The sequence below is a fragment of the Cydia strobilella genome, chromosome 22, assembly GCF_947568885.1.
Source record: "Cydia strobilella chromosome 22, ilCydStro3.1, whole genome shotgun sequence".
Classification (NCBI taxonomy): Eukaryota; Metazoa; Arthropoda; class Insecta; order Lepidoptera; family Tortricidae; genus Cydia; species Cydia strobilella.
This window is the reverse complement of record NC_086062.1, coordinates 10692575-10817863: the sequence shown is the minus strand read 5'-3', so window position 1 is coordinate 10817863 and position 125289 is coordinate 10692575. Positions and strand designations below refer to the sequence as shown.

Genomic DNA, 125289 nt, shown 5'->3' with positions numbered 1-125289 from the left:
CTATCACTACATAGTATAAAACAGTCGCTTTCCGCTGTCTGTATGTCTGTCCCTATGTATGCTTAGATCTTTAAAACTACGGAACGGATGTTGATGCGGTTTTTTTAATAGATAAAGTGATTCAAGGGGATGGTTTATTTGTATAATTTGTAAAGGTTTTGTGCAAATTTGTTGAACTACCCGTGCGAAGCCGGGGCGGGTCGCTAGTATGAAATAAGAAACAAATATAACGATGGGCTTTCTTTAGTGCAGGTACTTATGACCTACGCTGCTTTAATCTGTGCATTTTCGTAATTTTGCAGAGGCCACAAGTCACTGTGCCACAAAAGTTTGGTCAAAAAATTAGTAGCTTTCGGACCTTTTAGCACATCTGCTCCGACCCTGTGATTCCTATAGCTCACCAACAACTTGCCTCATTATAATAAATACTTACAGAATGCTCGAGAACCGCAAAGTATTTCAAAAGCTTTCATTACGGATTACCGCGCATTGACGAGGCAAAAAATAATTAAGTATGACTTTAAGCCGATTTGGCTAAATATTTATTAACCGACTTCAAGATTTCAAATAGGATCAATTTCAAAAATGGGATCCATGAGGGATATAGTAATTTTTGCATTTATTCAACAAATTAAGTTAAAAAAAGTGACATTTGATGAAGTGGAACTGCTGATGATGATCAAAACGGAACTCTTCAACGACGCAGTTCACGTTTGGCGATTTTTTATCTTGGTTATGTTTTTTAAGCAAACTTGCTTTAAAAACATAACATAACCAATATGCTGTGGTTTACAAGCCACATGTTTGTCAAGCTCGAATTCTGATGATGTATTCTGTTCGGGGTCCCTTTGTTTGGCATAATTTTTGAAAGTCATAATGTAATGATTGTCATATTATCATTAGTCATAATTCTGAAACCGTTAACTTTTCAGGATTTTCCTCAGGTTATCTTATACATAGGTTAGGTTTGTTTTATGGCAATCCTGAAAAGTTACGCGTTTCTAAGAAAAACCAAATTATGACACGAAAATGTGGACAAACAATACATTATGACTTAAAACTATATGCGAAACAATAGAGACCCATTATGTTCACCGTTGCGTCAAAACACCCACCTAGGGGATCCTATAATACTGGTCCTCCTAAAGTTTGGAAGGCATTGTAAATAATAACCAGACACTCCTTATAAGGGGGGTGATGTAACATCGCCTTGAAGATGTCCATTAATTTGTATACATATGGAAGTCGTAAAATTAATACTATTGTATTTAATTCATTCACGGAGACCTTGGGTGTTTAAAATTTATGCAAATTCAGGTTTCATTTAAGGCGAGACACGCTCATCGCTCAGTCTGATTTGCGGTATTTTTAGGGTTCAGTACCCAAAGGGTAAAAACGGGACCCTATTACTAAGACTACACTGTCCGTCTGTCCATCAATCCGTCAGTACGTCTGTCTGTCACCACCGTGTGCCTGGTGGCTGTATCTCATGAACCGTGGTACCTAGACAGTTGACATTTTCACAGATTATGTATTTCTGTTGCCGCTATAACAACAAATACTAAAAAGTACAGAACCCTAGGTGGACGAGTCCGACTCGCACTTGTCCGGTTTTATATAATTTTTATATAAGTATGTAGAGCGAACTCTTACGTAATCTAGAAGCTTATTTGGAACTTCAACTGTTTACATTACTATAATATGATTTACATGGTGACAGCTGTCATCTGTCATCTCCATACAATTTATAGAGATGACACTGTATCCATGTGAAAAATATTATAAATAGACCCATTGGATAACAAATTCATACGAGTAATCTTAGGACAAAAGTCATTAGGACAATAAACATTACACATACCTAGCAAAACAAATTAGGGTTATTGATTATTACTTATGTCAAAAATGCTTAGTTATAGTTTGTCAAAGGACTGTCTTATTTCAAACATAGACAGAGAGAATCATACTATCTTTATCTTACACTAGTGCTAGCACCCGAAAGAAAAGGATGAGTATAGCTTTTCTTGTTCTTATTTACTGCCAATTTGGTTTGACAGGGTTTGACCAACTATATATAAATGTTTAGTATGTGCTAAGTTGTGAATCTGTTACTTCTGCTAAACATATGTTATAGAAATATAGAACATTAGGAAAATCAAAGGATTTTATAGGAAGTGATTCTATAATAATCTATTAGGTATTACGGATTGCGAGCGACGCCCTTTTTGACAAATTATTTTATTTTATTTTATTTATTTAAGGTTTACCCACAATTGTTGACATCGATACATTAATAATGTACTAAGCTAAAACATGTAAGGAGTGGTGTCACAATTACTTACAGGTAAACACCGCATGCATAACAAATATAAGTAAACAACTATAGAAATACCTAAATTTAAACTTATTTTCTAATTATTTATGTTTCTAATTATTTGTGTTTTAAGAAATATTTTCGGACAGATATTATAAATTTATTTAGTGAGTCACAGTGCATATCCACCTTGTCACAGCAACCATTAGCAATTTTACATAACCAGCATATTGGAGAGTTAGTGCCTGAAACTGTTCTTCTAAGCGGGGCGTAAAGAGGGGTGATAGCGTTGCGGGGGAAACGAGATGGAGCACGAAAGTTCAACGTCAGCAGTTGCGGACAATCTATTTTGTGGTTCACTAAATTATAGCTCAGAAATTAGAAAAGTTAACTCAATGAACATCACACTACTCAATGATACGAGATATATTTACTCAAGTTTTAAACCCGATATACTAATTGTTAAAAAAAGCTTGTAATAAATATATTGTTTTGGGATACTGCTTTTGCAATTTTTAGGATTCCGTACCCAAAGGGTAAAAACGGGACCCTATATAACTCCACTGTACGTCTGTCTGTCCGTCTGTCTGTCACCAGGCTGTATCTCATGAACCGTGATAGCTAGACAGTTGAAATTTTCACAGATAATGTATTTCTGTTGCCGCTATAACAACAAATACTAAAAAGTACGGAAGCCTCGGTGGGCGAGTCCGACTCGCACTTGTCCGGTTTTTTTTAAACAAATAATAATATGCATTATCTCCTGCTGTTTTGAGTAAACATGCTGTTTTCCTTCACTGAAAAACGACTTGTAAGTATCAGATGATAATGTCTCCCGAAAATTCCAAGAAACTCATCAAACATTATGCAAAATATGAACAGAAATAAATCAGACAAGTCAGACATAAACACAATCCAACTGGAAGCAATTAAACGTTGTTTAGATACCATCGGCCATTGTTCACTGATATATCGCAGACTTTATTGCGACGGCATAAGGTACAACAATGGTCAGTTAAGAGTGTTGATGTTAGTACGGCTCAACTGTTCCAAGAATCACTTTGCGGTTAGGTATAGTCGCCATCAGATATATCGGAGCGGCCAAGGTGCTCATAAATATCTGAACACGCCTCTATTGTCAAGGCGTTAGAGTGCGTGTTCAGATTTTTGAACACCTCGGCCGCTCCGGCGGGATGAATGAATGAAGGAATTAATGAAATTCTTTATTTTCAGACAATTGTTGACCCATAGATAAATACCTTAAGTAGCATTATAATTATAAAATAAGTATATCTTAAAACTAGAAAACAATAATCAAAATAGCAATCGCGCTAAATTCGCCCAAATTGCACGTGTCCACTCCCAGACGCACCTGCTGGGCTACTAAGGAGAATCCCATACAAAGGCGAATGCTATGGCATGCTATGCGAATGCTATAGCATGCGCGTCACGAAAAGGGGGGCACAATTGGAGACGGCACAGCATAATTTTTAACTGCGATAAAACTATGTAATATGACAGTATGCCTTCTGTGACTCTGGTGACTGGTAGAGGAAATGTTGGTGAATAATATTATACTGTGACAAAACGGATTGGTAAGCATATCAGCGCAGAAATTTAAACCGAAAAACGGATTCAATAGCATCCGCATCACCAGGAGTACTATAAAACGGATGCTATGCGATCCGCGTCCGCGAATGTAATGATAAAAACTATCCTATGTCCTTCCCCGGGCCTCAAATTACCTCCTTATGTATCAAAATTCATGAAAATCGGTTCAGTGGTTTAAGTGTGAAGAGGTAACAGACAGACCGACACACAGACAGAGTTACTTTCGCATTTGTAATATTAATACGGATTAGGAATCATTTGGTTGGTTAATACTTATGCTATGAAATATCTTACATAAAATAAACCCTAAGATATGGATCATCAATCAAAGTCCTTGCTACTTTGACATTTCTAATCTCAAACCTGTCAAAAGTTCACCGTTAACCATGTTTTTGTTTGTTTGTATCTTTAAGATAAACAAGATACAAAATACAAAACTATAAACCCTGAGATAATTAAATCAAAAAGAACTAACAACGTAAGGATATTATAGACTGTTACTACTCTCTTCTCCTGCGCAGAAAAATGCAACTAGACAAATAGAAAAGGCCTAAGAATGTATGGAGGCTGTAGAGAGTTAGGACCTTGTCGTTCTGAAGATGTGGAGCGTCCTGAGCGTCCCATAACTCAGCCAGGCTGCAACTGAGTGGGAGGTGCAAAGAGTAACATATTGATCAGACGTGGCACATGTATGATATTTAGCACTGCGTTATCAGTCCGTGTCTGGTATTAGGTACTACAAATAAAATGTTCACAACTTCGCACCAAAAGATTGAGAGGTAGAATTTAATAAAGCGAAGGCGCTAAGCCAAATGATGTAGATAATTATCAGAACTATAATTCAGATTTAATAATTTGTTATGCTTTTGAACTGGTTTTGACACGACCTCGACGGTCGCACACGCTAATTGGTGCATGCCGTGCATGCGAATTGAAGTCAAAGTCGTGCGTGAGATGCGAGGCACTAAGGCGAGCGTTGGGGTCGTATCAAAACCAGTTGAAACCATAAAAATTGTTAAATTTGAATCGACGTTCAGGTAAATGTTAACGTGCCTGCGGACATAAGTACATAATAATATACTTATAAGATCAACTTTTGTCTCAATACAGAAAATTATTATTAGTTAATTAATACCTAAGTATTAGGTAATAAACATACAAGTATGTTATCTTTTCTCACCTGTTTTAAGATGCAATGGAGGTTAACAGATTATCTTAAATGTACTTATTTTCCTAACCGCGTAACTAAATCGAAAATTAACTACTTTGCATATGAAATGAATCAATAATTTTTGTATTTTAATTACTATAATCCAAAAGAAAACATCCCACAAAAGCCCAATTAATGTCATGGGGCATTCTCTACCAAACAACCATAAGGCTGATCAAAAAGATACCGCCGATGGCGCCGATGACAATCCGTTGTCTCAGTAGGCTTTCTGTATTTTCCCACTCTTTGCCAAGACAGAGAGGTGCATGCGCGACCGAAATAGATCGACTCAGGCGCACGCCGTTCGCGCAAGGATCCATGGAGCGTTCCTAATTTAAAAATCGAACTTTCAAACTGAAATGGAACTTTTTATAGAATTCTCTCGATCAAAATAACTGTTAAGTGAACAAAATGGAATTCAATATGAAGTTTAGTGTTGTGTGTGTGTTAGTGTTATGTAGTTTTACTTACGGTATGTATTGTTTACTTTATGATAGTGCTGATAATTCTTGCGTAAATAGTGCATTGGGTTACATTGCACTGATTAAGTTGGAATTATTGTTAATGCAATTATTTTGCTTGTTTCATTCAAAAAATACATGCGGTTTATCATTAATGAATTAAATGTTAAATTCAATGGTTGGGTAGCAAAGTTATATTAATTAATTAATTATATTAAGGCCTAACACCAACTTAAAAAAAAAAAACTTTATTGCCACTTACTCATTCCTTTAAAGTTAATAACAAAATGAAGTACTTAATAAATAATTATTTTAAAGATGCGATGATCTATTTATGACAACAATTATAAAGAAAGACCAATAAAGGAAAAAAATATTGTTTCGATGAGTATTAGTTGCCTGTGGAAAGAAAAGTACAGTCAGCGAGAAAAACTTGTACCAAAAATGAATTTTTTGCCAAAAACTTATTTACAATGTATTTACAAACTTATTTAAAAGTACAGTCGACGATAAAAAAATACATTTCTATTGGGGTTGGAAGGGGCCGATTTTTATTAGAATTAATTTCGTAAAATTTTGATAACATTTGGTGGACAGATCTGATAGAGACTATTCTGTACAATATATACGCGCAATTTCAACGTGTCGTTTTTAAATCCTCCACCGCTAGTTACAAAAAGTATGGTATTTTCGTAATGTTTCGTAAAAAGTATGGTTTAGGGTCGGCAACGCGCATGTAATATCTCTGGTGTTGCAGGCGTCCATAGGCTACGGTGACTGCTTACCATCAGGCGGGCCGTATGCTTGTTTGCCACGTTGAAAAAAAAAATATTTTCATATTTATCCCGCCCGGAATATCCTCATTTCAGTGAAATTCTATCGCAATCTAAGTAACAAAAAATAAAGTTAATTGGTATTTAACAAAATCACCCGTTTCACGCATGAGGTAATTTTAAGTATATTTCGATATATATTTCTCATGATGTCAAATATAACCAAAACAAGAAAAAATACCACCAACATCAGTCATATACAATTATGTCATAACTCAAACTTAAACCATGACATTGAAACTCCGACCTACTTAACTACCTTTCAATAGTAATAAATTAATAGGAAACAAAGTTCAAATGTCCATCACTAAAAACTCAACCGTTTGTTAAAGCAGGAAGGTTTTAATTCCAATATCAACAGTGATTAAGAGGGGGTGTAGAGTCGGGAGATTTGAAAGAAACAAAAATATACTTGTGATTGAAATTTTGCTTGTCAGATCCATAGGTCATATACTAAAGAGTAAGTCTCTTGTCGGTGGAGCAATTTCCATGTTTCGCGGTAATCTTCCTTCTCTTTGACAGCCTGATACGACACGACGTTGAGTTTTTCCTTTATTTGATGCATGTCCGCTCTCCTTGGTCTTCCCTCCTTCCTCTATGCTTCAACTTTCCCTTCTATGATGTTTTTGATAAATTCGTCGTGTCGTATCAGTTTTTATTGGTAGTTTTACGTGTCGTAGCTATTTTATAATAATACTAAAATTTACTATAATTATACTGTTATGATACCATAACGATATCAAGGTAACGATATACAATCGAAAACAAATCATGGTAGACATGTTTTCGTGATTGTTAGGGTTCCGTACCCAAAGGGTAAAAACGGGACACTATTACTAAGATTCCACTGTCTTCTGTGTGTCTGTCACTAGGCTGTATCTCACGAACCGTGATAGTTAGACAGTTGAAATTTTCACAAATGATGTATTTCTGTTTCCGCTATAACAACAAGTCTGGCTTTATTGCAAATGGCCTGCTTACCATCAGACGGGCCGTATGCTTGTTTGCCACCGTCGTGGTGGTATAAACAAAAAAAAATAGTATACAGTCTTTGCCCTGGCGCTCCGAGTCCCTTCATCAAAAACCTGTCGAATAGATAGACGCCACAGGAGACCGAAGAGCTGGCAGCTTCCTCGTTCAACGTATTAGCCTAACAATGCAGCGAGGAAATGCTGTCAGCGTTTTCTGTACCATGCTGCAGGGGCCGTTTTTAGAAGTATTATAGTGTTATTTTAGATTGATTTATTTGTTTGTTTAGATTGATTTGTTTTTGATTGATTTAGTCTTAGATTGGTTTATAATTATAGTTTTAATCGTTATTGTTATTTGATATTCTTGTTTAATTAGTTAAAATAGTTATAATTCATATTTTCGATAGAATTTATTCATGGAATTTGCGCTTGTTTAAAACGTTTAAAAATTCAATACATATAAAAACTAAATTTTGCGTTAGTCTGCCCTTAACAGTGAGGACGGCGGTATACAATTATTTAGGAGAATCTGTTAGCAATTCGCAATGTTTTTATAAGAACATGTGATGAAACCCATCCAGATGTCAGTCCATCTGGCGACTATAAAAAATGGCTTATTCAGGGCAGTGAGACGATTAAATGCACATTATTACGATTAATGATTTTTTTAAAAATAGCCAAGTATTGAAGACTGTGGCTTTCATAAATAAATGTCGTATGTTTTGGTAATTTCCAAATAAATAAAACAGTAAATAGAAAGTCCATGCATAGATCGTGATCGGCAACGTCAAGATCTGGCTTCGTCAAGTGGACACAAAAGCAAAAAGCTTCGTCATCGACTTACAAATGATGTAATCCGCAACAGGCTTTGTCAATCTTAACCACTAAATTTAGGCTATGGTGCCACCCCGGACCGTTTCCAAACATTTTTTTTTTAATTCTTAATTGACTCTAGTGGCTCTATGATAAGAACTGTAGCCTTCGCTAGGAAAGCTTTAAACTGAATAAATGTATGGCTCCGCCATTTAAAAAAAAAAACAAAAAGTGTATTGACCAAAAAAATTATTTTTTCATTTCTCATGCTCTCAAAGAGGTTCATTGTTGTTCTAAAAAGTGTACAGAAAATGATACGTTTCTGCACTAAAGCATTTTCCTGTCCAAGTACGATTTTGTTAATTTTGTTACGATAAGCAATTGATATTTGGTTTTAAATGGATTTGTTATACAATTTCCATTCTGATGTTTAATTCCACATTCCAATAACGATACTTGTACCTAAATTGCTAATTGAAACTACCCTCAAGAAATACTATAAAAATGTATAACAGTCATGTTTTTGAAGATGCAGATATTACTTTCCTCGTATTCGAAATGAAAAGTACTGTTTAACTCGGGTGAAAGGTATCATTTCAGCCCCGGACAATTGGCGATTTGGCGCTCTCACTGCGTTCGAGCGCCAAACTACCTTAGCAGTGATCAGTGCCTTTCATTCCTTGGTTAACAATCTACTATAACACTTTTACTGTCCGTGCATTACATGACAATGACATGCACCGTCAAACTACTCTGTCACGTCTACGTGACGTCAGAAATGGATGGCTCTATACATCTGTGCATTACCTGTGACGTATCGATCCATGTCAATCAGTGAAAGCGAGGGGCAGTTAAAGTGTTAATATTCGAATCTGCTCACAAAAGGATATAATTAGGTATAATTCAAGCCCATTTAAACTGCAATTGCCTATTATTTGCAATTTTATGAGTAGGTACTTGAAAACTATAGGCATAAATTTTTTATTGTTCAGTTTACGATGAAAACAGTTACGTAATTAAAACAATTAGGTCACTCGGCGGTAAGTCATTAAAAATAGGTACGTATAATTAAATTAATAAACACTACATAGGTAGGTATACACTAACCGCAACATATATACAGTGTGGAAACAATAAAAAAAATAAAAAAACACTGGCTATTTTATTCCACCAATCGATACAGTTAATGTTAAAATTTCACCAAGAAACATATTATTAGGTCATATATTTGTTTATAGTACAAAATATCCATAAAATCGAATATTTCATTTTTTGTCAGTTCGATTCCCGCGCGAGAAGAGTGAATTAAGAATGCAGTTTTGTAAAAATAAAAGAATGTTTCCTTTAAGTAACATGAGCTACTCGTAACTTAAGGTTAGGCACTTTCACTTCAGGGCCCATATTTTTTTTCCACTCTGTATAGACGAAGCTACATTTTACATTTCAGGAAACGGTCCATATGACTGACACATATTACTCACTGACAGTTATCCCTTCTTCATAAATATACCCAGATATACCCCGCCCGCAGGTAGTATATTACCCAATATAGAATAAATAATAGTACTCGGTAAAGAAGGTTCACTCTAACAAAACGCGTCTATTACGACAGATATGACCGCTAGGTGGCGCAAGCGCGAGCAGGCGTCCGTTCCGTAGCGGTGCGCGGCAACTACTATGGCTAGACACCAAAATTGGTGTGGGCCGCATGTACTTTTAGCGACGCGACGAAATCGCGGAGTGAGCCACGCCTGCCAATACACAATTTCCCGCTATTAATTTTTTTTAATATTAGGTAGGTTTTTAATATTATATGTTAAACATCTTGTCAAACATTTTGCATGTTTTTGTAAGTATTTTTTGATAATGCGAATCTGAAGATAATACGAATGGGCCCGATCATTCTAGCGAACAAGGATAATTTCCCCATAAACATGCTGCAACATCGCGTGGGCACAAGTTTCCTCCCAAGAATCTGCTCCCATTCCACTGACCCAGAAATGCGACATTGATGCATGTTTGTTTATTCAATATACTCGTCTTGTGGTTTGCGGTAAACTTGACTGCTTTGGAAGAGTGCAGGCATATTCAAGATGACAAGCGTTTTCGAAACAACTCATACTCGAACTAAGAGATTCCTTGAGTTTTTGCTGTTTTTTTTAATACTACATCGGCAAACAAGCATACGGCCCGCCTGATAATATGTTAAGCAGTCTCCATAACCTATGTACGCCTGCAACTCCAGAGGAGTTACATGCACGTTGTCGACCCTAACACTCCACACCCTCGTTGAGCTCTGGCAACCTTACTCACCGGCAGGAACATAACACTATGAGTAGGGTCTAGTGTTATTTGGCTGCGGTTTTCTGTAAGGTGGAGGTACTTCCCCAGTTGGGCTCTGCTCTAGATCTGGAATGACATCCGCTGTGCTGTGCCCTACCACACAAAACGAGATGACATTCATAGTGCCCGTACCTCTACAAATTATACACCTAAACCTTTCTCGAAAATCACTCTATTTATATGTGAAAACCGCATGAAAATCCGTTTAGTAGTTTTTGAGTTTATCGCGAACATACAGACAGACAGACGCGGCAGGCAGGGAACTTTGTTTTATTAAATGTATTGATTAAGTAAAGCGATTTTATAGTATACTAGAATTAGTACGAGAAATGATACTAGTGATGTCACGTCAAAATAAATCCATCTCAATCAATGTTCTTTTCATCACATCACCTATTCGAAAAAGGGCTTCTTCTTCCCCGCTAGGAGGAATCAAAGTGACACTTTTCTTCCCTGCTAGGAGGGATAAAATAAAAGTGGCACTTTTCTGTTCTAGGACACGATTTTTTTCTTTTTTTCCATACTATTTTTTAGGTAATTAATATGGAACATAATAATTTCCTCATAGGTGATGTGAAAAACAGTATGTGTCACATGGTAGCAAAATTATTTCCATCTTGGGCGTTGTCACTTGAATCCCTCACTACGCTCAAGATTCTATTTTAGAATCCCTCGCTACGCTCAGGATTCAATTATAGAATCTTTCGCTTCGTTCAGGATTCAATGTACGCCCTCGCCGTAAATATGTCATTTTACTCCCTTGTGAAACAATCTACTATTTTCATATGATGACTGATGTGAGTGATGTGAAAGATTGTAGTTTTCCAAAGGAAAACTATCCATATAAAATATTAATACAAGGCGACCAGATATTCGCTTAGGTACTAACCAATTTTCATCTTTACATCGGCATCTTTATTTCCCAGGTTTCGTGGACGATATCCCTAAAATATCGAAGCTATGCTGCGACCAGGGCACGTCGTACGCCAGGCTGCATACGTCAGAGGACTGCAAATCATCAGCTCCGCCGGCTGTGGCACGGGATTTGGGCCCACTGTGCTTGTATGCCATGGATGCTTGCTGTAAACAGTATTTCCAGTAAGTGATTATGTTTACCTATTTCCCTTCATCCTGGAGAGAGTTATTATGACTGGTAAAGTTGAAGACACCAGACTTCAGGGCCCTCCTCCTACTAGATGGTGTGCTAAAATCACTGCACCTATGCAATTAAAACTGCACGAGGCCATGCGCTTGGCGAAGAATAGAAGCATATGGAGGAAACTGGTCTTCGACAGAAGAACATGATGTCACGATCCTCAGCAATGAGGGACCGACTGAAGAAGATGATTTCCATTCCCGTTCATTTATTCATTACCCGTTTTTTAGAGAGGGGAATAAAAGCATTGTTTTTGGATGGTAAACGCCGGACGGATTTGATTCTTAACTATAATTTTGCTACTTTCAGGAAGAAGAAAGAGTGCGACACAGGTGTCGACATTGCAACGAGCACACAAAATTGTGACGGGACCATTGATACCGTACAAGTAAGGCGATTCACACACGAAATCTTGCGCGATGAGCGAAGGAACGGATTCAATACTATATACAGTCGCCATCAGATATATCGGAGCGGCCAAGGTGCTCACAAATATCTGAGCACGCCTCTATGTGTGTTCAGACATGAGCATCTCGGTCGCTCCGATATATCTATCTGATAGCGACTTTTTTGATAAAAACTAAGGATGCGTATTTTAATATGAGCTCTATGATTAGACCTTGCAAACCACCAGAACCATATATGTAGGCTTGTAAAACCATCATATCCATCAATCGTGCCTGATTACAAATTATCCCGAGAATCGATTGAGAATTACGACCTTACACACAACAGTCGGATTGCCTGACATACGAAAGTATTTTTGCCCAAAATGAAACAGAGAGGCTTCGCGTTTGCTGGGTCAATACACAACTCCCATGCAAGCTCGTCATATTAGCACGCAGATATTAATATCAAATTGAAATTAGAGTTACCTAATTAAATTAACCCAATTATCTAACATTCTCGCATTCCAGTATCGGTTAACTAAACACGAAACTAGGTAATTATAGGAATGCTTATCACTAGATAACGTTCTAATATGAGAAAGGGCTTATGAAACAAATTGTTTTGTTAATATAGGACATTTTGTAATGAGCAGTTTTATATCTGATATAAGAAAGGGCTTAATAAGCACATTGTTTTATAAAGATAAGACATTTTGCGATGAGCAGTTTGTGTTGACAATATTATGAGATTGTTGAGATTAGTGTTGTGGTAATTACTAATTATGTCAGTGTCAACATCCTTATTCTATAATATAGTAACGTAAATGTTTTATTATCTCGGAATAAACAAGTATTAATAGAACAACTTAAATCCGTTGAAGGATTTTTAATACGTATAATCTCTTTTAATGGCTGATATAATTGTGTCCCGCCAAGTTTCTTGCCGGTCCCATATTGGGATACCCTCCTCCAATTGAGGAGGGATTTAAAATTTAAATCTTCTCGAGCAGTGGTGGCGGGTTAGAGCCAGCCAGCCGGCGTAGCTTTTTCTGACGTTCATAAGCGCATTGTAATGTAGGTACTTGGAAAATAAACTATCTTTATATTTATCTTATCTTTATCTTGTAGCGCGTGTCACCGACAAATAGATTGACAATTCATTTAACAAAATCGGCTCAATAACGTTACTGTAATACCACAAAGTTCCCATAAACTTCGGTGTCCATTTATCAGATCATCTAAATAGTATTCTACCTCTTTCCTAGTCATGCTGCAACGAGTGCAAGAGAGGGGTAGAAGCTGCCGGCAGTGGCAACTCCTGCAGTGCCCCAGAAGGAGAAAGCCAAGACCAATTGCTTTCTGGAGACGCGTTTAAGCAGTGTTGTGTGGTAATATATGTTCAACAATAAGCCTATATATTTGTGGATGCCGCGAAAGAAGCGCGGACGTGGCAGGCCCAGACGGAAATGGCGAGACGACTTAGACACCTTCATCAGTAACAGGTCGGAAAAAGCACAACAACGGGAGTTGTGGAGATCAAGGGGAGAGGCCTTTGCCCAGCAGTGCGACGCTATAACGGGCTAAGAAAAGAAAAAAAATCCCATGTGGAGTTGGATGTATGCCAACCCTTATCGAAGGTACTTACGAAAGTTGTTGGTAGCCATAAGCAATCGATCACCAACGGATGTTGTAATTTTGCGACAAACATTTAAAGAGGGTAAAAATATCATCCAACACTACATTCGGACGACCGGTCTGGCCTAGTGGGTAGTGGCTAGTGACCCTGCCTGTGAAGCCGATGGTCCTGGGTTCGAATCCCGGTAAGGGCATTTATTTGTGTGATGAACACAGATATTTGTTCCTGAGTCATGGATGTTTTCTATGTATTTAAGTTTTTGTATAAGTATTATATTTATATATATCGTTGTCTGAATACCCACAACACAAGCCTTCTTGCTTGAGCTTACCGTGGGACTTAGTCAATTTGTGTAAGAATGTCCCTATAATATTTATATTTATTTATTATATATTAATATGATAAAAATAAGATAACATAAAAATGGAGGCATCAAGTGGATGCCGCAAAGAATCGCGGACGTGGCAGGTCCAGACGGAGATGCCGAGACGACTTAGACACCTTCACCACTTTCACCAGCAACTGGCCGGAAAAATCACAACAACGGGAGCTGTGGAGATCAATAAAAAATAAATTCAAAAATGTAAAAACCTTTTGTATACTTTCAGAAAACCGTCGACCATAATAAGAAGTTGCATATAGAGCCTTTGAACCACACGACCGCGGGGAAGCCTGCGCATCATGTGTACCCTGCTATACCTTCATCAAAAGGTAAATCTAAAAATTTCCACAATCACTTAGTAAATTATAAATTACCCACTATAACATTTGAAACTTTCGCGTTTTGAACACATACTAAATCACATTTACAATCGGGTCTATCGCGAATTTATTAACCGACTTCAATTTCATAGAAGGAGGAGGTTCTGTATTCGGTTGTGGCTGTTTTTTTTTTTTTTTTTTTTATGTATGTTCACCGATTATTCCGAGACCCGTGGTCCGATTTGAGTAATTCTTTTTTTGTTCGAAAGGAGCTACTTCCAAGTTGGTCCCATATTAATCTGGTTCTGATCTGATGATGGGATCCCTGAGGAATTGAGGGAATTCCTCAATTTTTAAAGGCACATGTATGGTGATTTGGTCGTTTTCTTAAGCAAATTGAGCATTTTTTCTCGAAAACCACCAATTTGATGAAGTGGAGCGGATGATGATGATTGTTTTGATGATAATGATTTCAGCGATTACTCCGGCACCCATGATCCGATTTGAGTTATTCTTTTTCTGTTTGAAAGAAGTTACCTCTCCAAGGTGTTTTCGTAATATTTTTGGTTTTGATTTGATGATGGAATCCGTGAGGAATTGAGGGAACTCCTCAATTTTTAAAGGCACGTGTGTGGTAATTTCGGTGTTTTCTAAAGTAACTCAAGCATTTCCTCCCCAAAACCACCAATTTGATGTAGTGCAACTGTAGCCTAACCACGAGTTTGACACTAAATAGTCTTCGTAACTTACTTTGTACACTAATATGCTAGTACGAGCGAGATGCATAAACAGTAAGTTACGCACACGATAGCGAATATATCAATGTCAAACTCGTGGTAAGGCTACTGATAACTTCCCTCGTATGTGTATTCTGATTTTTGATGTAGGTAGTGTTGGAAACAACCAAAGAGACTGAGAGGTGAAGGTAGAGGGTATTAGTGTTTGGGGGGTTTGAGGTTGGGGGTTGAGGGGAGGTGAGTTGATGGGTTGGGGACTGTGGGGTTGGGAGTTAAGGGATCGGGGGTTAGGGTTAGAAGTTAAGGGGTCTGGGGTTAGGGGTCGGGGAATGGCGGTTGAAGGGTTGGTGGTTTAGGGTCGAGGGGTTCAGTGATCAGGGGTTGATGTGCTGTGAGGTTGAGTGATCACCGGGTTTGAGGGATTGGGTCAGTGGCGGGGCGGAGAATGGATTTAGTGACAGGAATGATTTCCCAGACGGACTCGAGGAAAATTCTGATTATTTAATAAAGTTTACGAATTTACAGTTAAACATCATTATGTTTTTCATTCATGCGTCACGCTCTTAACAATGTTTTAAAACTAAAAATGGAAAAATAAAAACTTTTATAAAAAAAAAGATAAACCGACTTCAAAAAGGATGAAATAAAATATTATCCTTTTTAGGGTTCCGTGTTTAAGTATATGCGTTACCAACGGATATTTTTGAAGTCGGTGCCAAGCCAAGTACTCCAAGTAGTAACAATACCAGTCAAAAATAATCAGCTTTATGTCTATAAATCCCATTACAACTGTACAAATATTATAAACGTGAAAGCAATTATGTCTGCCTCTTTGTTACCTCTTCATGGCTAAACAACTGAACCGCTTTAGCTGAAATTTTGCATGAAGGTTCCTTGAATTGTTTTATATTTTGAAATGTAGTCCTCTGGATAAGCGACAGTCCCAATCCCACACTTGCGTGCTATGACTGTTCAAGAATTAGTAAGAAATGCTCTTTAAAAAAATACGACGACAAAACGTATTAGATTTACACTAACGTGCCGACAAGCATGGTACGAACTGCGCCAAGAAGGTTCAACCGTGTGTTCTGTTCTGAGGTGTACAGAAAGTTCGTTTATTGTCGTCGTGTACGCTGCGTCTTACATAGGCGAACACTCGCGAACGCGAAGCGAAGCGACGCGGTACGGCGCGGCCGGCCCAAGGCGTTCGCGTTCGCAACGAGATCGCCCTCGTAGGACACTTCTATATCTATGTATCTTTATCGAATTGCACCAAAATCATTATAAATATATGGTTTAAAATTTGGCTTGGCACCGACTTCAAAAATATCAGTTGGTAACGCATATACTTAAACACGGAACCCTAAAAAGGATAATATTTTATTTCATCCTTTTTGAAGTCGGTTTATCTTTTTTTTTATAAAAGTTTTTATTTTGTTACCTTTATTTACCGACGTTTCGACACAGGTTTCTCTGGTCGTGGTCGCGGCTAACTGACGTCCCAGCAAAATGTCAAAATAGAGATTTGTGTGACTGCCCGACGAAAAGTGTATTTAAAGTTTGGGGTAGGCATCACATTTTCGAACCACCCACTACACATAAATGTTAATTATTGTCAATAGTCCGACACGCAACACTCACAACATCCGAGCACACATCCGAAGATAGATCCCTTGGCTTTAACTTCTGGATCACTGGTCCCCAAGTTGCCGATAAGTTAAAACCATCTTCCCTATTAAAATTTCTGGGGTGCTTCTTGATTTCAATCGTTTCTCGCACAACTCCAGGATAATAATGGCGTTCAGTGGAGACAACTTTTGGTTTATGAAGCTCAATCCAGTGATTTGCGCCGCATGTAAGTAGATGTTCGGCGATCGCGGACTTGTGTACTTGGCGATATAAAATAAATTCGCGATAGACCCGATTGTAAATGTGATTTAATAAATTACACACTGTAACCTAACCACTGTGTGAAGGTTTCAGATATTTTTGAAGTTTTGTGTCATTACATGTCATTTTCATTCTATTTATGTCACTTGTATTTGCAATAAAGGATTGCTTTTGAAAAATATTAAGGATTTTTTGAATAATGATGATGTGCCAATTGTGTAATGGCGTCAATTGTATTGTCCAGAGGTATCCTCGCTGTGTGAAGAGTATGCTCCGAACGAGCTCTGCGCGCACCACTGTATCCCAGTACCGGGCTCGTATAAATGCGAGTGTAACCCAGGATACAAGCTCATGCCTGATGGGAAGAACTGCAAGGAGGTATGTTATCTCTATCTATTATCTCTAGAGTATTCGGCCAGATAATTACCAATTAACGAAATGTATCTTTGACCCTTTCGCAAAACGCCCCGTCTGCAAGTTGCCCAATTAATAAAAGGTTTCTTCTTGAAATTATACCTGAGTTACATAAGTCTTTTTTTTTCTCAAAATTAGCTTATCGCAGTCACTTTATACCTAAGTGTTAAGGGCACGCAACGCAAGCAGTGTGTCGTCTCACATGGAATACCAAACATTACAACCGGATGTATGTACGCAAGGTGCAGAAGACGCATCTAGTGTGGATCGGCTTTCAGATTGACTAATCATAATCACCTTCCTAGCTTTTTCCGACTTTTTGCCTTGGCTCATTGAGACAGCCTGGGTTCCGCTCTATTAAATATTTGACTATAATTTCAGGTGACGAAAAACCGCTGCAAACCCCGTAACCCCTGCCAGCATAAATGCTACGATAACGGCGGAACCGATGTCCAGTGCTCGTGTAAACGGGGGTACGAGCTGATGGCTGACGGAAAAAGTTGTCAAGGTCTGTTGTTATTTTTTTCTTTTGTTTTTTCTCTGCTATATCCTAGGAGGCGTGTCTCAAAAGCTAGGTTATTGCCAAACTGGGTTGGGTTGAGTGTGTTATTTCGCTTCTATTATAGGTTCTGCTCAGAAGTCTTGTTTGATAATAATTATATCAATCAATCGTGGGCTGATGCCACCGCACCGCCGTCGGCAAGGCCCTCGTCATCGTACCCTGAAACCTAAGTGGTCACGCACAGTGCGGTTTCAGAGGAATTTCCTTCAGCGAGCGCTCCGGTTGTGGAGTGCACTCCCTGTCGAGACTTTTAGTATTAATGGAGTTCTTCAAAGTGAATTCAATGAGTCTACATGTTTCTAAAGGATCGGCAATACGCCTTTGACATCTCTGGGACGCCTACAAAGTCCAAAGGCTGACAGCTTTTCATTTGACATGCGGCCCACCAGCTTGTTTGCTGCCAACGTGGTATTAAAAAAAACCTGAAAGCTTTTACGAACTATGCCATTACATCCACTTTGAGTTCATGACTTATCAACCTTTATTCCAGATATAGATGAGTGCACGCACGCCCCGCCGGTGTGCCTGCCCGGTACGAAGTGCTACAATGTCCACGGCTCCTACAAGTGTATTCCAGTGAAGAGCCATGCTGCTGAGAAGGGACAGTGCCCTCCAGGGTTCACCAGGAATCTAGTTAACTTTGCTTGTGATGGTGAGTGACCGGTGGTGATTTTTACCCGCTCATCATCAGCTTTTTATAATATAATCTAAGTCAGTCTAAGTATTGCTAGTCCTCCTCTCATTTTACAAAGAGAGTTCGGTTCGGTATCCTGCTAATCCAATTTCTTTTCCAATTTCTTCACTATGACTTGTAAGTCATAATGAAGAAGTGTTGATGTACATCAACACTGTTAATTGACTACATTACGGTACGTTAACTTTATTGCAACGACTTTGTTGTTGTTTAGTTCCTTAAGAAACAATACATTTGTATATAGTAAAACATGACTAAATAATCATACTTAGTCCTGATGACAATGATACTTTGTACACAAGTTCTAAGAAGCTTGTACCCGTAAGTCCCGTAAACTCCAGTCGCCGTACAACAAGACTTAAATGTAAGGGTGTCCCAAAGCCGCAAGATCGAATGCCGAAATGAATCGCATTATTTTGTGAAAGATATATATTTACCTATCAAATTTTAATTCCAGACGTCAACGAATGCCTCCTTTCGAGTCCCCCCTGCCCGTCGTACCTCTGCGAGAACACTATAGGGGGGTACAAGTGCGACGGCGTGTCGGGAGACCCGGCGAACTTGGCCAACAGACCCAGGGTTGTTGAAGAGAGGTGCCCCACTGGGTTCAAGACTGGCATGAATGAGGAATGTGATGGTAAGGCTCAGGATTATCACTTCATATCAAGAGACCTTAGTAGACTGACCAAGGATAAATGAGGAAAGGTGTCCTTACCTTACGTATGCGGAGACCCCGAATTTTATTTGCAGTTTTTATTTTACTAATTTGTCGGCGTAATTGATAGAAATACCCATTCCAATTTCAGCGATCTAGTACTAATGATTACGGAGCTAAGCCGCAGACGGATAGGATGACAGACGGACCTGGCAAAGCTTAAAAGCTTAAGTAGACTGAAAACATTTATAGGTGTGTTTGAAGTCACCAAACCACATACTTTAAACTAGTGTGGGAACTATAACCCAAATCCTCTTGGACAATGAGAACATGCCTGTTTCCTGTGATGCGTGAATAATAACGGGGGTGTTTACTGGCAATTACGGGAACCTGGCCGCGATGGGACACGCTGACAACACCGATTGTCGTATGTGTGGCGAAGAGGAAGAGACAGTAGCACACATAATGAGTGAATGTCATGCCCTCGCCAGACAAAGAATGAAGGACTTTGGAACAGGCTATCTGGCACCAAAGGAATTCAAAACACTACCCATGAGCTCCATCATCCAGCACATGGAGATGGTGGAAAAGCTCTTGAGTAGCTGACGGAGCTTTCCTAGGGGGTAACCGCACAAAAGATCCCCATGGGTCGAAATGTATCCGCACGGGCCCCCGAAACCATAAGATAAGATAAGATAAGACCTGTGATGCGTGGAAATACATTGTAACAGTTTGTCTTTTTCAGACGTGGACGAGTGTGCAGAACACAAGGATGATTGCAACCATCTCTCTCAGTTTTGCATCAACACCCACGGCTCCTTCTATTGCCAAGATCAGGCCTCCAAATACTGCCCGCCAGGATTCAAGATTAACCCTAGAACGAACATGTGTGAAGGTAATCTTCAAAATTCTTCTTTATCAATCTGTTTCTTCACATCCTTTTCAGGACTTACCTACGCTTCCTTTTATCCATGCCAATTTGTAAGGAGATAGTGTATAAGTAAGTAATAATGCAACCTTGCTGTTTGTGTAGCTTTAAATTACGTGTTTATTGAATAAAACTTAAGTCTTTAATCAGCACTAACTTATTTAATTGCGCCTCCAACTTTCCGCACCACATGGCGATCCTGCCTGCCTGGGTTCGCACGCCGCCGCGGTTGCGAAATTGCATTATTACTTACTTATGATTATTACAAATTATTGCGGTGTCTCGCGATCAGTTTCCAGCCGTCTTCACTATATTTAGACTAAGGTTTTTCCTCCTGCATCTTCTTGCGTTTATTTAAAAGCCTGTCAATCTTTGCTATGAAAGATCTAACGATCCTCCTTGACATTTGTATATATTACTATATTTTTATTTTTTAATGTGTGTTTTTGTTATTTAATTTAGGGTAAGTTGTGTATTTTTAATTTTATTTGTAATGTAATTTTTGACATGTGTTTTTGGTATTAAAGATTGATTGATTGAACCTCGATCTTGAATCGAAAGCGATAGATTTTTTGACCTTAACCAGCTTAAAATATAATTCGACTTAAACGAATTTACCTGTTCTGTTGCAGATATTAATGAATGCGAAGACGAGGAGCTGTGTGGAGATTTAACGTGCACTAATCTATTAGGACAGTACACGTGTCAACAGAAACGGGACAGGAAAAAGTGAGTAGTTAAAATGTTGAATATATATCTGTGTATTTGGGCTCCATGTAAAAATGGTGCTCTTGGAGTTGTTAGGTATTTTAATTTTAATTTTATCCTTCAGAAATCAATGTCCCGATGGTATGCGACTAAGAAGAGGAACTAGTATTTGCGAAGGTAATTTTTAAATATTAGTTAATATTTACATGGCCGGTTTAACATCATGAGAAACTAAAAAAAAAATGTTTTTACTACAATAGCAGGGATTGGGAGACATTGATTCCTTTTTGAGAGAGATTTTGCTTTTCCTCTGATGTGTAGATGAATTTAGCGAAGATGAAATAATGCGATTGTCTTAAAGGTTCGTACAGCAGGAGTCGTAGCACGGTACGCTTATCACCATGCCTGTCACGTTCTAACAAGTATGCGAGTGCGAAAGTGACGGACTTAGTGATAGGGGAAACCATGCTGCGCGGGCAGTACGCGAGCGGGTCACGAACGTCACTCTAGCGACCCATTCACCAGATCTGGACTAATCCATGTCCATGTGCCTCTCTATGGCCTTTGCACATTTGACCGATAAAAGAAAATAAATAAAACTTTGCGATAGTCACCGTGGCACCGAGAACTTAGCAGGATATCTTTCTTTCCCAGATATTGACGAATGTTTGGAAGGCACCCATCTCTGCGACCAGTACCAGACCTGTCACAACACCAACGGGAGTCACGAATGTCGATGCAAGCAGGGCTTCGAAGCTGATTTGCTGACTGGAGCATGCGTTGGTAAAAACAATATAAACCTTATGTCAGTGAGATAAGGTTTAGGTTCCTGAGCCTGTGTTGCAGCTGGACTAGGTACAGGGAGCAAAGCTATTAGCTTAGCACCCCTGCATACATATTTGTAGCAATAGCTTTACTGAAAATATACATCAGATCTACCTACATCATCAGATCACTCCTTATAATAGTATTTTTTACCGACTTCTAGATTTCGAAGAAGGTTTTCAATTCATCTGAATGTGGGTCTACGTTTTCTCGAAGATGGCGGGGCAGATATGAGAAATTATTGATTTTTCTGAATGTTTCTACAGTTGGTCCTGATTAAACGTTATTTCTGTTTCAGATGTTAACGAATGTGCGAGTGAAAGTCATGACTGCGTCCCTCAGTCGCAGCGCTGCGACAACACTGTGGGATCTTATCTATGCATCCGTATCACATCCTGTGGTACAGGCTACATTCTTCAACATTCAACGGGACAATGTGAAGGTACACATCTTAAACTAAATGTTTAGCAACATTACTTGCCTATGTTGCACCACAAGTGCATACCTCAGTTGCAACCTTTCGACGACATTATGGTTTATGGTTTAAGAACTTTATTCTCAAAAAGAATTTACAAAATTCGCTTACTTGAGAATACAATTTTTTTTATAATAATATATCTTAGGAATATTGTCTTCGGTTACCGCGATAGTTACTCATGAAATAAAACTATGAAAACGGATTATATCGCGTATATTGAATTTATAATACATCCCGACGTTTCGAACTCTTTACAGCGTTCGTGGTCAACGGGTGACTGAGGAAAAATTACAAAGTGCAAAAATACCCACATACTAAAATCCGTTCCGTTCCGTCCGTTTCATATATCCGTTTTCATAGTTTTATTTCATGAATATATCTTAGGACTAACGTGCAGACAATGTAAAATCAATAATCATAGAATCATTACAACTATGACAATCTGTTTTCTTTTTTTTCTTCCAGATATAAACGAGTGCGCGCTTGGCCAGGACGACTGCAAGCGGCTCGGGCCTAACTTCAAGTGTATGAACATCCCTGGGTCCTTCCGGTGCTCCCGGGTCCTACCCAGCACCACCACCACTACGCTTAACCCGGATTATGAATATTATTACGATTCGTGAGTACCAAATAGTTTTTTATTTAATCCAATAAATATTTGACGTCAACACTACACAAATAATTCCACAAGTAATTAGTAACTGAGGTCAATGTGGGAAAGACATACAATTTTTGGTTGGCAGCACCGTCGTAGGGTATTTGTATACGTAGGTACTTCGCTATAAGTACTTACGTAGCTACAGTCAAAAAGGAGAACTTCGCTCCTTCTACTCTACCGTCCTTCTCTGTAAGTGGAGTATGTGTACAAACGCAAGACTTAGAAGCAACGGAAGAGCTTATAGACGGTCTTTAACCACATTGATCTTAGTCTCAACCTCTCCATACCGTTTGCGGTGGAATGTACCCACAACGGTCGCCAGCCATACGACCTAGATATAACCTAATCCATAAGTACTTATTTAAACTATTTTTCGACGACAATACGCCAAATCTTCCTTTATTTTATATTTGTCTAAATGCGTAGCGTAATCTTTAATAAGTTTTTTTAAGGTTTTCTATCAAAAAAAAATCCTGTATGATATGTCTATTTCGTTGTAAATAATAAAAAACTTGTTTACAGCGACGAAGAAGAAATTAACGGAACTCTACCAGAAACGACCAGTGCAAAACCAGAACCATCCACACCTAAACCAGAACCATCCACACCTAAACCAGAACCCATACCAACCAGTCCTTCTCCACCTACAACCTCATCAACAACCCCAGAAACGAGATCAGAGCGCCCTGAAGACAACTTCGTCTTCACAGACAAGGACCCAGACACCAGAGACTTCAACTTCGGACCGATACCCACACCATCTACTTATTACGAAACCAGCCAAGAACCAGAGAAGCCACAGCCTAAAGAAGAACAACCACAAGAATCAGAGAAGCCACAGCCTAAAGAAGAGGAACCACAAGAACCAGAACCACCTAAACCTGAAGAAAGACCAATTGAACCACGACAACCTGATCTAGTTGAACCACCAGTTCCTTTACCACCAGAAGTAAGGATACCACCAACTAGTCCTAAAATAGTATTTGTTAATAAGAAAGATGAGGATACGGCGACAGTAGAGGCTGAGAGGAGACAGGATGGTTCAGTGTTCGTCGATACACAGGACTTGCCTGAAGGGGAGTGGACGAAGATTAATGCGAAGCCTATTCAGTGCCAGATTGGGTTTGAGCTGGATTCATTTGGAGCTTGTTTTGGTAAGTTTTAACTCTGACATCTTCAAAATACCACTGATTTTCATTGTAGAAGTGAATCGCGAGTTAGTATCAGTATGGTGGTTTCTGGCAAAGTAAAATTATATTTTTTACAAGCTTTGTCAGTACAGTCAGCGATAAAAGCTTGTACCAAAAATGAAATTTTTGCCACAAACTTATTTCGGTAGCCTTTTGACTGTTACTTACAGTAAATGAAAGTGTCAATGTCTATCGGACAATATGACTCAAAATATATTTATGCAACTGAACCCGAACGGTTTATAAGTACGTAAAAGATAAATGTTTTTATTCAGCTAAAACGTTTGTTCTAAAAAATATATAATAATAAAAAAATACATATACAACACGCCACTCAGCGTATATGCTGACATTTGTCAAGGCATTGACGTTCTAGAAAATACACAGAAAAACCTAATAAAAACAATACTGGAACTAGCTTTTTTAAGTTAAAGGATTTCAACATCCTCCGTTGATATTGATAAGTTGAGAATGTTGAGATTGTATTCGGGTAATTTCGGAAATTGGGTATAAACGAAAATCATTTTATTCTTTTTTCCTTTCGAAATTACACAAATACACGTTACACTATTATGCTTGATTTTTATTTACCTATCTTCCAGACATCGACGAATGCGCCACCAACCGCCATATCTGCACCAGCTTCGAGACCTGCCGTAACACCATGGGGGCCTACGTGTGCGATTGCAACGAGGGTTACAGAAGAGACCTGTTCACCGGCATGTGTGGGCCCATACCTACCACGACACCAGTCACTACTCCACCAACGCCAGCTACTACTCAGAGTACAACTGTGGCTCCAACTAAAGCTACTACACCAAAGTGTGAGAACAGTCTTCTTTCTTCGTCTTTGGAATTATCAGGCTAAGCTGAATGAGGTTCATGGTCTCAAGTCTTATTCACGAAGCAGAACTGCGGCTCATAAGCCGCAGCCTTTAGGATGACTGACATATATTTGATACTTATCACAAACCTCTTCTTATTATTTATTAGATGTTCAGAAGCGACACATGGTAAGAGGGTCATCATCACTTATCACATTGATTGACATTTAGACAGATTTTAACATAAACCTACAGAAAATTTATTATGTAGTAGGTACCTGTTCAATATAAGTCGGGGTGACCCGAGACGCAGGTCCTTATTTAAAGATTTTTGTGTTTTTGTGTTTGTGTACGTCTTAATTTAATTTATTTTATCATATATTATTATGTAATTCGTTTTATTTAAATGTCTAACCTCATATGGAAATATTTTCTGGATTAAATAATTTTATTCATTCATTCAATATTCATCCTCTCTGGTAATAAGCTGAGCTTACAAAAGGCAAATTTAAAATGTTATTTCTATTAATATATTGAACTTATTTCGCAGATGATTATTGGGGTTCCCATCGTAAATTGCCACGGCCATTCCGACCCCGGATTCGTTGTGACGTGGGCTACCATCTTAATCCTACCACGGACCAGTGCGAAGGTAACTTTTTTAGCTAACAACAAAATTTTGGAGCTTATCATCATCATCATCTTCCTAGCGTTACCTTAGCTCTCTAACGGTTTAGTACTTGGTCACTACATGTACAAAATGAGTGTCATCAGAGGTCCCAAGCTAGAGACAAACCTAGGCCTTGTTGTAATTAGCTAGTGTTTCTCCCGATGTTTTCCTTCACCTTACGCAACTGATACATGACATTTCGTAGGTATAAAAGTTCAAAGAACTCCACTGATACTACCCTGAGTTTTAAGATCTGGAAACTCGGGACAAGGCCACCCGTATTCGCTGCGGGGACCTGCTCCAACAAATCCAAGCCCCAATAAATACAAGAGTAAGACACATATAGCTTCTGCCCGACAACGAGCAACCGGCCGCTCGTATTTCCATTGAGGACCGATTGACTCACACAAATGGTACAAATGAAAAAAAAACCTGAGTTTGAACTTACTTCCAATACTCATGAATTTGAGTTGTCAATGCGTGTGTGTCGTCCGTAAACACGAATATGAGTAAATCGGCTTGTTGTAAAATCACAGTTTTGTCTTAATGACCCTACCTATTCTCTTCCGTCGCTATCTTTCAACTCTATAATCCTATAATATTCACTACTAGCTTTTGCCCGCGACTTCGTCTGCGTGGATTTAGTAACAGCAGCTAAAGTAAGTATAGCGCCTGGAAAAATCCTCATAGCAATCATTCAATTTGACCATATTATGCACACAAATTAGCAGGTACTTCATTAGTTATCTCAATTCCACCCCGCTTTTTACTTTCTTAAGGGATGTTTTTAGGGATGAAAACTATCCTATGTCCTTCTCAGGGACTCAACCTATCTCTATGCCAAATTTCATCTAAATCGATTCAGCGGTTTAAGCGTAACTACTATATGTATATAACAATGATATATTGCGTATATAATAAGGGCGTTCGTTAGCGTAAGACAGACAGACAGAAAGACTTTCGCATTTATAATATTAGTATGAATGTGTTCAAGATGTGAACGAGTGCGTGAACGGCCAGGCCAACTGCGCCGCCGTGGAGATCTGCGTGAACACGGAGGGCGGGTACCGGTGCGACTGTCCTCCGAACTGGGTGCTGGATGCGACGCGCCACAGATGCGTACCTGCCAGGAATGTTCATGGATTCCCGCATGGGTACGGGAATGAGCCAGGTGAATTTGCTAAGAAAATACAAACACTTAGTTTCTTGGGTTGCGAGACTTGAAATCAGTCCGAGATTCTTAGTCAGTCAATCTTGAGATTAGTCCGGTTTCCTCACGGTGTTTTCCTTCACCGAAAAGCGACTGTTAGATAAATATCAAATGATATTTCATAAATAAGTTCCGAAAAACTCATTGGTACGAGCCAAGGTTTGAACTCGCGACCTCCGGATTGAAAGTCGCATGCTCTTACCGCTAGGCCACCAGCGCTTAGTTAGCCTATTTCAATGTTTTCAGAATATCAACCTCCAATCGAGCTGGATCCTCCGGCGAATAAGGGCACGAAGTACGTGAAGCCCATAGTGACTGACCTGGGTAACCGACGGAAGGTTGAGTGCCAATGGGGCTACAGGCTGGGAATGGACAATATTTGCGAAGGTGAGTTTTAGATTCAATCATCATCATCATATAGAAAGAAAGAAAGAAGAAAGAAAAGACATTTATTGTAAAGACCTTCTACAAACAGCGCCACCTCAGTTACAAAAAAGAACTTACTCACTAAACACTTAAAGCTAGGTACAATGGTAGTTATAGAAAAAGGAGTAAGGTAAGGGTTAATGAATAAACACAAATTTTGGCGCCGCTATAGTGGCTACAAAAGGTCGCCACTCAGCATATGCATATCAGCCTTTTATCGCCCACTGAGCATAAGCCTCTCTTCGAGTACGCCACTTATCCCGGTCTTGAGCCAATCTCATCCAGAAGTGACCCGCAGTCTTCCGAATGTCGTCCACCCAACGAGCTAACGGACGCCAGGCACTCCTTTCGTCTGAAAGCGGCCACCATTCCGTTAACATTCCGGCCCACTTGCCATCACTCTGCCTGGCAACATGTTCCACCCAGCTCCAATGGTAAGTTTAATAATAACCGTAAGCATTAAAGAGATAACATGTGACCTAGAACATAATTAATAAATGAGACATTGATACTTCACGCGAATGAGGAAGGGTTTCCTGTGCTGCCATCTAAGGTTCACATTCACCATCTATGTGCAGCAACTGCAAGTTGCACACCTTGTTTTTTCTATTCTCGACCATGGCCGAAGAATACATAGACCCCACACCACTGCTGAGACGTCGATTTCCTCTAATTTCAGGTCACAACTCTGTTTCAGCAAGCGGGGTCCATGCATGCTTAAGTCCATGCTCTGGGCAATTAAAAACGTCGTAATCAGGATGTTTTTACACCAATCGATCAATAGGGAATATTACGAGTAACTGCGTAGGGGGCGCCACTACCACAATCTGAGGGTCTATCGCGAAACAAGAAAATCGAAATTTCGTTATCTCTCTGTCACTCTTGCATATTCGAGTAATAAAGAGGCAGATAGCGAAATTTCGGATTCGCGTTTCCCGGTAGGTCCTCTGTAAACAAACCGCCTTGATGCATAATGTCATATTTTCTTATCTCTGAAAACTTGTCAAAAAACTGTTACTAAACGGGTTAGTGCTGCACTCTGGTGGCAGAACATTGCAGTAATACCCCGTATTAATGTGAATGGCCGGTGATCGTATAATAATTTTAATAAATATTTGATTATTTCCAGATGTCAACGAATGCGCCACTGGAGAAGCGAAGTGCGGACCAGAGCAGTACTGCACCAATCTGCCAGGCGGATACCAGTGCAGTTGTCCTAAAGGACACAGACTTGCTGGTGACCATGAGTGTGCTGATGTAGACGAGTGTGCTTTAGCTGGTAACCAGGTAGGTAATCTATCTGGTGGTCTACCTTCTTCTTCTTTTTACAAGCTTTTATTTAACTTGTCCTGTTAGTATGTATGTTAGTGTGGGTCAAATCTTGGAAGCTAAATTTGACCCACTTCCCGATTTCCGCAAGTTTTGCATACATGTAAATCGGATGACAATCCAATATTATGATGATATCGAGCTGATCTGATGATGGAGACTGGAGGTGGCTATGGAAACTGAGATATAACAACGCAAATTAATTGTTTTTGTGGTTGTTAGAATTGTCCCGATAAGCATTATATGCCTGTGGAAAGAAAAGTACAGTCAGCAATAAAAGCTTGTACCAGAAATAAAAAATTTGCCGAAAACTTTTTTAATTCCTTTTCTATCGAAGCAGTTTGTATAATGACAAGTGCTAGAAATGAACTAGTCGCAAAGGTTTTTCATCCACGAGTGTTTCCTTGGACCAGAACTCCTGGCATTTAAATTCTCCCTTAAATCATCCGTAGGACCTACTATTTACTGATAGGTGATGTACTCATCGTCATGTGGTACTTAATCTTATCTTTGTTTTTGTTTCAGTCGATATGCTCCCAAAATGCTAACTGTGTGAATACAATTGGCTCCTACCAGTGTCATTGCCACACAGGGTTCAGATCGGCACCCGCCAACGACAAGGCAAGCTTATTCAATACGTTACCTACTTGAGTATACTTTATAAGAGTAAAGTAAATGGACAATTTCCCCATTTAAACTGAAGCAAGAATAGCAGCAGCAGTCAACCTTTCTTATAAAGTCTATTGTTTCTCAGGTGTGTGTCGACGTAGACGAGTGTTCAGAGTCTCCAGTAGGCTCTCTGTGTGAACAGCGCTGCAACAATGTCTGGGGCGACTATAAATGCTCCTGCCATCGCGGGTACAGATTGAATAAAGACAACAGGTTGGTGTACTATACTATATACTTAGTCTCTTTCTGTCTTTGTCTTTCCTCAGTGGATTGTGACATCATGTTCTTCCGTAGACCAGGTTTTTCCACAGTCATATAGCACTTTTAAAGAAGCACAAGATAAATAAAAGAAAAATACCTCTGTTTGGCTTGAAGGTTAACTGGTAGAGAATGCCTTCTTGCATTATATTCGCCTTTTGCTGTGCAATAAAATTTAAATAAATGAAATTATGACAAGTAAATAGTAAGTACCCACTATCAATCGTACAATCGGGCTATGTTTAAACACATTTTCATAGAAGGTGTTTGCATTTTCGTAAAACCAATAAATCTAACTTTTTCACAGAACGTGTTCCGACGTAGACGAATGCACAGAATATAAGTCCAAGATCCTCTGCATCGGACGCTGTGTGAACGAGCCTGGTAGCTATAGGTGTACGTGCCCGGCGGGCTACAGACTCTCTGAAGACAAGAGGAGCTGTGTTGGTTAGTCCGTTATTGTCATCCGCCATCTATCCGTCAAAACCACCACACTGCCAGCAGTCTGGTTGTCCAAACAACCATTACACGCGACATCTATTAGCCATCATCCGGAGTCCTGAATGAGTAATTTTTCATCCAAAATTCTGAGTTGAGGATACATTACACTAAGACAAAGCCAGAAGCATAAATCCAGGATCTTTCGTATCGTATATTGCGTGAACGAACCTAGGTTCCTACTGCCAGCAGTTACCCGTTGGTGTTCCCGATGGACAGGCAAAACAGGCTCTTTCAAGACACAAGGAGGTATACTGGTACCAGGGCTCGGAACTGGTATTGAAATACCTGTTAATATCGTTCCAAAACCGTTATATTATTTCGTTCATTAAAAAGCCGGTAAATTGATGGAACGCGAACTAAAAAAATACCCTCACCCTTACCCTTACCCTACCCTTACCCTTGGCTTTCGGGGACTCGATTAAACTCGTTCTTTTTCGCTTCGATATTTTCAATTTAACCGGTTAATTTCGTTCCACAAAAACGGAAGGCGAAAATTCAGTATCTCAAACAGTTATTTAACTGGTAACCGCCAACGAAAAAGAAATACTTTTCGTTTCCGGGTGAACGAACGAAACCGATTTGAAAAATAAAATGGTTTCCGAGCCCTGACTGGTACAGCTTTTAACAAGCTAGATCCTTTTCCCCCTTGTCTGTTTATGCTCTTAACACCGAATCGTGACGTTTATTTATTTAATCGAATGGCATAAAAAGTCACAAAAAGTCCGGTAAAATTATAAGTAAGTATAATGGTACACATTGAAGTTATGTAGTTTTCTTTGGATTAAAAATATTACCATTCCTTTTTCAGATATCGACGAGTGCGAAACAGGCGAAGCCCCTTGCGCTAGTACCGCGGGGACAGTCTACGGCGGCGTCAGTGACGTCTGTCTCAACACTCGCGGCGGATACCGTTGCGAGAGAATCACGTGTCCGAGAGGGTACCAGCTCGAAAGTAAACAGTAAGACCCAAAGCATTAACCTAGCATAAAAATTAAATAGCCCGACGCTAGACTTCTTCAAGCAACACCGGGAAGGCAGTCGGCATTCGCACTATTTGCCCTCTGCCGAAGCGCATGCCCAACTGTTCATAGCGCGGTGTGTGTTGTGACTCGTCCGTACACAAAAAGAGATCGAGGTGTGCAAGATTTGCCTTTGACGTGTGTCATTTTCTGTGTATTTGTGTCGTCATTACAGATTGAAATTTGTATATAGTGAGTCAGAAGTGCGACTGTGTGCACGTTTCACCCCGCAAAAAATGGCAGAGCGATTTGTACGGTAAGCACTTAGCCTCCTCCCTTCCGACGTGACGGAAGTCGGTGTTGCTCGAAGCTAGACGCATTCAAAATATGTTGTGCAGATATTTTACTAGAGATATGCTATTATGGTATACCCACTTCCAAATTCCAAAATCCAGTCGAGACAAGCAAGCGAGAGGTGTGTACGTTTTGTCAAGTTCTCGCAAACGATATGAGTTATGCACTAAAATACCATCCTAATAAAACCTGGTGAATTACAGCTCTGAGTGTTATAATTTTAAGACGGCAATAATTAATACGTTGCTATCTCTAAGGAACTTGAGGAGTGCCTCAAATAATCAGAAAGACAAGGGGTTTTGGACCACGCTAATAGTCGAATCTACTGTTATTGTTTTCAGTCGCTGCACAAAGATTGAAAAGGTCTGTGCGCCCACAGACTGGGAGTGCGCGCATCAGCCTACCACCTACTCCTTCAACTTCATCACCTTCGTGTCCAAGTTGTACATTCCTGATAACAAGGCAAGTTACAAAATTTAATGGTTCTGAATTTATGATTTGAGCTCTTTCATTTGATATCAACAAACATTTTGAGATATTCTTTTGTAACCAAGCTACATTGTGATATTAGTCGTACGGTCAAGGAATTTATTCACTTTTGCTTGTCAAAGTCATTCTTGTCAGTCACAGCTTGTCATGGAATTCCTAGCGGCTAAATATTGATTCTCACTATGATAAGACAGGAAATGGGATAAATATCAAATCCCGTGACTGTTAATAAACCTTTCAACTGCAATCAATCCCATCTCAAGAGCTTAAATTTTCGTGATATATACAGATCTAATATGTACGCCATAATATTCCAAATACGTTGTAATTAATGTTTGATTAAAATCAGGTTTCGTGTAGAAGCGGAGGCACATTATGATATCATTAATCTTGTGCTTTTATTTACTGACCTTAAAAGTATCAGCTTCTAATCCATATTTTAATTATTATTTGGAAACAGGTGGATCTATTCACAATGAAAGGTCCAGCGTGGAAAGACGTGAGGGAAAACTTCGAGCTTCGACTAAAGGACGTGAACGCGCCGCCTACCGTCAAAGACAAAGCCGACATCAACGCATTTCTGTGAGCATTTTTTTAACGAGCCTATTAAGTGTTCCACTACTGGGCAAAGGCCTCCCCCTAGACTTCCAGTCTTTCCGATTAACTGCAGCATCCGTCCACTTGCTGAGAAATGCGTCCAGGTACTCCCTCCATCTCTTAGGCCGACCATGTCAGCGTGTACATTGTGGCACCCACTCCGTGGCTAGTTTACACCTCTTGGTGCCTACGTCGTAAGCATTATCGAGAAATAATGTAAACGCTTGTGGGCTCCGTCTTCTTTTAATGGACAACTTTTACTGCATCTTATTCTTAGCACAACAGGGCACCAAGCACAAATTATACACAAGATGGCAGATTCTTTAACACACAAGATTGCGTGTGTTAATTTTAAGCGTGCGTGAATCTGCTTATTGGCGTGAAGTGTCAAGTTTAAGTTTTGCTCGCATACTACGATGTAGAACAAAATGTTGAAGCATGGCTTGTCTTTTTGCATTGACTAGGGAATGCAAACAAGTTTTTAATTGTAAAATAACCGGTTATTAATAAATTTCATACAAATAATAACCGGTTTGCATTCCTTAGCATTGACATTATTGGTGGGAATACAAAAAAAACTATTTTTTTTCCTTGTTTGATTACAGTTTGACGAAAACCGGGCACCAGGGTATGGTGTCGCTGGTCCGGCCGCTGCAAGGCCCGCAGAGCATCGAACTCGAACTGTCCATGGAACTGTACAGTGGCGACATCTTTGGAGGAATCGCTGTCGCCAAACTGTTCATCTTCGTATCCGAACACGAATTCTAGTCCTGGATTTCACTTTAATTTAACCCCTTTAGAAATTTTGACCAATAACTTTTTTAGAATGAGTTAAAGTCACTTACGCGTTATTGCTGTGGACATCATAAAATAATGAGATGGTCTTTTAATTGGCAATTTAAATTGAATTAATTAACAAACTTTTTGATCATCTTTTTGCGGTTTTCCAGAATTATTAAGACAATCGAGCGTTATTGTGAGGGCTCGAATTCACTTTCTCGGAAATGTATTGTGCTAAGAGTTAATTGGCTGTTATATAAAATCGTATGACAGCGACAACATAATAAATCACCATCAATACTATCATGCTGTCCCTGTTACACGATGTTATATAACATTTAACAACAATTTTCTCATAAATAGGCCTTATATTTTCAAACATTTTGGGTACTTCTTAATTATTTGTGTAATAAAAGCATTAAAAATGGTGCCCAAATCGTTACTTTTCATAATGTCGACAGGAACGTTTATTCCGAACGTTTATGATCTATTTGCCAGCCAAAAACCGAACATAAAGTTATACGTGGGACACAAGGAGTTACAAGTTTGTCAAAAATGAAATTTTTGATACATTAATTACACGGTTTGATTGCGAAAGTGCGGTTTCGCACTACGTCCGATCCGAACCCGTGAAAATATGTTTCAATAAAGAAATCGGATGACGGAGATCGGATCTAGTGCTTAAATTACCATATAAATAGTTCTACGGTTATTACGGACCATATTCGGATCGGATTCGGATCGGACGTAGTGCGAAACCGCTCTAAGACTACGCCCGAAATCTACCTGGGAATTCAAATCATTTCCCATTGATCACCTGGGTGATCTAATGAGATTCTCTTGGTGATCGTAATTTGAATCAACATCTTAATATTAAATATCGTAAGATGTTAATTCCGATTTTGTTTGTGAGAAAAAAAATCTGAAAGTTATCTAGACTCGTAAAAAATTAAATTCGTTATATAGTTGGTCAAGCAAATCTTATCAGTAGAAAAAGGCGCCAAATACAATTTTTCTATGGGACGATAACTCTGCGCCTACATTTTTAAAATTTTCCGCCTTTTTCTAGTGACAAGATTTGCTTGACCAGCTATATTTATGTACGTATTTTTTATGTACGTAAAATACATTTTTGTTTTGTCTCCGTGAGAATGAATATTTTTTGCTAGTTTATGAAAAATCAGTTTCACTTAGTTTTAAGCAATGTGTTTTTTAAGTGAAAGTATACGAATACTTTATTATATTTAGTAGAGAGGACAATAAATATTTTTCCATTAGACATTTGTTTTAGTTTCTAACGAGTTAGTCTAAGGTCTAAAGAGACTAGAGTTAGACCAAGAAAAGTCTGCGACGATTTTGATAGCACACGCAATGCCCGTGTTATGAACTTATGACGTATAAATAACACTTGCACTACGTGTGCTATCAAAATCCTTGCAAACTTATCTTGGTCTTACTCTAGCGTCTTTTGCGTCTGCGCAGCGACGCCATTTTCCATGCGCTGACTAGACGCAGACGCTCAAAAGACGTTAGTGTGGGGTGGTTTTTTAAGGGTTCCGTACCCAAAGGGTAAAAAACGGGACCCTATTACTAAGACTCCGCTGTCTGTCTGTCTGTCACAGGTCCCATTTGCACGAGAGCTAAAAACGTTTCGTGTGTGACGCACCCATAAGTAAGAGCAAGAAAGCGATATCTCTTCCTCGCTCTTACTTATGGGTGCGTTACACACGCAACGCTTTTTAAGCTCTCGTGCTTATGGGGCCTAAGTCCCATTCTGAAAACGTCCTGTTTTCAAAAAGTACCGCCGTCCATATTCTACCTTTTTAAAATAAGGTCAACATCAAGAAGAATAAGTCGTTCTGACAGACTTTTACTTTGAAAAACGAATATCACTACAAAATTTGTCATCTTGAATTATATTTTGATAACGATTTTGACCATTTTACAAGGTTTATTGACTGTTTATGAATAAAATATGGTAAGTGTCGGTATTTTTTGTGAATGTTAGAAAATGGTAATGTTTAAATTGTTTAATGTAAACAGAATGGTTGAAAGAATACTAACTAGAATAGGTGTGTTGATACTATCAGGTGAGTAGCACCCAACTGGTGAAGTGAAAGTTTTTAAATTAATTTTTAACAAGCAGAAACGTCTGCGATCGATGTTATTAAGCTTAGAATAAATTTGAAAGTGGAATAATTACTGCCTTGGGTGGGTTGAAAGTTTTTATTCTTCAATTTAGCCATATTACACTTATGAATGTCAGAAACTACCAGGTCACTGGTTCTAACCCTATATCAAAGCCCCGATAAGTTGTCGACACAAGAAACTTATACATAAAATCTTAATAATACGTAACGCGTTCATAAGAAGCACTTTCTTGACATGGCTGCTAAGAATGCCTTAAATCGTCGAGAGTAGTCGTGACATTGTGACCGCAGGTGCAAGAATCATATTAAAAAGCTTTTATTTCGGATTAATTACATCCATAGAATTACATATTATTTGAATTAAAATTAAAACAATTAAATTAAATTAACTTAAACTAAACATTTAAAAAAAAAAATACTTTTTAAAATCTGCACGTGGCGCGTGCGATTTCGCCCAGTGGCCATATATCGGGCTGTCATATGCCCCTGCGACCGCACTCAGGAGCCCGTTGGTGCTGCCGCGCGCACGGCGCATCAGGGACGCGACGCGTTTGCGCATAATGGCATGGAAATCATCCGTGTGTGCCTCCGCGATCATCCCAGAAGCACTGCAGTACCGCGGCAGCCCCATCAGCATCCTGAACGCGTTATTGTAGAGGACGCGCAGCGCACTATAAGCTTTCTTCGTGCAGTTGATCCACAGGCTGCAAGTGTAAAAATTTTGGCAATATGATCTGAACAAGATTAACTTAACACTTGTTGTGCATTTTGCAAACCTGCGGATCAACATGTTGCTTCTCACTGATAGTGCCCTGCGCTCCCTCTCCACGTCCACGTCATCATTTTGAGACGCAGTGACACAATGCCCCAGGTACTTAAACTGTCATTATATATCTTCTAATGAATGAATTAACCAACTTTAGTCCACTACTGCCATTTTTCCCGGTAAGGGCATTGATTTGGGTGAGAGCACAGATGTTCCTGAGTCATGGGTGTTTTCTATAATGTATTTATATATATGCTTCCTGTGCATGAGGAACCTTTGGATCAGAGAAGAATGCTATATGTGTAAAAGGGACAGTTACATGACCCTTCTCTGATGGAAAGCCACATATGTCTGCTAATTTTTCTCGTATTGTTCTTCAGGTAGGACAAGGCGGTGGAGGATGGATATTTCGTAAGTATTTAAGTATATTTTATGCTCTTAACGATTTAACTACACTGACTAACTACATTGACTAACTACACTGACTAACTAAACTGACTAACTAACTACATTGATCTAACTACATTGACTTTTTATTTTTTCAAGCTTTCATTTAACTTGTAATGATTATAATATGATTGTTCGGATCAAATCTAAGCTAAATTAGACCCATTTGTCATTATTCTGCTTTAAACTTCACATACTTGTGTAAGATAGGTGACAATCCAATACCTTCAAGCTGATCTGATGGACACAGGAGGTTACCATGGGAACTCTATGATAAAACAACGCAAACTAATTGTGTTTGGGTTTGTTAGTATTGTCTCGACGAGTATTAGTTGCATGTTGAAAGAAAAGTACAGTCAGCGATTAAAGCTTGTATCAAAAATGAAATTTTTGTCAAAAACCTAAAAAAAAATGGTTTATTTGCCAAAAAGTGTACAAGTTTCTCTTTCACTGCCACACTAGGCTATGCCTGTCTCGTGGAGTCAGATTGAAAACATTACTAATTTGAGTTTCATCCTGCGTTGAAGTTTTGGTTTTCTAATATGTATTTACTACTAAAAATATTTTTAATATTAATAACAGTCTTTTAACAAGAACAATCACAATTTAGGAAGAAAAAAAGTTTACATCAATTTATATTTTTACCTATTGTAGACAGCAATTAATAATGTAATTATTATTTATTGTTTTATTTATTTATTATTATTTTATTATTTCAGGGAACGATGAACGGTACTCGGGGAATAAGAGTCGTTTCAAAATCATGGCACGGTCTTTAGCCGACGAGGACTCGTACGATGTGAGACCGTTGAGGAAAGGAGTACGGAGCGGGTATGTATCATCTTAAGAGGGTAAACAAAGTGGTAAAATGTGCCCCCCCCCTGTAACTTCTAAAATAAGAGAATGATAAAACTAAAAAAAAATATAATGTATATATATTTTTATCCATTTTTGTTTTATTTTTCCATTCTTGTTTTATTTTTGTTAAAATGAAAGAGTATTGTTGTAACATTGTTTTGACAACTTGGAATTTATATTTCTAGTTTAATTTAGTATTTATATAAGTCACATGGTTTTCATACTATTTTTTAGGAAACTGTAGGTCTATAGGTCTATTACCCTATATTGTTACAACTTATTAATATAAGAGACTGTTTGTTTCTAAATAAATTAAATTAAATTAAATTAAATTAAATTAAATTAAATATATGATATACACCATGCAAACTTTCACCGAAAATTGGTTTGAACGAGATCTAGTAAGTAGTTTTTTTTTAATACGTCATAAATCGTAAACCGCAATTTACCTTTCATTCAATCAACTGGAACATAAAAATAAAAAGTACGGAACCCTCGAAACTTTGTTTTGACAAACTGAACACTTATGGGATCACTTCGGTCTTGCAAATCAGTTAAATGCGTTTTTTTTTACAGGTTGTTGTTTTCTATAATGAACCTGGCCAAAGGGGCGCTTGGTGGAGGCGTGCTGGCCGGCCACGTGGCGTACATGACGGCCGGCTACTTCCCCGCACTCATCCTCAACATGGTCTATGGCGTCTACATGTGTTTCAACTTTTACGTGAGTTCAACATTTTTTGTAGAAATCGGCCACACTGTTGACTGCCCATCGTTGGACCTTATCACATATATGCGATAGACTGTTATGCATGTTATGAATGGCGTAAGCGCCATAGACAATACCCTTTCGGTCCCTTTTTATAGAAAATACCACATTTATCAATTTATTTCAGATTTTAGTGATGTCCGCACAAAGACTGTGTCGCCGATGTCACGTGGCTTCCATGACGTATCCCGACGTTGGGGAGGCTGCGTTCGCTCTGTTCCCCAATCCCAAGGTTGCAAGATGGTCAACTTGCTACAGGTTAGTGTGAAATAATTTTCGTTATCTGCCTCTCTACCACTCTTGCTATTCGACACTACGCTGCCCCAATATTACGTTCTATGTTTAAATTTTATCGAACTGAAATTTGAACTTTGTCATAGTGACATTAAGTCGAATTTCAACTATCTTGAAAATGTAATATAGAACCTTGTAATATTGGGGCAGCGACTAGCATACATGCTAATTCGAACGTGCACTGACATACAACCGATTTTTTTTTATTATGAAGGAGGCAACCGAGCAGACAAATCGCCTCTTGTCTCTGTCATCCCTATGACAGTTCAAAAGTGCCAAATGTTCAAAATGAGTTCTCATTTATCGACTTCAGATACACATAATTATATCGATACAACATGTAGTATTTTCTATAAAAAGGTACCTTATTGTCGATGGCGCTTACGCCATTATTAACGATGCTCCAATATAAATACAATGCCGCGCGACGCTGTGCGGCGTAAGCGCCATCGACTATAAGATCTAGACTATAACATCATACAGAACACAAAATATTAAAAAGTTATAATATTTAATGGATATTTGATTGTATTTAAAAGAAGTTATTTAAGCAGAATAGATAATATGGAAAAAAGGTGACTAATTATTTCTTTTATAAAGAAACTAATTTGGGAAACGCACAGTTGAGGACTTTTTTGGAGTGGGAAATGCATTTAGGCACCGTCCCCCCGGCCGCGGGAAGGCCATTGATGGGGGGGTGTGTGGGACTCGCCGCTCCTGTCCCCTCTCGGCGAGAGGGGAGGGAGAACCTGGCCCTACCCACTAATCCCACTCCGGCGTTTCACCCTCTTTGCCGTTTGCGAGAGCGCCATGGGATCGAGTACACTTCACTCCACCATACAGTTGAGGACTGTCAACCATCTAAGTGGTGAAGTTGGAAATGTTGTCGCGTTGAACGATGGCGGGAAGAGGCGACAGGGATCAATCCGAAAAGCCGGCCTAGCCAAGGTGACAATCGCTATCGCTTCGACAACGAAACGCTTTGTGTCTCTCTATCACTCTTCCATAATTAGTGCGACAGTGACAGTTGCGTTTCGATCGCTATGGAGCGTTAGCGATTGGTGTGTTCGCTACGCGGCCAGTTCCTCGGAGCACTCCCCGTAATACATACAATAGAAAATGCAGGAGGCTACGTCTCTACGCAGCGACAAGGAGTCAAACCAATTTGAATTACGCTGGCGTGTAATGCAATCATAATTAATGGTATATAAGATATACTGGAATATAATGCAATTTATATTATAATGATATTGGAAAGAGCTTGTTGCTAGGCCTACTTGATGAAAGCATAATTTCAAGTGTGAAATTTGGATTTTTGGAATTATAATTCAGTTTAAAAATTGCAGTCATTCGCGCGGCCGTCGTGCTCGCACCAATACTTGTGCGGACAAGTCTAAGCGAAATGAATGTGTTAATGACTACGAGTACCTATCTGGCCTCGTAGACAACATGCCAATCGCTAACGCTCCGTAGCGATCGAAACGCAACTGTTACTGTCGCACTAATATGGAAGAGTGATAGAGAGACACAAAGCGATTCGATGGCGAAGCGTAAGCGATCGTCACCTTGGCTAGGCCGCCTGATATGATTCCAACATCATTCTAAAATCGGTTTCATGTCAGTGCACGTTCGAATTGGCCTGATAGTTTTAACCAATATAATTTTAAATTATACTGTACTAAGCTAGGATATCCAATACAGAAGAGTCCTTGAAGTGCGATCAGGCCGCGTAGCCAACACGACAATCGCTAACGCTCCGTAGCGATCGAAACGCAACTGTTACTGTCACACTAATATGGAAGAGTGATAGAGAGACACAAAGCGATTCGATGGCGAAGCGTAAGCGATCGTCACCTTGGCTAGGCCGGCAGGCCGCGTAGCCAACACACCAATCGCTAACACTCCGTAGCGATCGAAACGCAACTGTCACTGTCGCACCAATATGGAAGAGTGATAGAGAGACACAAAGCGTTTCGTTGTCGAAGCGAAAGCGATTGTCACCTTGGCTAGGCCGGCAGGCCGCGTAGCCAACACACCAATCGCGAACACTCCGTAGCGATCGAAACGCAACTGTCACTGTCGCACCAATATGGAAGAGTGATAGAGAGACACAAAGCGTTTCGTTGTCGTAGCGATAGCGATTGTCACCTCGGCTAGGCCGGCAGGTCCTTTTTATCTGAAACTCCAACAGAAATTCTGATAGAAAGGTCCATAATGCACATGAAGCAAAAGGACCCTTCTCTGATGGAAAGCCACATATGGAGTCAGGTGCTTATGCTTAACCTTTTCGCCGCCACGTTAATTAAGTAAATGGTACGTAAACAACCCGTACCTATATCATATCAAGTCGTGCGTGTGGCGAACGAAATGTAGGTAGGTACTGACTTTATATCAAGTCAATGGCGGCGAAAGTTAAAAAAAAACTTATTGTTGTAGAAAATGGATCGACGTCATAACATGTTTGAACCTGTTCGGCTCTTGTGCGGCGTATCAGCTGATGGTGGCCAAAACTATTAAACAATTGGCAGAAAACACTCAGGAGAGCATTATAGAGGGTCGACATGGTTCGTATTTTGGGCGATTCTCTGTAAGCCCGTAAACGGCTGTCCTAGACATTTTTTCAGAAAAAAAATATTATTTTCGAAATTAAAAAAGTACAGAACATTTTCTACTTTATATTTTAATTCAAAGAAAATAAGTTTAATAGTAGTTTATGTGACTGGTACATAATGAAAGGCATTAAAATACGAGTGTGGGTTTATGAAACGAATGAAATGAGTTTCATAATAGGATCACTCAAGTATTTTAATGTCAATTATGTACAGTTACATACACTGCTTTATCTACATCAATATCATACGCTTCAACAAAACAAAGTAATTAAATTTTATACTTACAAACTAATTAAACGTCAAATGGCGGTAATGCAAACTTTTTCACGCATGCCACGCATCCGTTGTCTTTTTTTTTAAATTCAGAGACAAAATAAATTACCTATGTTCAGCATAGTTCGATTAAATCGAATTAACATACATACCGGTCAATTCGAACAACGTGATAATTACTAGATACGAGAACAATACGAGATCTAATAGATACGTTATAGTTTAGTTCTCAACTAGTTATCTTTTGCAGTTCGATTCGAGAAACCAATTGTCATTTCACGATACAATTAATTCGACGTTTTGGGATATCCATTAGATATCCATTGGATGTCTAAGTAATATCTTAAGCAAATCTTAAAGATATCGTTCAACAGGACCAAATGTCATCTAAATCGGTTCAGCGGTTTAAGCGTGAAGAGGGAACACACAGACAGACAGACAGACGGACTTTCGCATTTATAATATTAGTATGGATTAGGTATATAATTGAATATGTGTTAAACTTGTATGGTTTTAATATTTATAATTATTCTTATTGTTGTTTTCAGGGTTACCGAATTTGCGACTTTATATTGCTTTTATGATCGTCCCATTCATCATCATCTGTTTAATTACTGAAATTAAATACTTGGCGCCATTTTCGATTGGTGCAAACTTTGTTATAGGTTAGTAAAAAATATTTTTTACTCTTGTATTTATTACTTGTGTCGCTTAACTTCAAACTCGGGGAAATCCATTCGACCCGCTCAGCAAATATCTACCCTATTACCTTTTCTTAAGCTGGCCATACACACTAGGGTATGCCTGCGCAGTTTTGCCAACTGCACAGGTAAATCTTAGCGTATGTGGCATTCTACTGCGCAGTTTTCTAGCCAGTGTCTGTGCAGTTGAACTGCGCAGGCGTACGCTAGTGTGTATGGCCAGCTTAAATACCAAAGCGCATAATTTGACAGATGGATTTACACGTGAAGTGAGAACTTCGAAAGCGGGGTATTAAGTAAACCAGATGCCTTGGTAAGCGTTGCAATATCCCTAAAGTGCTGCTAAAGTATGAAACAGTGCTTCTAGTTTTATAGATATTTGCCAATTTTCAAAATTATCCCGCTTTCGAAGGTATATTGGTGCCAAACATGGCAGAAGTTAGACGTCGAGGTTGTTTGGGCACTTGCGTCTGGTTTGACATAAGTACAGCGACACTAAATACGCGCCAAAAAGTATAAATAGGTACGTCGCAAGCGCTTGCCGCAAGCGGCTCTCTATGATCTCTGTTCACACTGGTCCGGCTCTTCAGCGTCTTGCTTTAGACTAGCAAGAACTTGCATGCAATTTACGTTACAATGCCGACTATCTATAGCAGAAACTGTCCCCCTTGGTATCAAGACTTGAAATCAAAATTGAAATTTTCAGCGATAGCGATAATCATGACCATCTCCTACGCACTACAATACAACCCGAAATTCGAGAATATGGTGGTGGCGAATAGTTTTCTGGACGTGATCAAATACACCGGCATGGCCGTGTTCAGTATGTCGTGCGCGGGAGTCGTCATACCCGTGGAAAACAACATGAAAGATCCTAAGAAGTTTCCTATTGTGTTAGGGTGCGGTAAGTTTTACCACTCACGATGGATGGATGTATACGCAGAGCCGATGCTGATGCCCTTGTCCGTGTCATGGGACGCACGCAGAGGCATCACTTGAGTGAAAGCTATGGACTATACACACACACACACACACACACACACACGAACGTTTGCGAGAAAATACGATGGAACACAATTATGCACTGCATGTGTACTGCCGGTAGGCCTCCAATGAGATGGAGCGACGACCTGGTGAAGGTCGTGGGAATTTGGTGGATGCGAGCGGCACAGGATAGGTCTATATCCAGCAGTGGACGTCTATCGGCTGACATGATGATGATGATTATGTGTACTGAGCTATGAGATATACTTAGAACCGGACGTCTGCCTAATAAAATTATATGCAATGTTATTTCCGGCAGACGGCGGCTTGTCCCGGTGTGGAGGCGGAGAGTAGAATATGTGTCGCTAGACTTTAAACATGTAGCCAACTCGCCACTTATGTTTCCACACTTACCCTCGAGACTGCAGCTCTCGCGTATTCACTGTGGCAAGCCAGAAAGACCTCTCGGGCGACAGAACTCCCCAGGAGCACTTGGGTACACGTCGGTACCAACCCCCCCCCCCCCCCCCATGACCCCACGAGGTCACTAAGTCACTAAGTACTCCCCAGCAACTCGTTACAAAGCTACCCTGCGTATTATTAAATGAATAAATCTCGACCGACGACGGACGATGGACGACCGGTCTAGAGTAGTGATTAGTGACTATGAAGCCGATGGTCCCGGGTTCGAATCCTGGTAAGGGCATTTATTTGTGTAATGAGTTGATGACACATGTTTAAATTGTTCCTGTCATGGTTGTTTTCTATGTATTTTATGTATTATACATATTGACGACCGGTCTGGCCTAGTGGGTAGAGTGGCCCTGCCTGTGAAGCCGATGGTCCCGTGTTCGAATCCTGGTAAGGGCATGTGTGATGAGCACAAATATTTGTTCCTGAGTCATGGGTATTTTCTATGTATTTATGTGTTTGTATATTATATATATCGTTGTCTGAGTACCCATAACACAAGCCTTCTTGAGCTTACTGTGGGACTTAGTCAATCTGTGTAAGAATGTCTTATAATATTTAATTCTTTTATATTTATCGTTGTCTGAGTACCCACAACACAAGCTTTCTTGAGCTTACCTTGGCGCTTAGTAAATTTGTGTAAAAATAAAAATGTCCTATAATATTTATTTATTTATAATTAAAACAAAATTAACCTATGTTTACAAATAAATAAATTTTGATTTTGATTTTGATTTTGATCATTTTGCAGGCTACATTTTCATCATAGGCTGTGTGTTCTTCTGTTCATTTTTCGGATATGTCGCGTTTTTGGACAAGTGTGAGTCGCCGATAACAATGAATTTTCCTTTGACAACGTAAGTATTTCACATTTATCTAAATAAGAAAGTTAAAAGGCATACTTTGTACAGTCGTCTTATATCATTTCTTAAATGTACTTAATCACAAACTATTAACTTTAAATGTGGTATTTTCTATAAAAAGGGACCTTATTGTCGATGGCGCTTACGCCATTATTAACGATGCTCCGATATAAATACAATGCCGCGTGGCGCTCCGCGGCGTAAGCGCCATTGACAGTAAGGTCCCTTTTCATAGAAAATGCCCCAAATAGAAATTAAGAATTTTTTTACAGAAAAAAAAATATATATATTTAATCCTGTTTCAAAATAATCATCATGTGCAAGTGATGTGCATTAAACAGACAAGAAGTTGTGTTGTAATACATTTCATTTCATTTATTTCACATTAAGTCATGTTCATTACAGAAGATGTTAGTATGTAGAATGTAGTCAGTACATGACACCCGGGTAGGGCGCATAATGTTAGTACTTATGAGGTATCTAATTACCTACTTATACGTATATTATACCTATTCTAGTATTTCTAGTGCTCATACCAATTATAATGCTTTCTTTCATGTCAACAATTGTTTTTCTAAATGTCGCTATCAACGTGTCATTTGATTTATCAACGTGAAGCGGCCAGTTAAGTGTTAGGTAAAAGAGGTTCTAGAATCTGTTTAATGAGGTCTCGTTTAATTATCTCATTAACAGGTTGTTTTTACGTACCTGGTGGTTTTCAGAAAATATGGTACCGTTTACTTTTTTTCGAAAAACCATCAACTTTTGGGTATTTAGATTCAGAATCACGAGTACTATTGAATGAGACAAAGAAACAAAGTTTCCCCAGTTTTTCATACAAATTTTGGGTGTCAGTTTTGTCACCCAAAATTGTCCATACAAAATGTATGTGAAAATACGTTACAAAACTGAAAATTTTTTGGGGACATTTTTTTCTTTTCAAATCGATAGTCCTCGTGATTTTGAGTAGAAATAAGCTAAAAGTTGATGGATTTTCGAAAAAAAGTAAATGCTACACTTTTAAGTAAAAATGCCCACACAAATTTATTTTCAATTTTCTTAAACAAAAAAAAAACATTAAACTTATAAATCTTATATCTGGTTCATACTCCAGGAGCCGAGTACAGTACTAACAGCTGTAAAAATATTGGTGACTTTTTTATTAGCACTTTAAAGTTCTCGTATCGTAGGGTATCGTTGTTTGAGTACCCAAGCCTTTTTGAGCTTACTGTGGGGCTTAATCTGTGTATCTCTGTGTGTGTGTGTGTCCAGCATTTATTTATTTCCCCGTCACGGCCGTCGTGAAAGCTGCTCGCACTGTTAGTGCTTAAGAAAGGAGACCTTGGCTCTCCGAAACATGTCGCGCCTCAAAATCACGTGAGTCTAAACCGTAATAATTATTTTAATTTATTAATTTGTTCATTTCAGGGGACCAAAAGTTCTTAAAGGTCTCATCGCAGTCATGATCTACGTGACGCACGCGGTGAACTTTTTTATGCCGTTCAACTGCGTTTACTTCTATCTGAAACCTAAGTTTAAGCCTGAGAATCAATACAAGATGGAGCTAGTGTTCAGGGCGCTCATAGTGATTATTATCTCCTTGGTCGCTATTGCGTTCCCCAGTGTTGATGCCTTGATGGGATTTGTAAGTAATACGGAGTGTAATAATCGAATTTAAACTTTCGCAGAGGGGTTCACTCACGGTACGATTAATCGCTTCGATCTAACGTGACTATCGTGACGATCGGTCGTTTCGAAAATGCCAGTCAACACACGGACGAATTGGTCGTTACTATCGATAGTAGGGATGCATCGCTCATACACGGAGCAATCGGTCGTTACGATCGATGCACGATCGAGGAATGCAATGCGTGCGGCGCCTGCGACAAAAATCAAATCGTTGATTGCAAATAGCCATATAATGTCGATTCATCGTTACCATAATTATTTATGATTGCACTAGTTTTTGTTGAGATCTCCGATATCGTCTTCGATTAAGTAAATCGTTAACGTTATTAACATATACAATAAATCCGTCGTTTTGATCGGTCTCGTACCATGAGTGAACCCCTACTAACTTAAGCAACTAATACCCATAAAGACAACCTCCCATTATCTCATCACGCGCCAAGTGCGCGGCAGTACGCGGCGCGCGGCCATCGTGAACGCTACTCACGCACTATGTGTGCTTAAAAATGGAGACCAAGGCTCTCCGGAACATGTCGCGTGAGTGACTAAAATTACGAGAGCTAAACCGTATTATTGGCTTGACGGAGTGTAATGTTTAGGTGATACGCGGATGTACTCGATTATGTACTGTGAGCAACCCGTATATCGCAAAAAAAGATCATGTGATCCATACTAAACTTAAATACGAATTGTATGGACAAGGATTTTTTTTGTGATTTCAGTTTAAAAAAAGTTGATAATTTCAATGAAAACGATCGCCAAGGAAATCTACCGAATGACGGTTCCATCTTAACGGCACCTTAATCGTTTTTAGGGTTCCGTACCTAAATGGTAAAAAGTAAAATCGGGACCCTATTATTACTAAGACTCCACTGTTCGTCTGTCTCTCACCAGGCTGTATCTCATGAACCGTGATAGCTAGACGGTTGAAATTTTCACAGATGATGTATTTCTGTTGCCGCTATAACAACAAATACTAAAAACAGAATGAAATCAATATTTAAGTGGGACTCCCATAACAAACGTGATTTTTTTGCCGTTTTTTTGCGCAATGGTACGGAACCCTTCGTGCGCGAGCCCGACTCGCACTTGGCCGGTTTTTTTATTTATTTTTTGAGTAAATGTGTTATTTTCTATAAAAAGGGACCTCATTGTCGATGTCGCTTACGCCATTATAAACGATGCTCCGATATAAATACCAGTCCGCGCGACGCTGTGCGGCGTAAGCGCCATCGACAATAAAGTCCTTTTTCTAAGAACAAATTAAACTATTTTCTATGAAAATATTTCATAGAAATAGGTCATTAGGTTAGGTTGGTCATTTTTTCCTTCGTATATGACATTTATTTCAGTTTAAAGTCCTTTTTCATAGAAAATGCTCCAAATAAAATCTTTTTGCAGCTGGGCTGTTTCTGCCTCTCCAACATGGCTTTCATCTGTCCGAACACAATTTACGTATTGGTGCACTACGAGCGACCAGGTAATAATACAATGCAGTCCCCATAACCCATCAGATCGTCTTGTCTTACACTACAAATACAGGGAAAATCGGCTCTAAAAAAAAATTGTAAGGAACCCTTGATGGGCGAGTCCGACTCGCACTTGTCCGGTTTTTAACCGACTTCAAGATTTCAAAGGAGGAGGTTCTCAATTCGGTTGTATGTTTTTTTTTTTTTTTTTTTTTTTTTTTTTTTTTTTTTTTTTTTTTTTTTTTTTTTTTTTTTTTAATGTTACTCCATCATTTCTGGACCGATTTTGAAAATTCTTTTTTTGATTGTAAGTATATACATACAGATTGGTCCCGTTTTTGTCAAAAAGCAGTTCTGATGATGGGATCCATGAGGAATCGAGGGAACTCCTCAAATGTTAAAGGCATACATATAGTGATTTTAGTATTTTCATCAACAAATCAAGCACTTACATTTAAAAAGTGACATTTGATGAAGTGGAACTGCTGATGATGATCAGAACGGAACTCTTCAATGACGCATAGTTCACGTTTGGCGATTTGTCCTCTTCGTTATGCTTGTTAAGCAAGTTAGGTTTTCAAGAAACATTTTTGTCAAGCTCGAGTTCTGATGATGGGATCCATGAGGAATCGAGGGAACTCCTCAAATATGAAAGGCATACATATAGTGATTTTTGTATTTTTATAAACAAATCCAGCACTTCCATTTTAAAAAGTGACATTTGATGAAGTGGAACTGCTGATGATGATCAGAACGGAACTCTTCAATGACGCATAGTTCACGTTTGGCGATTTGTCCTCTTCGTTATGTTTGTAAAGCAAGTTAGGTTTTCAAGAAACATTTTTGTCAAGCTCGAGTTCTGATGATGGGATCCATGAGGAATCGAGGGAACTCCTCAAATGTGAAAGGCATACATATAGCGATTTTTGTATTTTTATCAACAAATCCAGCATTTCCATTTTAAAAAGTGACATTTGATGAAGTGGAACTGCTGATGATGATCAGAATGGAACTCTTTAATGACGCATAGTTTACGTTTGGCGATTTGTCCAATTCTTTATGTTTGTTAAGCAACTTAAGTTTTTAAGACATATTTTTGTCAAGCTCGAGTTCTGATGAGGAGACCCACGAGGAACCGAGGGAACTCCTCAAATGTGAAAGGCATACATATAGTGATTTTTGTATTTTCATCAACAAATCCAGCATTTACATTTAAAAAAGTGACATTTGATGAAGTGGAACTGCTGATGATGATCAGAATGGAACTATTCAATGACACATAGTTCACGTTTGGCGATTTGTTCTCTTCCTTATGGACCCAAACCCAAACTTGGACCCGGACTCGGACCCGGACCCGGGTCTGAACATGGACCCCAACTCGGACCCGGACCCGGACCGAACTCTGACCCAAACCTGGACCCGGACAGCCGGACACGGACCCGGACTCGGATCCGGACCCAGACCCGGACCCGGAAATGCTACTAGAAAAGTGGGTTAGGTGGGTGGTTGGGGTATTTTTGAACTGCGATTCTCACAGAACAGAACTGCTATCAGAAAAGTAGGTTAGGTTAGGTTAGGTTAGAGATGTGACCCTTACAGAAACGAAATGCTACCAGAAAAGTAGGTTAGGTTAGGTTAGAACTGCGACCCTTACAAAAACGAAATGCTACTAGAAAAGTGGGTCGGTTTACCTCCTTTTCTACATAATTAGGCAAAAGATGCTGTCTTTTTCATTTCATTGTCCGGAATCTAAGAATGCTTTCAGCGGCATCCCGCATTGAAGTCGGTTTTTTTTCTTAAAAATTATTTATTGTTTATTCGCTTCTCCAGGTAAGAACAGGAAGTTCATGATCTGGCGCGCCGTTCTCCTATCGCTGTTCGGAGTGTTCATCCTCTTCTGCGGCTCGTTCGTCAGCGGCAAGGATCTCATATTCACGCTGTTCAAGAAGAAACAAGAAGACGCGACAACACCAGCTCCTGATGGCCGTTAAGCCGCCGCCGTCGGACTGGATCCCATTTTATAAAGCTGTGCCATTTGGTTTAGAATTGTATACTTAACCGAATTTAAACTATTGTGAGACATATCAACTTAGCTAACTTAGCGGTTTCACTCACGTATTTTTAGTCACTCGCGCGACATGTTTCGGAGAGCCTAGGTCTCCATTTTCAAGCACTAACAGCTACAGGATTATATGTATATTATACATTATATGTACACACACTTGTAATATTGTAACTTGTGTTTTATAAAATGTGGATCAGTCTTGGATAATATCGGTAAATTTTTTCGTAAGTCATATTTGACGTAAAACCTTTTAAAAAGATGACTGTATTAGTGGAATGTAGTGCTTTGATCGAATTTGATAACTGTCAAGTATATTAGAGTGCAATCTAATTTGCCGTCGGACTTGACATCTCTTCTCCAAATGAATCCGTCTTTAACCGGCTAATTAGTTTAACCGGTTAATTTTATGTTCTTAAATACGTGAAATCGAAATAAACCGGTACCTACTCAACGGGCAACGAATATTGTTACTAATTGTCAACTAAGCTTGATAAATTTTACTCGTAGGTACGATTTATTTTTTATTGAAATTTTATTTTGTATTATTTGCAAAACTGACGTACACAGTTACATATACGTCAGTTTTGTAACTGTTTGGTTCTGTTACATTTTTATTTATTTTGTCTTTACCAATAGTAGGTTTTTATGATTATTTTTATGAATAAAATACTAAAAAAGATTTACTTGCGTTTAAATGTCATTCCCTCCGTGTTTCCAACAATGATCAGCTTGATGCACACGGAGGGCAAACGAGGCCGGGGACGGTCTCCAACTAGAATAGATGGAGCGATCAAGTAAAAGGGGCCCCATCCTCAACCAGCTTTTGCTCGGTCGTCAGAGACGCGATGGACAGGCACCGATGGAGGCAGATTACAAGAACCAGGTGTGGAGCATCCACATCCACTGATGACCACGATCCTCAGTCATGAGGGAGCGACCACAGAGAGAGAGAGAGAAATTTCATTCAACTATTAAAAAAACTTGTACAAGGTTTCTAAACGGTCTTCATAGATTTATAATGCTGGCACCACACTTCGCCTTATTTGGCAAATATTCGTGTTGCATATCTTTCCTTTGACATACAAAATAAAAGGGATGCAACACGAATATTTGCCAAATACAGCGAAGTGTGGTGCTGGCATAAGACGTTATGGCGTCAATATAAATTCAAAGTGGCGGCCATTTTTTACAATCTTTGACTACGAATTCATAAAGCTTTTGAACGCCAAGAATACCTAGTGTCCGTTACTAGTCGTGCCCACAGCGCCAAGGACAACTATAGGTGTTATGGCGGACGCTGTCAAAGTAACCTTCACACTTTCGAAAGTTTATATTCGCTCGCTTGCGCCCGTTACCTTGGCGTGACAGATTTTTAGTTATACCGCTAACGGTCCCTGCCTATAAGCGTAAATAAAATATGTTTTTGACGATTTATTTCTTTATTAGTACAATTTAATGAAATGACTTTTAGATATTACATTGATATATGGGTCATACCACATAAATTAGGTTGACGTCTCTTTTGTGAAGATACCTTAGGTCTGGAATGTGTACACGAACATTTGAATCATGGAGACTATTTGAATGATGTCAAGTGTCACAGTATTGAATTCAAAATAAGTTTTGGTACATTCAAGCGGCCGTTAGGGGCCACTAAGAAGCTAAAAGATACGTTTTGTCATTTGTACTCCTTGCTTATCCTTCTTGAACCCTTATCCTTATGAAGGGGGAATCCTTCTATTATTTACTAATCTGTCATTATCATTTTCTAGATTATCCAGTAATTCTTCTACATACAATTATTATAATATTTCTACATTTAACACTCTACTAACTCCTAAGTAAGTAAACAATTAAATATGATTTAATCCACACAATTCCCTTATCACAGTCATTTTCTCAATAATAAAATAACATTCCCGACATATCTACTCAGGGAAAAGGGTTTATTCACCTAGTTACCTATACCTATACTATAACTAAATGGATCCATTTGTAAACTAAAATTAACATGTGAAAATCGAAGTCAGATTTTCTTGCCTATAAACTGAAATAGATAACTTACACTAAAGAAAAATTAATCAAGTCCACCGGTGAACGAGGCGGGAATCGAACCCGTGTCTTCAGCTTACGCGGCTAACGTCCTGACCACTAGACCACCCGGCCACGGCGGTACCCGTCCTAAATTCTCTGGTGTATGCTATCTTTGAAAGGCTAAGCGCCTTTGTCCAACTCTAAGGGCGAGCAGTACGTGCTTAAAAAACAATACAAAATATTTCATAGAATAATTTGATTTGTTCCCTAATTGGATCCATTTAGTTATACCTACTGCTCATTATAACTAAATATTTTAATTTTTTTTGACTATTTTGTTTTATCGTTTATAAATTTTATAATAGCATAACTAGGTGGATAAACCCAGGGAAAATACTACACGGATTCTTATTATTATTACATTAAGGCCAGGGATGCATTAAGCGATAAATGTCCCGCGACCGCGAGTTAACACGGTGGCTGCCATCAACGATCACGTAAACTTCTCTGTGTGCCCATGAGCATCACCGGTGGGATCACGTAAACTTCTCTGTGGGGTCACGTAAACTTCTCTGTGTGGCCATGAGCATCACCGGTGGGATCATGTAAACTTCTCTATGTGGCCATGAGCATCACCGGTGGGATTACGTAAACTTCTCTGTGTGGCCATGAGCATCACCGGTGGGATCACGTAAACTTCTCTATGTGGCCATGAGCATCACCGGTGGGATCACGTAAATTTCTCTGTGTGGGCATGAGCATCACCGGTGGGATCACGTAACCTCTGTGTGGCCATTAGCATCACCGGTGGGATCAAAAGCTCATTTAAATTACTATTGGGCGTGGGAGCAATACTGTTGTCAGATATTACGGTCGAGTGTTCGGCAAGTTCGGCAGCGTCGCGTGTCGCGGTACCTAACGTTTTGTGCATAAGGATATTCGATGTTATGTATGGTAAGGCATCCATTTTGAGAAGCTATGGCAACGGCTTTGCCTCCATGGACCCTAGCCTCGGCCGTCACTTCGACTGGGGCCCGTATTTACCGCTTTGTATATGGATGATCTATGCATGAGGGTCCTCGATGTTAAGTATGGTTAGGCAGCCATCTTGAGAAGCTATGGTGACAGCTTTACCCCCATGGGCGCTGGCTACCCCCGTAACTTCGGCTGGGGCTCTGTATTCGGCCACTGCTTTTCCGTCTATTGTTCTGAAATATAATGAACAAAGAAATAAACGGTAAGTTAAATACGATTACCGAATAATATATACAGTCTGGCAAAAAAGAGTAGAAATTAAAAAGTGGCAACACTGTAGTGTCGTCCTGTTTTTCTTAGATTGATTTGAAAGGGACGACACTACAGTGCTGCCACTTAATTTCAATTTTTTTTGCCAGACTGTAACCTATTTGAAAGCAGTAGCCTGTGTCACTCGGAAAACAAAAACGAGGCGAGAACAGTCTTACCTGAACACCCTAAGCGTCTTCCTCCCGCTGTGGTAGTAAAACACGTACTGGTCGTCGGAGCTGAACATGGTGATGATGGAGAACACCCCCTCAGCGGCCCTGGAGATCAGCTGCTGCACGGAGTTGCCTCTCTTCAGTTCGATGAGGTCGAGGCCGCCGCGGGAGGGCGCGCAGAGGCCGAACTTGCCGTCGCGGGTGCAGGCCCCGTTCCAGCGAGGGACAAATCTGCATTTAAAAATACACGCTTAGCTGTTAACTTTTTGGTAAGCACTTGACGAAGCCTGCTAATTACGAACTATGAAATTGTATGAATGGACTTTCCCGTTGTCTTGTATGCTTATTACCATCATTACACTTTTAACCACACTGTAGAAATGATAACTGATCCGGTGGGCCAGAAATTATCCTTGAGTGGCAATCGCTTTCCTCGATTTCATGAGAAAACCTTAAATGACATAAATTTTCAAAACGATCGGACCCGGGAAAAAAATCAAAAAGGAGTGTGGGTTTTAAACACGAATTCTTTAGTATTTGTTGTTGTAGCGGCAACAGAAATACATCATCTGTGAAAATTTCAACTGTCTAGCTATCACGGTTCATGAGATACAGCCTGGTGACAGACAGACAGACAGATGGGCAGACGGACAGCGGAGCCTTAGTAATCGGGTCCCGTTTTTACCCGTTGGGTACAGAACCCTAAAAATGAAAAAACAAAAAAAAAAAAACAACTGCAACCGGATTTAAGAATCAATGGAATGTTTAGATATACATTTTAAACACAAACGGACCTAAAGTAACGGAAATCAACATGGCGACCCTTTGTTCCGGTTCTAATCGGAAACAATTATATTATATTATTAATGATTTGAAATAAATAATTGAATTGAATTACCTGACAAGTCTCTTGGTCTTTATATCGAGTATGGCGGCTTTGTCGTTGCCGACGACGGCTACCCAGTTTGGCTTGTGTGGAAGTGCCACTATCGACTGCATGTCCTTTATGCCGCTGTTCTTTATCGGGATTCTGAAAGACAAAGGTAAAATTCTTAGATTGGAAAGATGACTTTGGACAGACAGCAGCAGAAGTGAAGCCCTGAGTGAAGTGGTGAAATAGGTACACACGCTTTTACTTCCTTAGGAAAAAAGATGTTGTCAGGTAATTTTAAACATTTAGGACCTTTAGCTACTTCTGCTACTGACTCAACTCAAGGAATTTCATATATATACATGTTAAGATTGTTAACTATGTCGCTCACTGCTAAAGTCAATGTTAAGAGGTCAGAGGTGTAGGGGTTCGAGTCGGCGTAGCTTTATCGCGTATATCTTTACTTGAAAATAGTTGTATTTTGCATGTACAATTAACCAGCCTTAAAGTTTATAGTTTATTATGGTTCATTATTTTTGTATGTGGGTATTTTTGCACATTGTAGCTTTTCCTCAGTCACTCGTTGACGACGAACGCTGTAAAGGGTTCGAAACGTCGGTATGTATTATAAATTCAAGATACGCGATATAATCAATTTTTATAGTCAATTTCGTCAATGTTAAGACTACAATTTTTTTGTCAATAATTTACTTTCTGGCACGGGATGTGTATTATAAAAATAGATTGTTATCTGTACCTCTAGCCTCGTCCTGTTCAATGTGATTTTTAAAGGACATATTCCATTTTTATTTTTAGCAAGTTATGAAAAGAAATCCTGGATAGGTTGTTACATTGAATTCTTTTTTATTTTATTTAAAACGTGAATCTAAGGATAATCAACTTTATTTTCCAAATAATTTGGTTTAAATTTCAATGGCTTAAACTGAGTTTGGTGGACAGGACGAGCTATCGCAGGAAAGTTTTGTTTTGAAAGTCCGTCAGAAGAAGCTGCCTTAGCAGCAGACTAAGAGGAAACAATTAGCTGAAAAGGAAACAGTCAAAGTCACCTGTGCAATCTAGCACCAGTCCTTGAATGCAGCACGTGAAGACAGTCTCTTGACGACTTGTCAACGCCGGGAGCAACGATGTGGTGCTCGTCGGCGGATACCACTGCTGAACGGTACCCTATGCCTCGCACTTCGTAGTCTACTGCGTAGATTTTCTCTCCATCTGGCAAAAAGAAGTACTATTTAATGATAAGCGTTGTTAAACTTCTAAAATCCAAACGAAGGAGGTTCCAAAATTTATCTTATCTTAATGATGGGTAAGGTGACTGATAGGAGATCGTGGCGGTGTAACATTTGACAATGGATTTAAAAGTGTAACTCTTTTATCTAGTCCAAGACAAACAGAAATATGCAGAGCTGACTGCCAACCTTCAGAAATTGAAAAGGAATCTAAAGAAGAACAAGAAATGCAAGTTTAGCATGTGTTTTTGTTGTATTACCAGGTATTGTCCTTGTTATAATGTTGGCAACGGCAACATTGTCTATATTGTCGGTGGCCAGTTCAACGGAGATTGTAACAAACTTAGCACCATCCTCTAGGAACAATACTTGCTTCACTCCTTTCTGCTCCTCTTTGAAGACCACCTGAAAACGCAAAGAAATAGAAAATAAACATCTTACCGCAACAGGACTGCTGCCCAAGGAATGGGCTTCAGGAAATATAAGCTTGAATGTCTTTATGCTGGGAATTTGACATTACTTGTGAACAAGGAATCCAGTTGGACACATAAACGCAGATGAGTAGTTGGACACATACTTAAACTCAGATGACTCAGCTGCTTGGTGATTTTCTAGTAAGTAGAAGGTAGCTGAGTTTTGAGACTAAGTTGTTAATGTAGTTCATCTTTATACTAACTTAATTTAATAAAAATCTGTTTCATGCAGCCAAGATACTTTGGACCAAAATATCTTTTAACAAAACACCTCAGTAAAATAGTGAATCTATAAAAGTAAGTCTACAATACCTGTTTTTCTTGCGTATCCCAGATAATAACATTGCCGGACTCTGCAGTGATGACGTTCTCTCCGCTCGGCGTTATCACCGCGTGGGTGACGATGGCACCTAGAGGAGCATCAGCTAGCTGTGCCAGAAGATGGCCTGTGCTGGTGTCCCAGAGACCCCAGCAGCTGCGGGTCACTGTAGCTGCTAGACGCTGGTCTCGGGCCAAACTGTAGAAAATTATAGTTTCTATTAATTATCACTAGCAGTCTTTAGGAATATATAACCATATCTTACAGCAAGGATCTTCCAAATTGGACTATCAATATAGGTCTAGAGGCCATTCCGTTAGGCGCGGAATATGACCTTGAGTAATATCTCCTTGGAATTACATCTCTTTTTGTAAGATGATTCTCTTCAATATCATTGGGAGCCATTATTGAGAGTGCTGATATGATGCCATCAGGGACTTTACAAACTGTACGTTCCCTGCAGGCTATTCCAGCCGTGAAATTGACATGAGATGGCGTTAAGGATTGCCATCTCTTTAGCATCTCCATCTCCACGTCATTCTCTTTAGCAATTTTTAAAAGAATCATCTCATGGGAAGAGAATAAAAAATGAGTGTGACGTCATTCAAGGTCGTATTTCGCAGCGGATATTATGAGGGAATGGAAAACCGAATTAAAATAAAAGATTCTTGCTGCCTCAAGCATGAGGCGAGTCATAAGCTCATAGCAACGAATCTACGAAGGCGACAAGCAGTTAGACAAGACAAGACAAGGAGAAATATAATGACATTCACTTGCTCAACAAAACCAGTCTGTTGGATCACAGGTCCCTTTGTGAGAAAAGGTAAAAAGCTGGGACAGTTTCCGTAGTTTGTGGACACCTGCAACTCTTGCCTGATGAGTCTGACCTTTGTGCATCAATGGGTAACTCCTGGCGATCGATCTTGTGGACCTGTTCGAAGATGTTGTCAATGTTCCAGATCTTGACAGTCCTGTCGATGGAGGAGGTGATGACGTTGTTCCAGCTGCCGACAGCCAGGGGCTCCAACTGGACAATTCGGCCGAAGTGCGCGTCCAGGACTTTGATTAGTTGCGTGGTTTCTAAGCTCCAGACGTAGAGGCTTTTTCTGTGAATGTGAATTCGAGATTAGTAAAACCCGCTTAAGAAGATTCTGAAGAGATCATAAACGAATCTCAAGTGGGAAACCGTGGAAAGTGGCAGGAATTAGTGTAAAATTACGTTAAGCGAGAAAACAGTGATCAAGTTCTTTTAGTATATTTGTTCTGTAAGTAGACTTAAAGTTTAATTAGTATCTGACATGAAAAATGGAATGGAAGGAAAGAAAGGAAGAGAAAGGGCCACAATGAATCCATCTAGCACACTAAGATGAGACAGAGAGTTTTTTTTTACTTCAAGTTACCTGACGCCAGCGACGGCATAAGTGTTGTTATTGCTGATCATAAAGGAGTTGGAGAGCGTCATTTTGGTCGAAATATTACGGATGGTGCGAGGAAGTTTGAGCACGATGCCTTCCAGAGACATATCCTTTTCCGGTTTATCATCTATTTTCTCTTCCTGTTGGTAAAATATGAAATTAATTGAATTAATCTTAACCAAAAAAGAACCGGCTGCTCAAAATAAGTTTTTCACTAATATTTTATAGTCTTTATCAGCAGGTCCACTTTAACCAATCTCAATTTACAATGGAAGATACACGTGTTATTTCAAAAATACCTATCAATTAATATTTGGAGAGTTTTCGTAATTCTTCTTTCGTCAGATCCAGATAGACATGATTACAAATAACGAATTTCAACGAATCAAAACAATTATTAAAAAACTCATTTACTTCTTCTTCTTCTTCTTTCTTGTCGTCATCATCTTTCTTCTTTTTTTTGCTTTCGTCGACGTGTTTGGATCTATCGATCCTGCTATCGAAATCCCACACCACGAAGCTGTATGTGGTTGTAGCTGAAAGGCATGATAAAATTAATATCTCCTTAGATTTCACGGGCCTATAAATCCCGGTCTTTTGATAGGCTTGCGTGCGGATATAGATCCAACACGTAGAGGCCCCTTCGAGAGCTTTAATGTCATGTAGAACGCCTGCTGGAACCTTCACAGGCGCAACAATAGACACCCATGAACCGGTCGCAGCAGGCATTGGGATTATTGTAGAAAAAGTGAACAGTATAGTGTCTAAGGATTGATGTTTGGGTGGAGAATGAGACTGGGCTATTGTAAAGAAGTCCGGACAGAAATTAATAAAATAAAATATCGTCATTTATTTAACCTTATTGAGCTTACTGTGGAACTACGTTGATTCCCAAAAGAAGTTTGTATATGTATCGTCTAATAAATCCAACAGCTCACCTAGAAGCATCCTGTCCTTCTTCCCTCGTTTCAGCTGAAGCATCGCTTCAGCAGTATCAGTCTCTTTATGATACAGCTCTTGGATCTTCTCCCAGCAAAGCTGTTCTTCATTTAGCTCAAAGATAGAAATCTGTCAATAAATTGCTAAATATTAATTAACAAAAATATAATACTAAACAGTATTTAAAATGATTTTGATATGATGTATTGAGAGCATACTTGGGACAACCAAATGGGAGACGCCCGATTGGACAGGTACCGCTAGAACGACGTAGTTACTCAAGACCTGTCCGCGCAGCATGGTTTCCCCTATCACTAAGTCCGTCACTTTCGCACTCACATACTTGTTAGAACGTGACAGGCATAGTGATAAGCGTACCGTGCTACGACTCCTGCTCAACCTCAGCCATGGCGACTGGCGAGAGCTATCACAAGACACATGAGAGGCATGGCGTGATCTGGTGTCGGAGGCCAGGACTCACTTTGTCTCGTTGCCTCACCGTACTAATAAGTACGAGTAAGTGTATTAAGTTAATAATAACTGTCTACATCCCTACAAACGTTTTACTACTCGGAATCGGTAAGCACAAACACAAAATAGAAAACATAAAAAGGAGAAAGTGCCACGAAATGTTCCCGTTGTGTTCCTGCCGGTGAGTAAGGTTGCCAGACCTCAACGAGGGTGCTGGGTGTTAGGGTCGTCAACGTGCATGTAACACCTCTGGAGTTGCAGTCGTCCATAGGCTACGGATATTGCTTACCACCAGGCGGACCGTATGCTTGCTTGCCACCGACGTAGAATTAAAAAAAGCTAGACCATACCTGATACCCCCTCTTTGGATCACTAGTATAAATTCTATTCCATCCCTTGTTAAAGGCAAGAGCACCCCTACACCTTAGGGGCGTCACCCACTCTCCCCCTTTTTTGTAGTGCACCAGCAGTCGATCCTCGTCCAGGTCTCCGCTCCACATGATCAGCTGGAAGTTTTCCAGGTCACGGAACTCCATGGCTTTGGACAATGAAATAAAACAAGTTTAAAGAAATTTTTATGTTTAAAAGAGGCATACACGAGCTTCAGTAGGTACAAGGTACAAAGATTGTTTTCATTTCTCATGCTCTGAAAGTGGGTCATTTTTGTTCTATGAAGTGTGTAGAAAGTGATACGTTTCTGCTCTAGAGCATTTTACTTTCCAAGTACGTTTTTGTAACTTTTATTACGATAAACAATTAAAACTTGTTTTAACCTCTAACAAAACAAAATAAATGCAACTGTTCCATTTAATAATGATTCTCATTGGAGGTCATTTGCACTAGTATTAGGATTTTGAGCTCCGGAAGGATATGGTTTACAAATGGTAGGTACTTACAAAGTATCTCCCAGGTGACTTCATCATACGGTGCCGGATCCGGTGCCGGTACGGTTTCCTGGTGCTCGCCTCTCATCGAAAACCGAACCCAGGAGTTTGGCCCGTAGATAAACATGTGATGGTTCAGTACTGATACACCGCGGACTGTCTCTCCTACACAGAAGAATTAAAATAGTCGCAGATGACGAGGTAAAATAAAACAGTATACGTCTAAGCTAACACTGCAAAGTTGCAAACTTCCACAATCTTGGCTTAGTTTGGTTCCATTCTAGATCTTTTTTCTACACAGGACAACACACACACCACAGGAGGAACAGGAAACGTTCAATGACATGGTTTTATCTCAGCATCATGCTCGAGTTAGCCTGAGCTGATTTCCCAGTGAGCCCATCAGGTGGTGGAAAAATGGAATGTTTTTCGGATATATTTGAATTTTTACCTTCGTCTAGTGGATTTTCGATCGTCACGTATTCACTGGTCAGCATATTCAGCAGCATAGACTAAAATAAATATATTACATTTTATTAATCCCAATTACAATATTGGTACCTATATCATTCGTGCAGATTTAGACAAAATACTAGTTGTCAGTTGTAAAATAATGACAATAAAATTTCATCTGTTTGAGATTTACTTATAATTGTAGAAGAAAAATTACGGCCTTTTAAGTTACAAAAAAAATGTAAGCTAAGATGGATCGTAATTTCCCAGTCAAACAGATTTTGACTACAGTGGTATGTACAGTGGTGTCCTAGCTGTACTTTTCTTGTTCGATCTTAAAGAACCGTCCATACAAATAAAATTACATATACCACAGAGTTATTAGTAGATGCCGCAGCCCACTTATTATCCGGCGACAGCTCCAAGTTCTGCATGATGCCCTCCAGCTGCGGGCACAGGTCCCTGGCCAGGTCCGAGGTCGACAGGTCCCAGGAGATCACTCGGCTGGAGATGGAGACGACGTAGCGCTTGTCCGAGGAGAGGCGGAACGCGAAGACGGCGAACTGGTGGCCTTCTAAGGAATACTGGGAAGCAGACAGTGATATGGGTGATCATCGTAACATAAAGAATACTTAAGGACACTCTATGGTTCCCAAAATAGAGGGCCTAGTTTGGGGAGCACTGTAAATTTTTTAGATGTAATGTGTTTTTTTTTTGCCGAAATAAACCTTCATTTTCATTTCATGTATTGACCTAGTATCGTTCCGGCTCTTCCCCAGTCTGGGCCTCATCAATCCCAGGATTTGTCACAGGTACGAAAATGACTGCTTAGAGGGAAAACTAGTCAGGTTTCCTCAAGATGTGATGTGAGGAAGTGAAATGAGAAATCATATTTTTAGCTTATAACAACCTGTTCGGATATAGGTAGGTGACCAAGGCCAATATCATAGACAGCTGAATACCGCAATAAATAAAGACATTGGTAACTGAGACAATGTCATCAGCTGCAATGTTAGCAGCAGTAAGGAACCGAGGAAGTTAGAATTAATTATTATTCTTTTTTTTAGGTTAAATCAAATTAATACAGAATTTGCAGAAGATAGTTAATACTTCTCAGTACTTGTACAGTCTGGTGCCACATAGAGTTCTGGAATGAAAATCCTCACCTTCAAAGGCCCCCCAGGAGTGTGCAGACAATGATGCGAAGGCAGCAACGCGCAGTGGTTCTTTCCTTTATCATGGCACTGTTTCAACAGTGATGCGACGGCCGGGTTGTGGGGGGCTTCGGGGAGGAGTCTGCCGACTAGTTGGGGGGCTAACATGTCGGGGTAGGTGCCCAGGATGGCCCCGCCGAGGCGGAGGGCGTCGGCTACTAGCATCAGTTCTCTGGAAGATAAGATAAGTGTGCAGATGATAACGGTAACCATCCAAGTGCCCATCATATTGTTGAGCATTCAACATCCGTATCTTCGAAGCTCTATTATTAACTAAAAAAACCTTTTTTAATAACTACTGCTGCAGCTTTGAAAATACCTATAACCAACCGTTCGAATAAGTAAGATACAATTTAGATGTCCACGTCAAAAGGCATATCTAAAGATATATCTTTCGACGTTGATGGAATGTAACTTGTAGCTTTATACATTCGGCTCAGAACTTTCTGAGTAACCCAAGATCTGCTAACCTGACAGCATCTTTGTTTACATGCAGCTTGGCGTCTTCGAAATCAGCTAAAACAGCTTGCAGCGGGCAGCAGTTGAGCTTCGCGTGGAGCCACTCGTAATTGAAAAGTACTTCGGCGTAGAGGTCAGTGAAGCGTTTGGAGCGGACCAGGTGGAAGGGCAGCTCGCCAAACTGCGGACAGTTGAAAAATAAGAAGTTAATACCAAATATCAAGATATGTACCACCGATGTGACATCGAGTCAGCAAAGAGAATCAAAATCCAATTCCAAGACAAAAAAACCCTGTACGTAAAACTTCCACCGATACAACTTTTTTTTTTTTTTTTTTTATTGAAAATTTAACAAAAATTATAACATTATAAGTACCTTAATCTAATGTTCGCCAAACTGTGAAACAGTTTGTTGGCGGTGCGCTCTAAAATAATCTTAAACTAAATAGGTACACTAAAATTAAGTAAGCAGTTAAGTAGTTAGGTATAGCATTAGGAACATACTTATACGTAGGTATCTTAAATCTATCATGCGAGACGGTATCAACTGTCCATGCGTAGATCCTATCTCGTTGAGATAAGGTCCACGTTTAGTAACTATTATATAAAACTTTATTTACTTATTTAGCAACCGAAAATAGGCAAGAAAGTAAGTAACTAGGTTATGTTTTCATATTTGTGTAGTAAAATCTGTTTAAATTTTGATTTCAAACTACCTATGTTTAATGTAGGTGTTTCGAGTAGGAGAGGGTAATCATTATATATTTTAGGGATCAAGTATTCTTTTGTTCTTCGTCCATAATAGTTTTTTGCTGACTACCTACACAATTTCAGTAGTGAGGTACTGACTTGATTAGATAATCTAAAGCCAATGGGTTTAAAATCTAATTCTTTGTGTTCTTAGTGCCAACCGAAATAAGCAATGTCCGTCCGTCTAAACTAAATTATGATTTATTCTGCTCGAGATTCGCAAGGTACAAGTAGTATGTAATCGGGCTCTTTATTAGATCTTTAGCAGATAGTACCTTTCTCAGATTGTATCTCTTGGTAGACCCATCAACTGAAGTGAAGACCAGAGGCTGTAGAGGCACCTTCCTGTCAGCTACGCCCTCGCGGTCAGCTAGGTTGAAACGGTGACGTTGGATCTCCGTGTATTTAAAAGGTTTGGGGTTGCCTCCGCCCCATATACCTGAGAAAGGAAAATCGATTATGGATATTCCTATCGAAAGAACAGCCTAAGGAATTAGTTCTTAGTAATTGTGTCATATTGCCAAGTCAGGAAATCCTTTCTGATTTGGTCTTATCAGCTATACTCGTGGTGCTTTTTTAAGTACCTATGGGCGATGGCGTCTTTTGAATCATAAGGATTATACTAAGGTTACTAAGGTAGGTGAAGTTGGTGAGGTGGAAATGTATTTTAATCCATACTAATATTATAAATGCGAAAGTGTGTCTGTCTGTCTGTCTGTTACCTCTTCACGTTTAAACCGCTGAACCAATTTAGTTGAAATTTGGTATAGAGATAGTTTGAGTCCTGGGGAAGGACATAGGGTAGTTTTTATCCCAGAAATCATCCTTAATGGGGGTGAAAAGGGGGGTGGAAGTTTGTATGGGGACCCGATAAAAAGCTTTAAGCAAACTACTAACTCCACGACTCTACTCAGAAGAAGTCGCGGGCAAAAGCTTGTATGACATAATTCCCTGATAAATGACGGTCTTCTATGGTAATTTTCAAGATAAATAAGACGCAAAATCAAATGGAAATATCTTAAACCTCCCAAAACTTATATGGATCTCGAGTTTTTCGACAATAAGAGACAAAGGGCTAAGATGGCCGGCTCCTTATCATTTGTCACCATGCCTGTCACGTTCTAACAAGTATGTAAGTGCGAAAGTGACGCATGACATGACAGGTGATAAAAAAGCGACCATGATACCGCTGCAGAAGACATATCTAATACATACCGAGGTAATAATCAGCAATCATAGAGTGGAAGTACATGGCCATGTTCATATTCTTGAAGTAACGCTCGCGAGCGGTGTCTCGGAACTGCCTGTGGTACCTAGCAAATAAAAATAAGTTACAATTTGAATAATCATATTGAGCCCGAATCCCCATATCCTATATCAGGGCATTTTTTATGTAGCGATGCACTGGACTTTTTTTCCAAAATAGATAAATTTATTGTTGTGTGTGTAAGGTACAGCTGATGCTATTCAGACAGTTCGAATAATGTTAGAGAAGACAAAAGCGAACCACAAAAATCTCCACATGATCTTCATAGACATGATCCCCATATCCTATATCAGGGCATTTTTTATGTAGCGATGCACTGGACTTTTTTTCCAAAATAGATAAATTTATTGTTGTGTGTGTAAGGTACAGCTGATGCTATTCAGACAGTTCGAATAATGTTAGAGAAGACAAAAGCGAACCACAAAAATCTCCACATGATCTTCATAGACCTGGAGAAAGCGTTTGACCACATACCACGGGACCTGATCTGGGAAGCACTGAGACAACAACTAGTGCCCGAGTGCTATGTGAATCTAATCCAGGATATGTACACAGCGGTCACCACACAGGTGCTAAGTCCAGCTGGTATCAGTGAAAGGTTCGAACTGGAGGTCGGAGTGCATCAAGGCTCTACTCTCAGCCCTCTGCTTTTTAATACAACATTGGACTATCTTGGCCGACCCCAAGTAGATGGGAAAAGGTCGCGACAAAAGAAGAAGATAAATTTATTGTTTTTCCTACTCAACTCAGAATCACGAGCTCCTTCGTTCCTACTAGGAGGAAAAAAGCGTCCCAAGTTTTATTTTTCCATTCCGTTCCCATTTTTCAAACGCTTTGCACGGCCGAGTACGGCGGTAATGAAATGGAAAGTACGTAATATCAAAGATAGATATAACTCCGTAATAGATGGATACAGTCTAAGGAAAAAACGTGCCTCTAAAATCAAGTAAATTTGATTCTTGATCAGAGGGTGCTACTAGCTTTGGCCTACTGTCCTATAGTTGGCGTTGACGGTTTTGTTTGTTATTTAACAATTTAAACGCATATCAGTGAAAGAACATGGGTCAAAATCATAAAAATAATTAATGCAAATAAAAAAAAACATTTATCCATATTTAAATACATTTTATCGTATTTTTATAAATCTTCATTTTTAGTTTTAAGGTGTGTCGATAGATGGCAGTGAATTTACTGTGGTTACAAAATCTACTATGACAGTACCGCTCTATCTTATTATACCCTCTTTGGTAATATATATGAAAATTTTGGGACATTGTTTCTTTCCTAGGAGCATGGAATCAGTTCATGATTCTGGGCACAAATAACATAAAATTTACATATCCTAATATCAGAAAAAATGCCCATCCATGGATGGATGACCATCCATGCCATTTTTAATATAAACAAAAAAAAATGTTTCTTTTACTTCTCTTCTCTCAATGAGGTTGAGCTGTTTTCTCACCTAGTTACTATTTGCCACTTTCGATTTCCATATCAGATCAGCTGATCAGATGTCATCATAACATTGCCTTGTCACAGGATTAATTTGAGCCCAATCGAAAGTTAGGAAGTGTTTCCAAGCCAAGCCAAGATTTCAGTCACAAATACGAACATGATTAGTAATGAAATGAATGAATGTTTTCTTTTCAGGCAAAAGACCCATTACATAGTTTTGATGACATAAAATGTAAAATGTTTAAATGACACACAGTAACGATAAATACCAATGAAGCCTTTGTTTAGACAAAACTAACATACTTAGTATTTTTATTTTATTTATTTATTTAATCTTTATTGCACAAAAGAAAATACAATCGTACAAAAGGCGGACTTAATGCTATGAGGCATTCTCTACCAGTCAACCTTCGGGCAAAGCAGAGAATTTGTAGGCGGTGCAACATAGTGATTACATATATACAAGTATAGTTAAATAAGGCATAGGCATAGACATACATACATATATCTGTATATATCATATTCATATAAATACATACAATATACATACATACAAATACATAAGATATCAGATGAAACTTTCAAAACAGAAACACTAAGAATTCATCGTTCTGCCAGCAAAGTACTCACGTAAGGATTTTTTAAATGCAAATCTATTCGGACACTGTCTAATTTTAACAGGGAGACTTTTCCAAACGCGAGCTGCCTGAATAGAGAAAGAATAGGACATGAAACCTGTTCGGTGAGATGGTATGGACAAAGAAAGGTTGCCAGTAGAGCGAAGTTGACGGACACGAGAAACACCATAGTAGTTGAAGAAAGATTTGAGATATTCGGGAGATTGGGGATCATTAATAACAGAAAAGAGGGTGCAAAGCATGCGAATATTTCGACGAACACGTATAGGAAACCAGCCGAGTTTAGAGCGGAAAGAGGAGACATGGTCGTATTTACGAAGACAGAAAATGAAACGAATGCAGTTATTTAGTTAGTTATATTATCAAAGGGTAGGTACCAGTTCATTACAGAGACGCCGTCGGCCTCTCGCTCGGACAAGTAGTTTGGGAGATCATTGCGAATCCTGAGAACAAAAAAAGTTATTTGGATAATAAGCTTTTGGCAAATTTTAATTTTTGGTACAAGCTTTTATCGCTGACTGTACTTTTCTTTTCACGGGCAACTAATACTTATCGAGACAATTATAAAAACCTCAAAAACAATGAGGTTTACTTGTTTTATCACAGAGTTCCTATGGCCTCCTCCTGTCTCCATCATCATCATTGTACCATAATGTCACCCGACTTACATATGTATGCAAATTTTCAGCTTCATCGGAAACCGCAACGTGGGTCAAATTCAACTTGCAAGATTTGATTACAGACAGACACACAGACAACGGGACAGGTGAAACTAAATAAAAGCTTGTAAAAAGAAAAAGAAAAAACAATTCTTCAAGAACAATTCCTCAGGTCTCCAAACTCAGTCTCAGATAGGCCACTGCGAGCTAGCTACCTTCTCCTGAATGAATTCATTCCTAGTGTGTCCATGCAAATTTGCATCTCACTATAGACCACGTCATGAGCACTAGGAGTAATGCATTTGAAGATGATCTCTCGTGAGTACCTGATCCATAATAAAGGCGGGATCCTCCTAACCGGCGGCAGATGGTACTGGTATACATCATCCAGCACCCTATCATCCAAGGAGATCAAATCTTCAAGATTAGTCTCCGAGAGGCCGCTGCGAGCGGCTGTGATGTATGCCAGAGCATCAAACACTCGGATTAATGCTTTTAAAGATGATCTCTCATGAGTACCTGGTCCACAGCAGTGGAGGGATCCTCCTAACCGGCGGCAAATGGTACTGGTACACGTCATCCAGCACCTTGTCATCCAAGGAGATCAAATCTTCAAGCTCAGTCTCTGAGAGGCCGCTGCGAGCGGCTGTGATGTATGCCAGAGCATCGAACACTCGGACTAATGCTTTTGAAGATGATCTCTCATGAGTACCTGGTCCACAGCAGAGGTGGGATCCTCCTAACCGGCGGCAAATGGTACTGGTACACGTCATCCAGCACCTTGTCGTCCAAGGAGATCAAATCTTCAAGCTCCGTCTCTGAGAGGCCGCTGCGAGCTGCTGTGATGTAAGCCAGAGCGTGGAATACCAGAAGACGGCCATGCTGTAGACAATATAGATAATTATATGTTTGATTAGTTGCTAGTGACTTTACTAAGAAGATGGTCCTAGGTTTGAATTATCAGCACTACTTTCATATGGAGTAGCTGTCACGTAAAATGGTTGTAGACTTTTTTAGAAGTTTAGCACATTTAAAGGTTATCTGGAAGTGGAGTATATAGAATATGTTTTACTTTGTTTTGTCTTTTATCATCTTTTATGTGAACCTGTTTATGTGCGATAAAGTAACTATACATAATTTATTTAGAAATCCGAAGTATCGGGTATCACCTCGTACTGCCCAGTGTGATTTTTAAAGGACATATTCCATTTTTAGCAAGCTATGAATAAAAAGCCTGGATAGGTTGTTACATCAAATTCTTTTTATTTAACTTAAAACGTTAACCAAAGGAAAATCAACCCTATTTTCAAAATGATTTGTTTAAATTTCAATGGCTTAAACTGAGTATGGTGAGCAGGACGAGGATCAACAAAGGTCATCGTTAGAGCTGGAATAAAATAAAACTATAAACATATCCTTAGGGTAGATACTCAAAAGTTGTCTTAGAGATCCGTGGAAAAGTTACTGAACCCAATACCAAAATTGGCCAATTGGTTTTTACGAAAGCGACCCAGAGGGGAAATTAGGCCTTATCGGGATTAGTCCGGTTTCCTCACGATGTTTTCCTTCACCGAAAAGCGACTGTTAAATATCAAATGATATTTCGTACATGAGTTCCGAAAAACTCATTGGTATGAGCTGGGGTTTGAACCCGCGACCTCCGGATTGAATTTCGCACGCCCTTACTTAGGCCACCAGTGCTTATTAAATTAATTAAAAATAATACGATAATATATAAATTACATTATATGTATAAGCTTCCACTAATACACGCTAAACAGGAAATAATTAACTTGATAGATAGTACAGTATCGTTTTTGAAAATCAAGTTACGATTTTTAAAATTTAAATATGCATCCAGTTGAGATTGAAATCAGTCATACACTGCGTTATCTATAGTTATTAAAATTTGATTGATTGGCAATTATTAAATTTTATTCATTAGTATGATCAAATTGATTTGATTGTCTATTTCACGTCAACATCGCGACTAACATCCGATTAATCGAAAACATGGAGTATTGATTGTTTAAGAGGTTTAATATTTTATATTAGAAGACCAACAGCTTTAAACAAACAGTATAGACTTCTATCATAACTAGGATACAATCATGAAGGCAATAATAGGTCTCCCTAACAGAAAATAATATACGCGATAAATCCGTTTTCATGAGTATCGCGGTAACCGAAGACAATATTAGGTTTAAAGTTAAAGAAAAACCGTGCCAACCAGACTAGATAGCGCTATTCCGTGCCAACGTCATATGTTTTGAAGCCACTGAATTGTCAAACGTCAACTTTTGACGTCCTATACGTTTCCAAAACTTGGCGCTTGGCGCGCTGTTCAAAATCCCATAAATAAATAGACATAACGCCAACGCGAACGTTCGTCACGCTATCGAATGATACCAATCGATTGCTCCGTAACAAAAGAAACTCATATAAATGAAAGCCAAGGGTCGCAATAAATAATCAGTATAATTAACTTGAACCAACGAAGACAATATCCTCGCTCGAAAGTCAAGTACAAAAGTGAGGCGCGCCGGTTTTCTCCCTTCCATCGCAACTTGGTGGCGTGAGAACCCGTCGGCCCCACTCTGCTCGCTCGGATGTGACGTCAACCGACGTCACCAAGTGCTGCCATCTCGCGGCGACAACACTCAACTCTTTTTTTTCTTAGGTTTTCAACCTCTTCTTCTATTAATTGCTCTTTGATCGACATCAATGTTTAGTGCCATAGAATTGACTAATCAATCTAATCGTTCACACGAGCATCGGTTTTACAATCATGCAGTTGTTTATATTGTGTTTGCTGCCTTTGGGCATTTATGCGGACTTTTTAGTTGTTGGCCACAATGCTAAAATAGTAAGAATATTTTTTTTTTCTAATTTAGTCGCCTTTTCCATATTTCCACAGTAAATAAATTTAGACATTTTTAATCATTAATTTTTATGACATTAGCTATATTCAGCTCTTGAAACAGCTATCTAAAAAACTGGCCGACTTCACTGGCGACCGAAAAGCTGGCAGCTTCCTCGCGCATAATAAGCATCGCAATACAGCGGGGAAACGCTACCAGAATTTTTGAAAATTGTAACGACTTCTTGAAATATGATTAAATATTACTGCGAAAGTACCTATTTACCAAATATTTCCTTAAATTGAATGTACATGAAATTCACATGTTACCTTTTAGGGTTCCGTACCCAAAGGGTAAAAACGGGACCCTATTACTAAGACTCCGCTGTCCGTCTGTCCGTCTGTCTGTCTGTCTGTCTGTCACCAGGCTGTATCTCATGAACCGTGATAGCTAGACAGTTGAAATTTTTACAGATGATGTATTTCTGTTGCCGCTTTAACAAAAAAGTACGGAACCCTCGGTGCGCGAGTCCGACTCGCACTTGGCCGGTTTTTTTACAATGAATATTAGATCTTATCTTATATTATCTTTTCAGGCACCCAGAAGTGGCAACTCAGGAAAACGACAACGAGTTCCCGAAATTCGGAACGCATTAAAAAAGGCATGTATGAAATAAGAACCCTATAGTATTAATTGCAGCATATACCGTAATAATCAGAATTAGATTTTTCACGTATCACAAAATTAAATATTTAATTTTAACGCTTTAAATGTATTTGAGTACCACAGAACATAAAATTGTTTTTTTTTGTATACAGCTAGCAGTAAGTAAATAAATTTGACTTTTATTTTTGCTGAAGAGCGATTATGAAAATTATAATTTTTGGGATTGTCTTATGGTTTTTACTCTCAGAATTGTTAAAGTTAACTTATATATCCGATCCTGATACTAAAAAGAAAAAGTCCCAGATTTATGCATGTATAATAATTTTTTTCGGTGCGTCACGAATATACGCTATCCGGAATGTCGGATAGGTACCTTTAAGAAATATTTATAATTACGTATATATATCATATTTAATTAAGTAATAATATTTCAGTACATATGATGCTAATACTTTACCGCACTAGTGCGATAATTAGCACATTGCGTCTATGTGAGCCGTGAGCCATATATGTACTGTAAAACATATTGTACGTATGTATCATTCCTTTACGTTATGCATATTTAAAAAATTTAATGAAGATTTTTTAACTGAAATATATTCATAATTTAAAACTAATACGGGACTTAATCGCGTACAAACTTACGTTTATTTATGGCCTGACGTTTCGAACGTGACGTTACGTTCGTGGTCACAGGCAGACTGGCGAGGAATTGTATCAACATCTTCTTGCCGCGCGGGTTTTGCGAACTACCCGCACTTGATCTTGATTATTAACTTGTACGCTAGGGTTGTCACTTTGAAATATATTCTTTACAGTTTACCAAACCTGGAAAGGTCGATAAAGTGGCTGCGAAGGTAATACATTTTCACTATTTTCTCATATATACATATCAAATATTTCGGCAGAACTGTTATAATTTGTTTACTAAACAACCGAGTAAAAAACCTTTAGTCCTGTGATATGGGATCAAATGACATACAATTGATACAATGTGTTAAATAATATTTTTATTTATTTATTTCCAAGCTTGTAAACATTAAAATTAACTTCAACAATCAGCAAAAAAGGTTGTTGCACGATAATATACTTATTTCAAAAATAACATCTAGTGGAGTTCGATCAAAGAATATAATACTCACTAGGAGAGTTCGATAGAAATGACAACTAATGTATACAAAAACTTATGAGACTTTATTAGCATTTGACGCATAACCAAAAAGTTTTACGATGATTGTTTTCGTTGAAATATTAATAATTAACATATATTTTAACTAGTACTTGATATAAATAAATTTAAGTAGGTAAGTCAGCTGCATTGTTTCATGGTCACAATATTAATAAATTTATTGATATGTAAATTTTGGTCATGCTATATAAATAAATAAATATAAATATTATAGGACATTCTCACACAAATTGACTAAGTCCCACGGTAAGCCCAAAGGGGCTTGTGTTATGGGTACTCAGACAACGATATATATAATATATAAATACTTAAATACATAGAAAACACCCATGACTCAGGAACAAATATCTGTGCTCCTCACACAAATAAATGCCCTTACCGGGATTCGAACCCAGGACCATCGGCTTCGCAGGCAGGGTCACTACCCACTAGGCCAGACCGGTCGTCAAATATATTGCGGGTGGACGTATAGTCCAACAAAAAATTGTAGAAAATTATTGAGGGCGCCACTTCCTACGTAACTGTCACATTTTTGACGTTAAATGCAACAATTTAGTATGGATTTTTTTAGTTCCATTTTATTTAATTTCTACTATTTTATACACTATACCTAGTCGTACATTAGAAATGTCACTAGTACGATAAATATAATAAATTAATATTGTGTTTTTCCAGATTGCCTTGGACATTATTGATCATGATCAAAAAACAACAGAGGTATATAAAGATATTAAAAGATATAAACTCTCAAGTTATATGATTTTATTACAAAGGGAGCTATCCAAGCAATACTTACTGCTGTGGCGCGACGACCCGAAGTGGATCTTGGCCTCCGACACCAAAGACCGCCATGCTACTCTGTCCAAAGCCGTTTCTGTCCAGTCGACGGCGCCGAGTTCGCTGAGGTCTTTCTGCACTTCGTCTCTTCATCCAAGCAATGTCTTGGAAAATTCCCGGAAAAAGGGGGCAAGGTCGCCCAGTAGGGAATGCAAACCGGTTTTTATTTGTATGAAATTTCGGTTAAAACCCGTTAATAACCGGGTTTTTTCATACAATTAAAAACCCGTTTGCATTCCCTGGGGCACGTACCACCTGGAGGCGCACAGTGGAAAAGGAGGCTGGGCGGAGCTGGAGGAGGCCGCGCAGGACCGGAAAAACGGAAATCCCTTCTGAGAGCCCTATGTCGCTAATGAGGGATAACAGGATACCATCATCATCATCAAGGGAATGGAAATTATTTTTAAATAAAATTAAAAGAAAATATACTGATCCATGAAACAAACCAAATATTAGTAATTATAATTATTATTATTACAGGACATTAAAAAATTGGAAGCTTTTGCAGTAAGTTAAGAAAACAGTTTGCCATCTTGAGATATGATTATATTTATTATCTTTACGAGCTAAAGCTAAAGGTTTCGCGAAACCCCACGGTTTCGCCATTTTGTAAATATTCCGAAACAAATTGCAGCTACGCTTGCCATCGTATTTTCTCGGAAACGTTCGTATTTGTCATGCAACTTCAGTAAACCTTGGTACTTTTTTTTACTGAGACTGATTGAAAATTGAAATAGCATAACACTTTGGTGCGTTTCCGTGAAAATACGATGGTAAAGGATTATGCACTACACCTAAATTCATGTTTGTTGTGATCGTATTTTAGAAAGATAGCGAAGCTGACATTGGCAAATTATCGGAAACAATAAAGGTAAGTAAAGAACACTTAGGGCCTGTTTCATAATGTCCAAGTAAAGTCCTGAATAAGCTACTTGCCACTTATCTGACGAATAAAGTCATCGTTGGCGTTTCACAATCTCCAAATAAGCTTTATCTGCTGGATAAAGTGCTTTTTTTGTAGGAAATTTTATCTGGCAGTTAATTTATTTGTTAATTAGCTATCCAATACTTTACTTGGACATTATGAAGCGTTTCACAATCTCCAAATAAGCTTTATCTGCTGGATAAAGTGCTTTTTTTGTAGGAAAAATTTTCTGGCAGTTAATTTATTTGTTAATTAGCTATCCAATACTTTACTTGGACATTATGAAACAGGCCCTTATATAGTTTAAATCTTCTTAAATGATTACCTACATGTAAAGTGGAGTTTAATAGAAATGGCAAATAATGTAAACACCAATTTACCTTAATTTCTTCGTCATCTAGCACTTATTGTGGACAATCATGATTTTATCAACAGTTTACCTATATATTAGGTACCTAAATCTTTTAGTTATATCAATGACTATTAGTTAAAATATATGGTATATTAAGCTTAGAATAAATTTAAAAGTGGAAAAATTACTGCCTTGGGTGAGACTTGAACTCACGGCCTCTGGATCATTCTAAGCTTAATAGCATCGATCGCAGACGTTTCTGCTTGTTAAAAATTAATTTATATGGTATATTATTAATATTTCAATGAAAACAACCATGAGCTTTTAGGTTATACGTCATATGGTAACAAAAATCCTTACAAAATCTGTCATACATTAGTTGCCATTGCTATTGAACCCCACTTCGTTTATATTTCTTTTTTGGTAACAGCTATGACAATGGAAGTTGTAAATGTTCTAACCTTATATTTGTTTAACATAGCTGGCAGTAAGTAACTTATATATCTTAATATAATTTAAGTAACTGTAGCCACATTATCATTTTTTAGAGTTTCCTACCCAAAGGGTAAAAACGGGACCCTATTACTAAGACTTCGATGTCTGTCTGTCTCTCTGTCCGTCTGCCATCAGGCTGTATTTCATGAACCGTGATAGCTAACCAGTTGAAATTTTCACAGATGATGTATTTCTGTGCCGCTATAACAACATACTAAAAACAGAATAAAATAAATATTTCATTGGGGCTCCCATAAAAAAAAACGTTAGTTTTTTTGCCGTTTTTTGCGTAATGGTACGGAACCCTTCGTGCGCCAGTCAGACTCGCATTTGGCTGGTTTTTCATAATATTGTGTACCTTAAAATAAGTAAGTAGGTAGTAAATATTTGTTGAAAGTTGTTGGAGTCTTTTTTGCGAAGTCACTGTTCCAGGCACAAAAGTAACTGTAAATTTTGATAATATTTCTCATTGGTAATTTTTTTGACAGGCAACAGGTGACATAGAAGGAGCAAATAAAGTAAGTAAAAGAGAAATGTCAAGGAATTTAACAGAACCAATACATTCCATGACTTCTCTTCCCGAGCCATTGAGTTATTATGAGGTATTAAGTACCAACTATAGAGAAACCATAACTACCAAACAATGAATTTGTCGCAATGGCAATCTGTAGCATGCGACCAAAACGTCGTACGCGCCGTGAAATTCATGGCGCTTACGCGTTTTGGCCGCGGGATGCACGCTTTGCTTCCTACTATTTGTTGTCGGCTTACAACAACCCATGGCGCAAATACTGGTTCTCTGTGCCGGTTCTATATAAAAGGTATGAAAAAGGGTAAATCACCCGGTCACGACCACTTGAGCATCGAGCACTTGCAGTGTGCCGGTCCCCACCTGCCTCGAGTACTAGCGATGTTTTACAACCTATGTATATGTCACTCTTACCTACCGCCACTTATGACAAAAACAATTGTAATACCTATTGTCAAAAATAAGACGGGTGACATTTCAGACAGTGCCAACTATAGGCCTATTTCTCTGGCAACTATTGCAGCGAGGGTGCTCGACGGCCTGCTCAACGTACAATTAGATAGGTACTTAAAATTGCACGACGCGCAGTTCGGCTTCCGTGCCGGCTTATCTACCGAAAGTGCTATTATTTGTTTGAAGCAGGCTGTTGAGTACTATACGTGTAGGAAAACACCTATATATGCGTGTTTTTTAGACCTTAGTAAAGCCTTCGATCTCGTTAATTACAATTTACTTTGGAAAAAACTTGACGAAGTGCAATTTCCTCGAGAACTCACACGCATATTTAGGTGTTGGTACTCTGGCCAGAGGAATAGTGTGCGTTGGGGTGACGTGATGTCCGACGAGTACGGACTCGAGTGCGGGGTAAGGCAGGGGGGGTTGACCTCCCCCAAGCTGTTCAATCTGTATATGGATGCCCTGATCGGTGGGCTCAGCAGTACTCATGTCGGTTGTCATGTAGATAGGGTGTGCTTTAATAACATAAGTTATGCCGATGACATGGTACTGCTGAGCCCATCGGTCGGCGGTATAAGAATACTAATTGAGAAGTGCGAGTCTTATGCCCAAAAACATAACTTACGATATAATGTCGCGAAAAGTGAGTACATGGTTTTCAAGGCGGGGAGCAGGTGCCCATCATACGTCCCACCCATTCGTTTGAATGGCGAGCAGCTGAGGAGGGTATATTCATTCAAATATCTTGGGCACTTGATCACCGACGATTTGCGTGACGACGCGGACATTGAACGCGAACGTAGGGCATTAGCTATTAGGGCTAATATGATCGCCCGTAGGTTCAGCGGGTGTACAGCGCAAGTTAAAATAACACTTTTTCGAGCGTACTGTACTTCGCTGTACGCCTGCAGCCTCTGGACGAGGTACACGCAGCGTCCTATGAATGCCATGCGTGTACAGTACAACGACGCGTTCAGGGTACTGTTGCGTCTGCCGCGATTCTGCAGCGCGTCGGGCATGTTCGCCGACGCGCATGTGGATGGTTTCCACGCGACGCTGCGCAAGCGCTGCGCCGCGACGCTCCGAAGGGTGCGCGACAGCCGCCACAGTCTCCTGACCGTCGTGGCAGGGAGATGGGACAGTGCACTTATTAGGCACTGGACCTCCCAACATCTTAGTTTAGGTACTAACATAGTAATTTAAGTATAATTGTAACTAACAAAATATGGATTGTACTATCGTCCGAATTAAATGATTTTTATTTTATTTTTATTTTTATTTTTATTTATATGTAGTAATAAATAAATAAATAAATATTGTAGGGACATTCTTACACAAATTGTCTAAGTCCCACGGTAAGCTCAAGAAGGCTTGTGTTGTGGGTACTCAGACAACTATATATATAATACTTATACAAATACTTAAATACTTGGCTAAGTCCCACAGTAAGCTCAAGAAGGCTTGTGTTGTGGGTACTCAGACAACGATATATATACAAATACTTAAATACATAGAAAACATCCATGACTCAGGAACAAATATCTGTGTTCATCACACAAATATATGCCCTTACCGGGATTCGGGAGTAAGAATAGTTTAATATTCCAAGCAGACTCTATTGATTTTAAGAATGAAGTTTTAATTGCAGTTGGCCAATGAAATAATTGAGCATCAACCACCCGAGGTAACTATAGTAGTTTTCATTAGGTATTACTTTAAAAATTTACACAACACAACAACTGAACTGAACTGAACTGCAGAACTGAATAACTATATAATTTAATAAAAATAATACTTACCTATTTTTCTTGAAATATCAAATATAATAAGATTTTTTGTTTATTTAATAGTTTGCTCATACCTTCATCAACTTGTATTTTTTAGTTGGCCGTGAGTATTTTCAACTATTGACATACTTAATTAACAAATTTAAAATTCATTAATTATGGATGGAATGGTACCTAATAAAGGTTTTAGTGCCACAAAATGCCATGATATAAACAGTTTCGATTTTTGTAGTATTTAAATTTACTAACCGACAATACCAATAACTTAAATAAATAATGCGACTAATTTTATTGTATTTATATATTATATTTTTCGCTTTCAGAAAAAACTTGAACCGAAACTCTCCGCATTAATAAATGGTTTAAAGGTAATTTGCAAGTAATTTATTTATTTTTTTGTTAATTTCCAATAATTTACCTATTTGTTTCAGGGTTTAATTTTGAATGGTTTTTATCTGTCGTTAATATCTTCTTCTTTATGTTATAAATACTATTTGCCTTATAAACCTTGGACATCTTCCCAATCCGCGATCTTTTTTCCGCATTATGTCTTATAAATAAAATAAAAATATTTATTTTTATAAAAAAAATCTGAATTATCTTCCACAAGTATGTTGAAAAAAAAAAGTGCATGTAAGTTTTAATATGGAAAAGTTAAGAATCTTGGAATTTTGACAGGACCAAGAAGTAACGAAAGATGAACTGGAGGTATTTAAAATGTGTATTCTTACCTTTATTTTCACTTATCTACATAGTTTTATCATGAGTAATTTTTATAAATCCGTTTTATTTATTTTATTTATTTAATAATTTAATCAGGCAACAAGGCCCATATTACGGCTACCTTACAGACTATATTATTACAATAACTTAAATAAATAAAACTACTACTTAAATAACTAACTTAGCCCAACAGCACTCCTGTTGTCCATGTGTGTTTTGGAATACCTCAATAATTTATTTGTTTTTATTTTTCAGTTGGTATGTAATATTTTACTATATTTACGATAACTACATATTTAATGGTCCAAACTCTAGAGAATATAAAAAAAACGGTATGCAGGCGGTTTTTAGAGAAACCAATTATATATTATTAATAAATAACCTTAATTTATTTTATTTATTTTTGAAAATTTATTAGAAATTTTAATAAAATTTTGAATAATTTCAGGTTAACGTATTTATGGCCGCGGTAAGTAGTTGTCATAAAATCACAAATCATAAATGTTTATTGCAAACCATGATACATATGTCATTAATATGGAATTAGTTTTTTTTTTAAATAGTTATAGAGTTAGATCAAGACAAGTCTTCAACTATTTTGATAGCACACGCAGTGCGTTATTTTAAACGTCAAATTTCTATGAAATTATGACATAAATAACACTTGCACTGCGTGTGCTATCAAAATCGCTGCAGACTTATCTTGGTCTAACTCTACACATTTATTTTATTATACAATATTTTGTTTCTTTTCTTAAATACCGTAATAAGTTATTTTTACTGAGCTTTTTCATGTATATGGTAGGTATAACGTGGTATAACTACTATAAAAAAACATTACTGTTATGAAAATCTCAGGTTAAGACCATTTTTGTGTCTTAATTTGTGTTTAATATAGATTATAACATCTGTTGGATAATAAATTAATAATAGAACTTGTTTTGATTTGTTTGTTTAGATTGGAAGTACGAAGTTAGAGTCAATCATTGAAGATGTTGTGCCCACGGTACGTATCAAATCAATAATAAATAGGAAAAATAGCAAATATATATTACTCTGGCCTCTGGCACACCCACTTTTTCAGTAAAAAAGGCTGTTTTTTTTAAAGAAGGCAACCCTTCGCGCCTACATTTTTTAAATTTGCCGCCTTTCTAAGTGGCCAGAGTATAGTATCCATTTAAAATCAGGAGTTTTCTTGAGGACTACTGTACAGTATGGGGTTCTTTAAAAAGGGTTGTACAGGTTTTTAGTGTCGGCAACACGCCTGGAGTTGTAGGCGTCCATAGGCTACGGTGACCGGCTACTATCAGGCGGGCTGTATGTTTCTTTATAAAAACTCAAAGTAAATAAAGAAATAGTTAATGAGTATAATCTACTAAAAATCTCTAATATGTTTTTTTTTATATTTAATTTAATATATTTCAGCATGGTACAGAAAAGGAACAGAAAGCACAAGAAGTATGTTGTTACGATGAATTTACTAAAAAAAAATTTTTTATTACAATATACCTACCTACATTGTTTGATATGTGATATAACTGTCAATATAAATTAAAATAAATAAGTTATGTTTCTTAAGTTATCTTTTAAATGCCTTATTTTTTACGAAAAAAAAATTATTATTGCAGCTGGTTCGTAAATATAATTAACTCACCTTTTCAATTTAAATATTTTTAATTTAAATTGTATTAACATTAGTTTAAACAAGGATAAATAATTTTTATAATAAACATCTTTAAACCATTTCAGATAAAGGAAGCACTGGTAGAAGTAAGATATTGAAACTTAGATTTATTATTCAAAATAAAACCTTACAGTTCCTTTTATTCTTTTTTGTTTACAGAAAATTTATGAAATTTATTTATTAAATATTTACTAATTTTATGTATTATTTATTTATTAATTTTATGTATTATTTATTTATTAATTGTATGTATTATTTATTTTATTTATTATTTGTTTATTGGTATTCAGGATTTATTCTTATGAATATGAAACGTTTATAGTGGCAAGGCTGCACTTTATCACAGCCAAGTTAGTGTAAAATCAGCTTAGATATATGTGTCGTTTTCAAGCAAAAGGTACCACATTGTCGCTCGCCATAAGGACGCGCTGACAGGTTTTTCGTATAAAGATACAAGCAATTTTCGTCCTTATGGTAAGCGACAATGTGGTACCTTTAAAACTTATTTTACGCGTTAAGTCCCGTCGTTGTGAATAATAGTGGTACCTTTTGATTGAAAATATTTTATTTCCATTATGCAGCAAGAAACGAAGAACCTTAAGTTGAAACTGAAGCTGGCACCCGATCAACCTGCTTTGGTAAGACTCAATTTTTGAAAAAAAAGGTAATCATAATAAGGTAATATATATTTAGTATAAACATTTATTTACATACAAGATATATACAGTGGTACTACGTAAACGAAATTAATAACTAGCTTAAATCTAAAATAGGCCCTTGAGGCATTGTACCAAGGATGCTGGCGGCATTTCCCCGCTGTATCGCAATGCTGATACGTTGTGCGAGAAAGCCGCCAGCTCTTCGGTCACCAGTTACGTCAACCAGATGCTTCGCGATTTCTGCAAACAACTTATGCGCGCTGGGACCCCATGGACCTAGAGTTTCAACTTTTCAACTTTCAATTTAGTATTGTATGTATGTATACTAGTATGTATTTTATGTATTTTAATCTTTAGTGTTATTTCTTTTTTTAAATATTAATTTGTACATCCTGTAAGTTTGTCTATCTGACCTGGCTATAGTTTTCCACTCATCTACTCGAAGGTTAGCTGGAAGAGATGATGAATGTGTTTGATTCTTGCTTTCCATTCGAAATCAGAGTGCGAAATTGTACAGTCGCCATCAGATATATCGGAGCGGCCGAGGTGCTCACAAATATCTAAACACGCCTCTATTGTCAAGGCGTTAGAGTGCCTGTTCAGATATTGGTGAACATTTCGGCCGCTCCGATATATCTGATGGCGACTGTACCCTCATATACTGATTATCTTTATTTACAGGACTCTCGGGAGATTCGGTTATCGTCTAAAAATTCTGGGGTATAAAACATGTTTTGTTTAATTTAATTAGGAAAAAAACCTTACAATAAAATTAATGGCCAAATTATTTTGATCACGACGGCTGTGACGACGGGCATGTCGGCGGCAGCTCATAAAATCAGGCAGATCATGAAATTCCTAGCCACATCGTGAAACGTGAATATCATTGTCCCGTTCCCTGAGTCGACGAAGGTCGCTAGATCCTCCCTATGGCTCATATATGGTGGAAATATTCGCTCAGATGGCAGAGCACTTTCCACTGTTAATTAATTTCTTAAGTTTAACAATATTATGTTCATATATCATTGTTCAAGTTCAGTATTTATTTTTTACAGAATAACAAGGAAAAAACACTGTGCATGTTTACACCTGAGAAGCAGTATTGCGTGAAACAGATAGCTGAGGTAAGTTTCGTTTTAACCTTTCGTATGCTTAAGAGCAGATCTGCTCCATATATGTGCCATTTTCAACCAAAAGGGTACTTATTGTCGCTTGTCAGTAAGGCGCTATTTCCATATAGATTCAATTAGAAATCAACCTTATCGACAAGCGACAATGTGGTACCTTTTGGTTGAAAACGTCACATATATTCAACTTAATCATGAAGTAGTCACGATTGCTATTTATATGGCAATTTTTTGACATGCGCATACGAAAGGTTAAGAAACATTACCACTATGAGTATTTTCCTATTTCGAAAAGGGGCATCAAAACAACTGTTACTTTTATTTTAAACACACTATCAACAAAGATAGATATAACTCCGTAATAGATGGATACAGTCTAAGGAAAAAACGTGCCTCGAAAATCACGAAAATTTGATTTTCGATCAGATGGCGCCACTAGTTTTGGACTACTCTCGTATAGAGGGCGTTGACGGTTTCGTTTGTTATTTATAATTTTAACGCATATCAGTGAAAGTACATGGGTCAAAATCATATAAAAATAATTAATGCAAATAAAAAAATCATTTATATATATTTAAATACATTTTAACGTATTTTTATAAATCTTCTTTTTAGTTTTAAAGTATGTCGATAGATGGCAGTGAATTTACAGTGGTTACAAAATTTACTATGACAGTATCTTATTATATCCTCTTTGCTATCAATCAAATTTGTTATTTGCTTAAACGAATTTTTGGAGTTCTCCAATCGATTTCCATAATACAAACTGGGATATGAAAATGTATGGGGAGTAAAATCAAAAGTTACGACGTAATGTTTCATGCGCAACTTATCTTGCACATAACCTACACAGCTGCGTGGAAGCACTTTATTTTATTTATCGGAATTTAATTACACTAAACAAAATTAGTATTACAAGAAAATAACTAAATTTATGTAATAAAAATGATTTTTTGATAAATATCTTAAAACCGATCTTATTGTTACAAACCGACTCGTTTGTGTAAGTCGTAACAAAATATTTAGTTACTGTTATGAATACTTTTTATCAGCTTAATACATTATACAGTGTGGAAAAAATGAATGGGCCCTAGAGGAAAAGTGCCTTAAAACCTTAATTTAAATGAAACATTCTTTTGTTTTTAAAAAGAAACAAAAGTGCATTCAAAGATTTTTAAATTTGTTTTTAAATTTTGTTTGTCTAAAAATATTCTTGAGTACTAAATATTCGATTTTATGGATATTTTGTACGACAGACGAGTGTAAGACCTAATGTTTCTTGGAGTAATGTTATCATTAACATTAACTGTATCGAATAGTGAAATAAAATAGTAGTGTTTATTTTTTGGAATTTTTGGTTGGTTGGTTGGTTGGATCTGTTCGATTCGGGCGAGTCAAGCGAATTATAATTTTTTTTATCTAAGTATTATGAGCTAACTTAAGCTTTTAAGGTATTTTCCCTCCAGCGGTGTCAGCATGGTTGCATTTTTATCACCTGTCACTATGCCTGTCACTTTCGCACTTACATACTTGTTAGAACGTGACAGGCATGGTGACAGGCGATAAAAATGCTACCGTGCTAAGCCCGCAGGGCCCATAATTTTTTTCCACACTGTATTATTAAAAATCGTGTGTTACAAATCGATACTTAAACATGTTATTTTTTTCTAGCTTCGCAGTGGATATAATTTGGAGTAGTCCTACTTACCTGTTTTGAGAAATAAACAGAATTATCACTATGTCGTATTTTCTTACATACCTACCTACAATTTGGCCATATGCCCTATTTCAACAGTATTTCCTCTTTGGGCATATTCTATAGGCCTACTGCTTGTATAGCTTTTTGTATTGTACGAAGGTCCGGAACCCTCCATAATGCGTGGCCCGACGAGCACTTGGCCGGTTTTTTTTCCCTTATATAATGATGATGACAGGTATTGCGCTGGTGGCCTAGCGGTAAGAGCGTGCGACTTTCAATTCGGAGGTCGCGGGTTCAAACCCCGGCTCGTACCAATGAGTTTTTCGAAAGTTATGTACGAAATATCATTTGATATTGATCAGTCGCTTTTTGGTGAAGGAAAACATCGTGAGGAAACCGGACTAATCCCGATAAGTGCCTAGTTTACTCTCTGGGTTAGAAGGTCAGATGGCAGTCATTTTCGTAAAAACTAGTGTCTACGCCAATTCCTGGGATTAGTTGTCAAGCGGACCCCAGGCTCTCATGAGCCGTGGCAAAAAGCTGGGATAGCGCAAAGAAAATTATTTTGATGATAGGTAATGCATTTTTGTTGAGTCTTTTAAAGTTTACCTGTTTTTTTTTTGAGTTCTTTAAAATTTACCTGTTTTTGTTGTCCTTTAAATTTTACCTGTTTTTGTTGTCCTTTAAATTTTACTTGTTTTTGTTGAGTCCTTTAAAGTTTACCTGTTTTTGTTGAGTCCTTTAAAGTTTACCTGTTTTTCGATCCTCTCGAACAGCATCATGATGGAGTCCATGACTGTGGAAGCGAGATGGGTGTCCTGAGGTTTCGTGTAGCTTCTCCATCTGCAGACCTGGTGAAAAAGGAACATCTCTATACTCCATTTAAATATCTATAGCAGAAGTAAAGCGGGCGAGCTATCCAAAATGATCTAACATAACTTTGTTTTTTTTTAAATGGCCAACGATCAGATGCTCATACTGTTTCTCTTGCCCCGATTTAAACTAGTGGACCTGACAACTGTAAACCTCGCGAGCATAACTTAAAACTGAATAAAATATAGGTAACGCAATTTTGTAAAATTTTCAAAAATTTCACGAGATTCGGTTGAGAATTGCGACCTGTAGAGGAAAACATCCGGACATAAGAGATCATTTTTGCCCAAGCTGAAACGGAGACCTTCGCTAAACCTCGGTCAATAAACTATATTTCTCTTACACCACATGACCTTATTTAACTATGTATATAATTCTGTTCCATAACGGCCTGTCGCTAAAAGTAGGTAAACACCTAACGCCCTGTGATCAACCCCAGCAGTGAGGTACAGTCGTCATCAGATATATCGAAGCGGCTAAGGTGCTCAAAAATATCTGAACACGCACTGTAATACGTTGACAATAGAGGCGCGTTCAGATATTTGTAAGCACCTTGGCCGCTCCGATATATCTGATGGCGACTGTACTACTCAACGTTGCTATCATAGTCGAAAGATAGGCATAGCTGCTTATACTCTCATTTTCACTTAAAAGTGTACCATTTACTTTCTTTCGAAAGTCCATCAACTTTTGGGTTATTTCTACTCAGAATCACAAGGACGGTAGTAGCTAGGTATCGATGAGCGGATGTGGTGGATGCAGATCTACGTGAGTTCCAGGTTGAAGACTGGCGACAAACAGCACAGGACCGGGATCAGTGGAGAGCAGTCGTGTTGGAGGCCAAGACACACTTGGTCGCTGCGCCAGAGGAGTAAGTACTACTCAACGTTGCTATCATAGTCGAAAGATAGGCATAGCTGCTTATACTCTGATTTTCACTTAAAAGTGTACCATTTACTTTCTTTCGAAAGTCCATCAACTTTTGGGTTATTTCTACTCAGAATCACGAGGACGGTAGTAGCTAGGTATCGATGAGCGGATGTGGTGGATGCGGATCTACGTGAGTTCCAGGTTGAAGACTGGCGAGAAACAGCACAGGACCGGGATCAGTGGAGAGCAGTCGTGTTGGAGGCCAAGACACACTTGGTCGCTGCGCCAGAGGAGTAAGTAAGTAGTACCTCAGCAAACACCAGTTTGACGAAGATCGGCAGCGAACAGCTCCCTATAGCGTTGGACACCAAACGCCACTGGTAGTTCGACAAGTCCCGAGCAGCAGAGGCCATCCATAACCTGGAAACAATGCGACACACGGTGACATTCGGATGACAACCAAATGTCTAATCGCGACAGTAATGCGGCAACCACATCAATGCAATTTAACAAGGAAATTATTTAAAGGTGACATTCGGATAGCAACTCAAACTGCAGCTGTATTACTACACTACACGCCGCAGCAGTGACATCGCCCGCGTCAACACTTTAGCAGTAACGTTGTAACAGTCGCTGATGCAGTCGTCATCCGAATGTCATCTTTAACTTAGTGTAAATCCTACAATAGCTGCTGAATTACTTTATAAGAAAAATAAAAGTCGTTCAATTTTTATTTGAATGTTTGTTCTTTAAAACCTTAACTAACCTTCACACTGTAATTGTGTCAAAAATTCACATTGTATTTTAAAGCCATGACTACTTACTTCAGGACCTGCATGGCGAGATCCTCACCCAGCGCCGTGACTTCTAAAAAGTTCTCCTCAGAATCAATCATGCGGCGGAGCACGTCATACTCCTTGGAGACCTCAGGGTTGACTTCCTCGCAGGCACAGGTTACTATGATCTGTATTTTTTTTAATAAGGTTGTCTGATTTAAAATTTCAAGATTTTTACAGATTATTATTAGCTGAAACGGGTTTTTTTTATAAGGATCACGAGGGCATTATCACTCTCTATTTATACGTGATTAATGATGTGTTAAAAAGCAAGCTTCTAAATAGACGGTACAGAAAATTTACCAAATAATTTAATGTTTGCTACTTGCGAAGGTTTGAGACACAATTTCTTGAAGCTTTTTGAAGTTCAGATAAGATATTGGAAACAGCTAGTGATCTCTAGTTTAGTCATTTACCTTACAATGCGGCGGCAATCTTGTTGGCAACCAAGACACCTTGTTATTCTCTGTCCCAATACCCGTTAGCTGGTCTACAGAATCCAGGAATAGAAGCAGAGGCTGCTGAGCTGTAGCCATGGTGAGGAGTTGTTTGAAATGTGCTGTGAGGGGCACCAGGTCATCGGGGATGCTTTCGAAGGGGAGCGCGAAGTTGTAGGAAATCTGGAGAGGGGAAATGAAAGGTTAGACGTTTAGGAGTTACACTGATGATCTAATGAGATGGGCAGATACCATAGCAAAAGACATGAGAGCCATTGAGAGCCTGCGACGTTTCAGTAGATGACACGTTCGATCGCGTGAAGTGGAGAGAAAGAAGCAGATAAGCAGACCCCACAATCAGTGGGAATATGGGAATAATAATGCTAGGAGACAGAGAGAGAGAGAGAGAGAGAGAGAGAGAGAGAGAGAGAGACTGATGATCTAATTAAGGCCTTGGGTTACAGTTGATGCTCCACGTTGCGTATAAGGTCACCTTGTATGAGATGAAAGCAAGCACGAGCTAGGCTACAATAACATGGTTTCCCCGTTTGCAGTTAAAAGCGCCTACGAACAGAACCCGCCTAGAGGGTCGCTAACTGGCAGTGAATGTGTTAACAAAATATCAACGTGACTTAATCGTTGATATAGAATAAACAACAGATGCGTTGCGTTCTTCGAAAAAGGATTTGCTTTAATAAGTAGTTAGTTATTTCAAAATCTTTTGCGTGGTCGACCACAAGGCGATCTGAAAATAGTCAATTTTTTTTTCATTCTATTTTGTGTGGTCTTCATAGCTCATGTTTCTTACTTGCTGACAAATGGATATAAGCGTCGGAGTAAGCGCGCTGGAGTCAGGTGTAGTTCCAAGAAATCTGATGATATTGGTGGGCCGTACTTCAGCGAACCAGGTCTCGAGACACATGGCTGCACTCTTTGAGAGTAGACTGGTTTTACCGCAGCCACCTGTAAGAAAAGTTTTGATGTTTGAGGTTTTGGAAAAACTCATGCTGCTGTGAGGAGATCGTAAGTGAACATAGACATTGCTGGGCTTACTGAAGTAAGTACCTAAGCCCAAACAAATGGCCGATAGTCGAGCAATTTCGACTATCGGACGTTGGTTGGGGAGATATCGCAGACAGGAAAAGGCAAAGAAGATGGTGGAATACTTAGACTTATTATTCTATGTAGGAAATAAGCGATATGACCGAATGGGCGAAAAATAGGCCTTTGTCCAGCTGTGTTAATAAGTATCTAAAATGAAATTGATTGATAAAATTCAACCAATAAATCGAGCCAAGAAAACTATGGATGCTAACAGTGGGCTACTAAGTAGACTGACAACAAATTCAGACAAACATACCTTCTCCGTACAAAACCAGTGGTTTATCAGACCCGTTCTTCATGTAGTTCTCGACGAAGTTCAGATCATCTTCTCGCCCGTGGAAGACCTTAACGGAATTGTTGCAAGCGTGGAGATGCTGAAGAATTTCCGTCACTATCTGACCTTGGGCACTGCTGTCTTCTTTGCGCATTGCTCTGGAATACAAGCAAAAATCACTCCAGGTTTAGAACAGTGACGTATTTCTTTCTGGCAACATGGCCGCGCCGTAACTAAAAATGCCTCTTCTAGCAGGCGTGGTGATTGAAAGTTCCCTTTTTGCTCTTAGGTTGTTACCCAGTTTTATCCTTGGATTTACAATTTTACATGTTAGTCAACATCTACAAGAAACCTTGGAAGCATGGAGACACGCACTGGAAAGCAATGGTTTGCGTATCAGCAGAAGCAAGACTGAGCACATGGAATGCCTATTCAGCACTGGCACCTCGCATCCATGCACCATAAACCTCCAGGGAAGTCCTCTACCAAAAGTGCACCAGTTCAAATACCTTGGGTCGATGCTCTCAGCGGATGCCACTATTGAAGCCGACGTCACACACCGAGTCAATGTTGCTTGGCAAAGATGGCGAGATCTCACGGGGGTTCTGTGTGACCGAAGAATGCCGATCAAGACCAAAGGCAAAGTGTATAAAACGGCAATAAGACCTGCCTTAACATATGGTGCTGAGTGCTGGGCGCTGAAAAAGGTGCACGAACAGAAAGTCCATACCAACGAAATGAGGATGCTGAGATGGGCTGCGGGTGTAACTAAACTTGATAAAGTGCGTAACGAGCACACCAGAGGAAGTTTCAAAATAGCGCCCATCACTGAGAAACTCTCCGAACAGAGGCTGAGGTGGTATGGACATATTATGAGGCGTGGCGATGACCATGTCGTGAAAAAGGCACTGGCCCTTCAGGAAACCAAAAGAGGACCAGGGCGCCGGCCTGCTACTTGGTGGTCCACCGTGTCAAAGGATTTAGAACGAGCCCAATTAAATCCACAGACAACCCAGGACAGACGGTCCTGGAGCATGAGAACGAGGAGAGCCGACCCCAAATAATGGGATAAAGGCAAAGACGAAAAAGAGACATGTTAAAATAGCGACTACAGTCAGCATCAAAAGTATCGGATCAAGGTACCTAGTCTATGTCTCGCTGTCCCAATAAAATAGAAATATGATAGAGAAGATTACCGTCTCGTTTGCTACTGCGCAAACGATTTGGCATCTGGGCTAGGCCCTCAAACTGCGCGTAAGTGTAGATACTTATTTTCGATACATGATGATTCGTGATGCAGGATCAGGAAAAGTGGCGGGCTCTTGTTTCGGAGGCCAAGACCCACTTTGGGTCGCTGAGCCGTATTATAGTTCATTACGTTGTGCGACTTATGGTGTTATGTCGCACGCTCAAGGTCTTTGTGCTAGATGGAGTGGTGACCCATTAAAAATCAGAAGGTTTAACTTATTATTTTATTTCACGTATAGTTACAGCAATGGTCTCTCAAGAAGTGGCGGGGCCCGTGAGAACATACCTGACGCTTACTCCCCGCGCGTCCCGCGCCCGATCCATTTTCGCTGCGTAGTGGGATTAGCTAACCAAGTGTGTTCCCACAGTAATCCCCCCCTTTTTGAAGAAAAAAAAAATCACGTCGGGGTCACCACTGTGCGACTTATGGTGTTATGTCGCACGCTCAAGGTCTTTGTGCTAGATGGAGTGGTGACCCATTAAAAATCAGAAGGTTTAACTTATTATTTTATTTCACGTATAGTTACAGCAATGGTCTCTCAAGAAGTGGCGGGGCCCGTGAGAACATACCTGACGCTTACTCCCCGCGCGTCCCGCGCCCGATCCATTTTCACTGCGTAGTGGGATTAGCTAACCAAGTGTGTTCCCACAACGTGATAATTCTCTATCAGCTTAACAAAAAGAGATATGTCTTCATCCTCACACACTAGAACCTAAATTGTCGCGTACTGTGCGGTTTAAGAGGAATTTCCTCCAGCGGACGATTCGGCTGTGAAATTTGCTCCCTGTCGAGGTTTTCCCGAGGGGCTACAGTATGGGGTTCTTCAAAAAAGGAGTGTATACTGGTTTTTAAAGGGTCGGCAACGCGCATCTAATATCTCTGGTGTTACAGGCGTCCATAGGTTACGGTGACTGCTTACCATCAGGCGGGCCGTATGCTTGTTTTCCAAGATTAGACTGTAACAGATAGTTTTGGACGCAAACTATACATATTTAAATCTAGTTGCAAAATTATTCCAGGATGCGGATTCTACTTATAGCGCATTGTTTCATCCGCTACGATTGAGAGCCACCCCATACTAGGGTCTTTTGAGCGTCGGCGCATCAGCGCGGGTCAAATCAGCGCTATGGAAAATGACGTCGCTGTGCCGTTGCGCCAACGTTGCGTCGACCAGCGGCCATAGAGTTGACTAGACGCCGATATTCGGGAGACGCTAGTGTGGAGTGGCTCTCAATCGTAGCGGATGAAACAATGCGCTATAAGTAAGTATCTATCATCCTGGAATAATTTTGCAACTAGATTTAAATATGTATAGTTTGCGTCCAAAACTATCCGTTACAGTCTGATGCTGACTATACCTAAGTAGATAACATTAGGTTGCACCTACCGGTCCACTAGCTTGATGATATTCTTGTAGAAGTGTGATATGAAGTGGTTGAGGTATTCGCCGTGTGTCTCATTGTCTAAGCCCTCTCGCCCAATCCACTCCACCGTGTATCTGAAATGTAACAGATTTTTTTTAAATGAACGTACCTAAAAAAACTTAAATTGATTGTGATAAAGCAATACCAACCATTGACGATCAGATTAAACAGAATAATTTTATTATTTTGTACAATGAAATCAAATTCAGATTTTGAACATGGAACTGTTCTATTGGGGTCTGAGGACTTGGAAGGGGATTTCCAAGTCTACATATTCTACTTATAATTACATTTTGCTACAACCAACCACAACTAGACCTTTAATTACAATCACTGGCTTATCTCGAGGTTAGGAGACTCACTTCTGCATATTGGTAGTCTCAATCTTATTCGGCAGCCTGACGTCCCGCAGATCAGCTAACAACTTGGAAGCCTCGTTGTCCAGCGAGCGGTTGAGGATGTCCACAAAGTTGCTGGCCTTCTTCAGGTTCTGAAGGTTGATGTTGTTGATGTAGCGGACGTAGGCGAGGCAGTGGTTCTTGGTGTTCTTGACGTTGAGCACGCCGTTTATTACTTCGCGTTCGGTCACTGGAAAGCGGAGTTTGTTCATTAAAATAAACACGTACAGTCGCCATCAGATATATCGGAGCGGCCGAGGAGGTAATATCTGAACACGCACTTAACGCCTTGACAATAGAGGCGTGTTCAGATATTTGTGAGCACCTCGGCCGCTCCGATATATCTGATGGCGACTGTACCTAACGGGCAATACGTAAATTTAAATCAAATGGCCCGAATACGTTTTGAACGCGATAAAACTACGATTTTCAAAACAGAGGTCGTGAGGTTCACACCGCGCGTCGTACAACGGGATATACATATGACATTTAACAGTTGCTGAGTTGTGCTATTCAGTGAAGGGAATCATAGTGAAGAAACTGGACTAGTAAGACAATTTTCTTCTCTGGGTTGAAAAATCAGATAACAGAGCTTGCACAGATTCTTGGGATTAGCTAGGTTGCAGGTTAGGTAGGTTGCGGGAAAATCGCTAAGATGAGAAGGAATTTTTAAATTAAACGTTTTTAGTGAAAACGCGTTTTCCCTAGTTAAAAGTAAAACTAGTTTTCACCGAGGCCTTACGTTAAGAAAAACCAGTTTTTTTTTTTTTTTTTTAGGCAACAAACAGTCATATATATACAAAAATGATGTAATAATAAGCAATGTGTTAATAGACCTTGAGTGCCCTACCTTAATTAAATAATTTCTAATCTAAAGTAGTTAGTGTAGGAGCAGTAAGCGGAAAACAAAGTTATCATTAATTAACAAACTTATCAGTAACTTGAAGTGTATCTATATTCATTCATCCATGTATATGTATGCACGGGCAGGTTGCTTACTCGTACATACAACCACACGGGGTACACAAAGAAAGTTATAAATTATTTGTGCATAAGTTACCTATTACAATGTTAAATTATAGAAGTTGTTACAAAAGTTTAATTATACCTACTTAAATAAACAGTTTGTTATTGTTTACAATTTCGATTTGAAGTGAGTAATAATTTGTTTTTTAAAACTTTCACAGGTTTTATACGAAAAAAGATCAATGTGGGATACATTTATATTATAATAATTGAGACAACGGTTGAAATAAGAATTTGAGCAATATCTTGTACGAGAGAAAGGAATAGAAAATAATTTCTTATGGCGTGTAGTGCGTTGAGGTATCTTAAATAACAACGTACCAAGAAGTGAGGGGGAGTCAATAAAGCTGTTAATAATTTTGTAGAGAAACATTATATCAAACTGTGCTCGACGATCTTCAAGTGTCAGCAATCCATAGTGAACAAGACTATTTTTATATGAGTTTTAACTTTAAACTAGTGAAAACGCGTTATCAATGAAGCGATGAAAACTAGTTTTAGTTAACTGAGATTTTTCAGTCAAAACTAATTATGAAGGTTCATGGAAGGTCGTAACGGTCCGAAAATAGAATAGAATAGAAATTTTAAGACCTTTCGTCGTTATCTTAAACACTATAACGGGGCAATTAAATTTATTATTACCAGACATGAAGTAGTTATGCATGGAGTCTTTATCTATTTTTCCGCTGTTGTAGAGTTGAAGGGAAGCTTTTCGGAACAATTTCTGCATCTTACAGAGCGTGTCCCACCATACTGCCTGGTCTTCTGCCTGGAGTTTTGGGACTCTCTGAAAGATAAAAATAATATTCATTTGTGATATGAGTGATGAGGCGTAACGGAGTGAAATATTGCGCTTTTTAAGTTTTCTACTTCATTTTTACGGTTCCGTGTTCCGTACCTCGTACCTCAAAAGGAAAAAAACGGAACCCTTATTATAGGACCACTTTGTTGTCCGTCCGTCCGTCTGTCTGTCAAGACCCTTTATCTCGGGAACGCGTGGAAGTATCAAGTTGAAGTTAAAACCATATACTCAAGTCTACGGCCCCTTGAAGCTGTGAAAAAATCAAACTTCTAAGTTGACGTAAAAAAAGATACGGTCGTTTATCCTGCAAAGAAAGTATATTTCGACGTTCAAGGAAATCAAAATTTATAGGGTACTTCCCGTTGACCTAGAACTATGAAATTTAGCAAGTAATATCATCTTACACTACAAGTACAGGCAAAAATCTCAAAACTAAAAATAAAAAAAAATGTTAAATTTGTACGGAACCCTCGGTGGACGAGTCCAACTCGTACTTGTTCGGTTTTCCATTTTAGGTAGGTATCGCACTACACCATAATACCTGTATCTTAAAAATAATTTGAGATAAACTATTGATATATAAGAGACTTGTAGCACATCGCTATTTATACGACGCAAAAACTAGCAACATATGAAATGTCATTTTAGTCTACGGAATAAAAAACAGACTTTATTTATACTTACATTATTAGCAACATGCACAAAATATAAAGGATGACTCACGTTAAACCGGGCCGTGTCCGGGCCGGAGCTTCCGGCGCTTCGTTTTCTATGGAAAGCATCACGTGATCACCTGTCATGTCATAGAAAAGTAAGCGCCGGAAGCTCCGGCCCGGACACGGCCCGGTCTAACGTGAGTCATCCTCACTCCTCATACCTCTATGATTCATATCAAGGCTCAGAGCCTACCTAGCGCCACCGGAGAGATTATTTACAGCTGAAAGCTGGTCATGTTTGCAACAGTTCTGCCATAAGAGATTGTCGTTCTTTCTATATCGGTTACTTACTTTGTTATTAAAATTGATGAGTATAGAAGAAATCGGCTGCAAGACGGAGACGGGGGGTACGGCGTTCGAATCCTTCTTGTACCAGGTGTCCAACAAAATTACGTCGACGCCCCCGGCTGCTAGTTCGTCACGTAGCATCTGAAGTTCCGATGAAAGGACGTATGTGGGGATTGGTCTGAAAAACAGGGTTTTTTTTATAGCGCAAATCTTCAAAAACACATTCCCACAGTTCAAATTAAAAGCCACGGAAGTCAAAAATAGTTGGATGAAAACTACGGAAGCCGATTCGCTCCGTTAAACTTTTATGCAGCTAAGACGTGCTGTCATTTTTTTTATTTGGTATGAAGACAAATGATGAAGATGAAATACAAGATCTCAAGGCAAAAGTCCTAGTTACTCTATACTGAACCTGACAGGTAAAATAAATTCACTTTTACCAATAAACGTCTTGAAATAAACCCTCAAATCAGGTACTTGCAAAGATAGATATTACTTTCAATTACATCTTTGGTGATATTTTTGTCTATCAGTGTACATATATCGGGTGACATACTGAATAGCCATAACAATCTGTAACCATCTTCTCGCCCAAGAACACAAAGGAGTTGGGTTCCTTTGGAGAATCTATTATAAAAAATGGTTATTTCCATATTTCCTTCATACACAGCTCGATGATTATGTGATCGTCGGTGGCTTCATCTCGAACGCCCCACCGCATATCAACAACCAGAAACAATACATAACTAGAGTTTGGAAGTAACTTTCGTGGAAGTCAAAAGATACGCTGATGTCGAACAGGAAACCGTTGATTGAAAAGTCAGTGCACGAGTTATATACATCAGTCGCCATCAGATATACAGGAGCGGTTAAAGCGCTCACAAATATCTGAACACGCCTCCATTGTCAAGCCGTTAGATTGCGTGATTTGTGTGTTTAGATATTTTTGAGCACCTCGGCCGCTCCGGTATATATGATGGCGACTATAGCTATTTGGAAATTCTCTCAGGAACAAACTTATTAAATGTAATTTGCCGTAGAATCCAGTTTCATATTTCAATTCATTATAGTGAATATTTATTAGGTGGACAGTAGTATGGGTATACTTCTGCTCTAAGAAAACTACGAAGTTGTGTCCCATGGAGAGTCTCTGACAATTCTTTATCTCTCTCATGCATAGCTCAGTGGTCATGTGGTCGTCGGTGGCTTAATCATAACAAATATAACATACCTGTAACCATATTTCTGTCCCAGGAACACAAGGAAGTTGGGTCCCATGGAGTCTCTGGCAATTCTTTATCTCTCTCATACACAGCTCGGTGGTCATGTGATCGTTGGTGGCTTAATCATAACAAATATAACATACCTGTAACCATATTTCTGTCCCAGGAACACAAGGAAGTTGGGTCCCATGGAGAGTCTCTGGCAATTCTTTATCTCTCTCATATACAGCTCGGTGGTCATGTGATCGTCGGTGGCTTAATCATAACAAATATAACATACCTGTAACCATACTTCTGTCCCAGGAACACAACGAAGTTGGGTCCCATGGAGAGTCTCTGGCAATTCTTTATCTCTCTCATACACAGCTCGGTGGTCATGTGATCGTCGGTGGCTTAATCATAACAAATATAACATACCTGTAACCATATTTCTGTCCCAGGAACACAACGAAGTTGGGTCCCATTGAGAGTCTCTGGCAATTTTTTATCTCTCTCATACACAGCTCGGTGGTCATGTGATCGTCGGTAGCTTCGTCTCGAACGCCCCAGCGCATGTCAACCACCTGTAACCGTACAAAAAATTGCACTTATTAAGTAATAAACTGAAATAGATATCATACACTAAAGAAAAAGTGACCAAGTCCACCGTTGGCCGAGGCGGGAATCGAACCCGCGTCTTCAGCTTACGTGACTTAGCATAAACTAAAGAGCTTTTTTATTCACCCAAGTAATTTTTAACTGGCAATCATTCCCGGTCAGTATTGATAGAGCATAGCATATTATATTGGCATTGGCAAACATATTTGGGTCATTCTCTGAGAATATATCTGCGGTTAAGTCTAATTGCCACGATTCTTTTCCTACATTTTGTATGGGTCGCGGCAATTAGACCGCAGACATATTTTTTGAGAATGATCGCTTTATCACAGCACCCTACTAGCGTATGCAATAATTAAAATCATTGTTTTTTTAAGACACATCACATGCTTAAATAAATAATCGTGACATACATAGCTGTAAGAGGCACCTGTCGGGTTGAATATAAACTTTTTACACCGTTTAGAGTCGTTGAGGGAAGTGAGCGAGCCCCTAAACAAGTTATTACATGCGCTGTTCGTGAAAATGCCGAGAGATGGCGTTCAAATTCACTTTAATTAACGGCCCGATTCGAATAATGCTTATAAGGTGTCACAGCGATAATCGTATCGCTGTGACACCTTATCGGTATCGACCGATATGTCATGCAGTGTCAAAAGTGACATTTCTTAAACAAAAAACGTCACTTTTGACACTAACAGATCGGTATCTTACCGCAGCTAACTGTTAGCGCCACTTGCGCCATCCCAATAACCCGGGGTTAACCCAGTGTCAAAAGGTAACTCCAGGTTTAACCGGTTAACCCCGGGTTAGTGGGATGGTGCAAGTGGCGCTTAGAAGCAATGTTAGAATTGGGCTGTTAAACAAATTTTCAAAATTCTTTAAATAATAATAATAATTATTATTATTATTTATTATTCAAATTAGTTACACAGCATTACAGTATTACTACCAAGGCACTGCGAACTACAAAACAAATAAAAATACAGATACAATTAGCTCCATGCATGAATTTATTTTTATTTTTGGATTCATAATTTATATCGTTGGAACACCGGAAATGATAAAAATACTTTTGTAAACCTTAACATTATTTTATAAAAAAATATTTAAAATGTTAAAAATTTTTGAGCGGTTGAAACGCTCATAATTTTTGGCGCGAATTCGACAGAGCGTGATGACGTCACACGTTGGGCGGCCCAACTGACGTTTGCTTGACACTAATCTGTCGAACGCGTGACGTCACGTGGCGTTTCGAGCGTTTCGCTCACTAGCTTTTCGCGGGCAAATTTTTGTACTTTTTATTTATAATTTTAAGTGATTAAATGGTAATTTTAAAACGGAAATGCATTTGTAACATGATATAACGGTAACAAACATCCGAATAAAACATATTTCGTTCAAATATAAACTTCATGCATGAGGCTAATTATACAATACAATTTAAGTATTTAAGATTTGTGCGACGACATAACAGCGTGGCTCCGTTGCGTCGTCTGACTTGGTGTAGAATTCGGCAAGTTGCCCCAATAATCATAACATCTTATCGATTCAACATATTAAATCATCATATTGTGTTTTCAATGACTGAGAAAACGTAACCTGATGGAAGAGAGGTACTTGAATAGTTCTGGAGGAGGTTACATTTTACAGTTTTGCAACAAGACAATATAACAAAAATATTTGCCCAATAATCGGCACCTTTAACCGAATAATTCGGCCGAATACGAACATTGGAACACTTGCCGAATATGCCTAGAGATAGACGAAGAAATGTCTGCAACGATAGCACACGTAGTGCAAGTGGTATTTTAAACGTCAAACTTCCATGACATTTTGACGTATAAATAACACGCACTGTGTGCTATCAAAATCGTTGCAGACTTTGCTTGGTTCTAATACCCAATAATTACCGAATATTCGGTCTACCTTGACGACCGGTCTGGCCTTGGTAGTGACCCTGCCTGTGAAGCCAATGGTCGTGGGTTCGAATCCCGGTAAGGGCATTTATTTATGTCACAGATATGTGTACCTGAGTCATGGATGTTTTCTAAGTATTTAAGTATTTATATATTCAATATATCGTTGTCTGAGTACCCATAATGCAATCCTTGGGCTTACCGTAGGACTTAGTCAATGTGTGTAAGAATGTCCTATAATATTTATTTATTTATTTCTACTAACCAGCGGGCTTAGCACGGTAGCATTTTTATCGCCTGTCACCTTGCCTGTCACGTTCTAACAAGTAAGTAAGTGCGAAAGTCACAGGCATAGTGACAGGTGATAAAAACGCAACCATGCTGACACCGCTGGGCGCTTAGACAAGATGCCAATCGTTCGCTCCGTAGCGAACAAGGGCCTGACACTCTTTGATAGAGAAAGATAGTCTTATTGCGATTCCTATAAGAGGAAAGAGAAAATAGTGCCATGCTTTGTCCTTATCACCGACCGGGTTTTTTTAATGGTCGGGTTATGGCAGCATAGGTAGGAGGCGATGGCGAAATACCGAAATTTATAAGAGTGAAAGAGAAAAAGGATTATGCTGCCATACATTAACCTGTCAATACATGAATATGTCTTTCTTTTACCCCTGGTCGCTCGGTTTCATGTCTATAACTACTATACTATGTCTAGCGAACGATACGGGTAAACTCTCTATCACTCTTCCATGTTAGTGCGACAGTGACAGTTGCGTTTCGTTCGCTACGGAGCGTACACGATTGGCATGTTGGCTACGCCCCCACAGTATTACGGTGTTTGTAATCCACAAATAGTGCACTTGTAAACACGGAGCGGAAACGGACGCACGTGTCACGTATTTATAGAAGCTTTGTTTTTAATAGGAATTTCGTTTTGATATATGCCATGCCAGTGCGAGGCAGACCACCGATGACTTTCTGAGTTATAACATGTTTTTAGGGTTCCGTACCCAAAGGGTAGAAACGGGACCCTATTACTAAGACTCCGCTGTCCGTCTGTCCGTCTGTCACCAGGCTGTATCTCATGAACCGTGATAGTTAGACAGTTGAAATTTTTACAGATGATGTATTTCTGTAGCACAACAAATACTAAAAAGTACGGAACCCTCGGTGCGCGAGTTCGACTCGCACTTGGCCATTTTTTCTTATATACTACATCATCATTCGCTTGCCCTTGTCCCATTCACTTGGGGTCGCCGCAGCATGTCTTTTTCTTCCATACCTCTCTGTCACCCGTCATCTCATCATTCACTTGCGTTAGTTTCATATCATCTTTCACACAGTCCATCCACCTTTTCCTCTTTCCTTTCCCTCTCCTTTCCCTCTCCTTTCCCTTCCTTTCCCTTCCTTTCCCTTTCCTTTTCCTTTTTTCTTTTTTTTTATACCAGGCCTATGGAACTCTCCGCGCGAGCTCGGATTTATACCTACGAATCGCCTCCCGTTCACGGTAGAAAAGCAAGCCAGTTGGTTGCCACACGCGCTCACGCACGCACTTGCAATTTTTACGATAGTTACAAGCTACGTAGGTACTTACTATTGAATTTCTTTCATTAAACATGTAGTGTTTATTACGACAAATTTATAGTTACAAAGTAAAACAGTTGTAAATGAATGAATGAATGACTAAAATACATAATTTAAGATTTAAATTTCATTTTATTTCACTCCGCTGTTAGAAATGATAAATACCTATTGGTATTTATCATTTCTAATGATTCTCATGATAAATACTTATTGGTGTTTATCATTTCTAAGCGTCGGCAACCCTAGCGTTGTGCCGGTGCGCGCGGTGCGGGGAGCGGACTGCCGAAGGTCACTCCATTGTATTTTTGTGTAGGTATCAAAACGGTAGGTATTTGCGTTTTCTTTGAGAGATAAATATCTGTTCGTAAGAACTATTATATAATCTGTGTTTATACTACGTCAGTGGAAAACAAGCATACGGCCTGATGGTAAGCGGTTACCGTAGCCTATGTACGCCTGCAACTCCAGGAGTTAGGTACATGCGCGTTGCCGATCCTAACACTCCGCACCCTCGTTGAGCTCTGGCAACCTTACTCACCGGCAGGAACATAACACTATGAGTAGGGTCTAGTGTTATTTGGCTGCGGTTTTTTGTAAGGTAGAGGTTCTTCTCCAGTTGGGGTCTGCTCTAGATCTGGAATGTCATCCGCTATGCTGTGCCCTACCACACAACGCGATATGACATTCACAGTGCCCATACCTCTCATTTGGACGTAGTTTAAGGACATACCCATACATACAATTGCCCAGGTAGCATTTATACGTCATTGTGACGTCCGTTACGTCAGTATGACGTATAAACATAGTTATAGGAATTAAGTCCTTTCATATATCTATGCGTATAAATGACGTCATTATGACGTATAAATGACGTCATTATGACGTCGCTGACGTCACTGCTACCTGGGTGACGGCATCTGCGTCTAGTCGGTACTGTCGGTAGTAACCCAACTTTGTTATTTCACGATATTGGCAAACGAGCAGACGAATCGATTGATAGTGAGCTATTGCCGTCGCTATGGACACTCGCAACACCAGAGGGGTTGCTAGTACGGTCTCGGCATTTAAGATGGGAGTACGCTCTTTTCTTGAAGGTTTGAATGTCGTATCGGTCCAGAAAATAACGCAGGCGATAGTTCATTCCACAATTTAGCTGTGCGAGGCTGGAAGGTTCTGGAGAAACGCACAGTTGAGAACTATATAACTACTCTCCAAAACAACTTACCTAGGTACTAGCTAAAAAATGTAGTACTTACTATTTATGAACGTTTAAAATTGTTCCCGTTTTCCGGTTTCAAAATATTTAACGCGATAAATATCAAGACGCACACGCTCACGTGAAAACGAACATTCTGTTTTGACGAAACCTGAGGTGGATGAGCTTTCTGTAATGTGACGAAGCCTGCGCTGTGGATCTGATAACATGCCTTTTTTTGGTAAATATTTTAATTAGCTTTGTAGTTTATTAAATAATTTTAGATATATTTAAGTTATTTTTGTGTATGTTTGTATATACCATTAACTACTTCATTTTCTGAATAAACTGACTTTTAGAATAGAATAGAATATTTATTGCTCTCATGTTGGTGTACAGAGCTTACTCTAAGTACAATGGTTCCATTACAACATGTTACCCTAAAAGGGTATTGCAATTACACGTACATTAAAATATGCAAAGACAGGGGTACATAAATCTTTCAATTATAGTTTGTCAAGGGACTGTCTCATTTCAAACATAGACAGATTGATTATCAAGATAACTATCATTGATAATTATCCTTTCGGACCCTGTTTGACCCTAATAATACATAAGACATACAAATATTGCAAGATAAATAAAAGCTTGTAAAATTATTGCACACTCAATATTCTTAAATTATGAATATTCTTAAATCTCTTCTTGGAACAGTTCTAGTTTAAAGCCACCCAACAGCTTAAATATAATCCCTTTTAATAAGAAACCAACTCTTCCAAAATTGTCTTTTCCTAAAAACCGAGAAGTTTTTATTAATATTCCGAGGGCGGACATTTCTAGGAAAATCTGCGAGCACGTTGATCGGGTATAAAACATCAGCTTGATCCGATTTTGATCCTCATTTAAGGGAAAGAAATCATAGATTAGGGGAGACCGAGATGAGTTGTGACAGAGGAGAGTTGTGACATCGTCGATTTTTTGGAATCTATTAACTAATAACGAGCTCGGAATAGCGCGCGTTTGTTAGTTCAAGTTACTAGCTAGGAAACGCGCATTGTTGGGAGTTCGCTAACAGTTAAGAGGTTCCAAAAAATCGACAACGTCACAACTCTCCTCTGTTACAACTCACCTCGGTCTCCTCTGCCTTCAGCAACAATATGATACATCAACGGATACCCTTTTCTTACATAAATCTATCCTCCTAAGTATACTAAGGCAAGTGTAAATTTTACGATTTTACGTTTTTTACATATTTATTAATTTATTATTAAGTTTATTGACATTCGTTCTATAGTGTATAATACTAACCATATATTTAAGCTTTATGTGTACTAGCAACAATGATCTCAGTTGGTCTATGAATAAAAATTAAATAAATAAATAAATATTTAATTATTTACGTTTAAAATATACCAATATTTACTATACACTGAAATTTCATGCTGAATTTCGTATTAGTTTTGGAAATAAAGTGACGTATATGGATATAACTTAAATCATTATATATATTATACTCGAACATTGTATACAGAGGCAAGTCAAGCACTAAAGTATGCGGTACAGTTAAAGGGTAAAATAGTGTGGCATACTGATACTACTCACTGGCATTACTAATACTCATCGACGTGGTAAAAAAACCGATATTATCAATTAAAATTACAATTATTTGATACATTCTAAATGTTTCGTTAATTAGGAAACATACAATTCTACGCTGTAAAGAGTTCGAAACGTCGGGATGTATTATAAATTCAATATACGCGATATAATCCGTTTTCATAGTTTTATTTCATGAGTAACTATCGCGGTAACCGAAGACAATACAATTCTACTTTAAAATAAATTTTATAGTAAAAATTTACAAATTTTGACGTATACTGGATCACGTGCTTGTAGACTCCGCTTAAAGGATCTTACGTTAGACCGGGCCGTGACCAGGCGGGAGCTGATCACGTAATGCTTTCCATAGAAAACGAAGCGCCGGAAGCTCCGACCCGGTCACGGCCCGGTACCTATATTGGAGTGTATATACTCATCTATCATAAACTGAGATTAATTTTAGATATCCAATATCCATTAATTTAAATACCTATATAATCTAAAAGATTTCGCTAGAACAAATCCAAAATTTTATAGAACTACATTAACAAAATAGGAAGTTACGTCCCGTTGTATATACCTTTAAGGATGACTCACGTTAGACCGGGCCGTGTCCGGGCCGGAGCTTCCGGCGCTTACTTTTCTATGACATGATAGGTGATCACGTGATGCTTTCCATAGAAAACGAAGCGCCGGAAGATCCGGGCCGATCACGGCCCGGTCTAACGTGAGTCATCCTTAAAACCGCTCTCCTGCTAAATATTGATTATGCACTTGCCTCAGTATAGTTAAGGAGGTATCGAAATAAACTATTCATTTATTCAAATTGGAGCTAATTCTAATACCAATGTCTTTAAAAAATATATATAGAGAGAGAGAATTTTATCGCAATTTAACTTACAAATTTCGGTGAAATTTACGAAGGTAAAAAAACACTAGAAAGACATCAAAACCTTCAGTGCGGTTTTGTAATTTGTTCTTACATAAATTTTTTTGACCGTCTTATTATTTTAATCCATCACTACTTTCATTCACCTCCATATACTTATACGATGCTGCACAGTATAAAGTATAAATCAAATTTATTTATTTTTTTCAAGTCTCTCCGCTGACTTCCGCTTAAATTTCCTATGACCCGTACCTAATACTTTCACAGACAATGTTCCAAGAAGCATTCGCCCGATTTAATTTCAATTCGGATTCGTACATGTTTCATGAAAATTATTAACCTTTTGGACGCCAAGAGCCACTAAATAAGTCGTGTGCTGTCGTGCCTGCCACGCCAGCGACCACTAAAGTGGTCATGGTGGACGCTGTCAAAGCAATTGTCCTGCTGACAGAAGGTTTATATTCGTTATTCACTAGTCGAGTTATTGGCGTGTAGGCCACATCTTGATGCTTGAGGAAAAGCGTTCAAAAAAAGCGTTCCGGGGACTTCGACCCTTAGGGATCTTTTGTGCAATTACCCCCTTAGGAAAGATCCGTCAACTACTCAGAGCTTTTCCGACCATCTCTGTAACGGATGATGGAGCTCATGGGTAGCGTTTTGAATTTTTTTGGTTGGGTCCAGATAGTCTGCTCAAATGTCCTTCATTTTTTCTCTGGCGAGGGCGTGATATTCACACATTAGGTAGGTGGTTTACTGTCTCTTCCTCTTCGCCACACATACGAATACGACATTCGGTGTTGTCAGAGTGTATACATGTATGTTAACACTTTGTACAGAGAGATTAAAAACACAATAAAAACAAAATATATATAAGGGATCTCTTCCAGACCTTCCAGTCAACCTTTGAGTGTCCCATCTTGACCCGAATTCTTTTGACCTGGCGATTGGTAAGACGTTATTATCGTCTACTATGGACTGGCTAAAGGCTAGGCTGCATGAAATTGATTTGAAATATGTTAAAAAAGTAAAAACTACACAACTTTGGGAACAAATCAAATTATTTTTATTAAATATTTAGTAGCTAGTCAAGAAATTGGGACCGGTTCCACCTTGGCGGGGTGGCCTAGGGGTTCAAGGCGTTAGCTCGGATTGCTAAAGCCGCCGGTTCGAATCCAGCCTTCACCACTGGTGGGCTTTGTCACTTTTTTTAGGGTTTCGTACCCATAGGGTAAAAACGGGACCCTATTACTAAGACTCCGCTGTCCGTCTGTCTGTCTGTCTGTCTGTCTGTCAGCAGGCTGTATCTCATAAACCGTGATAGCTAGACAGTTGAAATTTTCACAGATGATGTATTTCTGTTGCCGCTATAACAACAAATACTAAAAAGTACGGAACCCTCGGTGGGCGAGTCCGACTCGCACTTGGCTGGTTTTCCTTTAATATATGACATTTCGGTTTATAAGTAAAAACTAGTTTTAGCAGTTTTAGCCCCAAATAGAACTGTGCAATTCTCGAGAACGTTCTCTGTTTATTTAGTAAAGGAAATGTTCTCTGTCGAGAATAGACAAGAAAGAAGGATCTTGACGGATTGAAAACCTCTTCATTACGAAATCTTATTCGGTTTAAAATCGTCATACTTTCTACAATTTTTACTTCCATCTAGGTATAAATTTTTAACAAAATTCTAAACTATTTGGCTCAATTTTAAATCTGGAACAAGGTTTATATTAACTGAAGTAAAGACATAATCGATATCGGTTAAATTTTCTTTTAGAGCCACCTGCGATGGCTTATTACCTGATTCATTATGGATAAGAAAGCGGTTTGAAGTTAGGTCGAACAAATAATAAAATTTGAGTTTAGGTTGAATAAAATAAAATCGCTTTATAAATGTTTTATGTCTGAAATTCGAGCAAATACTTAAGCTGGCCTTACACACTAAGGGTCGGTTGCACCAAACCGTCTGCCACCGTTAAAGCCCAGGTAGCAAAATGACGTAAAATGACGTCAGCGACGTCATGATGACAGCATTATTACGTCATTATGACGTCGCTGACGTCATTTGACGTCATTTTGCTACCTGGGAGCGTTCGCAAAATTTTATTGTATAGGAAGTTTCATAGATCTCTGCTGCGTGACGTTGTAAACTGTTGTCTGTAAACTGTGGTTGGTGCAACTGGCCTTAAATCTATATCTATGAATCTAAATCTGAATTTCTAAAATGATTACATAATCATCATCATATTTCTTGCGTTGTCCCAGCTTTTGGGCACGGCTCAGGGATGACTGGGGTCTGCTTGGCAAATAATCCCAAGGATTGGCGTAGGCACGTTTTTTACAAAAGCGACTGCAGTCCGACCTTCGAACCCAGAGGGTATACTAGGCCTTATTGGGATTAATCCTGTTTCCTCGCGATGTCCTTTACCGACTGGTAAATACAGTTTCAATACTTATATTATTTTATTTCTGATTGGATTTTTCTATCGACGATTGTCATCTTGACTAGACCCCCTGAAAGGCCGTCAGGAAGCAAAGTGTCGTCAGCGACGTCATAATGACGTACTAATGATGGCATTATTACGTCATACTGACGTCGCTGACGTCATTATGACGTATAAATGCTACCTGGGCCGTCTTACCTGAAACTCGAGTCCGTGCTTCTCTCGACAGTAGTCCTTGATGCGGGGGTAACATTTGGCCATAAGGGTGTTCCTTTCCATGGTTGTGTCTGAAAAGAGAAAAATTATTAGGCTCAGAGCCCTTGGGCCTCGCAGTTTTTAGGGTTCCGTACCCAAAGGGTAAAAACGGGACCGCGCTGACTCCGCTGTCCGTCTGTCTGTCACCAGGCTGTATCTCATGAACCGTGATAGCTAGACAGTTAAAATTTTCACAGATGACGTATTTCTGTTGCCGCTGTAACAACAAGTACTAAAAAGTACGAACCCTCGGCGGGCGAGTCCGACTCGCACTTGTCCGGTTATTTTTAAACGGATAACCGTAGTAAACGACGACTGTAACTACGAATATACATAAGCCCTGATTCGAACTTATAGTTTATACGTCAAATATTAGGTCTAGATACGATCACAGAATAAACAATAGTACTACCGTACAGAAAGGAAACTTCCCACAAAACCGAAGTTTGACAGCGGTTCAGGGTCGAATCATGCTATCCCTTTCTAATATAGGTATGGCACTATCCCTTTCGGATATTTAGGGTTGTCAAAATTCAAGTAATTATCTTATCTGTGGTTGTGCACGCAAAGGGACGTCAAGTTGTGCCAACCCTAATAAAATTGATCGAAGCAATGCTCAGCTGAGCCGAACGGAGCCGAGTTTGCCCGAAGCGAGGAGTTTCGCGCCCCTGATGCGATATGGCTCGGATATGTCAGTGTCAAAAGTGACGTTTTTGTTTGAAGAAAAGCACGATTGTTGGAGTTGTCATCCGAATATTACCAATTTAATAATAACTGCAGTCAGTTAAAAACCCCAGCGGGTTAGAATAAAGATGAATGCAAGACTGCATTACTGGGTGACCGACGCAGTTAGAAATAGGTCGATTCACGGCCGAGTAATACTGCAGCAAGCTACCATTTCAAGCTAACATTAACATAAAAACCGGCCAAGTGCGAGTCAGACTCGCGCATGAAGGGTACCGTACCATTACGCAAAAAACGGCAAAAAAATCACGTTTGTTGTATGGGAGCCCCACATAAATATTTATTTTATTCTGTGTTTAAGTATTCTTTTATTCTTTATTGTATTGCAGTCATGTTCATAATACATTAGGTGTTACAGTTTGAGGATGGTAGGTACATGACACCCTGTCAGGGCACTCAATTTTCTTAAGTCTAGGTAAAATTACATGCATCTCATACAAATAGCAATAAAATCTATATTTATAACTTTTTATTTTATCGACGTTTATGCAACGTTAAATGTAAAGTTCGTTTAGAAAATTAGTAAAATAATAAAATAATGATGCTAAATATTAAATGTCCAGGTTAATTTATAAATAGATTTAAATAATGTGAAACAATATAGTTAATATTAATTAACTATATGTCATTTTAGAAAATGCATAAATGTCAATAAATGTTTACAATAATATTTCAATAAAATTTAATTAATTCAATTTGGGTAAGTACATAGCATTATTTCAGTGTTTGGTCATTTAGAAATTCGTCTATTGTGTAATATGCTTTCTCTAGAAGAAGCTTTTTAAGCGTATTTTTAAACAGTTTATCATTCGGTTCCTGTTTTATACTGTCGGGTAGTATTTGTTGTAGCGGCAACAGAAATACATAATCTGTGAAATTTTCAACTGTCTATCTATCACGGTTCATGAGATACAGCCTGGTGACAGACGGACAGAAAGACAGCGGAGTCTTAGTAATAGGGTCCCGTTTTTACCCTTTGGGTACGGAACTCTAAAAATTGTAAGTTGTTAACTTCTTCGTAACCGCTACACCGGTTGTTATGATACTTTGTATACTGGTTCTAAATATCCTAGTGCGTATGTACATTTCGGCTCTGTCTAATGGCTAGGGACACCCTGTATAAATATAAATATATATAATTTTAGGTATGGAACCCTAAAAATTGCTATTTTACAAGCTTTTTTTTTATACCACGTCGGTGGCAATCAAGCATACGGCCCGCCTGATGGTAAGCAGTTACCGTAGCCTATGGACGCCTGCAACACCGGAGATATTACACGCGCGTTGCCGACCCCAACACTCATCTCCCTCATTGAGCCTCGTTTTTATTAACTTGCAATGTACCTAGCTAATAAGTACCCTTCTGATCGAAAATGGCACATTTATTGACCGAAGCGTTAGGAAGCGTCCAATGTTTTTTTATGTCTGTAATGTCTCCTTGTGCTTTATTTAATATGTTGTGGCGTTGAATAAATGTACTTTCTTTCTTCTTTCAGTGTATGAAATAAAATAAATAAATAAAATAAAATGCGTTTATTTTCAGACAACTCATAGGTCCATAGCATTGTTAGTAAGTTCTTAACTAAAAAAATTAAAACTAAAATTATTAATACTAAAAACTAAGATACTACAACTAAAATGAGTTAGTATTACTTAATAACAATAACAAAGGTCTAAGCTAAAAGCCCTGCGTAACAGAGCCGTGGCGCGCGGTTCACCGAGGCTCACGCACACTCGGAGCATGCAGCTCGTTGAACCTGCCGAGCACGGCACTGTCCTGCCTCCCGGTCACGACCTGCAGGAGACTGTTGGGGCTTCCCCTAACCCGTCTGATGAGCGACGCGACTTTATTGCGCATGAGCGCAATAGTCGCGCGAAATGAAACAGTATTACTAGCTCGTGCATGTTACATTCAGACTATAGCCGTCACATATTTGCTGACGGTAAGACCACCCACCGACGGTGTTATATAACGTTTACGAAACGCCTTCCCATTCAACCAATAAATAGTTTAAGGTATGGAAAAATAGTACATTTGCCAGGTTGTTTAAAGCTCTACTCGCACGCGACAAGACACTATTCTGTCTGTATTTGGACGATGAAATTATCTTGGCACCAATTAAAACATTCCATATTTTTTATTACATTCAGTCATAATAGGCAAGCTTGACTCCAATACAATGTTTTGCGAACAGTTGTGAGTCGATCGATCACTTCGTCTGGCCGTGGAGCTTTGTGTGCATAGTTCTAGACTTACATTTAATGCAGGTATTTATGGATCTGAGTTAAAATTGTTTTAATGGTGCACTGGCTGTTAAATAACGTTACTAAGCTTTTGCCCGCGACTTAAGGATGACTCACGTTAGACCGGGCCGTGTCCGGGCCGGAGCTTCCGGCGCTTACTTTTCTATGACATGACAGGTGATCACGTGATGCTTTCCATAGAAAACGAAGCGCCGGAAGCTCCGGTCAACCTTTAATCTGCGTGGAATATTTCTAAAAACTGAATTGACATTTTTTTTTAATTAATCATCGAAACTGCTCACAAAATTTCATGAGAATCGGTTGAGAATTGCGACCTGTAAAGGAGAACATCCGGACATCCGAAATATTTTTGCCCAAGCTGAAACGGAGACGTTCGCTGACGCTCGGTTAATAACTTTACTGCCAGTGCAGGAGCACCATGAGAAAGATTTAAAGATTATTAAGAGATCACATTAACTTAAAAAAAAACCGGCCAAGTGCGAGTCGGACTCGCGCACCGAGGGTTCCGTACTTTTTAGTATTTGTTGTTAAAGCGGCAACAGAAATACATCATCTGTGAAAATTTCAACTGTGACAGAATAATGACGGCATTATTACGTCATAATGACGTCGCTGACGTCATAATCATGGAGACTGTATAAAGGAGCCAAATCTCTATGTATGAAAAGTGTCCATCAAAAAACAGTAATTAGGCGGCGCCACCATACATCGAAATACTACCAAAAACAACCTACGTAATTTGGTCGGGTTATTTGTTATATGGTTCATGTTATACTCATGTCCCAGAGCCTAACTAGCGCCACCGGAGAGATTAGGAACTATTATTTAAAGCTTAACGCGGTCACTTTTACAACAATTCTGCCATAAGAGATTGCGATCCTTTCTATACCATCCATAGTCATAATGACGTATAAATGCTACTGGGGTATAGACGAGAAATTGGGACCGGTTCCGCCGTGGTGGTGGTTTTAGCTTTATACCTTAGTTTGTTTTAAGGGTTCCGTACCCAAGGGGTAAAAACGGAACCCTATTACTAAGACTCCGCTGTCCGTCTGTTTGTCTGTCACTGACACTGACAGACAAACAGACGGACAGACGGACAGCGGACGTCATTATGACGTCGCTTTTGCTACCTGGATATTATGTTACTATTAAGACTAGGCATTTCTGACCAACTCTAAGGGCGAGCAGTATGCGCTTGCACCTCCTATAATAACTAATATTTAATAAAATAATTTGATTTCTTCCCAAAGTTGTGTAAAACATTTTATGTTTTTTTCCGTCTGAAATCTTTTGAGACTTACCATATTGGAAGACAGCGGAAAAAACGAAATTCATATTCATTTAATCATTGCTTTGTGTGTACAAAAAGATCTTATGATTATTATTATGTTTCAACACTTTCAACCCATGTAAAGGGCACTGCAACAAAATTACAAACTAATCAACTACTTAATAACACTATTAAATATTATGTTTATATGTAATGGCCAGCCGTATGCATAGCAGATATTTCTTTTTTAAGTAAATAACGCGCTAGGACTAAGAGCCACTTCCGAAGTATCAGAGAAATCGATATCAATTTTATCTTCACGTTAAAATCGCCCTCACTTCCTCAAACAACGACCATTAAAATTCAGGGCACGCGAATTAAATCCGGCAACCCACTATCTGATAATAGCGTTAATTAAAAGTTGTCCATATTGCCCGGGCTTCCCCTAACCGCATAAAATGGCGGCCACAGACATATTTCTAATTAGATAATGTTTCGCTTGCAAATGTGGTATGTTCTATAAAAAGGGACCTTATTCTCAATGGCGCTTACGCCATTATAGACGATGCTCAGATATAAATACAATGCCGCGACGCCGTGCGGCCTAAGCGCCATCGACAATAAGGTCCCTTTTCATAGAAAATGCCCCAAATGATCGTGGATTTGTGAACAGGGTCCCACCTAGTACCACAGTAAGCTCAATCAGGGTACCTATTATATACAGAAGTACTTCAAAAAATGCTATTATGCTATTATCTGTGAATGTTCTAATTTTCCAAATATAAATTTGACAAACGAACCAAAGAAAATAAATGGTTTTTCGTGTCGTGATCCAAAATATTTCTGACTGTAACTGATCCACATTATCATATTATTGTGGTAGTATTTGATGAAAAGATAATTAGTTTATATTTTCTTATTTTTGAAGTAAAAATCATCTTATTATAAGTAATCATGGTGACTTTTGAACTCATCATCATGATTGGCCTTAAACAATAATTAACAACATCATTAGGCTCATCTTTGAATTCTGTATGATCTTGTTCTCTTGCTCCACGACCCCGAAATCATCCTCTACATATATATGTTATATATCCCTTAGTATACCTATTGCTTGTTTTTATTTATTTATCACCGTTGCCAAAATACCATCCCATCAGTCACTGGTAAAATGTAACACACATTTTACGTTTTATATAGACCATGTTTCAAGCAGAATAGAATTACTTTACATTAACATAATTCGATTTTAATAAAATCATGGCAGGTACATATGATGTCTATGTTAATATTGTGGATATATGTCTATGCTGGCGACTTCACTGAAAATGTTTGGGAAAAGTAAACGGAAGTAAAGTTTTTTGTCCATTTTCAGTTTCAACTTTCAACGGAATGGGTTCTGATAAAACAGAAAAATAACAAAACTGGGTTTCTAACCTGGCGCGTACCTCTTTCAACGTATTTCCCTTACGATACAGAGAGGTAATGCTGCCAGTGTCATGGGGTCCATGCCGCAGTCCGACTTGTAGAAGGGGTATTCTCTTTGTAATTGTTTATGTAGGTAAGTATATTTTTCAACACGCTCAAAACGACGTTTTTATTCCACCGATTTTTGGCTCATAATACAATACAAAATAAATATTCTTTTTTGCTCACCATATAAAAAGGACATAACATACAAATTAAGCAGTAATCCTAGATATTAAACACGCGTGATTTTTCAGTATATTATAACACTCGTGCTTTTTCATAATATCATCCGACTGAGTTAAGAAGGTAACTAATTGCTAATGATATGCATGGAAACGGAGCCTTCTTTAATTGACCACGAACGCTGTAAAGGGTTCGAAACGTCGGGATGTATTATAAATTCAATATATGCGATATAATCCGTTTTCATAGTTTTATTTCATTAATAAGTATTCGTTATTTGTTTTACAAGGGGGCAAAGTTGTTGTTTAACCGCTCTTTGTCCGATTCCGATTGACCCGAGCAAGCGAAAGATTCCAAAATTGAACTACGAGCGTAGTGAGTGGTTTGTAAAATGGAATCTTGAGCGTTTCGAGAGTTTCGAAGCACGAGGGATAAACAAAATTTGCCCCCAAAAATTTTCACCACACCAACCCGAAGAAAATATTTACTGTAAGATATCAAACAAAATTAAACCAAATCAAATCCAAATGGACGTTATTAAATATTTATCATTAAAAATAATCATTTAAACAGTCAATTAGCCAGCTAACATAAGGAAACAACATGCATCTGATTACTTTGCCTCACATGTGGATAAAATGCAACTTTCTTTATCAGTTTTTGAACAATCAAGAAAGCCTTTACCAGCTGGTGTGTTGAAATACATTAACGAGTCCAGAACACGTTATTGCTTTTCCGACAGACACTAAAACTAGTAGTAAAGCGGGCCGTAACTTGAAAACACCTGCAACGGCCATGTTTCTGTTAATGACCAGTACTTTGTAATAGTTTATCGATCTTTAGCTGCACATGCACAGAAATTATTTAAGGCAAGGTTTATTTATTTAGTCGTATGGCATATTACAATTTATGGTCGCTTTACAAATTTACAAGTTAATAGTTAGATTCTTCACCAAATGGGCCGCGTTTTCGCTTAGCTTAAGTAAGTCCAGAGGATCTCCTGTGTACTTCCAAGGCGAGGTAGGCTGATTTGAGGTATTTTTAGAATCCATCTAAGCTACGTCGACTTTGGCGTGAAAAAGTAAAGTGTATGTTTAAATTCAAACTTTGTCATTGCTAAAGTGTAATTAATACTTACTTATACCATAAAAAAATGATGTGTATCACTTTAAACAAAACCGCGCTACTTGTTTATCATAGCTATGTTGCTTCTGCATTGCGATATGGAATAGTGTTATGGGGAAATGGTACAAATGAAAAACAAGCTTTCATAGCATAAAAACATACGTAAGGACTATAGCGGGAATAAAGTGGTCAGAATCATGTAGGCCCATAGATCTAGCATTACATAGATGAGCAATACGCGTGCGCCTGTGAGGGACAGAACATACGCAATGCGACAATATCTTTGGTCGAGTAGATTTGTAGCCCACCATAAACCATACTAAATTTACGGTGGGGAATAAAAAAAATGTAACTGTGACAAGGACAAACAATAACAGCGCTTTCTCTGCGACTCCTACTGCAAGATACGTAAGACTATCCCGTTCGGTCATTTCCCCCACCCGTCATGCCCGATCCAGTTGTACTAGATTCATGGGTAGGGTTGTAACAACCCTACCCATGAATCTACCCGGTTGAAACAACCCGGTTGTTTAAAAAGTATCGAATCCTGTGCCATTGTTCATGGTGAATGCACTGGAATTGGTTAAGTCCTTACCAGTGAAGGTGGAGCTGGTGAATATCCTCACGATCTTGGAGCTGACTGGAGGCAGGGACTTCAGCGAGCCGGCAAAGATCAGGTCCACCGTGCGGTCGTCCATGGTTGATGGTTACTGGAACAAGGGGTCAAATTATTGGATGGATGGGGTCAAATTAATCGATGGGAGGAAATCGGGAAAACTCTTCAAATTATACACCACACTCTTTATACTTATTACAAGTTTTTTTTAGGGTTCCGTACCCAAAGGGTAAAAACGGGACCCTATTACTAAGACTCCTCTGTCCGTCTGTCCGTTTGTCCGTCTGTCCGTCTGTCTGTTTGTCTGTCCGTCTGTCCGTCTGTCTGTCACCAGGCTGTATCTCATCAACCGTGATAACTAGACAGTTGAAATTTTCACATATGATGTATTTCTGTTGCCGCTATAACAACAAATACCTACCCACGACCCCCTCCCTCCCCCCCCATGGAACCCTTGGTGGGCGTGACCGACTCGCACTTTCGCGGTTTTTTGTAGCTGAAATTTCACATACATATGTAAATTTGATGACAATGCAATACTATTGTACCATTGAGCTAATCGGATGATGGACTGCACAAGAGGTGGGCATGGGAACTCTGTGATAATACAACGTAACCTAATTGTGTTTGGGTTTGTTAGAATTATCTCGACGAGTATTAGTTGCCTGTTAAAAGGACTGTCAGCGATAGAAGCTTGTACCAGAAATGTAATTTTTGATAAAAATCTTTTTTAAACTCACGATATTTACTTACTCATTATTATTTAGCAGACCGGGACTTCATCGCGTATAATTAAGTTTTTAAAAGATCATGCCAAATTAGGCCTACGATTCTATAAGCATAATATATATAGGTATAGTGCCTGTTGTACGATAAATTTAATCATATTACGGACACTTCTTAGTACCGAAAATAAGCAAAAGAGTAATTAAACCAAATCAACACATCGAACCACGCCATTACATAGAATCAATGACATTTTATAAATGGACGTCTAGAGCTAAACAAAAAAGAAAAAAAATTGACAGCAAAATACATTTCTACTCTAACGCTCACTTATTATGTTCTTCAAAAAGAGACATTCATACTACTAACAACATATTGTTTACACTAAGTATCAAAATTGCAAAAAGAACTGCGATACAGTAATACATTTTTTAACCGACTTCAAAAAAAGGAGGAGGTTATCAATTCGACCGTATTTTTTTTGTATGTATGTTACCTCAGAACTCCGTCATTTCTGAGCCGATTTGGAAAATGATTATTCCAATGACTTTAATTGTAACATGCCCAAAAGACTTCCGTCGAAGTTAATAGTTAACGAATTTGAAACGAATAGAATCGCTATGGATTAGTTTCAGGTGTTAGTGGCTGGCAGGGTCGCCATGTAAGGTGAGGATTCGGAGTTGAGTAGAAACGAGTGTTCAGCTTAAACGATGCTTTATTACTGCTCTGCATACTTATGTAAATGGTCCTTATATATATCCTATGAGCTACATAACTATATCTAGTATACACTACAGTTTAATGATGATCATCATTTTATTGATAATGATTATTTGATGGTATTGTGTGAAATCTAGAAGAGCATTTTATAGGGTTCCATAGTTTGTTTTTTGTTGATGTGATCTGGTCCTGGCAGAAAATCAGTGCTTTTCCTAATGGGTGAAACGTCATTTAGACCGGGCCGTGTCCGGGCCGGAGCTTCCGGCGCTTACTTTTCTAAGACATGACAGGTCACGTGATGCTTTCCATAGAAAACGAAGCGCCGGAAGCTCCGGCCTGGACACGGCCCGGTCTAACGTGAGTCATCCTAATACTGGGCCAGAACCTTTTTGTTTTGCTGCGACGCACACAGAATTTTTATTTGTATGAAACAGTATTTATGTATTTTTTCCTTTTTCTCTATTATGTAAAAATCTGTGTTACTCTTATTTTTTGTTGTAATTTCTATTTTTTTCTGGATTGTTTTGTGTACCTGTGTAATTTTTAGGGTTCCGTATCCAAAGGGAAAAACGGGACCCTATATTACTAAGACTCCGCTGTCCGTCTGTCTGTCTGTCCGTCTGTCACCAGGCTGTATCTGATGAACCGTGATAGCTAGACAGTTGACATTTTCACAATTGATGTATTTCTGTTGCCGCTATAACAACAAATACTAAAAAGTACGGAGCCCTCGGTGGGCGAGTCCGATTCGCACTTGGCCGGTTTTTGTATTTGAATATTTTGTGTGTATAGTTTATCTCTGTATCTATCTATCTACTATAGGGTTTTACAAAAAACAAGTTTAATCTAGTAAACCAAAGAATGATACAGTCACTCGGCCCTTCAGGGAAGCCGCGCCTTGGTCACAGTACAATTATTTCACAGTACTTTATACGATAGTCTAAAGGGGCCGGAGGCGGAGGGGCCCACTGTGACTATCAGTCCGCCGGACGATATCGGCCTGTCAGTTGTTCGGAACTGTCAAATTTTTGTTCTAACAGGCCGATATCGTCCGGTGGGCCTTCCAATAGAAAGAGAGGATTAGTAGTTTTAATTAGGGTGAACAGTACGCCGAAGGTTACAAAATCAGTTACGACATGGCACCTAACAGTAAAAAGCCTAACTTGCCAAATATTACAGGTAGGTACTAGGTACATAACCATTAGGTAAGAAAGCGTTATTCTATCTATTACAATTTTGACTCGGATTCATTGTTTTTTTGCTACATAATAGGTTTAAATTCGGTCCCAAAAGTTCCTTTTGGTTAGTTACCTCTTTTTATTGAATGATCAGGATAGTTGACACATGTTGGATTTTATAACTAAATCTAGATTAATAGATAGAAAAAGAGCAATTATTGCAATAAATCGGAAACTTACAAAATATATGGTAATAATAAAAAAATACAAGACCTCAAAGTATCGAAAAAAATCATTTTTTAACTTTCAAATAGGAAAAAAATACAAAAAAAACCATTCGATTCCTTACATTTTATTTAAAAAAATATTGTACAGGAACAATATACATAAACGCAACATTTCACCGACAAAATCGCAATTTCCTTGTTTTTCTCCATCGAAACGGCTTCTAAGCAAACTGACACAGTGATGTCACCATGTGTTGCCTTTTTGTTAGAGCGTTTCGTCAGTAAAGTGCGGGTGCCAGACTTTGACCATCATTTGTGACTTTTGTATTGCTTTAAGACAATGGGTCCCATACAGACATTTGATCCTCAAAACAAACCTGATCGACTGATACCATTAAAAAAATTCAACTATCCAATTGACCCCAGTCTCTCCTAATAGAAAGCAACGACAGAGCTATTCGATCAAGCAACCGGCAAATTCGGATTCAGCGGGATACGAGCAAAGTTATACGATTTTCCAGTCGATATCGATTTTTTCAAAAATATGAACAGACTGTCTGCATATTTGAACCGTGACAGCAGTATCGCCTCGCCCTGTAATCTAGTTGGCAAACGACCGCAGTCACGCACGTATGACGTCTTTCAGCCGGACTGCTGGATATTGTAACGTTTACACTATAGGGGACTGTTTGATTTTTACATTAGGAGTAAGGGTAGGGCGTAGCTAAGTCATTTTATTTCGCTTTTTCGCTTCGAGTACAATAAAACCGACCGTCCGGTCTGGCCTAGTGGGTAGTGACCCTGCCTGTGAAGCCGATGGCATTTTATTTGTGTGATCAACACTAATTTTTCCTGAGTCATGGGTGATTTCTATGTATATAAGTATGTATTTATCAATATAAGTATGTATAATCGCCTAGCAGCCAAAGTACAAGCTCTGTTTAGTTTGGGGCTAGGTTGATCTGTGTAAAATGTCCCCTTATATTTATTTATTTAAAATCACCGCAGTTTCTGTAAACTTGAAGAACCACAATTGCAGCCGCTATAGTTGGAACAAGCTAACTGCATGGCACTTGCTATGACAGAGTCTGGAATTGTCATCGTGAATATCAAATTTCTATGAAAATTGCATGTTAGTATAAGCTACTTGTAATTTTACGTGTTAGTGTATAAGATCTTCTTCTTTTTAAACTTGTATGGTGCTGTATGTAGATTTTTACAATAAACGTTTTCTATTCTATTCTATTCTATTCTAATGGCTCCTCTACACGATGGGCCATCGTACTGGCCCACTAAGATGGGCCAGCGTGTACAGAGAGTAGTGGTGTCGGATGGCTTATGGCGCTTCGGGATGGCGATGGGACGGTGTCGGTTTTTCGTCCGCACATCAGTGCGCCGTACACATGGCCCATTCCATAGTGCGTGCTCTTTCAACTATCGCATCGCCAGCCCTGGCCCATCGTGTAGAGAAGACATTATAATGACACTCCGCACTTTGTTCTATTCGTAGTAGTACTGTAAGGGCTCTAAGAGTGTTGCTGGTGCGCTCTCATGCAGGTTGACGTAGGACGTAGCTATCTTTGCGACGAGTGTCGGAGCACATAACCATAACAGTAGGTACAGATGTAGTGCTTGTTTTCCATCGTACCTTCTCGGATACGTTCGGATTTGTCATTTCAGTCAACCTCTTTGTACCGAGACTGAAATAGCAAGACACGTTCGTACGTTTCCGTGAAAATAAGATGGAAAAAAATTATGCACTACTACTGTACTGGTTGCAGTAGTTTATTAGCACCATTGCCTATCTAGGCTTTACTCAAATCCCTAAAATCACAGGCGTAAGGACCCCTAATTGAATTCGGCGAACGTTATCTGTTATCAGAATCCTAAATGCTTAGGGCAAAAGACACGGCCCGTTAGGTTGATAAGGGCTGTGGATGATAAGCTCATGTCATATTTTGCGCACATCAGCGGGCTAAGCACGGTAGCATTTTTATCGCCTGTCACCATGCCTGTCACGTTCTAACAAGTATGTAAGTGCGAAAGTGACAGGCATAGTGACAGGTGATAAAAATGCAACCATGCTGACACCGCTGAAGCAAGTTTTAGGTAATTCTAATAACAAAACTTCCGTGAGACAGACATATTAAATATATTAATTAATAACGGGTCACTCGCGTATTTTAAGTCGAAAAACGTTTGACATGTTTTACTCCTTACTGAGTAGCGTCATCAGGAGCTTGCGTTGATGGTACGGTTGCGGATACGTGAGTGACCCGTTATTAATATGTTTAATAAGTTTTAAGTACCATTATGTTCCTACATCCAGTGGCTTTGTGATCTGTAGACCTCGCGATCCTCCACGGTTCCGCCATTTTTTGAATTTCCAAAAACTATGAAAACGGATTATATCGCGTATATTGAATTTATACTACATCGATGTTTCGAACCCTTTACAGCGTTCGTGGTCAACGGGTGACTGAAGAAAACTACAAGGTGCAAAAATACCCACATACAAAAATAATGAACCATAATAAACTTTAAGGCTGGTTGTACTTGCAAAATCGGTTCATAAGGCTAGTACACAATACAACTATTTTCAAGTAAAGATATACGCCACAAAAACCATATCGAGTTATCGACGTGTAGTCCAAATCCTAGTTATCGAGCGCGCTCAAAAGATTTCATGAAAATTGGCTAAGAAAGGACATATTAAATCTAACCTCACCTAACCTTAATGCTTCCACAGGATACTTTTTTAATTATTTTCCGATTCCGGCTCACAGCGGAGGCCAAACGCCAGGACATGGAAAGAACATTTCATACACAAGACAAGTAAAACCTAACAAAACCAACAATTCATGATAAATATCATAATTAAACATAATAAAAACAATATTTTATATTTGGGTTTTTTTGTTATTTCAATTTTTGGATTTTTTTAAAATGGCGGAGCCAAGGGTTCGAGGGCTCCGGATCACAGAGTATTAATAACTTTCAGCTTCTTTTCATGACGGCGTTTTTGTATCTTGACACAAACTTACTTTAACACATCCACCGCTGAGCTACTGCCGTAGCGCTACGTCGTAGCCGATAGCATGAGTTTCCCGGTATGTAGCGGAAATGCTTCGTAGGGCCAAAACGCCAACGTGTCGTGATTGGCGCTGAATGAAAAACGAATATGCGATAATCTTCCAAACATTCAGTAACCTCAATCTGAATATACCTAGCACGCACGCGCCATGCGGATTTTGCGACCGCAACCGCATTCGGTGTGTTTAAAGCTTAAATACAAAATTGATAAGCTCTTCACGAGATTGAAAAAGCTTGTTGAGAATCATGCGCTTTATCACGAGCATTTTGGTGTGATTGGAGCTTAATTAAAGTATAGTCGCCATCAGATATATCGAAGTGGCCGTGGTGCTCCAAAATATCTGAAAACACGCTCTAACGCCTGGACAATAGAAGCGTTTTCAGATATTTGTGAGCATCTTGGCCGCACCGATATATCTGATGGCGACTGTACTAGCAAACATTGACGCAAAATTTGAACCCATTCACACTTATAAAAATAAATAAAATATTTTTTTTTGTTTTTTTTTTTAATTACGTTATAATAATATCACACATTGACAAACGCAAACAATTCGTCTATACTGTAAATTCTTAATTGTACAAACAAATGAATTCCTAATTTGATTGTCTTATTTAACTGCTGGTAAGGCTATGGCCTGGCACGAGCGTAGCATGCCAGAATAGATACAATAAAATTAATAAAACGCTTTACATATTATCAAAAGCTTTAAGACATAAGGTTCGGTTTCGCCTGTGCTGTGATAATGAATAGATAAAATAGAAATAACAAACGGATACGTTCAGTCTTCATGACAAGGTTCAATTTTGCTTGGCCCTTGAGGCTTATTTGATATCACTTGTGTTCAGTATCGTGACGGCTTGACAGTTTGATGCTGAATTAAAAGCGTCGTTTTACTATGTTTAAAGGCATACTTGATTTTTGACAGTTCCGTTTGTTTTGATATTTGGAATTGTTTCAGTTTTACGCATACCGTTACATTCGTTACCCGAACGAAATATTTTCTCAAAGAATAATGTGTAACGAAGATCGGTTGGCAATTGATGGCATGACAATTTTTTTTAAAGAGGCACTAACGTAGCCGCCGCCATAATTTGCGTAATTAGAAAATATAATACAAAGAAATTAGAGCGAGTAGAAGTTTTACGTACAAAACTGTGAGAAACGGAACATTCTCCCGCTCTGACACCTAGACGGCGCCGACTGTCATGGCAACCTAACTGTAAAAAACATATATTAAATTAAAAGCTAATTAATTAATTTAGACTCTTATTTCAATATACAATAAAAACCTTCTCGAGAAATCTCACGATTAATGATCAAAGTTTGGATCTATGGATCTTTGTTTCTCTTTCACGCAAAATTGATTGAACGGGTTTCAATGTTTGGCGTTATAGCTTAACTTTACATGAAACTTTTTTTTAAGTTATCTCTAATATTGTAAGTAATGTGTAGTGCTTTATAATAATGTTACCTTGTTGGTGGCAAATAAGGTTGCAGCTCAAGGCTGGCGTCCACTAGACTCGCCGAGGCGAATCGAATCTAAACGCAATAATTCGCTTCCTATATTTTCTATGCAACTGCGTCCATTGACGAAGAGCCGCGGCGCGCCGATTCGAATCTACCGCGCGCATTGCTCGTCAGGCGAATTCCTGCGCTAGTTTAGATACTTTCGGATCTAGGTTCAAAATGAACGAAAAATTATTAATATCTCTTGTCCAAAAATATCGTGAACCGACCATGAAGATAGTGGGTTTCATGATGAGCAGCGTAGGATCAATGTATGGGAGGAAATAGCGGGAATAATGAACCAAACTCGTAAGTAACATAAGTTTGGAACAATAGCATTTCTTCGTCCGAACTATCCATCATCGACCAACTGTACAAGCCCGACCTCAGCACAGGCGCCCGTGACTTCGACTCGCTTCGATTTCTCTGTGATGAACGCACACGGATAAAATGCGACTCGATTCAACGTGGCTCGATTCGACGCGATTCGACTTTAGGTAATGGACGCCAGCCTTCGATGTCACCTGCGTAATTTTAACCTATGCACACTCCTTTTCTTGGGATATACTGTAGGTATAGGTATCTTTTAAAAAACATGTTTTTCCACAAACTTACTAAGAAAATGTTTTCAATTTCTCTAAGCGTATGAAGATCCATCTTAAGCTGTAGCCTTATTAGAAAGTTAAATGAGCAAGCGGAAACTTGGAGGATGCGGGCGGAACCAGAGCTTTACTTAATTAAACATAAATAAAAACAATCTGAGAGACGATAAGACCACGACCTTATTAGGCATTAATATAATTCGTTCGCACCATGAATGCAGTAAAATCATAACCCGCGATAATCATAAGATTTTAAATCGTTTAATGCTAAAAACGTCTTACTTTTCTTTGGAAGAGAACTGATACTCTTCAAACTGCTGCTGCTCAAATAGCGAAGGACCAACGCAAGTAAATTCGCTTTCACGTAAAAAACCCGCATCGAAATTAGTCCATCCCTTTGAGAGCTACGATATGCTAATGTCTGTCATTGCGTCGCGACTCTTTTTGCGTCATATCATTTCATTTCATTTATTTATTGCATTCCATATGTTATTACAGATGATATCCAAAACTAAATTGTCACAACATAGACCCTGAATAGGGTATAGCAAGTTTACCTTAATAGCTAAATACTTAAAATTACCTTATAAAATATATTACCTATTGCGTGGTTTAATAACACGAAGTCATTCTAAAACACAACATATTAGAATTTTCTAAACATGCGACGATTTCATACATTATTATCCCTCAATCAAAGTAACGATCGAAGAAAACATACGTCTTTATAAACCCACATACTAATTCTCACCTGCCCTACTTTCAACCTATTAAACTTTGATCAATACATTGCACCACTTTTAATGTTAAGGTCACACTATCGATTTTTCACTTTAAACTGATTAAAAAATAAAAACCAATCTCACACGACTTTAGCGTTAAACAGTTTTAAAAGTAAAAACGTTTAACAGTTCTTTTGTTTTTGATTTTGAATTTCGAAATCACGCGTGCTGCCCGATTCTATGAGCTTTTTAGACTGAGTGATTTTCGAATGTGTTATAATCAGATCTTGTTATTTGGTTGCTAGGCAACGACATAACTTCTGACTGCGAATTGCGTTCTGTTGATTTTGCTGATAAAACGGTGGAAGTGGGTATTTTATGGGGAAAGTTTTCGTAGATAACTTGATATAGATAGTACCTAGTACCTAGGTAACTGTATCCTGTAGCTATATCTAGATATACCTATATGATATCGAAACACTGGTGTATGTAAAGAGGAAGCACTTTTATTAACGTATGTTTACTTTTGTATCGCAATACTTAAAATTTAATAAATATAGGTACCGGGTGTTTCCTGTAACAGGAGCATTAAATTAAGCTGTAGGCTGTACTCCTCAAACTGACCAACATTCGTTCAGCAACTTTTAAAAATAACTTGTGTTTTGATTTTCCTTACACTTTAAAGTTTATTCTAGGACGCAATGTATTGCAAAATTTGTTATGTTTAAAGGGTGACAAGCAACGTCAAACACACAGATGGCAGCGTACATTGAAAATAATATTTAATTAGTATGAAAAAGGTATAATCTAAAAATTTCATAATTTAAAAAAGTTGCTGAACAAATGTTGGTCAGTTTGAGGCGTACAGCCTCCAGTTTAATTTATTGCTCCTGTTACAGGAAACACCCGGTATAAGCTGGCCTTTAAGACCACGAGACACTATTACCAGTTAAGTTTTAAAAATATTTCATTATTGGAGAAACGTTATTTCAGTAGCCTCTGTAATAAAAAAAAGTTGCATACCGTTTTATTAGGCAGGCGTCCGGTTTTTTATCCCATAGCTCAGTACGTAGTCCATCGCTTTCACCAAATAACCTAGTTCGTTTTAGATTCCATCAACTTTCAATAGTCCTTACACCACCTTTGCTGCCTCTGCATGCGTCCCATGACACGGGCAAGGGCAACATCTACGGTGTACCCCTTTACATTTCATTAAAGTGTCAAAAGGGCCTCTACGTGTTGGCTTCGGCTCCGCGCACGCCTCCCAAAGGTCCGGAACACCATTATTCCGTGATGGAAAAGACTATACTACTAAGTTGGGGCTACGGAGCCTAGTGTGTAATGAGCCTTCGAAGCTGGAGGTCCAGGGTTCGAATCCCGGTAAGGGTATTTATTTGTGTGTTTATCACGAATATTAAATTTGTTCCAGTTCTGAACTGTTTTATAATATATGTTTAAGCAAAGATAGATATAACTCCGTAATAGATGGATGCAGTCTAAGGAAAAAACGTGATCACGAAAATTTAATTCTCGATCAGATGGCGCCACTATCTTTGGCCTACTCTCGTATAGATGGCGTTGACGATTTCGTTTGTTATTTAACATTTTTAACGCATATCAGTAAAAAAACATGGGTCAAAATCATGTAAAATAATTAATGCAGTAAAAAAAATAATTTATCCATATATAAATACATTTTTTGATATTTTTAGTTTTAATCTTGTGTCGATAGATGGCAGTGAATTTACTGTGGCAAAAAATTTACTATGGCAGTCTAAATCCTAATACTATATCCTCTTTGGTTTAAGTATTTAGATTTGTTTTTGTCTGAACAGAAATAATGTTTATTATTGATTTATATTTAGTGCCAATTCAGTGCCCCTGAATTAGTCTTAGATGAGTGCTTTATCATTATTTTTCTTATTCAGTGTCCACATTTGGGGCATTTTTAAATGAAAAGGGACCTTATTGTCGATGGCGCTTACGCCGCACAGCGTCTCGCGGCATTGTATTTATATCGGAGCATCGTTTATAGTGGCGTAAGCGCCATCGACAATAAGGTCCCTTTTTATAGAAAATACCACATTTTATTTTAGCAGCCTTTTCACTCGCTTTACGCAGCTAAAGTTTACACACAAACTTAATACCGTCGTCAGTCAGTTTCTCAGTACCATAAACTCCAAGGGTTAAGGTTACATCCCGGTTGTGCGAGCATTGCTGTACAGCAGGAATATTTAATCAGCTACCGAGCTACCGGGTTTAAGCAACGAAGCTTGCTGAGTTGCTTAAGTAAGGTACGAGATTGAAAAGCTTGATTATATCACTACTATCAATGTAAGTAGTTTAGCACCTTTATTTACACAATAAAATATCTTTTATCTTATCTTTTTATTGTATACAATACTTTTTCTACGAGACAAAAAAATACTTTCAACTAGTAGAATCATATAGGGTATATAAACAAACCAAATCGTAGTCTATGGATGTTGCTATATGAAGAGTGTCACATGCGCGTTTCTGACTTATGAAGCAATTGTTTCTACTAGAGATGCACCGGAAATTCGGTTACTATCCGGTATCCGGCCCTTATTTTAATATCCGGTCGGATACCGGATAGATACATACTATCCGGCCAGATACCGGATAGTGACTTACTATCCGGCAGGATACCGGATAGTTTTTTTTTTTTGACACAATTTCATTTTATTTAAAAGTTTATATAAGAAATTAAGACTAGGTATAAGTTCAAAATAAGTAGTTTAATATCCAATATTGTACGCCCTAGCAGGGTATCATGTACCTACTTGACCAATATGTAAGACCAGTATGTACAAATGAACATGATTACAATGGAATAAATGATATGATATGATATGATAGTAAATTTGCTTGATTTCGGAGTAAACAATGTGGATTTAAGAAACAGTCACGGTCATAATCGTAATCGTTATAATTAAAACAATTTTAACATTTTACTCACTTGCACGCGCACTCATTACGAACCTAGAAATAAGTGCGCGCGAACGTTCACCACGAAACAGGTCAAAACCTGCATAATGTATTAGGTATAGTATCGCCGGCCGAATATTCGGCGACCGGATACCGAATATTCGGTCGATGGTCAAGCTGAACATCCGGTATCCGGTATCCGGCCAAACAACTATCCGTTGCATCTCTAATGAGCACACTTGACATTGGCAAAATCACCATGATGGAAGCCATATTTTAAAAGAAGAAGAACAGTCTCAATCAGAACATAACCTTTAACTACCACATGCCGTTAAGCGCTAAGCGTAAACCGTACCGAAATAAATTTACCGGTAACCATCGGAAGTGAGTTTATGTTCAGTCTAATAGTGGAAAACGGGCAGGTACGAATCGCCCGCGTCACGAAAATAGACGGGTTTCCGTTCCATGGGACATAGCATAAGCGACAAGCGATTAGACAATAACCTACTCTGATGGGTGGTATCCAATCCAGTATAATTATGTTCGGTGTAATAGTGGAAAACGGGCAGGTACGAATCGCCCGCGTCACGAAAATAGACGGGTTTCCGTTCCAGGAGACGGGGCAGTGAGCCATTATAAAGCCATTACACGTCGAATTATACAAAAAAGATCCATAATTAATAAAAAAAACATATAAATACTAAAAAAATGTGATAAGGTATTAGTACTACCGCTTATTAACTAAGGCAAGTGCAATAGAAGAGGTTACCTTATAGCTACCGTATTTACAAACTGCTTGGTTAAAAAGGTTCAATAGTTCACAAGTTCCTATAGTATTTTTAACACCTTGGATGCGGTGACAGATGTAATCTCAACAAAAGTTTGCATTTTAAGGTTATAAATTGTATGGAGATGTCACCGTATCCAAGCTATTTGAAAAATACTATAACCCCGCTACCGCTGCTGCTTTTAACTTGTACCACAACAAGCTGCAAAAGACGTAAAGTTTGAAAGCTATTTACGACGTCAGTAATAGTTTAGTCATTCTTATCTGTTTCTTTAACTAAACAATCAGAAGAATTAGTTTTCGCAATGAATCGTAGTTTCACTATAATATTTGCTGAAGCATGATTTTTAGTTTAAACACATTGTTAGCGCCTATTTGCGCTGTTTTAATAAAACAAGGTATTAACTTGAGATTACCATTTTTAATGGGTTTTAGTACAATAAGTCAATAACTA

General features: G+C 38.7%; 3 protein-coding genes and 2 long non-coding RNA genes across 5 annotated transcripts; 4 read left to right on the top strand and 1 right to left on the bottom strand.

Annotated features, from left to right (window-relative positions):
• The first annotated feature begins 5413 nt into the window (after nt 1-5413).
• On the top strand, nt 5414-34516 carry LOC134751385 (fibrillin-1-like). Its single transcript, XM_063686747.1, has 28 exons — nt 5414-5607; nt 11483-11654; nt 12022-12100; nt 13367-13489; nt 14346-14448; nt 17311-17444; nt 17862-17988; nt 18533-18694; nt 19194-19373; nt 20137-20286; nt 20952-21048; nt 21152-21204; nt 21682-21810; nt 22151-22294; nt 22796-22949; nt 23511-24142; nt 24781-25002; nt 25553-25654; nt 26667-26843; nt 27129-27269; nt 28438-28595; nt 29163-29258; nt 29392-29519; nt 29872-30011; nt 30874-31024; nt 31720-31840; nt 32328-32449; nt 33070-34516. Exons 1-28 carry the CDS (start codon nt 5547-5549, stop codon nt 33230-33232), a joined length of 4221 nt encoding a protein of 1406 aa, XP_063542817.1. The 5' UTR covers nt 5414-5546; the 3' UTR covers nt 33233-34516.
• A 772-nt stretch (nt 34517-35288) lies between these two features.
• Nucleotides 35289-49604, top strand: LOC134751613 (proton-coupled amino acid transporter-like protein pathetic). Its single transcript, XM_063687090.1, has 10 exons — nt 35289-35334; nt 38020-38186; nt 38359-38489; nt 40962-41116; nt 41959-42075; nt 42818-43015; nt 44318-44423; nt 45858-46074; nt 47520-47598; nt 49418-49604. Exons 1-10 carry the CDS (start codon nt 35289-35291, stop codon nt 49576-49578), a joined length of 1377 nt encoding a protein of 458 aa, XP_063543160.1. The 3' UTR covers nt 49579-49604.
• Nucleotides 49605-51217: 1613 nt separating this feature from the next.
• LOC134751446 (NACHT and WD repeat domain-containing protein 2) lies at nt 51218-121257 on the bottom strand. The gene is made up of 34 exons (XM_063686855.1): nt 121129-121257; nt 112301-112415; nt 104589-104677; nt 94584-94729; nt 92947-93121; nt 91780-91924; nt 90076-90301; nt 89677-89787; nt 87023-87198; nt 86471-86625; nt 85642-85845; nt 85214-85353; nt 84698-84809; nt 83399-83497; nt 67370-67539; nt 66376-66441; nt 63854-63951; nt 62914-63077; nt 61900-62069; nt 61382-61601; nt 60587-60799; nt 60214-60274; nt 59775-59927; nt 59229-59416; nt 58407-58536; nt 57883-58004; nt 57454-57608; nt 56941-57159; nt 56047-56251; nt 55522-55666; nt 55082-55244; nt 54042-54173; nt 53150-53374; nt 51218-52894 (listed from the first exon to the last, which is right to left on the bottom strand). The coding sequence occupies exons 2-34, from the start codon at nt 112401-112403 to the stop codon at nt 52750-52752; spliced, it is 5025 nt and encodes a 1674-aa protein (XP_063542925.1). The 5' UTR covers nt 112404-112415; nt 121129-121257; the 3' UTR covers nt 51218-52749.
• Nucleotides 71006-73081, top strand: LOC134751465 (uncharacterized). The gene is made up of 4 exons (XR_010128666.1): nt 71006-71041; nt 72049-72090; nt 72691-72717; nt 73037-73081. It is a non-coding gene; the product is annotated as an uncharacterized LOC134751465 (long non-coding RNA).
• Nucleotides 77925-78935, top strand: LOC134751555 (uncharacterized). The gene is made up of 3 exons (XR_010128678.1): nt 77925-77946; nt 78436-78483; nt 78903-78935. It is a non-coding gene; the product is annotated as an uncharacterized LOC134751555 (long non-coding RNA).
• Nucleotides 121258-125289: the final 4032 nt, after the last annotated feature.

Bases quoted from the DNA above. Each gene is read 5' to 3' on its own strand.
- LOC134751385 (XM_063686747.1), top strand. From the start codon at position 5,547: ATGGAATTCAATATGAAGTTTAGTGTTGTGTGTGTGTTAGTGTTATGT. The intron at 12,101-13,366 runs GTAAGGCGATTC...CCTCTTTCCTAG, and splicing joins GGACCATTGATACCGTACAA to TCATGCTGCAACGAGTGCAA. The intron at 20,287-20,951 runs GTAATCTTCAAA...GTTCTGTTGCAG, and splicing joins TAGAACGAACATGTGTGAAG to ATATTAATGAATGCGAAGAC.
- LOC134751613 (XM_063687090.1), top strand. From the start codon at position 35,289: ATGGTTGAAAGAATACTAACTAGAATAGGTGTGTTGATACTATCAG. The intron at 41,117-41,958 runs GCCCGTAAACGG...TGTTGTTTTCAG, and splicing joins TTTTGGGCGATTCTCTGTAA to GGTTACCGAATTTGCGACTT. The intron at 46,075-47,519 runs GTAAGTAATACG...ATCTTTTTGCAG, and splicing joins TTGATGCCTTGATGGGATTT to CTGGGCTGTTTCTGCCTCTC.
- LOC134751446 (XM_063686855.1), bottom strand. From the start codon at position 112,403: ATGGACGACCGCACGGTGGACCTGATCTTTGCCGGCTCGCTGAAGTCC. The intron at 104,678-112,300 runs GTAAGGACTTAA...TTCTCTTTTCAG, and splicing joins CACCAGCTCCACCTTCACTG to ACACAACCATGGAAAGGAAC. The intron at 94,730-104,588 runs GTAAGACGGCCC...GTACGGTTACAG, and splicing joins AGCACGGACTCGAGTTTCAG to GTGGTTGACATGCGCTGGGG.